The sequence below is a fragment of the Rhipicephalus sanguineus genome, chromosome 11 (assembly GCF_013339695.2).
Source record: "Rhipicephalus sanguineus isolate Rsan-2018 chromosome 11, BIME_Rsan_1.4, whole genome shotgun sequence".
Classification (NCBI taxonomy): domain Eukaryota; kingdom Metazoa; phylum Arthropoda; class Arachnida; order Ixodida; family Ixodidae; genus Rhipicephalus; species Rhipicephalus sanguineus.
Window position 1 is genome coordinate 73,962,968 of NC_051186.1, and position 144,179 is coordinate 74,107,146.

The following is a 144,179-nucleotide window of genomic DNA, read 5'->3' on the forward strand; positions in this document are numbered from 1 at the left end:
AACACCACGATATGATTATGGGAGACGCCGTAGTCTATGGCTCCGGAAATTTGGACCACCTGGTGTTTTTTAATGTGTGCTAACATCACAGAGTACAAGGGCCACTGGCATTCCGCCTCCATCAAAACGTGACCACCGCGGCCTGGATTGATCCCGTCAGCAGCCGTGCACCGTAACCACTGTTCCACCGAGGTGGATAAATTATTATTTATTCGTTCATTGATTCAATAATAATTATTTTTTCTCTTTAGGGAAACATATACATGAATGCCTCAAGAGTTTCCTACACGAAGATAATTTAAAACTGTGCAGAAAAAGTCACAAGAGCTGAACTTCAACGCACATATCAGAAATACCACCTCAGAGGTTTAGTAAACAGGTTCACCGTTTCCTAAGCGCCTTTCCCAAAAATAAAATACAGGAAAAGTGCGATATAGCATTGCTTTCAGAGTGTCGTCATTTTCATAGCGCATGCGCGAGTAAAGAAAAGGTTTTTGCTCCAGGCTTCAATAGAAATTTCATATACGTGTTCACAAAGGCCAATGCACGTGTATGATTTAGGTGCGTCAGCGCATTGCCAAATGTTTGGTTGGTGTATCGGTGCTAGCGTCCAAGAGCGACTCAACCTACGAGGGACGTCATAGTGGAAGGCTCCGGATAAGTTCTACCACGTGTGGTTCTTTAGCGCATACTAACATCGCACAGTACCCGTGCCTCTAACACATTGCCTTTGTAGAAATTAGACCGCCGTGGCTGGGATCGAACCCACGTCGTCCGGATCAGTAACCGAGCACCATCACAATTGAGCCACTGCTGCAGATATTTAGAATTTGTTCTAAAGCACGCCTTAATGTTTTCGTTAACACTCGATATTACAATGTCCTCAGCAGTTGGACAAGGTAGCTAATGCCTTGCTCAAACTCTGCGCAAAATGGCGTACGGAGTGTTTATATGGGTACTCACGTCCTCCTTCAAAGAAGGTGCCATGGTGCATGGCTGGAAAACTTCTGGAAAGGAACCCATTCAAAAATTTAGAGACAACAAATTCCACAAATTTCCATCTCATAACGTTCACTTTACGGAATGGTAAATTCGGGAAAAATCTCGACACCATTACACTCTGTGAAGGTGGGCAACCAACGACGCTGACGGGCAATGAATCTAATTTGGGAGTTGCTAAGGGATGGCTCAGCACAGACTTTCATTGTAGGGAGTGGCGTGTCTAGAACGTCCCTTTGGCGTGGTATCGGCATGGCGTCTCCTTCCTACTATTCGACAGCATATTGAACGGCCCTTTCAACGGCGCATCGAGCAACCACAGAAATGCATGCTTGGGATCGCATTTTGGCAACGCCCTGAACTGGTGCCGCGTTATTGTCTTGCGCGTTGTCTGATATTTTCTTCATTTTTATTCGTCGTTTCTATGAATTGCAACCTTTGCATTGGTACACATGTATCTAACAAATGTGAGCTGAAAGAAAGCGCTGCCTCTCTATTTTCTTCGCGTTCTTGATCTTGGGAAGTCGGCTGAGTACCAATGTGACTCAATCCCCTACGCTAACCAAATTTCAGCAATGTAGTTTTTTGCACGGTGCCGTTTGAAATCATGGCGGAGCTGTTCTGACAAAAGAACAAGTTCAGCTAAAATTGACTTAGTCGATATCAATTTACTACAGATGACATCGTGTATGCTTCAGAAAGAGCCCTGATGTGCGCTACATTACCATATATGCAAACTGATGCCAGCAGGCAACAATGTGCTGCAACTGTCTTGGCCATTACGAGCCCCGAAAATGCTAGACTGAAGCTGAACAATGGAAATTTGCTTTGCAGTGTATGACCAATAACTTGGTTTACGTGAATCCTGATTGGGTGACGAAATGCTTGCCAGTAAAATGCTCCGTGTGATTACAGAATACACAGTACGGCTCACTGCAGAAAAGGAACTGCTGTCGTTTAGCTTCTTTACCTGCGTCAGTGTTCGTGGACATGACTTATTTAGCAAATTACACAGCAGCGAAATGCTGAGTGTCACCAAAAACTCGCTCTTAGTTGCCCCTTTGCCAGTACTCCAATAGTGAGCAGCAGAATCCACATTAGTGACTGGTGTCCAAATAGAGCAAAATGGCTTGGCTGGTTGCCTAACTGCTGCAAGTATCGCTATTTACACGTTTTGGCATGCAGAAGAGTGTAAACAAAATTATTGCTATTAGTCTCTGGGAATCATTGCAATAATATTTGAAACACTGAAAGCCAGAAATCACATTTGTCCGCCGTGTTTTTGCCATAATAGAAACTAAGGGCCCCTTTCGTAGCCACTGAATCTTGCCCTTTCTAGATGAATGTTTTGTCGCAATGTTCTTGCTTTTTTACTTACCACTTAAATGAGATTTTGCAAACTACATTCCTGTTTTCTTGCCTACATATTTGCTCCGTTCGGAGGAGGTTCCGATTTCCTGCATGCAGCCTTTCTAGAATGTATGACGTATGAGGTGCAACGGGTGTTGTTCCACACAGAGCACGGTGACAACAAAAGATATATGCTGGGACTTGTTATCAGGCGGAGAGCCGTTATATTTCTTGCGTTCTTGGACAACCGGAGCTGACATGCGGTCTCTCAGTTAAACAAATATCAGGGTAATCCTTTCTGCTTACCTCAACCTGCTGAACTTTGTCCAGCAGACTTTTTTGCCTTAGTACACGAAAACCCTCCCATCATTTAATAAGGGCACTGGCTTCCATAATATATTCCTACAAGTCGCAATGTGACTTGCAGGAACAATATTTAGAACAGCTATTAAAACGTTTTAAGCGTATTTTTGGCAGCGACAAACTAAGAGATATTATCTCTTTCCAAGGACGGAAGTGAGATCCCGCTCACCATAGTAGCAGCAGTATTAAAACACTCCTCGTTAGCTCTACAAAAGAAAATGCGCATATTTACAGCTTGTCCTGCACAGACAGCGAATCTTCGAGAGATGAGTCACGTCTCCGGTGTAACAGTTTAAAAAATAATACTTGTAGTAGTAATAAATACTCATTAGAAAATTTTCACATGGGTGCATCAATAATTTTGTACACTAACCTACATTGACACTGTGCATGAAGATTCTAGGACCTCATTAGATCTATACATCTGATTGTACCTTAAAGAACAGCCAGGGTCCCTCATGCATTCTCCTAAGACGAATCGAAGGCGAATGCCGAATTCTTTTTTCCTCTTCTCAATTGATGTGTTGATCCGCACCATCCCGTCTTCCAATACTTTCTGTATCTAAGGTGGTTTCGAACTGCTTTCATGATCGGAGGCAATGCAAGCTTTCCTGCACGTCGCCTGGTTTTGCACCGGCTCCATGATCTGCCCGCGTCTGACCAAGCGACTATGCGATGCTATGAAGTTATCGCGTAACGTCACGTTATGTCACGTCATAGCGGTATCATGATGGCGTCAGGGTCATGTGACAAGTTTTGGCGATATCTCATGTCAAGACGTCACGTGGTGCCGTGAGGACGTGATGACGATGTTTTTGCATCAGTCGTGTTGATGCCGACGCCGTGGAGCGCTGACACCGATGGTCAACTTCACGTTTTATGAGGCATCTAAGGGTCTCGTTTTAAAATTGAAAGTTTGAAACAATCCGAGTATGTCGTCGATCGGTCCTGACGTCAAAAGCAATATTGCCGAAGAGTCAGAATGCTTAGATTTTCAATTCGCACAAACTCGCACGTCAGTTCTGTAGCAAGTAGATTGCCGCTTTCGTAAGCAGGTGCACCCATTAAAAACAACACTCGAAAGACGCAAGCGAAGATTCTTTTTCTATTTCATCTATTTGTTACTGATGAGCCATATGTTCAATAGAAATTTTGTAAAGAAACGTCTTCACACGCGTCAATGTACTACACGTGTCTGGAACTCAGTACGTCAGTGGCTCTGATTTATGATCGTTAAAATAAGTACCTATTCGTAGGGTTCAACGTCCTAAAGCGGCTCAGGCTAAGAGAAACGTTGTAACGGAGGGCTCCGCATAATTTCAACCAACTGGGGCACCATCACGTCTACTGACATCCCACAATACTTCGCCTCCATAGATGTGCGACCACCGTGACCTGGATCGAACCCCCGTAATTCGAATCCCCAGTCGCAGACCTTAACCACTTAACCACCGCCGCAGGTATCTCGAATTTGCAATTATACGCACAATATGGCTAGACCTGGATATTGAAAACTTCTTAGCGGCAGGACAACGTCAAAAAAAAAAGAGTCAGAACAAGGTCACGGCGCCATGGCATTGTGTGTACACTGCTGAAGTTTCAAGATGCCGCTTTGAGCTGCGCTTCAGTCTACTTCATAGTGACATTTCCATCGACATTGAGTATGCAGCATGCTTCCGCGCGCGGGAACGTGAAAAAAAATGTCGGTGTACAAAACACTTACACGTGCTACATGTAATATTTTTTTTTATTTGCTTAAAGACGCTAGTTTAAGATGCAGAGATAGTACGATGTTTCGAGCGCGTACGCGGTAGTCACTTAAGATGCACACGCCTTGCTGGCAAGGTGAAAATCTAGTGACTCGACGGTGCTTGTTGTTGCGGCCGTCGCCGTGCACTCCTTTCCCCGTTTCTGTTTGCTGTTTTCGTGGTTTGCGTACATCTGCGATGACGTTTGACGTTATAACAGAATCCAGTGAGTGTACGGGACTGTGGGAGCTATTTGTGGTAATTCCAGCTTATGACATGTCTGATCCCGGCTTACAGGGCATCCACACGCACTGGGTGTCGTTGGGATGCTCGTACTCGCATGTGTTTATCTCAGTATTTAAAGATGGGTCACATTTGCAAAACATTCGGTCGGTAACCGCTCACGGTGCGCCCCTGACTGCGGGAGGATGCGCTTTGGTGTCAGGATATGCCGGCGTAAAGCCGGGCTTAGAGTGAAAGCAAATTTTGAAGCGATTTTTCAGAAAAGAAGTGCTTTCATTCGTGCATAGCCAATGCCTATTCCGAAACGCCTTCTTATAGGTGAAAACTTTTTTTCGCTGCGAAATATATAAAACGAAAGAGACGTGTCGAATGTGTGTAGAGTAACGGTGTGTTGAACACAGGTAGGTTTGAAATAAAAATAATCAGCGTGTTTTTGTGTTTTTTTTTTTTTTTTTTTGTGTGTGTGTGTGTGTGTGTGTGTGTGTGTGTGTGTGTGTGTGTGTGTGTGTGTGTGTGTGTGTGTGTGTGTGTCGGTTATTCCCAGAATCCCGGATCGCGTCTCCCGCCTGCTCACTCCAGTTGACAGCCGCACTCGGGGGAACGAAGGTGCCGCTATAGTCTCATGATGGGAAAATCAACAGCAGCGTTCGCCCTGTCAAAGATGCGGTCGGACCTACATTTCCTTTGGTTGGACAACACGACGTAGGAAAAGAGGTGAGTGGCACCCACGCAAAGGAGCCTAAACGAATTTCGTTTCTTGTTTAAAGCAGACTCACATCATCTTGCGCTGCATGTTTGTCGTCAAGTGACGTGTTACAAAAGCTACTATTGGCAAGTTGTGTTTTACACGATAACGGCAAAACACTTGGTTCCTTAACATGCCTCTTCGCATTGTCCTTTTGTTGTGAGCCTTCATTATGTCTGTATAAATCACTTATTGTGTACATTTTGCAAACTGTTACTGCAATTCCTTTTTCTTGTCGTAATATCACTTTCTGCTTTTCAGATGCTATTTTTCATGGCTGCTTACGCTGAACAGGAGCGACAACATAGCAAGTCACAAGTCTGAGGCCTCCAGTCTTCACCACTATTTGATTCATTCCTAATCAAAAGAAATAAATATAGAAACATGATGCCGATTTCTGCAGTTCATTTTGCACCATACGACACTATGCGCATCGCTGTCACAAATTTAATTGGCTATACTCATACAAGCATGTATATGAGGACTACCTCAACGGGCTAATTGGAAATCTTAGACCATCTTTTCGCGCTTTCTTTATTACTGTGCTAGAAAAATTGTGTTGTTTTAGGAGTTTCAATAAAATAGTGCTGAAATGGAACTATTGTTTTTTCGTAGTCAATGGGGACAACGACCAGTAATAATGGACTTGCTTAAAATTAATTCTTCACTATTTCCAACAGTAGTCGCGCAAAAGTACAGAATGGGTCAATAGAGTAACTTCAAATAGTTGTGGAGTCACTTGACGCTTCGGTGTTTTTCATTTGACCCCCGCAGGAGTGTTACCGGCAAGAGTAGTCTGACTCCCTCATAAGTGGTAATGTGATCCTTCGGTTAAGAGTCCTTCCACATTTCCTAGAGGGTCAGGGTACTGTTCTACAGCGCGCCGACTCTGACCCACCAAGAGAGTAACCGGGCTCTTTAAAGAGAGTCGTATACGTGGCAAGTGAGAACTCTCCAAAAAGAATCACCTCTACTATTTTTCATCCTTAGAGTGCAGAAAGCTTTATTCAAACTCATCGCAAAAATTGTGTTCGGAGAGGGTTTGTGCGGTATTCAAGGTGCTGTTCAGAGGAAGTGCCATGCTACTTCACCGGAAAACTGCTGCAGCAAATTGCGCAAAACTCGTAATGAATCACCAAGGGGAAGAAAGAATAAAAAAGTAGGGCTCTCACTCTTTCCACTCGAGTTTTGCCCTACAATATCAAGTCGTTTAGTAAGTACAAACTCGCCCAAGAAAAATTAACTGTAGAGCAAAAGCACGAGACCAAAGACACTAGGTTACAACAGCAACAGACTGGATGCGGCCATGTAGGTTGTTTTGGACACGATTGGTGACGCAGCTCTGCTTTAATGAATCCGGCTCGGAAAGCAAGTTCATGATTTGGCTCATTCATTATTAGAAACTGCGTTCTTGAGTTAACGTTACAGTCAGAATTTGCCCCATTTTGAATACAAAGGCTTTCGAAAAGAACGACATTTAGGCGTGCTTTACGTTGCCATGAAATTCAGGCCAGTTTCGGTTTCTGGATTTGGCTCTTTTGAAAAACAAAACACGCCACAAATAACGAGCACATCACTGCCGCTTTAACCTGCCTAAAATTACCGATATTCATTTTTGTCTCCGTCCTTACACAGCCACCTTTCTGAGATGCAGGACGTTCTCTTCGATAATAACTTCCCACGGGTCGCGATGATAGGGATACTAGCAATGCGCAGAGCCGATATAGAAATGTACTGAACCCGTTATTTGTAAGTGGTAGCAGCACCGTTGAAAGACCTCGCTGGGTTAACGTATGAGAATACACACATTTAAAGCTTGTCCACTGCGCACACTGAATCTGTGAGATGACGCACGACTTCAGCATAGCAGTTTCAAAACTATTGTGCGTAACAGCAATAAATTGTACGCCCACGACTGAAATATGCTTCATCGATCTTCGTCAAAAATACCTAATAGACAAACTGCAACCTATCCAAAAATCGCGCAGCTCCCTTCATAACTTCTAATTATGTCCTTGATTCTAGCATTAGCTCAATTAAACGCGGTCTTTCCCTTGCTAACTTGGATTCCCGCCGTTCTGTACTCTTCTATGCCTCAATCATAAATACTATTCTGACTCGCGGACCAGACGTCTCGCTGGAAATTCCGTCGCGTCTATCTAGTTCCCTTCGTAACCATCTCAGTTTCAGGCGCATTTTCGGTCGCACGCAGTCAATCAACAATACTGCTTTTCCACGCGCCATCGCACTATCCAATAACCTTCGAGATGATATAGTGTCCCTAAAAGATCCTGCCAAATTTCATCACATGCTCTGGGAGTGTAGAAACGCTCATCCCGGCTCTACCCAAGAAAAGTAGGAGACGTCCCTCAGAAGCTCGCTTCTCGCCGACCAGCAATGGGCTGTCCAGCAGGCCCATGAAGCGGCCGCCAGGCAATCTCTGTAGCGCGTCCTGCAGGACATAAAGTTTTTCCAATCCACTTGCAACTTTGTATGCTCTATTGACTTGATATAACTATGTCTTTCCTTATTGTTAATTTTGTCTTTTACTACATTTGCTTATAATTTTTGTTTTTTTCCTTCCGATATACAAATTTCCTTCATACTGTTAAGCGCGGCAATGAAACGAAGGGGATGGTGAAGGGGTAACACGCACTCAAGCGCTAACTCCCTGCCCCTTCCTCGTCGTTCGTGCCTCCCGATATGAATATATCGCACCTACAAGGCCAGAAATACACCCTTGTTACAAATTTCTCTGTTTCTCCTTCGATGTCGTTCCTTTTGTGTTTTATTATAGTGTTTTTCCGTAATATCTCCTACTCGATGCTCCTCTTCAATTTGTAGGGTAATATGAATGAACAAATAAATAATAATAATAATAATAATGATAATAATAATAATAATAATAATAATAATAATAATGTTATCTGGCCTTTTACATCCCAAAACGACGACGTGATTATAGAGGACGCCGTAGTGGATGGGCCCGGAAATTTCGACCACCTGGTGTTTTTTAATGTGCCCTAACATCACACAGTACAAGGCCCTCAAGCATTCCGCCTCCATCAAAACGCGACCGCCGCAGCCTGGATCGAACCCACGACCTTCGGATCACCAGCCGAGCACCGTAACCACTGTCCGACCTAGGCGGACTAAATTAATATTTGATTGGTTCATTGATTCATTAATAGTTTTTACTTCTCCTTAGGGAAACTTATATATGAATGCCTCAAGAGTTTAGTACACGATACTAATTGAAAACTGTGCTGAAAAATTCTCGAATCTCATAACATGCAATACACACTTTAGTACTCAGGGGTTAAAACTATTGGAGCAGTCCATCTGTTGTGACCTTAAAGGGAAAATTGATGAAGTGTCACAACAGATGTAGCTCAACGCACGCATTAGAAATACCACGATAGAGGCTTAGTAACCAGGTTCACCGTTTCCTAAGCGCCTTTTCCGAAAATAAAATACAGGAAAAGCACAATATAGCATTGTTTTCAGAGTGTCGTCATTTTCATAGCGCATGCGCAAGTAAAGGAAGGGTTCTTGCTCCAAGCTTCAGTGGAAATTTTTCCTACGTATTCACAAAGGAGAATGCGCTTGTATGAATTAGGTGCGTCAGTGCATTGCCAAATGGTTGGTTGGTGTATGGGTGGTAGCGTCCAAGAACGACTCAACCTACGACAGAAGTCATAGTGGAGGGCTCCGGATAAGTTCGGCTACGTGTGGTTCCTTAGCGCATTCCAACATCGCACAATACACGGGCCTCTAACAATTTGCCTGTCTAGAAATGCGACCGCCGTGGCGGGGATAGAACCCACGTCGTTCGGATCAGGAACCGAGGACCATGGCAACTGAGCCACTGCTGCAGCTATTTCGAATTTGTTCTAAAGCACGTCTTGAAGTTCTTGTTAAACCTCGATATTAAAATGTCCTCAGCAGTTGGACAAGGTACCGAATGTCTTGTTCAAGCTCTACGCAAAATGGCGTACGGAGTGGTTTTATGGGGTACGCACGTCGTCCTTCAGAGGAGGTGTCATACTGCATGGCGGGAAAATTGCTGGAAATGAACCCATTCATATATGTAGAGTCATCAAAATTGCTGAAACATTTCCATCTCATAACGTTCACTTCTACAGCATGGTAAATTTGGGGAAAATGTCGACAGCATTCCACTCTGAGAAGTTAGGTGACCAACGGAGCTGATGGGCAATGAATCTCCTTTGGGAGTTGCTAGGGGATGGCTAAGCACAGACTTCCATTCTAAGGAGTGGCGTGTCTCCAACGTCTCTTTGTAGCGGTGTCGGCATGGCGTCACCTTTCCACCATTCGACATCGTATTGAACGGCTCATTCAAGTGGGCACCGCGCGAGCATCGAAATGCATGCTTGGCATGAAATTTTCGCAAAGCCGGAAATTCCCCGGTGCGTACTATTCACTGTGTCGGCTTTAAACTTCCTGCAGAGTGTTTTATCCCGTCGCCACAGAAGTTAGCAAAGCCTTCATAGTAAAGGCTGGTTCACACCGGCGACTAGCACCGGTCGCGCGGCCGTTTGCAACTAGTGGTCAAAAAGCGACTCAAAGCGACCGACGTTCACACCTGCGTGCAACCTATATGCGTCGCCACATACACTCTTAATCATGTCCTGCTTAAAGTGGTAGTCTATAGCCCGGAAACGAGACGAAAAATCTAACGCCTATAGACTGTTTGTTTAGCCGGCACAATCTGCAGGCGGCGGCGCCCGTAGCCGTCCCTCGGCGTAGTAGCTTTCTCAGCGGCTCATCTCATAGGCGGGACTCAATATAGGCCGGAGATTTTTCGTCTCGAATCCCGGCTAGTTTAAGGCCGCCTATAGACATCTCCTGGTTCCACGTGACCAGGTGTCCTGGCTACGGGGAGTCCTACTTACGGTGCGCCCCAGCTGCGGCGCGTCCTAGCTATAGGCGGTGTACGAAGCGGTGAAAAAAAATTCATTTCAGGTCACCTTTTAAGCTCTAGTTGGGGTATTTGGAGACTTACACACATGTTTTATGACATACATAATCCATACACACATATTACAATCAGAAGTAAACCACAGAAAAATTCACAATAAACACACGCGGCTTCGAACTCGCGAACACTCGATCAGCAAGCGCGTACGCTAACCACTACACCACACCACGCCACGGTGAGAGCTGCAAAAGAACGGGGATTTATATGCACCAATGTGTCGCTACACGATCTGGCGTATTAGTGCAGTGGAGGTTATTATGCATGCAGCGTTCACTCAGACGTAAGGAGACATTTTTTAGTGACATTCGTGAAAATATATAGGAGGTCACTCAAGTTATTTCTGGGAGCATGCTTGAAGCGAACTTGCGTGCTTGGTACAAACGATAAACTGTTCCGCATACATTTGGCACTGCCGCCTCAGTGACATTAAAGAATTTTGGCATGCATAATATCCGAGTTCTATTGATGTTGGCCGTCAGCCTGTTGGCTTTCGTGGATTGAACGAGTTTTCAACGTCAAGATTCGCTTGCCGTGGAACGTGTGCTCGGAATCCATCTGCGGCAACCGCACAGCGACGTATCCGATTACCGACGGAGAATCGCCGTGTTCTCAGTAACGTCGCTGGCCGCTTCACCGCCGACGGTTACCAGGCCGGTAGCCGATATCGTCACTAAGCCTATTCAGTTTATTTCGAAGTCGTAGTCGACCGTGCTTCAGAACAAACCACTCACGCTCATATGCCAGGATGTTTTACCTGTTACCGTCGTTGGCTCGACCCTCTCCCCGTAATAATTACACACTGAGGTGACCATGCGCTGATAATCGTGGTATTGTCAGCCATATACAAAATATGCGAACACGCCCGAGCAGGTGCGGTACGCCGTGCACGCACTGCCGATGAACTTCACTTGTAAAGGAACTCATCTTGCTCTAAACGTTGGATAGTGCATGTCGCTTCCCCTCAAGTGAATGACACTATTCCAGTAGACATTATTTTAGCTTCAATGAAAAATGTGGCCGACACTTGCGTCGACCATGGAAGCGAGGAGCTGGCGCTGAATGCATGCAGCTACGCGGTCGCCCGGCGGACTGCGCCCCGGAGGAACTTGTCGTTTATGTTGGACGCCACTCGCGCGACGTACGTGACTCGTCAATTGGGTTGTGCACGCTGGAGACGCGGCTCGCCGTTCGCCGTTCTCAGGCGCGCAGTGCACAGGCAGGAATATGATGCTAACATGGACTGGATCTTATATACGGCAGCACTTATCGCAGAAATAATTGTGGCGTTCTGTTACGACTCCATCAGTGGCCATATTTTTGAGAACTTCTAGGTTCACGCTGATATAGCGGTCCCGCTGCACTATTTAAATCACCTCATACTCGTCTCAAAGCCGAGATTGCGCTAAAATCACACTGGATGATGCTATATTTTTCATATAAGTTTACTGAAACATTTTCTGGGAGCCCGAGTCCATGCAATGTACTAAGTATAGTATTGGTGCATGAGCGTCGGCAGGATTTTGTCTTGGGGGGTGCAAGCCTGTGTTGCATTGCGGCTGGGAGAGGGGGAGAGCGCTGGTGTAGCTTGGGTGGGGGCAAGTGCTGGTGTGGCTTGAGGGGGGCAAGTGCCCCTTTTGCACCCCCCTGCCGACGCCCATGTATTAATGCGAAATGCACTTTCATGGGCATGCAGTGCCTAACTGTGTACAAGTCTCACCTTTTGATAAATTTTTGACAAATCTCGCCGTGATTAATACGGCTGAACACGCAAACATTTACGAGCTACATCCACACAGCTGTATTTGCATGCACACGCGACTGGGTAATGTTAGTTTGTTGTGCTTGAGTGCATGGGATAGCCTTCTGGAGTGTTTTACGTATACACGCACTTATTTTTTATGTGCGGATTACTGAGAGGCGTTGCGTACAGCAGAAATCCAGAACATAGTACAGTGGTGCATTAATGGAAAATGAATTTGACACCATCGAGCAATAGGTTCTAGTGTTGCAGAGCTAAGTGCAGATTTTTTTTTATTGCGCACAAACAAAATGGTTGCGCCTCACTGTGGCAGTCGTTGCGAGGAACTGAAACTGCTCAATTATGACATATTATCGTAAGAAAGTTAACGTAGAGTGGCCATTTGTGGAACATGAGGGTGTTTAACGAATTCTGAACTTTTTTAGCCAATGCGGCGATGTTATTACGAGGTACACCCACAGGCGTGCGCACTTCGCGCTGGCACATATGTACGTTCCAGAGGATGGTAAGTTAATTATGCAAATATTGTTTTCCAGACTTAGACATTGCCTACCGCGGATTTAGGAGAAAAGGGTGAACGGTTTTGCGAAATCTAGAACACCTCGTGAAAGCTCTACTGCCCGTACTTGATATCGACGGCATGCCGTTACTAATAGTAGAACATTAAGTTAGATATATACATTTCACGGCAAACGATTCGCGCATTTGGAAGCATTTTGTTTTTCATCATTACTAGCCTACTTTATGTCCACTTGAGGACGAAGGTCTCTTCACTGATCCCGCATTGATCCTATCCAGCGTCTTCATTACTATTTTTGTGCGTTTGTGGCATGCACAAGAACGAAGAAAGCAGTCGGGTTGCGGTATATCCCTAATGCGGACTCCCTTGACGTCAAGTGGCACGCCGTGTAGGGGTTGATTGTTGGCTAACAGAGTTTTAGCATTGTGTACGTAGACGTTGCGTTGGCTGGGCACGTACGCTATACTGAATTGGGAAAGTAACGTGCGTATACCAGTGTTTAGTCTTTGACAGATGCGCAGTGGCAAGAAACACAAGAAATTGTGTACACGAAGCGCTGGGTACCGTATGCTAATACTGCTTAATTTTAACCACTTGGGATTTTTTTAACGTGAACCGATTACATCACATAGGAGTGTTTCTGCGCTCAGTTGCCCCTTGATGAGTACCTAGATTAACCATTAACAGTGAGCTTGGAAACTCTAAGCATGCAGTGCGTTTAGACATGCGTATAAAAATTCGCATCGTTTTTTTTTTTTCTGTAGCGGCGGTTAAAGCATGGACGCACCGCGTTCCCCATAAATGTACCGTTCAGCGGAATCATTTCGGTTGAGAATGACTTGACGGACCATACCAGCTTCATAGTTCAACAGTACCTGCTGTGTCTAGCGTGTCATGCGAGAAACAGGTACTGCTCATGTGGAAAAATAAGTATTTATTGTAAAAAAATACAAACAGCGCTAAAAGCAATGCTCAGCGCTCAAGGAAACGATAAACGTGCCAGCCAATGTTTTTTAGGACAAATATATTCTGGTGCTTAACGAATACCTTTGATCTTTTCATATGTCTTCAGCAGCTTCTCGCCGGCAAAACACCTGGGAAACAACTGGGTTCATTATACTCTGCACAAGACGAAGTATTGAGCATACCCAGTTGGGTATGTGAGGTACTTAATATAGTACATCGTCAAGCACCAAATAAGGGCTTTCTCTAGAAGTGTGCCAACCGAAAGTTTCACATTCCCTTGCACTTGATCGTAGAACGCCTTGTCGTCGTACTGCCTCCAAATTCTGTGGTCAGGCGATGGGCGGGCTGCTGGCATGTCATCCTGACAGAAAAAAAAGAAAAGCAGAGCACACATGCGACGTTATGTTCTTAGATCACCTGGTGTTTTCGCCCATCACACAAAAACATCTACCTGGTAAACGGACGTTTTCAATCTGTTATACACCTTGTCGAATTTTTGTGTAGACAGCGTCACAGAAGTTACAAATATGAAAGTGTTTTCAGAAGTTGTTAATGAAGCTTTCTAATAGTGTTTTAACCATAAACTTACTACAGTTAGGAGATAAAGCTTAGCATGATTTCCTCAGAAATACTCATCTACCTCCACGAAACACATGCGGGCATTGCACATCTGACCGAGTATGGCTTTGACCTTGTTGAACTTCTCCATGAAACTTCCAGTTTTTCTTAAAAGTGAAGCTCTGTCTCGAATGTTGGCTACAAGGGAAAACCAAAGCACAGTCGCCATTTGATGAGAAGCACGTACAAGGAAAGCAGTTTTACAATAGACTCGCGATTCATGCGTCAAGTAAATAAAGTGGCAGGCAAGCTTGGCTTGAAATTTGGTTGCACAATATTGCACAATATTGCAATAGCACAATATTGCAAACGAATTTTCTTCAATACCAGGTGAATGCCAGTCACGGCGAATATTTGAATGGTAGCAGCCAATGCATGATTAAAAATTAATTCACAGCGGCGGGTCAATGCTCGGCTACGGCGGCGATATTTAGATGGGTGTGAAACGGAAAAAAATAAAATGTATAAAAAACACACAAAGAAAGATCGTATGCTCAGTTACGGCATTGTAAATAACACCACGTCCGGTGTTGCTGCGGCTGCTGCTGGAGACCCTGCAAGGTGTGAGCTCCTGACCAATTGCTCGATAAAACTGCGCCTGGCTCTTGTGTCAGAAGGTCTTGGACCTTCAAGGACTATCACGAGGATGAACAACAATTATATCCCTTATTACGACTGCTGTATGCACTTCACTCCTCTGTAATAACATTAACAATGAGAATTCCAACATAAATAATAAGCTGCCAACGAAAACGACACTACTTTTATACAACCACGGTTATATATCGGTGTTGCATCGCATGAAATGATGGATAAGAGAACAAAAATGCCATCAACTAGCTAACGTCTAAATTACATATGACGCATTAGTTTACCTTCATCGAGATCTGTAGTTTGCACAGGCACCACAGCCGGTGCATGATGCACTGATGTACTTGCCCACACTTGACTTGGCACTGCATAAGACCAATGGGCAAATGTGACCGAAAACCACGGAAATCAGTGAAGGGGCACAGTAGATACGCACATGTATTCACTAACATGAATGAGGCTGGCTTTTAAACATGTTAGAAATTAGGCAGCAAAACGCGTTTTAAAGACTGTCGCTATTCAGAAAGTCAAATTGCTGATTTTGCCTCCTAAAAACAAGACATGCCGCGAGTCGTATCTATGAGCGCCTGATCCCATGAAACGGTACTATCGTCTTCGGCACTCGTAAGTGCAGTTTTATTACTTTTTGATTGTGGAAAAGTTTTTCCGCTTCCCAAAGGTAAAAAAAGAAATATAAATGCGCAGTACAACGACCTACCATGAAAGCAGGTCCTAACATCATTCAACTGCTAGCAAAAATATGCTTGCTTTTATTGCCGCATTGTACATTGACTATAAATGCAGAGAACAGTTGCTAGCCGAGGGATAAGAAGCCACGCGAGAGCTAAAAGTATACAGCTTGTCAAGCAACACGAAGTGATTAACTGATTATCTCACTGACACCTGTCAAGAGCGACGAAATTGTCTGAAATGTATGAGAGTTCATAATAAATGCGACCAGCACGACAACACGTGCGCGACTATATAGACGGATGACGATTACAAACAAAGTACTCGTATACTCGCAGTTACTCGTAAGCATACTCGTATAGTTATTTCAAAAGCCGTCAAAAGAATATTCTGGCAGTTCTATACGTCATTCATATATATCAGCGCAAGCGTGCAACAATGTGAACGCTAACAGCACGAACATGTATGTGAAGAAAGAACACTCACCCAGGCGGGTATGATGCGCCGGGCTGTGTCCGCAGTGAGCGCACCAGCTAGACAGAAATCGCGCGAGAGCGTCTTGTAATCCTGCGTCAACAGCTTGCTTGTAGTCATTTCACGTGCAAGGGGATGTCGCTATGTGTTCGCAACACCCCCTTAATATTGAGATAAGAGAATTTTTCCATGGCGGCCGAGTACCGGTTCACGCGGCAAGCTCAACGAACCACACCAACCTATCAAGCACCCGCCGCTGTCGTGGAATGCGCTAAAACTATCCCATTTGACAGGGGCGTAGCCAGAAAATTTTTTCGGGGGGGGGGGGGGGTTCAACCATACTTTATGTATGTTCGTGCGTGCGTTTTTATGTGCGCGTGTATATATACGCAAGCAAAACTGAAAAATTTCGGGGGGGTTTGAACCCCCCAACCCCCCCCCCCTGGCTACGCCCCTGCCATTTGGCGCCAAAAACGCAACCCCTTCCCATCGCACAATATCCACAATATCTTCGAACTCTCGTTTTTACCTCCTTCCTTTCTTTTCTCGGCGCAAAAACAGAAGAAGCGGAGTGCCACGGAGAGCGTAGCGGCCCCTATTCTCTTTCACGCACGCAAGAGAGAGTGCGTAGTTAGCTCCATGCGTATACCTCCTCGCAGCATTGCTCGCCTTTGCGGCTGACGCTGTCGGGGCGCACGCGCATACACCGACGCTTGCGCCGACAAGTTATAACACGCGGGAGCATACGTTCAGCTGCAGCCAGGATTCTCGTTTACGCGGCCCCACCGACGCGCCACTGAGACTGCCGGCCGTCTATAAGCAGTGATTCCACTCCTGCGCCAACTGCGCCAAAGTGCGCCAAATTGTATTTACTGCGCCAACCTGATAATATCGACGAAAATTGCGCCAAACTGCGCCAAATCTCGGGTTTGGGGGCGTCTATCACCGGCAATCGCACGGCCGGCGCGTCAGAACATGTGTAGCTTGATCTTGGGGCTGCCAAAGTCGCAACCATGGACCAAGAATTATTCCGCTGAATAAATAACGCTCGCGCGTGCGTCCCGAATAAGCCACGATACCATTCACGGTGCCGACGCAGCTTCTGTTCTGCAAGTCGGCTCGACAGCCAAACGCGCTCTCCGCAGAGGCTCGTGACGTCTAGGCCTCTCGGTAGCGAGAAAGTGCGACGGCGATTCATCGGCGGGCGTCGTCTATTCTAGAAACGCTGCTGATAGCTCGTTTCAAGCGTCGCACGGCATGTAAGCAAAGCAATGTTCAGTATTAACTACATGTGTGCTGCTAAAATGTCTGTCACTTCTGTTTCCGGACATCGCGGAATGAAATCTGGGATCGCTAGCAGTATATATGTGGAACAATATCGAATTTTCCTTGCTTCGCGTTTATGGAAGAGCACGCGAACGGTGGACACGCGTTCACACTTTTCCTCGGATATACTTTATCCATGGACCTTCATTCAGAAGAGCTTTTATTTCGTAATTGCTTATACCAGCACGTCCGAGTTTAATCACTCTGCGGTAAATACCCCCTAAAAGGCCCTGCCCTTTCGAGCTCACGTGCTAGGGTTCCAATTCGAATTTTTTGCTTGCTTTTTAAAAATGTCATCTCATTAATAAAAGCATATATCGTGGTCGGAGCAGCCGCAAATGCGCAGCTGTCAGTAGCGGGCCCGTCGCTGACGGCCCACAGTGAAGCGGCTACCCCATGTTACACGGCCGCCCCTCGCTTTCGGGGGTCAATAGCTGACGGGTAAAAAAACTCAATTTCGCTTAAGAGCGAAGCAATGAATGCGATACCAGCAAATTGTATTGTTAAACGAAGTAAGGCTAGTAGCTAACTCTTTTGGATTCGATCTCGCGTAACTCAACAAAACACTGGTTTAAGGGAATATGGCCGCTCCAGGAACCGATGCGTTTTCTTGCTCTGAGTTCTCTAAACACGAAGTAAGCGTTGAGAGCACAGTAAGTTTACGAGCCGTCTCCTGATGCCTCGAGATGGCGCGCGCGCAAGCGACTGCGCCCTTCGAACGATGCGGTCCCCTTGCCCCCCCCCCCCGCTCCTCTGGCGTCCTTTCATGCTCCTTACGAATGACGGGCGGGGCGTTTCCTCTCTGTTTGATGAGCAAGCGACGGCAGGCCCGCACGCGGGAAGATGTTATCTCATGCGCTGTCCGTGCGACGGAGACAGACGGCCGGCTAGCTTAATCTCCGCTTCAGCCGCGATCGTCGCCAGCGGTCGCGAGCTTTTACCCGCGGCTAGAATGCGTGTGGTGATGTTATTAATTTGGTCTTTATGCAGAAAATTACGGCAATGGCGACGGCAAAAGTCCGCGGAGAGCGTCCATATAATTGTTATCACAATAAACATTTCAAAAAAGTTGAGGAGCCATTTCACTCTGTGAAGTGGATGATAAGCGAAGCTGTTTCGAGCATGGCAAGGAGGTGACATGGTGGAGGACAGTTTGGTATGTAAGGCCAGGTTGTTAACGTTCAATACGCAATATTAATGCGAAAGCATCAGATGCTTTATCAAACACGAAAATTGACCGTCGGCGGCGTCAATCGATTGATGCAAAAAATAATCGTGTGATGGCGTCATCATCACGTCATAGATCGTAAAAACTTGTGACGTCATCATGGCGTCATATATCGTGATATCACGTGATGACGCCATCACGACATTGTCGCTTTACACTGCTTCCGTAATCGGTGCGCCGATCATGGAGCTAGCGCAAAACCAGGTGAGGTGCAGATAGCTTGCAGAGAAGGAGGGGGAGGATCAACCCGTCGATCGAGAAGAAAAAGAAACTGGCTTTCGCCTTGGAGTTTTCTTAGGGGAATGCATTAGGGACAGTGTGGCTCTGACATTGAGGCACTGCTGTACATCACGGCGTTTGTCTACAATGTCTGCTGATAACCACATAGATGTATTTAGAGTGTTATTTAATAAAGTGCAATTTTATTGATCTGGTATTCTGTTTATTTGCTAGTGTCGAAAATAATCGCCGAAGAGGTTAATTCAGAACACTCAACTGCATGAGCCCTTATTTTTTCATTAGCGAGTGAAGTATTTAGGAGGAGTATGGAGTTCTCCTGAGATGATTTTTTCCATGAGATTTGCAATGAACCGAAATATTTCTAGCCTTCACAAGAGCCCCATAGTAATATTCCAGTGCTTGAATGTTATTGCAATATGCTTCTGTAGTGCACTCCAGGATGTGAAATTAGCTGCTCCAGAGTACTCCCAGATGCAAAAATATCTGCTCCAAAGTGCTCCAAGATGAAAATTTTGCTGCTCCAAAGTGCTCCAAAACGGAAATTTTGCTGCTCCAAAAATTGCTCCAAATCAGAAGTCCTCGGTAGCATCACTGTATAAGGCGGCGGTGAAGGGTGCACGTTTTTTATATACACTTGTCACGGCTAACTCCTTCTGGAAGGCCTACTATAGCCGGGAGTTTTTCTGTGTTTTGAAGCGTCCCGCCTAAAGGGCATGCGTTAGCCAGGACTTGATTAAGAGTGTAGAATTGACGTCTGCTCGTATAGGCCTGACTGGCTGCCCAGGCGGCGCTGCGAAAACGGTGCTAAAAAGCGCCCCCTACAAGTTCTTTGGTTTCGAGTAGTCAGACAGGCGGCCGCATGCAGCACTAAGCTCAGATGCGCAATGGAGCCGCCGCTGTCGGTTGTGCTGCGCTTTGGATCTCGGCCAATTTCTGGCGTGGCTGAGTTCTTCAGGCCAAGCAGTCTGCGTAAACGCAAGAAGCTCGTCAACGTCAAGTATGTTTACGACGTGCAGGAGATTGAAGGAACCATTTCGGCGCGCTGCAACTCGCAAGTGCAGCGAATCTCATACGACGTTGAACTCGAGTTAAGTTTTACGAGGCATGCTCGCGCGATTAACGACAGTGCATAAACGAAAAGATTGCTGTTAAGAAAGCCGACGTGATTTGCATTACACGACGAAACGGAATCAAGAAAGGTCCAGTGACGAAGGCTAGCCGTCGGCGGCCCGAATGAGCGCATTCGCGTCGTGTGCCGTTTTCTGCCGCATTCAGTCGCAAACACACTCCCCCCCCCCCCCCCCCCCCCCCCCCATGCACGGTCGTAATTTTCAACATTTGCTTCTAGGGAATTCGTCAGATTCTGTCAGCGTGCGGTGGCGGTCGAGAAGCGACGGCGCGCAATGTTTACAGCCGGCCGCTGGAAGCAGCCGGCTGTCTCGTTTCGCACGAAATGCCGGCTGCATATCCTCGTGATCGCCGTCGGCAGCCACGGCGTGCCGCCTGGACTGCACACAGGGAATATATACATATATAAACGCGTGCACGCGCGTACGAAAAGTAATCAGCACGTTACGTTGCAAACCACGTTTTGCTCGCGTACTCACTTCACGCGTCGGACGGCACGTATCCAGCGGTTCCGTCGCTCCACTTCGTACGGCTTTCAGGGGAACCAGTAAAACCGCACATTAGGATCCTTACCCCCATGTTCGAGGCAATTAACCACGCAACAATAACGGCGGCGACCGCGCTTCGGGACCGCGCGCTGCTCAGAGCCGTCGCCCAGACCACCTGCTTTCGGCACGGTTTGTTGAAGCAGGGATCGCTCGTCAAAACATGTCAGACTCTGCAGGCATAGCGGACAAGTTCCTGCGTACGTTTTAAGCACTTTTTGAGCCTGAAAACTAGGCGCAAAATTAAGTAAAACGCTTAAAGCAACTGAGAACTGCGTAACTCGCCGGTCGGCGTCCATTTTTGACTACCCAAGCAACTTCGGCGCATGCCACCAGGCTCCGCCACAGTACTCAAAACTCCAGCGCGTCAGCCCTATACAGCTCGCATTGCCGTTGCCCCGTAAAATAGGCTGACGTCCTGTTCCTGCGCATCTGATTGGTTCAGAGGTTTGCGACTGCAGTCGCGCGACTGAAAAATCGGGCAGCGAGCGACTGAGCCAAAGCAGTCGCTTTGCGACCAAAACGGCCATTTGCGACCGTTTGCGACCAGTCGCTTTGCGACCAACTTAGTCACGCGACCGTTGCTAGTCGCCGGTGTGAACGAGCCCAAAGAGTTCTCTCTTTACATCTGTGATCGGATCCCGGGTGGGGAGGCCGCATTTCAATGGAGGAAAAATGCTAGTGGTCCGTGTACTTATATCTATGTGCACGTTAAAGAACAATAGAGGGTCAAACCTTCCGGAGCACTCCACCACAGCGTCACTCGTAATCATATCGTGGTTTTAGGACGTAAAACCCTAACATTTATCATATCTTTTACATTTTATTTCGTACCTCGCGTACAACGCATTCATACAGTAGAAGTAACATGGCTGGAAAGCAAGAGCCACGGCATAATAAAACACAAACGCTGACTACCAACTCAATTTCGTTTAAAAGGCAGTGCGTGCATAGGCTGGAGAGCAACCGCAAAGGGCACAGACGCTATCAAGTAACAAGGCCGGACCACGGCAACATCAATTTCGATAAAAGTTAAGTTTTTCAGCGTGACATTTAAGAGCAGCTTTCATGAAAAGGCAGTCAAAGCTGAATGAAAAAACGGCAGAACAGAATCAGAATCAATTTTATTGTGATTGGTACAAAGATTACATAGTGAGAATATAAAGAATGAGGTCCCGAAGTCAAAGACTGCAATGGGACCCCCTTTTCAAAATAAATAAGAAGCTCAGGTTACAGCATAACAAAACATATGAATTATAAAAGGTGTAAATAGAAATGATCGGCATTAAAATAGAACAAAACTAAATTGTACTAGAAAAAAAAGGAACATACAAAGTAACAAGAACGAGGTTATCAAATCAGAATACACAATAAGTAAGAATATGAGCATACCTATACATCGGAGATTGAGAGAATATGATCTTTTAGTTGTTTTTTAAACTGATGAATTTGGAGTGCTTTTATTTCGATGGGCATGGTGTTCCAAACAGTGATAGATGAAAACAGGACGCTCTGCTTGCCATAATTGGTATGCACTTTGGGTAAAACGAAGTTATTATTGCATGCAAACCTTGTATTATTATTATTTTTTAGATAAGATCGGGGTAAAACGCCATCGTAACGTCTGAGGCTGACTTCTTGGAACAAGAATTTTGGAAGGTTATATTTTAATGTGTTTCGAAACTGAAAGAAGAATTGTAAGAATTGTAAGGGATAGGCGGCTCTGTGGTTAAATGCGCTAAACGTAATTATTCTAATAGCTTGATTCTGTAGCACTTGTAATGAATGTAGGTGAGTCATGTAAGTATTTCCCCAGCTTGTAATGCAGTAGTTAATGTGTGAACGGACAAATGAAAAATACAACGACAGTAAAATGTCACGCTTAAATATATATCGCGAATTTAGAAGAACTCGGATCCCGTAGGCAATCTTTTGTTTTACTTTGGCTATGTGATTAATAAACTTTAGGATGGCTGTCTAGTTCTACGCCTAGGTAATTACAAGAAGAGCTTGCTGGGATAGGAGTGGCTCTGGGAAAAATAGGAGGAATAGAGGGAAGTGTCCGGTGGCTAGAGGTGAATAAGACAAATTTTGTTTTCGATGCATTTATGTGTAATTGGTTAGTTTTGCACCATTCTAGCAAATCGTGCATGTCTTGGTTAATGTTGGATGTGAGAGTTGTGAGACATTTGTCTGAGTTGATGACAGTGGTGTCGTCTGCATAAAGTATACAACAGGACCGGGACTATGAGATTAATAGGAACACACTTGAAGCAGCAGAGAAACAGACAACGAAGAAGAATAAAAATAATAAAACAACTTATATATCACAAAAAAAAACAGGTGACAACGAGGCCAGATAAAGGCTACCAGGAACAAGAAGTAAACGAAAAAAATGTGGGTAGTTTGCACAAACTAGCGCACAGCTTGGCGCAGAGAAGCTGGTTGAACATATTTGTTCGGTAGTGAAGAGGTTCAATGTTCCTTCTGCCTTTCCAGAATGTATGACGTGTGAAGTGACGAGAAATAATAAGTAAGGAAAAAGGAGTAGCCGCAGCCATGTATAGGCCCCAACCTCTCCTTAAACACATTTAATAAAAAAATGACGTATGAGGTGCACGGGCGTTGTTCCACACAAAGCATGGTAACATGAAAAGATGTATGCCGGGACTTCTATCAAGCGGACACCCGTTATATTGCTTGTGTTCTTTTACAACGTGAGCTGACATGAGATATCAGAGTAAAAGAAATACTAGGTCATTTCTTGTTGGTTATTTCAACCTGCCCGAATTTGACGGGTTACGTCTTTCGCTCTGTCCTCGACAACCCTCAGATCAGTAAACAGGGCATTGGCTTCCATATTAAATTCCTACAAGTCGCAATGAAACAGATCGTAACAATATACAAAGCAGCTATGAAGACGTATTAAAAGTATTCTTTGTGAGCGGCAACATAAGAGATATTATCTCTTACCACGTCAGAAGTGACATCTGGGGCAGCATAGTAGTAGCAGCAATAAAAGACACATCGTTATGTTTACATAAGAAAATGCGCAAATTTAACGTCTCCAGCGCAGACAGTGAATCTGCGAGAGATGAGTGACGTCGTAGCTGCAACATTTCAAAAACTAATACTGTGAGCGCAGTCACTGACACTTCCTTGTCAACTGGACATACCACATCATTTGTACAACTTACTCATCTGTATATATCATCATCAGTGTGTGTCAGCTCGAGCTCGACTCGAATAAAGCGGTTCCTTATAAGTGGAGGAGGTGCTGGGTGGTACAAAGTTCGCACAAAATTCGCATTTAGTGGTACAGAATTCGCACTGGAAATTTTTCACATGAGTGCGCCAAGCGATTTGTACACTAAAATACATTGAAGCTGTGCACTAACATTCTGGAATATCACCAGATCCTATGCATTATCATGTACCTACACGATCTGGAAAGGTCCCTCATGGATTTGCCTAAGACGAATCGAAGGCGAAAGCCGAATTCTTTTTTTTTTCTTCTTCTGAGTCAATGTGTTGACCCTCACCCTCCCCTCTTCGAAAACTTTCTGTACCTAACATGGTTTCAAACTGCCTCGATGATCGGAGGCATTGCAAGGTTTCCTCACGTCATCTGGTTTTGTACTGCCTCCGAGATCGCCGTTTGACCAATCGCCAATATGATGCGATGACGTCATCAGTAACGTCACGTTAGGTAACGTTATAGTGGCGATATGATAGCGTCAGGATGACGTGACATGTTTTGGGGGTCTCTGGTGTCATGAGGACGTCATGTGGTGCCGTCAGGACGTGATGATGATTTTTTGCATGACTCGTATTGATTCCGACGCTGCGAGACGCCGACGCAGATGGTCAGTTTACGCTTTTTATGAGGCATCTAAGGCTCTCGCGTTAAAGTTAAAAATTTTAAAACTAACCTAGTGAGTGGTCGATCGGTCGTGACATCAAAAAAAAATATTGCTGATGTGTCGGAATGGTTGAAATTTCAATTCGTACTAAATCACACTTCGATTGTTTAGTAAGCAGATTTCCGCTTTCGTAAGCACCTTTCCCATTAAAAACAACACTGGAAAGATGCAAGTGAACATTCTTTTTGTACTGATATATTTTGTACACACAGGGTACATGTTGAATAGAAATTTCGTAAACGTGTTCACAAGCGTGAATATACTACAGGTGTCTGGAACTCCGTACGTCAGCGGCTCTGATTCAGGATCGTTAAAATAAGTAATAATTGACAGCGTTCAACGTCCCATAGCGGTTCAGGGTATGAGAGACCTTGTAGCGGAGGGCTCCGGACACTTTCAACCACCTGGGGTTCCTTAAAAGAGCACTGACACAAAAATATTGCACCTTGTTTTTTTGTTGTTGTTGTTGCAATAGATAGCTTATGATCCACTTATCACGGCTGCAAACCTCGTTTGCGCGAGTGCGCGACGGTTATTTATTTACAGACGTTTTTAGAGTGCCCAGTCGCAGTTTCGGTTTCAAAGAGCACCGAGCCAATACCGAGCTACGCAGCACTACTTCCGGAGGACAGGTAACGACAGCTGGCCACGTGAACACGCAAAATTGTCACGTACGCGGCGCGCGAGCGTGAGTGCGGTGGGCGCCGAACCAGGTCAAGTGGCGCCGGCTATGGAGGATTAGAAACAACTAACAAACGCGTAATCAATGTACTCCGAGCATTCAGAAGCGCCCATCTCGACTCGCTAAGCTTACAGCATCGATTATTTGACTATGGCTTTCAAAAACGGCGCCGAATCGGGCCGAATACATTGCTGTCGAAGCTTAAGGAGATGAATCTAAAGCAAATGGAAGCATCAGTGCGGAAGTTACGCGTTACAGAGTGCACGGCGGCCACTTGATAGATTCGAAGTGGACGACAACCGCTTTTGGCAGTGCTGCCGTGTTTTTCGGAGGCGCGAATGCCTCGCCGGCGAAGCTTGCCGTGCAAGTTGGACAGCTCTCGCGCGTGCGGCGACGGCTGACGTTCTGCGGCACCGCGCCGTTGCGGCAGGCTTGCCGCTAGCATGAGCGGGCCATAACATCTGCCAACGGGCACGACGAGCGAGCAGCGGAAGAGAACACAACTAGAACACGCCAAGCCGCAGGGATGGAGGAAGAAATGGCAGGTAGCACGGCACAAGCGCAAGGGCACAACCAGCCACCAGCCAACACAAACTCGTGACGTAGGTTTGTTTACACATCCCCCGCGTTGATGTCAGCGTCGCGAAGCGCTCGCATCTCGCTCAGTCGCGCGGCATGCACTTTAAAATTGATTTTAAATATGTTCTGGGCTATATTGGCCCTTGATATTTCGTAGACATTGTGTACGGCTCCACACACATCTATTTCACTCATTATCTCGACTTCGAAATTTTATGTGAGTGCTCCTTTAACATCCCACAGTAGACGGGCATCTCACACGTTTACTCCATGGATGTGCGACCACCGTGGCCGGGACAGTTCGGATCACCAGTCGCACACCGTAACCACTTAGCCACCACCACCCCTTCTCGACTTTGCTGTAAAACACATGTTCAAATTACTGTTAGGCCTCGACTGAAAATTCATTAACGGCAGGACAATGTACAGAACGATTTTTTCAATCCCTGGGAAAAAATGGTGTTCGGAGTGGTTTTACGTGGTATTCAAGGTGCTGTTTAGAGACAGCGCCATGCTACTTCACCAGAAAACTGCTGAAGAAAATTGCGCAAAACTCGTAAAAAAACACAAAGGGGAAGAAAGGGTAAGAGAGAAGGCCTCTTACTCTTTGCACTCAAGTTTTGCCTACAACATTACGTCCTTTATTAAGTAACAACCCGTCCAAGAAAAACCAATAGTGGAGCGGAAACACGAGACGAAAGAAATTAGGTCAAAAAGGAAACATTGGATGCGTCCATGCAAGTTGTTTTGGATACGATTGCTAACGCAGCGCTGCTTTAATGAGTCACGCTGTTTTGTTAAAACATGTGCAGTGTTTGGCTCATTTTTTTATTCGAAACTGCGTTCTTGAGTTCATGTGACAATTAAAATTAGCCCCATTTTTAATAAAAAGGCTTTAAAAATGAAAGAATATAGGCCGTGCTCTTTGTTCCCATGAGATTTAGCCGAGTTTAGGTGTCTAGATTTGGTTATTTTACAAAAAAAAAAGAATAGCCACTAATAACAAGCTAATCGATGCCTCTTACTCTAACCTGCCTAAGATTACCAATATTTTTTTTTTGGGTCTCAGTCCTTACATAGCCACCTGTCTGAAATACAGGTCTTCGATAATATTATCCTACAGGTCGCGATGAAAACCATCCTACCAATACGCAGAGCAGCTATCGAACAGTACAGAACGCATTATTTGTAAGTGATAGCAGTACCGATGACAGACCTCGTTGAGTTAACGTAAGAAAATCCACGGATTTGAAGCTTGTCCAATGCACACAGCGAATTTGCAGAGGGCACGCCTTCACTATAACAGCTTCTAAACTAACAGGCTTAAGAGCAATCAACGGTGCGCCAACAACTGGTGTATGCTTCACCACTCTGCTCTCCCGATCAAAAAATACCTAATAGATAAACTGGAACCTAACCAAAATCATGCAGCCCGCTGCAACACTTCTAATTATACTCGTGAATCGAGCATTACCCAAATTAAACGTGGTGTTTTTCTTACTAACTTGGATTCCCGCCGCTCTGTAACCCTTCCATGCCTCTTTCATAAATACTAATATAACTCGTGGACCAGTCGTCGCTCGCTTACAATTCCTTCACGTATATCTAGTTCACCGCATAATAATCACAGTTTCAGGTGCATTTTCGGCCGCACGCAGTCAATCAACTATTCTGCGTTGCTGCGCGCATCACCTTATCGAATAACGTTCCATATAATACTGTGTCCTTAAAAGACCCTCTCAAATTTCGTCAGTGGTTGCAAGTTTGTATGTTATCTTGACTTTGTATAACGATGTTTTTCCTTTTGTTTTCATTTTGGCTTTAACTACACTTACTTATAATATTTTTGTTCCTTCCAATGTATAAATTTCTTCGTATTGTTAAAGGGGTCATGAACCACTTTTCCAAGTAATGATCTAAAGGCCTCAGTATCGGAGTGTACTGCCTCCCGAATCGATTGCCGCAAAAATTTCTCGAATCCGTCAAGAATAAGCGGAGTTACGGGGGTTTGGCGCACGCTCCCAGCGCTTTCTCTCTTTTCTCGTGCCGGCGAGCGCACTGGAAGCTAGACAGGGAGGGATGGCATGGGGGAAAGAAGTTATGCCAGCGCGCGTCATGAAACGCGATCACTCTCCCGCTGTGATTCGCTTGCGCGAGTGCGGCTACCGTGTACTGAGGAGTGCGGCGCCGGCAAGTGGCGGCACCCCGCGGCAAGAAGCGCATCTGATCCGAACGCCGCTCTCGATTTACGTCGGCTATCGGCCAATAAGCATGCTATGTCTCTTGCGACGTACAGCGGACAGACGCCCCGCCCACCGACGAGAGTGAGAACCGGCCTCTGTTTGAAAAGAGGGTGCCTGGGGAAACGGCAACTTCGCGCTCCGCTTGTGGCCATTACGCGGCGCGCACGACTGTAATATTTGGCAGAGCAGTTCATAGCCGTGTCAGCTTTCCGCAGGATGTGTTTTTTCAATCAGCCCAAGGGGTGCTTCATGACCCCTTTAAGCTTGCAACTCAAACGACGAGGTTTGGTCAGCGAGTCTAAAAACAGTATTTGCCGCTTGACGGGGCCATACAATTCAATGAACCGGGAAAAAGGCTGTGAGAAGAAGCACAGAACTAGGTATACCGATTGTATTGAAAGTGTGTATCAGATTTCTCTGACATGGGGTAGATATTATACAGGTCAGACGGGTCGTTGTACTAACGATAGAATGAGATAGCATGACAACAATGTAAAACGTGCACAAGATGGCTGGTTTGCCACCAGTGTAGGTAATGCACGTGCTCACCTTTTTTTTTTTTTTTTTGAGAAATGTAGTGTAGTCAGTAAACAAAGTGATCGCCTAACACGTGAAGTTCTTGAAGCGTATAGGATTGCGCAGTTGGGGGAAAACTGTGTCAGCACCCCGTCGAGCGCATTATTGCCCAAGGAAATGGACTATCTAAGGAGGCGTTTGTCGTAATCTGTCTCGGTTGTACTGTTTGCGCTCTATCTGCGCTATGTCCAGTGATGCAGTAATATGTGAGTGGTTACGATTTGTATATATAGGCGATGCATTTCTTTTTTCACAATAAATTTGTTGAGAGTTTAGCGCTGTGTGCGTTCCCTTCCTGTGTGTCCTGTGATTTTCGCGCTGTTTTTTCTAATCATGTACAACCAACAAGCCGGCTCTCCGCACTTTTACCAGCACAATTCTTTACCTGCAAAGCTGCCATGTGAAACTCGATCGTCTCTTAAGCTAATTTTATTCGTCTTGCAGTGGTATATCCAAAATTTTATCCCGCTCTGTCAAATTACAGGATAGCTTGAGCCACACTTCTATCATGCTACCCCGGGGACCATGCGGTCTATGAAAAAATAGATAGACGGGACGCAGGCCGCATGCTGTAACGCTCTTGATATTATTAGGGCGAAATGCTTAGGCGCCTCATCAAACGCGAAAATTGACCATCCACGTCGGCGGTGTCAATACGAGCGACGGAAAAAATTATCATTGTGACGCTACTGTGGCGTCACAGCACGACATCGTTGCTTTGTCAAAGGTGGCACGATCCCGAAGGCAGTGCAAAACGAGGTGAAGTGCATAAATATTTCAATGCCTGCGATGCTGGAGGCAGTGCAGAATCACATTAGTCGTAGGAAGCTTTCCCTGGAGGAGGTGGGGGGGGTGATGAGAACATCGAGTGAGAAGAAAAGAACATCATAGATCGCGCAATCGAGTCGCCCTATATGTATGCATAAGAGACCTTGTGAGTCTTATTTTGCAGGAGTGGCCAACGTGCCGATTATGCCGCGCCAGTCTGGTACTGCAATATACCGTAACACATTAAGCCTATAATCAAGTATATTACTACGCACTGGGTCTGCTGTGAATATGTGTTTTCTAATGTGCTTGATCAAATATGCAAGCAATGCATTTTTAATGAAGTTACCAACACAGCATACCTAAGGTACTCTTACTATATTTACAGTGCATTCATGTAAAATTATATGGCAACCTTTAAGTAAACCTGATAAAGGAAGTTTTCCTGTGAAAACAATTGTAAAGACACTCTGAACAAAATACCGCCATCGCTTGCTATTAACTATAAGGTAGAAGGTCAGCTATGCAGGTTGTTGGTTTGATGCGCGCTCTTTAAAGGCAGGCAGAGCAGAGCCACAGCAATAGTAGGTGAAAGCGGGTAAGTACAGTGGAAAGTACAGTGACAGCTGGCTGAACGAGATGGGCGCGGGGAAAGAACACTGTTTCCAACGTGAAGGCCGGAAGCACTTGGAGCGAGCGCCACGTGACAATATTCAAGACTATTCATAACAAAATATTCATAACAAATGAAAGAAATTGGATGCGGCCAGGTAAGTTTCTTTGAAGGGCGATAGGTGACGCAGTGCAGCTTTAATGAAGGTGGTCCACTTTAAATAAAACAAGTGCAGGATATGGCTCATTTTTTATTCCAAGCTGCGTTATTGAGTTCACGTTAGAATCGCAAAATGCCCTGTTTTTATTAAAGATGCTTACAAATGAACGGCAGGCGTGTAATACGTTCCCATAAACTTTATCCTAGTTTCGATTTCTGGATTTAAATCTTTTAGAAAAAAATACTCCACAAATAGCAACCTGTCTAACATTACCGATATTCTTTTTTGTGTCATTCCTTACCTAGCCACCTACCTGAAATATTTGGCATTGCCTTCTATAGTAATTCCCTACAAGACGCGATGATAAGGATCCTAGCAATGCGCAGAGCCGCTATCGAAGCGCACTGAATACATAATTTGTAAGTGGTAGCAGTACCGTTGACAGACCTCGTTGGTTTAACGTAAGAAAATGCACATATACAGTAAAACCTCGGTGATACGATCACGGCTCGTACGAATTTCGGGTTGATACGAATTTTTCTGTGGTCCCGGCCAAGGCCCATTAGCCTGCAGTGTATTGGAGTACGGTTGTTGCGAACCGATTTGCACCCCGCGACGTTTGATACGAATACGCTAGCGCACAGGTACGAACAGGTGCTGCCTGCGCTGTCGCGGAAGACGCGGCAGTCATGTGCGGGCGCGGGGATGCACGCTGCGCGACCATCAACGGTGCGTCGTTGCCTCCGAGATAGTGCACACGAATCTTGGAGGCCTTTATGCGCCTTCGCGTTTAGATTACAGATGACGTTGACGTCACGCTTTCTTTTTTTTTTTTTCGACGCGCTTACGCGTGCTCCTGTGCTCGAGGCAGCAGCGTCTTTGTATTATGTTAACACGTGCCTGCCACGTCGATGCCAGCCTTGTCCCCGCAATCAGACGTTCTATGAAACAAGACTGAAACTTGGGTGGCGGGTGCGTCATGAAGACCCATGAAACGTGGACGAAGACAGGAGACAAAGCGGACGGTCTTGGCGATAGAGCTTGGCCTCTATCGCGTGCGAACCGCCTATTAGGTTACTTTCGCCGCAGTACTCTGGTGTCAGGCAGAAAATTGTAGTAAGATTAGGAAGGGACTACTAGCGGTCACGGGGCACAACACATCTGGTTCATTAATTACACACGCGCGCACGCACCGTATATTTACGAGTACAAGTGAGATCGTTGACGTCTAAAAGATTTACTGGTAAACATTCAAAACTGTTGATGACGTCGCTGCGGCCCTGAGAAGCACTAAATCAAAACGTATGCCAACTGTCTTTTGTCGCATACTAATTTTCCATGTTTTTTGGTGATACGAATTTCGGATGATACGAATATTTTTGGTAACCACGCGAGACTCGTATCACCGAGGTTTTACTGTATAAAGCTTGTCCAGTGCAGAGATCAAATTTGTGAGATGAGGCAGGTCTTCAATATAACAGTTTCAAAACCAATAGGCGTATGAACAACCAATTGTAGGCCCACAACTGGACTATCGTTCATAGATCTCGTCTCCTCAACAAAAATACCTAATAGATAGACGGGAACCTAACCAAAATCCAGCAGCCCGCTTCACAACTTCTAATTATAATCATGATAGTAGCATTACAGAAATTAGACGTGTTGTTTCCCTTGCTAACATAAATTCCCGCCTTTTTGTTACCCTTCTCCTATAACCTAGTGGACCAGTCGTCTCTTGCTTGAAATTCCTTGACGTACATCCAGATGACTTTATGATAATCTCAGTTTCAAGCGCATATTGGTCCGCACACACTCATTCCACAATGCTGCTTTGGCGCGCCATCGCACTATCTACTAACCAGCCAGATGATACTCTGTCCCTAAAGGATTCCGTCAAATATCGTCAGCGATTGCAAGTCTATATGTTCTCTTGACTCTGTATAACGATGCTTTTCCCTTTCTTATCGTTTTGGCTTTTACTGCATTTAGTAATAATTCTTTTTGTCCCTTCCAATGTAGAAATATCTACATACTGTTAAGCGCGCAACTCAAACGGTTGGGATGGGACAAGGAGTAACACACACGAACGCTGACTCCCTCTCCCGTCCACGTCGTTTCCGTTCCACGCCTTAAATTATGAATATGTCACGCCAACAAGGCCAAAAATCCACCCATGTTACGTATTTCTTCCTTTTTCCTTCCATATGTTTCCTTTTATGCTTTATCTGTTGTCATTTTTCCGTAATCCCCCCCAGTGAATACTCTCCTCGGGCCCTAGGGTAATACGAATAAATGACTTAAAAAATAAATATACTAATATTTAAATAAATTATTTTAAATAAATATTTCTTTTTGGGGAAACTTTCGCATGAATCCACCACAAATTTAGTACACGAAAGTATTCAAAAACTGCGCACAACAATTCTCGAATCTCAAAGCACTCTATCGCACCTTATTATAAAAGGTTAAAATGATCGTCACAGTCGAGCTCCTATGACGTTGAAGGAAAAATTGTTCAAGTATCACAACAGCTAAAGTTCGACGCACGCATAGTACCTAAATACCACCTCAGAGGTTTAGCAACAAGGTTAACCATTTCTCAAGCACGTCTTCCGAAAAAAAGATATACAGGAAACGTCCGATATTGAATTGTTTTCAGAGTGACGTATTTTTCAGAGATCGCGCATGAGCCAGTAAAGGAAAGGTTTTTGCTCCAAGCTTAAATGAAAATTTCAAATGCATATTCACAAAGGCCAATGCACGTGTATGAAATAAGTGCGTCAGTGCCTCTAAATAGTGATCGCCTAAAAGTTGATTGGTTTATGGCTTCTAGCGTCCTAGAGTACTCAGCCTACGAGAGACGTCGTAGTGGAGGGCTCCGGATAAATTCGACCAGCTGTAGTTCTTTACCGTGTACTAACATTGCAGACTACACGGGGCTCTAAAACTTTGCCTCCATGAATGTGGGAATGCCATGGCTATGGTCGAACCCTAGTGGTTCGGATCGGTATCCGAGCACCATAACCACGGAGCCACTGATGCAGTTATTTCGAATTCGTTCTAAAGCGCGTCTTAACGTTCCTGTTAAACCTCGATACTAAAATGTCCTTAGCAGTTGAACAACGTACCAAATGCCTTGTTCAAGCGCTACGCAAAATGGCGTAAAGGGTGTTAGTGTAGGGTACTCACATCGTCATTCAGAAAAGGTACGCTGCTGCATAGCTGGAAAACTGCTGGAAAGAAACCCTTTCAGGAACCTTGAGACAACCAATTGCCCCAATATTTTCCGCTCATAAGGTTCACTTCTGCAGCATGGTAAATTATGGAGAAATATCGAGACCATTCCACTCTGTGAAGGTGGGCGACCAACGGAGCTGACGGGACTGAATCTCTTTGGGAGTTTCTAAGGGAATGCTATGCATAGACTTGGATTGTAGGATCCGGAGTTCCCAGAAGGTCGTTTTGAAATGGCATGGCCATGGCGTCTCCTTTTTACCATTTGTCAGCATAATGCACAGCGCTTCAGAAAGCATATCGCACGATCACCGAAACGCATGCTTGTCATCAAATTTTCGCTCATCCGTAATTACCCCGGTGCGTACTATTCTCCCTGTCGGCTTTACACGTTCTATAGATTATTTTATTCGATCACCACGAAAGTAAACAAAGTCTTCATCCAAAGAGGTCACTTTTTACACTTCTGATTGAATCCTGGCCGTTGCGGCCGTATTTCGGTAGAGGCAGAATGCTAGAGGCCCATCTACTGAGAGTTATGTGCACGTTAAATAACACCACATGGTCAACATTTTCTGAGCCCTCCAATACGGCACCCCTCCTAGTCATATCGTGATTTTGAGACGTAAAAACGCGATAATTATCGTATCTTTTTAGAATTTTTTTTGCAGCACGCGTACAGGGCATTCATAAAGTACAAATGATATGCCTGGAAAGCAAAAGCCACGGCATAATGAAACACACAGGGCACAGCATTGACTACCGACTGGTTTGTATTGAAAAGGCAGTGCATGTACAGGCCGCATAACATATAAGAAGGCACAGATACTCTCAAGTTACATTGCCGGCTGGTGCAAATATCCACTTCCATAAAGGTTAAGTTTTGCCCACGAAATTCAAGAGCAGCATTCTTGAAAAGGCAGTCAAAGCTGAGAAAAAACGCCAAAACAGGACCGGGACTACAAGGTAAGCAGGAAAACACTTGAACCAGCAGAAAAACAAAAAAAAAAGCAAAAGTAAAAGAACAACTTATATCTCACAAAAAAGCAGGTGACAACGAGGCCATAATGCCACCAGGAACAACAACAAAACGAAAAAATGCGGCTAGTTTGCACTAAGTGGCGCAAAGCGTGGCGCATAGAAGCTGGTAGATCCTCAACTCTTCGTCTAGACCCGCATAGGAAATAAAATCATAGTATCAATATACAAATTATTACTGACAATATTTTCGTCCCACACGTCTTACGTTGTTAGAAAATAGAGTAAATGTACCCATGGGGTTAAAATTCCTGAACGCGATCGTGCCGTGTGTCAGGTTTGTTGGCCGACTCGTTCTTGGAAGATCATTCATCTCGACAATGTTAAACATGCGAACGAAGTACCATGGGTGCGACAAGTCACTACTCAGGCACTGAAAGCAAAACTCATAGCACGCAGATAAAATCATGTAAGAGGGATGCCGCTGGCTTTACTTGGTGCCGAATGGAAGGTTAAACTGGAAAAATGTAAATTACGAGGGAAAATTAGTTTGCTTCATCGGAGCCCTCTGCTGTTCGAGAAACATATAATAATGATAGATAATCGTTGAGGTTCATGACTTTCATAAAAATATGAGAGACAGCATTGTGGAGGGTTCCGGGAATTTCGGCCACCTGCGGTTTTTTAACGTGATTCTAAATCAGAGTGCAGGGGCCTCTGCCATCTACAATTTGACGCCACCAAAATGTGACCGCCGCAGCCGGGATTTGATGCCGCGATCTTCGCGTGAGTAGTCAAGCACAATATACATTCAACATCCCCGGTGGCTAAACCAGGGGAGTGAAACTTCCTATCCCCTTCAGTCACTGTGTACACAATTGTGTACGCGAACTTCGCAGGCGCGTCACGCGCCGCGTGTTTCTTCAAACTGCCTGAAACTCAGTGTGAACATTCTTGTAGGCTTCCTGAGTGGGCAACTAGCGGCCATTTAATTTTGTTGTAGTGCATAGTGCTGTAGAGGATCACTTTGCTGGAGACACTACCATGTCAGACGATTCTTCAACGCGCCGCGCTCCATGACCGACGTCAAGAGTATTTTTTTTTCTCCGCTCGAAACGAATACAACAAACTGTGCATGCATTTCGGTCCTAATTGTTGATTCTTTTTAAGAAAGTATTAAAGCTGACTGATGGCAAAATAATTAGATAATGAGTTATAAGCTAATTAACATTAATTACTGAAACTCTCAAAAAACAGCACATTAATTCATTTTCTTTCTTGGAATGTAATACTGAGTGCTTTCGAATTAAACCACGCGAGTTTGACGCATTTGCAGACAGGGTATCATAATTCGTGACTGAAGGGGCTATACTATCCATGGAACGCGATATTCCCTCGCAGCGCCGGACGAAAGCCTGGTGTTTGGGGGCGGTACTAAAACATGGCGGCGCATTGCAGACGCGCACTGGAGGACGCCATCTTGTAGAGGAGTGAGGATCCGAGTGGTGGGGGCGGGGGGGGGGATTTAGCACCCAATTGAATTGGGATGCACCAGCAAGGCAAATTGAGCGATTGAAAGGTATTCAGATGACGGGCGCGCGACCTTCTTCCTGTTGCGCAAATCGCCACATGATCAAAACGGCAATCGTTGCGTTCTGATTGATGAATGTTTGCCTATCGACCTATGTTTGCACCACTTGTTCTAATAAGACTTTCTTTTTGTTTACGTGTGCACATAAATTAGACAACAATAATGAGCGGAGTTTGAATGTTTTATTGCCTAAACGTACCATTCATACAGTATAAACACAACTTGAATAGCTACTGCTGCAACAGCATCCTGATACGCCGTGCAAGCGTAGAAAAACAGAACGAGCAGCATGCAGGTCGTACCTTTCGTCCGCCGGGATCCGAAAGAATTTTATGGTGGTGTGGCGTGAATAATTTCGACACCACTCAGCAGAGCACGATTTGTAATGACGGCGCGAATCCATTCATGCGTCTATTTCGCTGAAGCTTGCAAGGGTTTCGCCAGTTTCGCTGAAACAAACCTTAGGGTGGTAAAAGCGGCCTTTGTGTGATGAGTAAAGGAGGGGCACGAGGCGCGTGCCGATCGTGGAAGCGCGGCGACGGTGCGCGAGAAGAAAAGTCACCCGATGGCACGCGCACCGGCCACGTCGACGCTCGTGGCATGCGACCCGAGCCGTGATGGTGAACGACGAAGGATGACCGTGGCACTGTGCTGTGGGGCACCGGACGGAGAAGATCGAGGAAGGAGCAAGCGTCGCACCTGCGGCGAAAGCGGCTGGTACTCGGTTCTGGAGGTGGCGGAACGCAAGGCCCGGGGAGTGGCCGTCGACCTTGGAAGGCTCCAAGCGAGGCTGCCCGGACACGTCGCCCCTCACTACAGCAGTTCCGGGATCGTCAGCAGCCCTTCTCTTCTCGGCAGGATGGCTGCAGACCACAGTGCAGTCAACGAGACGCCCGTCACCAGTGGAGTCCTGAAGCAAGGGACCAAGGCCCAGTTAGGCCTAACCTCGACGGACCGAGGACGGCGAAGACTACTGGGGACGCACGCGACGAGAGCAAGCAGCGGGCTGGACGAAGGCAACCGACGATGAACTCGGAGGCCTACTGAGGACGTCGACGACGGTCTCGACGACAGATTGACGCAACGGGAACTTCGAGTCGTCGCGACGATCTGTAAGAACGTTCGATTGTCACAAGGCCCATAGTGGCCAGACTGAGTTGAGGACGTAGCTAAGCCTAGCTAGAACGCATGGTTTAGGTAGTTGCAGTTCTAGATATGAACTGAGATTTTTGTAGAATGTAAATAGTTCTTGTTTGGAATTATTCAGTGTCTGTAACGCTTTTTTTATGTTATTCTCTTGCTCATTATAAACTTTGGTTGTTTTTGCCCGTCCTACCACGGTCTCCTGTGCCCGTCTCACTCTCTCCCGATCCGTTTTTGCAAGCACCCCCGAGATAACACGTGACAATTAATTGGCGAGCCTGCCAGGATTCAATCCTGCCCAGTCACTGATTCTCGTGTGGTGCGAAGATGGATTGGGAGAAGTTGGCGGCCGTGGCCAAGGACTTGGGCATGAGCAAGGGGGAGACGCTGAAGTTCTTTGAGAACGCGGAGCGAGTTGAGCAGGAGAGAGCGCGCGAGGACCATGAACGAGCGCGCGAGCAACATGAACGTACGTTCGCTGAGCAAAAGATAGAAAAAGAAATTCTGGAACTTAAGGTGCGTTTGGCACTAGCGAGTGAAGCATCGCGAGACGATGCAAGTGTAGGTAGTGGCCCATCGACATCGTCGGCCAGTTCGCCATCTCTCGGACGAAAGCCTGTCTGCCCTCGTAAACTAATGGCACCCTTTGATGAGCGAAGGGACGACTTGGATGCGTATTTGCATCGCTTTGAGAGGATCGCGGTAGGGCAGGGCTGGGAGAGGGGTGAGTGGGCCACTGCTCTGAGCATTTGTCTCGCGGGAGAAGCACTGAGCGTGTATGGCCGCATGCCAGCAACAGAGTCATTAGACTATGATTTGGTAAAGAAAACTTTATTGGAAAGATTCCGACTGACCGCCGAAGGGTTTCGTGAAAAATTCCGGTCGTGCAAGCCGGAGAATTCCGAGACTGGCAAGCAGTTTGTCTGTCGACTGTCGAACTACTTTGATCGATGGATGGAATTGTCAGAGACAGCAAAAGCTTACGAAGGCGTCCGCGACAAGGTAGTTGGAGAACAATTCCTCAACCGGTGCAGTGGCAAGTTGGCCGTATTCTTGAAAGAAAGAAAGGTTGGCACGGTAGAGGAAATGGCAAGGCAGGCCGACCAGTTCATGGATGCACAAGGTATCAGAAATCTTGGAAAGGGGGTCGGTGAAGGTACTATGGTAGCGGAGGGAGAAGCTAGAGAACAGGTCCCAATGAGCAACTTCAGGGCACAACAGCGACGTTTCTTGTGCAATCGGCCAGGACATATTGCCAACAATTGTCGTACTAAGATTGGCCACAATGAAATAATAATAATAATATCTGGGGTTTAACGTCCCAAAACCACGATATGATTATGAGAGACGCCGTAGTGGAGGGCTCCGGAAATTTCGACCACCTGGGGTTCTTTAACGTGCACCTAAATCTAAGTACACGGGCCTCAGACATTTTCGCCTCCATCGAAAATGCAGCCGCCGCGGCCGGGATTCGATCCCGCGACCTTCGGGTCAGCAGCCGAGCGCCATAACCACTAGACCACCGTGGCGGGGCTGGCCACAATGAAAAGACTGTGACGTGCTCAAAATGCCAAAAAAGAGGACACAAGGCAGAGAATTGTAAGATGACGTCAGCTGAAAAGATTGCCTGTGTAATGAGTGCCAGAGAAGGGCAGATAAGAAAAAGACATGCCGGTAGTTGAAGGAGAGGTACAAGGGCGTAAGGTCACGGTGTTGAGAGATACGGGTGCTAATACGATATTGGTAAGAAGTAGTTTAGTGGCACGCGAGAACATGACAGGACAGGTGAAGCCGGTGATGTTTGTAGATAGGACCATCTGTCACATATAGGATGTGACAAAGAAAATGTGATAGAAGAAGAGAAAAATGAAGTCGAACATATAAAAGAGGAAGATGACGTGGGCAGAAGGGCCCTGGGTGTTCGATCGGGAGCGCGTGAGGCGGGCACGAGCGTCGGCGGCCTGTGTTCCGGGCGCTCCGGATCCCTTTGTTCTACGGCATCGCACCGTAGTCTCGTGCTCCATCGCTCTACGGCATCGCACCGTAGTCACCGGCCGTTCAAGGACACGTCCTGGGAAATGGATGGCAGGCGCGAACACCTGCAGCGGCCAGGAAGCGTGATCGGCTTGTGTTCCGAGCGCTTCATCCTACGGCACCGCTCCGTAGGCCTCGCCTGAGCCAGGTCCTGTTCCCGGGCAACGCTTGCCAGCTCAAGAGCCTGCGCCGCACAGGTCATTGAACTGCGGGCCTCCCAGCCTCAACGACAACGCCAACTCGCGTTCCACACGAAAGAAAGACGGCGTCACCAGCTCGGACGCCGACGTTAACGCCGCTGCAGTGTCCCCGAGAACGCCTCCCCTCATCGTGCATCGGCACAGAACGCCGTGAGTGGTTTGAGCGAAGAACGCTCCGTACTGCATATAGATGCTTGGTTCCTTTACTGGTTCTTTTTGTGACAGCTTTGTTTAACGCTGGTGTTTCTAGTGTGTTTCTTTTTTTGTGTTGTTCTAAGGATAATGTGTGTTTTTCTTTAGTGTGTATGATTAAAATAGGTGTGTGTAACGCTCTCGTCTCGTCCATTCCTTCTGGCCGACTGTTGTCCGGAGATCCGTGACACCATCAAATATATGCCTGAAGCAAGAATACGAATATCTACACCCTTTTTTACAGGGCTGGTAACAGCGAAGTGTGTTGAGGATCCGCTATACGACTTGGTAGTGGGAAATGTACCTGGTGTGAGAAGGGCGGATGACCCTGATCCATTGTGGAGAAAGGCTGGGAAAGGCCTAGATGAGAGAAAGGACTCTGTGCTAGCAGAAGGGGCGCAAGAAGGTGCCGAAAGAGCAGCAGTGGTAGAAACCAGGGCAGCCAATAAGAGAGATAAGACTCTGAAACCCCTGCATGGCACAGCCGTTAACCGGTTGGATATATCAGTGGAGAAGTTCAAGGAATTACAGGAGCAGGATCCATCTATTCAAGCGTGTGAGGCGAAATTAGGAGAGATTATGAAAAGGAAGAAGAGTAGAACGGTAGCACAATTTGTGAAGCAGAATGGGCTGGTGTATCGTAAGTGTGTATTTAGCTCGGGTAGAGAAGTCATGCAGCTGATGGTGCCGGAGGAGTTAAAGGATACGGTGTTAAAATTGGGGCACGTTAGTATAAGGGCCGGTCACCAGGGAATGAAAAACACTTTCGACAAGATCACAGAGGAATTCTTTTGGATAGGAGTGTGGAGCGATGTGAGAAGGTATGTCAAGTCATGCGACGTATGCAAAAGAACAGTGGTTAAAGACCAAGGTAGGAAGGAGGCTGAAAAGGCAGAAAACAAGGAGAGGGCTACGGTGTGCATGGCAATTGCTGAGGCGAATGAGGAGGAAGCACCGATTTATAGGGTGATGAAGGGCAGATTAAGCAAGTGGCATTGGATGGGTCACTGCTCTAGGAAAAAATAGATCCTGAGCAGTGGAGTCAGTTTTAAACAGATTGACTGAGGAATATTTTGAGTAGAATTGATTGTAATTGAATTTGTGAATATTTTCGATGAGTGAGTGTCGTGTATTGTGGGTAGATATATCTGTGTGTGTAGATATATAGTTTTTCGCACGATGAACTGCTGGACATTGTAATGGGTTCAGTGCAGTGTTTTGTGACGTGTTCGCGGAAGTGCGTGGTGAGGACAAGCGTGTAGTGAAAGTAGATGTGAACAGAAGAGAAGAGGATACAAGTTGTAAGTTTAAGACAACATCAGAAGAGCAGAGGGCCGTAACCCGAGAGGGACAGAAGCAGTTTTTTGGGAAAAAAACTCTTGAAGGATGGGCCCAATGTGATGAGTAAAGGAGGGGCACGAGGCGCGTGCCGAACGTGGAAGCGCGGCGACGGTGCGCGAGAAGAAAAGTCACTCGATGGCACGCGCACCGGCCACGACGACGCAGAGGATTGGCCAGATAGGTGCTCGTGGCATACGACCCGAGCCGTGATGGTGAACGACGAAGGATGACCGTGGCACTGTGCTGTGGGGCACCGGACGGAGAAGATCGAGGAAGGAGCAAGCGTCGCACCTGCGGCGAAAGCGGCTGGTACTCGGTTCTGGAGGTGGCGGAACGCAAGGCCCGGGGAGTGGCCGTCGACCTTGGAAGGCTCCAAGCGAGGCTGCCCGGACACGTCGCCCCTCACTACAGCAGTTCCGGGATCGTCAGCAGCCCTTCTCTTCTCGGCAGGATGGCTGCAGACCACAGTGCAGTCAACGAGACGCCCGTCACCAGTGGAGTCCTGAAGCAAGGGACCAAGGCCCAGTTAGGCCTAACCTCGACGGACCGAGGACGGCGAAGACTACTGGGGACGCACGCGACGAGAGCAAGCAGCGGGCTGGACGAAGGCAACCGACGATGAACTCGGAGGCCTACTGAGGACGTCGACGACGGTCTCGACGACAGATTGACGCAACGGGAACTTCGAGTCGTCGCGACGATCTGTAAGAACGTTCAATTGTCACAAGGCCCATAGTGGCCAGACTGAGTTGAGGACGTAGCTAAGCCTAGCTAGAACGCATGGTTTAGGTAGTTGCAGTTCTAGATATGAACTGAGATTTTTGTAGAATGTAAATATTTCTTGTTTCGAATTATTCAGTGTCTGTAACGCTTTTTTTATGTTATTCTCTTGCTCATTATAAACTTTGGTTGTTTTTGCCCGTCCTACCACGGTCTCCTGTGCCCGTCTCACTCTCTCCCGATCCGTTTTTGCAAGCACCACCGAGATAACTCGTGACACTTTGGGACACCGTTGGCCGTAGCATACATGGGCGCGCGACAAGAAACGCCCCTTTTTCGCCGTGAGAGATAAGACGGCGCAGTTCCTATTTTCCTCTCCGCGTGGCGCTCGTATTTTCGCAATCTCGAACCGCAACATCTAGGTTCACTTGCGTATTAAAAACTCCGGAGTTAATGAGTAACCTGGTAATAACTATAAAATGGAACAACAACGTTCCTTTACGCTCGTAGGTAGTACAGCCCCCAAACATTAGGATCGCTGCGGTCGCGGGACAGAAAAACCGCGAAGTTTCACCCCCTTGGCTAAACTCGAGAAACAGCAGGTCTGCCTTTTCTCGACTGAAGAAAAGCTTGAACTGCCAACTTGCGCACATATCTTACGTACACGAGCTTATTTCAAGGAGTGAAATTTCCCTAATTTTACGTAGGTAACAAGAATGCTCAAGCTCTTCACAGAGTTGCGACGGCTTGTACATTTCAGCAGACTGCAAGCAAAACCTGTCATGCGCATCATAATAACAAACCGAAAAGAAAAATTGGCCGGTTGATGCGAAGGCGCTCATTTGTTAACACGAAGAATAACTCGTTGTTCCTGAGATATGCCGATGCAGTTTTACTAATAGTGTAGATGTTGCCGGCCCTTGACAAGCTTTCCGGCCTATGAATGTCTGCCTCCCAAATGTACAGAATGAATATCTATAGCATAAATTGCAGTGGACATATTATCAACTTTCTAAAATATGCGGCACACGTCATCCACTAGACGTGTTATGGAAAGTATGTGATCAATGCGGGCTGTTTGAACGACAAGGACTGCCAAAAGGTTTACAGCGCTGATACAACTATTCTGCTGTACCTCACCATTCACCTGCACAATCTAAGCTGTAGTTCTGCCTTTGAAAGGAGTGTGGCCATGCACGGATTTCAAATCTAGGGAAGAAGGAGCTCGTCTAGTCGAAGGATATCGTGATGCCGGGTCACGCATGCTTAATCATGCTTTGTTGCATCTATTCGACAGAGAACACTTGTTCCTGAAACAAGCAAGGCCTGAAGCCGCCAAGGTGTATCTAGGTAATGTGAACTGGTGTGGCCTTATTAGCTTGCACGTTGTTTGCTGTTTTCTTCATTTTTATTCCTCGATCGCCTGGGTTCCAATGTTTGCATGTGCAGATCTAATGAATGTGAGCTGAAAGAATGCGCTCTCTCTGTATTTTCTTCGTGTTTTTTATTTGGTGAGTCGGCTGAGTAGCAATGTAACTCAATCGCCCGAACTGGGGTGCTATGCAGGATGGCCGGAGCTTCTCGGGCGCACGAGTTTTCTCCGCTCTGGCACTACGGCGGCCATGATAGAAAGACAGTGCGGAGCGCACGATAGCAGCGTTGAGAAAAACGGCGGTAAGAACGAGGATGGCGTCACAAGCGCATGTGCGGCGTTTCTTGCGGTTTTCAAAGGAACACCGCGTGCGAACGCGTCAGCGCTTCTACTCAGTCAACACTTCATCAGTCCAGCGACGTCAGCGTGATTGTCGCGGTATCTTTCTGCCACCTGCAGCATGGAAATTTCCACTCTCGAAGACAACAATCGCAGACACGCAGTACTCTCCTGCAGCTCCGTTGGCTTTTCTCGAATATTCCAGATAAATAAATGGACACGTTAGTGCTACTTACATTACACGTATGAAGATTTTTCTACAACAACGGATCGATAGAAACAGTGTCTCCACAAACAAGTTACTAGTCACATTTCGCACCCCAAATGCCGACAGGGGCATTTGGTTTATGGCTGTGAGTGTTACTTCGTGAGCGCGCTGAAATTGAAAGGCAGACATTGTAGCCAACTGATGATACATTTAGTTTTTCGTGCGTGTGTGCATAGTATGTGCGATTAAGCTCAGAGATGAATCGCGCCGCTGCTCCTCGGCAGGAGCAAATGCAGTGGGTGGACCCTATCTTCGCTGTGGGCGTCTGTCAATCAAACTGATCGACGCACGTACTCGTGTACAAGCTCGTTGATTGTCAAAAAGGCCTCAGTTAAACTCGTGAATGTCATAGTGCCAGGGTGCCTGTCATGCGCTTCATGCGGTGGACGCTAAGCAGCAGCTTCTTTGCATATCGAATAGTTTGGCCAGCTTGCACCTATTGTTCAAGACTGAAGCCATCGTAGGAGGTTGTGACCAACTAGGTTATTCAGGCTCTTTAAATGGCTCGTCTGCTCAGTCTGCATCAGAGTGAAGACCACGTCAGTTCGGCCTCAGTTGTTATGGTATTAATCTGCTAGGGCTTCATTAACCTGATATTGAAGATGTATGCCTCAAATGGTAGTGTTTTTATTAACCAGACATTAATTTTTCACCTTTAATTAGCAAAGGTCTAATTAGTATAGAACTAATTAGCACGATACTAATTAGTATGCACTTAGTGGGAAGGCCCTCATTACACTGGTTTTATTTAATGCCCCGAACTAGCGTTGTTCGGTCTTTAGCTTGATCTTTGCTTTACGCGGTTTCATTACTATAGTCTCAGTAAGACGTAGAATATTTAGCTCGGTCTTATCATGACTTCGCCTAATTAGCTTGGTCATAGCACGTCCTGACTTGATTAGCTAGGTATAACGCCTAGCCAATTAGCTAATCAGCGGGGCGCACGTGCTCGGGGAGCGAGCAGATAATGAATAAGAGGACGAAGACGTCGCGCGCCGACCGAGCAACAGGCTAGAATGTACTGGCCGACCATGACGATTACACACCTGGCCTCAGCAACTAAGGCCGCAGTGTCGTAAGGCGCTCGGCATGAGCTAATCAGAGGCCACGGAGCTGATTATTCTAAACTTTAGTAAAGGATACTCAGTGCAGACATTATACGCTTGAAAATGAATTTAAGCAGCCTGTTCCTCTAAAAAATATTGTTAGTAAAAGCTTCTGACACTTCTTATAGGGGTGCAGTTCTGCACTCAGTGGAACGACAAACAAATGAAAGAATATGTTTCTTGTTTGAAGGCAGCACCCAATTTTGACGACCGCCCTTGATGTGACGCCGCGTTCCATCGTAACTAATGGAACGCATCGCATGCTGAAGGATGTACTTGATAAAATGTACATTTGGGCTAGTTGGTTCATAATCGTAGTAGAACAGCGCCGGCGAAAACAACAGACCAGACGAGGAGAAGGACACGTAACACAAGGCGCCTTGTGTTACGTGTCCTTCTCCTCGTCTGGTCTGTTGTTTTCGCCGGCGCTGTTCTACTACGATTATGTACTTGATCTTTTCTTGCTGTTAGCTCCTTCAAAGGGGGGTATCGCCAGAGCTCGGAAAGATTCCGAGTTTCAACAAACTCGGATAATCCTGCGCCCCTAGACGAAATTTCAGCAATCTAGGTTTTTCTACGCGGTCATTTGAAAGCATAATGGAGCTGCTCTGACAAAAGAAGAAATTCAGCAGAAACCTAGGCACTCGATATCAATTTATTACAGATGACACCGTGTTTGCTTGAGAAAGAGCCCTGATGCCCTACAACATCACCATATATGCGAACGTATGCCAGAAGGCAACACGAGCTGCAATAGTCTTCGTCTTTACGAGCCCCGAAAATGCTAGGCAAGAGCTGAACAACTGAAATTTGCTTTCCTTTGTATGACCAATAACTTGTATTACGTGAATCTTGATTGAGGGACGAAATGCTTGACAGTAAAATGCTCCGTGTGATTACAGAATGCATAGTATGACTCAGTGCAGAAAAGGAGGATTGCTATTGTTTATCTTCTTCCTTACCTGCGTCCACGTTCTTCGACATGACCTATTTAAGAAATAACAATGGAACAAAACGCTAAGTGTCTGTCAAAACTCGCACTTTGTCCTTTACCATTACTCCAAGAGTGGGCAGCAGAAGTTGACTTTAGCGGCTGATGTCCAAACAGAACAAAATGGCGGGGCAGATTGCCTAACTGCTGCAAGTTTTGCTATTTATTCTATTTGGCATGCAAACTAGTGTAAACAAAATAATGCTATTGGTCGCTGGGAATCATTTAAGGAATACTTGAAGCACTGAAAGCGAGAATTCGCATTTATCCGCGGTGTTTCTGTCATAATAGCTACTAAGGCTCCCTTTCGTGGACACTCGATTTTTCCTTTTGCAGATGAATGTTTTGTCGCAACGTTCTTCCATTTTTATAACCACTTGATATAAGAATTTGTAGACTACATTACGTTTTCTTGCCTACATCTTTGTTCGGTAGAGAAAAGGTTCAAAGTTCCTTCTGTCTTTCCAGAATGTACGACGTATGAGCTGCACGGGTGTTCTTGCACACAGCGCTTGGCGATATATAAGGTGTATGCTTCGTATTGCAATGAAACTGTCACCCGTCTCATTGCTTGCGTTCTTGGACAACCTCAGCTGACATGCAGACTCTCAGTAAAACCAGTACCAGGGTAATTCTCGCTGGTTACCTCAACCTGCCCAACTTTACCCAGGACACTTTTTGCCTCAGTCATCGTAAACCCCGAAATCGGTATACAAGGGCATTGGCTTCCATATTATATTCCTAATAGCTGCTATGTTACTTGCATGAACAATATGCAGAGCAGCTATGAAAACGTATTATTCGTACCATTTCTGAGCGGCAACTTAAAAGATAATATCTGTTATCAAGTCAGAAGTGATACCTCGTTCAACATAGTAGCAGCAGTATTAAAAGACTGCTCGTTAGGTTTACATAGGAAAATACGCATATTTACATGTCCTACGCAGACAGCGAATCTGCGAGAGATGAGTGACGCATTCGGTGCAACAGTGTAAAAAATAATACTTGTACCAGTAATAAATTCCCATTACAAAATTTTCACATGAGCGCATCAAGCCTTTTGTACACTAACTACCACCAAACTGTGCACGAACATTCTCGAATCTCAATAGATGCTATCCATTTGCTTGTATCTTAACAAACTCCCAGGGTACCTTATGAATTCGCCAAAGATGAATCGAAGGCAAAAGCCGAAATCATTATTTTCTCTTCACAGTCGATGTATTGATGCTCCCCCGCCCCTCAACGAAAGTTTCTCTACCTAATGTGGTTTCCAACTGCCTCCATGATCGGGGGCATTGCTAGCTAAACTTAAAAATTTTAAAACAAACCTAGTCAGTGCATTGCCTCCTTGGTGTGCCCGCGTTTGACCAAGCTACAATGCGATGCGATGTCGTCATCAAGCAACGTCACGTTATGTCACATCATAGTGGCGCCAAGGTGGCGTGAGGATCACGTGACAAGTTTTGGTGATCTCTGATGTCAAGAGGACGTCACGTGGTGCCGTCAGGATCTGCATGACGACTTTTTTGCATCACTCGTATTGACGACGACCCCGTGGGACATGGACATCAACGGTCAGCTTACGCGTTTTAAGAGGCATCTAAGGGCCTCGCTTTAAAATTAGAAATTTTCAAAACAATCCGAGGTCGAGCTGTCGTGACGTCAAAAGCAATATTGCTGAAGTGTCAGAATGGTTAGAATTTCAATTCGCAGAAAATCATACCTCAGTTCTTTAGTAAGTGAATTGCCGGTTTCGTAAGCCCCTTTCCCTTTAAAAACAATACTGGAAAGCTGGAAGTGAACATCCTTTTTCCAGTGATGTATTATTTACAGATATGCGCATGTTCAATAGAAATTTCGTTAACATCCTCACAAGCGTCAATGTTCTACACGTGCCTGGAACTCGGTACGTCAGTGGCTCTGATTCATGATCCTGAAAACGAATATCAGTTCATAGGGTTCAACGTCCCAAAGCGGTTCAGGGTATGAGAGACGTTGTAGCGGAGGGCTCCGGACATATTCAACCAGCTGGGGTTGCTTAATGTGAATGGACATCCCACTGTACACGGGCATCAAACAATTAGCCTCCATAGACGGGCGACCACCGTGGCCTGGATTGAACCCGTGTAGTCGGGATCACCAGTCGCACACCGTAACGACTTAGCCACCGCGGCAGCTATCTCACATTTCCTTGAAACCATATCTTCAAATTATTGCTAGACCTCGAGATTGAAAAGTTATTAGCGGCAGGACAAGGTGCAGAACTACTTCTACACATTCTTCGCAAAAACGTTGTTCGGTGTGGTTTTGTGTGGTATTCATTGTGCTGTTCAGAGAAGGTGCCATACTACTCGACTGAAAAACTGCTGCAGCAACTTGTGCAGAACCCGTAAAGAAACACCGAGGGGAAGAAAGAGCAAGAAAGTAGGCCTCTTACTCTTTCCCCTCGAGATTTGTCGTACAGTGTAACGTCCTTTAGTGAGGACCAACTCGCGCATGAAAAACCACTAGTGGAGGAAAATAAACGAGACCACAGCAACTAGGTCACAAAAGAAACAGCTCAGATGCGCCCATGTTGGTTTTTTGGACACGATTGTTGACGCAGCGCTGCTTTAATGAATGTGGCTCAGTTTGATTAAAACAGAGATTTCGCTGATTTTTTACCGAAACTGCGTTCTTGAGTTCAAGTTACAATCAGGAATTTGCCCTACTTTGAATACAGAAGATTTAAAAGTGAACGAAATGTAGGCGTGCTTTACTTTTCCATGAAATGCAGGCCAGTTTCGGTTTCTGGATTTCGCTGTTTTGGAAAAGAAACATGCCATAAATAACAAGCTAACCGTTGCTGCTTACTTTAATATGCCAAACATCACCGATATTCTTTTTTGTCTCAGTCGTTGCATAGCCACCTATATGAGATACAGGATATTGCCTTCGATATTATTGCCTACAGATCGCGATGGTAAGTGTCGTAGCAATGCGCAGAGACGCTATCGAAGCGTACTAAACCCTTTATTTGTAAGTGTTAGCAGCACCGTTGAAAGACCCTCGTTGGGTTAACGTAAGCAAATACACAGTGCAGACAGCGAATTTGTGACCTGAGGCGCGACTGCAATATAACAGGTTCAAAACTACAGGCGCGAGAACAGTCAGTTGTACTCCAACCACTCGAATACGCTTCGTCGATCAGCTCTCTCCATCAAAGGTGCCTGGAATGTATCGAAAAAACTGGAATCTATCGAAAAATCGTACAGCGCGCTTCATAACTTCTAATTATAATCGTGGTTCTAGCATTACCCATATTAACGCGGTGTTTCCCCTACTAACTTGGATTCCCGCCATTCTGTTCTCTTCTATGCCTCTTTCCTAAATACGACAATAACTCGTTAACCAGTCGTCTCTTGTTTGAAATTCCTTCACGTACATCTAGTTCAATAAGTAATAATCCCAGTTTCAGGAGCATTTTCGGTCGCACGTAGTCATTCAACCGTTCTGCGTTGCCGAGCGTCATCGCACCTTCCAGATTATATTGTGTCCCTAAACGATCCTGCCAAATTTCGTCAGCAATTGCAAGTTTGTATTTTATCTTGACTTTGTATAAAGATTTTTATTTTTATTTTTTTCGTTTTGTCTTTTAGTACATTTGCTTATATTTTTTTGTTTTTTCCTTCCAATACACAATATTTATTTCATATTGTTAAGCGCGGAAATGAAACCACAGTGAAGGGAAAGTGGTAACACATACTGAAGCGCTAACTCCCTGTCCCATCCCCGTCCTTTCGGTTCCGCGCTTAACGATATGAATATATTGCACCAAGAAGGGCAAAAATCAACCCTTTTTACAAATTTCTAAGTTTCTCCTTCGATGTAGTCTCTTTTATGCTTTAGGCATTGTATTTTCTTCCACTATCTCCTCTACGCAATGGGCCTTTCGGGTCTGTAGGCTAATATGAATGAACAAATTAATTAATAATATTAATAGTAATATCTAGAATCTTACGTCCCAAAACAACGATATGATTATGAGAGACGCCGTACTGGAGGCCTCTGGAAATTTCGACCACCTGGTCTTCATGAACGTACTCTAACATCACACAGCACAAGGGCCTCTAGCATTTCACCTCCATGCAAACGCGACCGCCGCGGCTTAGATCGAATTCGTGACCTTCGACTCAGCACCCGAGCACCGTAACCACTGTTCGACCGAGGCGGACTGCATTAAATAATTGATTCGTTCATTCATTCGTTATTAAGTATTCCTTCTCTTTAGTGAAACACAAATGAATACATTAAGACTTCAGTACCCGAAACTCATTAAAAACTCTGCGAAAAATGTTCTCGCATCTCATTAGATGGAATACGCCCCTTAGATTTCAAAGGTTAAAATGATCGGGGCAGTCGATCTGTTATGACGTTAAAGCGGAAACTTACGAAGTGTCACGAACAGCTAAATATCAACGCACACACAGAAATAACACTTCAGAGGATTAGTAACAAGGTTCACCGTTTCGTAAGCGTGTTTGACGAAAATAAAATACTTCCACAGATCAATACAGTATTGTTTTCTTGGTGATGTTTTTTTTTCAGAGATATCGCATGCGCGAGTAAAGGAAAGGCTCTTTTGCTCCCAGCTTCATTGGAAATTTTCCATACATATTCAAAAAGTTCAATGGACGTGTATGAATTAAGTCTGTCAGCGCATCGCCAGAACGTTGGTTGGTTCATGGATTCTATCGTCCTAGAGCGACTCAGCCTATGAGAGACGTCGTAGTGGAGGGCTTCCGGATAAGTTCGACCACCTGGTGGTTCTTTAACATGTATTATCATCGTACAGTACGCGGGCCTCTTACATTTTTGCCTCCGTAAAACTGCGACCACCGTGGCTTGGATCGAACCCACGTCGTTCGAATCGGGAACTGAGCGTCATAACCACTGAGTCCAGTGCTGCAGCTATTTCGAATTTGTTCTAAAGCGCGTCCTAATGTTCGTGTTAAACCTCGATGTCCTTAGCAGTTGGACAAGGTACCGCTTGTTTAAGCTCTACGGAAAATGGCGTTCAGAGTGGTTTCGTGGGGTACTCACGACGTCTCTCAGATAAGGTGCGATGTCCAGGGCTGGAAAAATGCTGAAAATGAACCCATTCAAAAATCTGGAGACAACTTCCACAAACAATTCCATCTCATAACGTTCACTGCTACAGCATTGTAAATTCGGTAAAAATCTCCACACCATTCTACTCTCTGAAGCTTGGTGACCAACAGACCTAACGTGCAATGAATCTCCTTTGGGCCTTGCTAAGAGATAGCTAAGCACAGACTTCCATTGTAGGGTGTGGCGTGTCTAGAAGGTCCGTTTTTGCGGTATCAGCATGGCGTCTTTTTCCACCATTCCACAGCATATTGAACGGCTCTTTCAAGTGGGCACCACGCGAGCATCGAAATGCATGCTTGGCATCAAATTTTCGCAAATCCGGAATTTCCCGGGTGCGTACAATTCTGCCTGTCGGCTTTACACTTCCAGCAGAGTGTTCTGTCCCATCACCACGAAAGTCAACAAAGCCTTACTGGAAAGAATTCTCTTTTTACATTTGTGATCGGATACCGGCTGGGTGGCCGCATTTCAGTGGAGGCAAAATGCTAGAGGTCCGACTACTTAACTTATGTCCACGTTAAAGAAGAATAGATGATCGAAATTTCCCGAGCCCTCCACTACGGCGTCCGTTATAATCATATCATGGTTTTGGGACCTACCGTTACAATTATCATGTCTTTTTACATTTCGTTTGCACCACGCGTGCCAGACATTTATACAGTATAAATATGACTGGGAAACAAAATCCACGGCATAATGAAACACAAAGGACACAACGCTCACTACCACCAGCTTTTTATTGAAAACGCAGTGCGTGTGTATGCCGGAGAGGAATAAAAAAAGGCACAGACGCTATCAAGTCACACCACCGTCAAGCACAAATATCCATTGCGATAAACGTTAAGTTTTCACCGTGAAATTCAAGAGCAGCTTTCTTGAAAGGGCACTGAAAGATAAAAAAACGGGAAAACAGGACTGGTACTACCAAGTGAGTTGGAACACATTTGAAACACCAGAAAAACAGATTAATAAAAAACTTAAATCTGACAAAAAAGCAGATGACAACCAGTCCAAAAACTGCCGCCAGGAACAATAACAAAATAACTTAATTTGCACTAAGTAGGGCAAAGGTTGGCGTGGAGAAGCTAGTTCATGCTCAGCTCTCCGTGATGCAGCACGGGAATCACACCGCCAGCGGCGATTGGATCCAGCTTGCTTAGCCGAAGAAGCGGCAGCCAAGAAAGGGCGACGGGCGAGTACAAAATACGCGCAAAGTTTGCCCACTCTAAATGTGTTGAACTCGCCGTCGCCCAGCTACGGCGTAAGAAACTGTGGCACTTGCGAAGGTGAAGGCTCGACAGCGCCTGCTCCTCGGCGCGGCAGCGGCTTGGCTATTTTTAGCAACGGCGCGGCAGGGATATTCACGTTCTCTAGCGACGATTGAGTCAAGCGGTTAACATACTGGCTTTTGCAGTACGGGAGGCGGGAACAAACTCAAACCCAAGGAAAATTAAAGAAATAACAATGATATGCAGGAGGCTTGCGCTTCGCCTTCAAGGGTAGAACGCAATAGCGTAATCTGGACCCGTGCCCTTATCCTTCTCAACTGTTAGCCTCGCTTCGGTTCTCATTAGACGCCTCAACAGTGCCGCAAGCAAAGAATCGTCTGTGCGCGTTAACATTGGCCGTTTCGAACTATCCTAGGATGCCTGCTACAGGTACAGTTTCGCAGTGCTCCCTACGCCATGATTCTTCGTTTTGCTGATCAGCGAGGTGCCCACTAGGCTTCCGCAAGGCAACACGAGCACCTATGCTGCTGCCTACCTTGTTGATGCTTTTGCTGTTGGTGATGATTATATGTCAGAGCGCTTTGTAATGGGTGGGCCTTTAAATAACCCGCACGTTGCAAAATTCACATGTTTATACGCTTCGCACGATTCTACGTTTTGGCGAAGCAATATTACATGCGTTATGGAGACTTCTCTCCATACATGACATTCGTACAGCGTTTTTTTTTTCGACGCAGTGTCTAGCAATGACGTGGCTCTCTGCTAGAACACTTGCTTGCCACCCAGAATGTCAGGCTTGGGCTCTCACTTGTAAATGAAGTTTCATTATTTATTTTATGTGCATCTTCTCGGTTTTTCGCTAAAGGACAACGCTGATTTTATCGCCACAACCAACTACGCCGACGCCGACACCGGAATTTCTGCGAAACGACCCCTTTAAAGTTATCGCGTTAAATTTTTTTTTAAAGAGCCCTTTATCAACCTCTAGTTCAAATACGAGGGTATGTTATTTCTCGCATTCAGTGCCCTCCCTACAGGCGATACCATCTCCTCGCAACTAATTTTTCGTAAAGAGCGTGTACAATGCCAGCACTAAGAGTCGAGCCTATCAGGATTTTGCGTTTGTCGGTTACGCGCTGCGATCTCCCTTTGCGCAGTCGGAAACGGACAAGACGAAGGGAAATCGGTTGCGCACGATAGTCATGCGTGCCAAGGAAGAACTGCTGAGCCACTGAAAGACAAATAGGGGTTGGAGAGAATTCAGAACCGATATTCCTCGTATATGGGCCAATCGACACTTTGTACCTAAATTACGTCACGTGAATCACCTTCTGCGCATCACGAAATGCGTACAAAAGCGGGAAATGGTAGGAGAGAACAACGCGCTCGTTTTTTTTTTTTTTTTTCTAGCAGAAGCTCTTTAGGAGCCCCTTAAGGCACACGCCTGATGCCTCATCAAGCACGAAAAGTGACCGTCAGCGACAGTGGCATTGGCATGAACACGAGTGGTACGAAAATGATTATGAGGTGACGTCACTGTCACATATACGAGATGCGACAGGCTGCGTTCTATGCGAACGAAAATAAGATTCTTGTTTTTCTTTTTGTTGCTTAATGTTACGCAAGCTCTTCTTTCCCCGCTGTCTTCTTTCTCGTCTTGCCTTCTGTTAGTTTCAATAGCTACTTCTCGAAGTTTACTTCTCGTCAGTGGAAACAACCTTCAAGTTTGTAAAGATCTTGTACAGCTCTCCGAAAGAGTTTTCCTTTGGTTTTCAAGAGGCAGGAGCGCGTCTTCCCGCCGACTCCCAAATAAACTTCCGTGACTTTAGCCAGGCTTCAGAGTGATGTAGGAGTGCGTGAACCAAGGAGCACGATATCTTCTGGATTCAATCTCGTGTCTTGTTTGCTTGCGTTAGATTGCTCTCTCAGTTACTTCAGATATTCTCTGTTTAATTTTTTCCACCAATCTTTCATGACATTTGGACTATTTCTCCAGATTTGTTCTATGTTGACTTCGTTTTGATCTTCTTTATTTCCTGACAGCCTGTATTTTCCACCTGTTATGTTAGCCGGCACAATAGGCAGCGGCTCATCCGTTTCGCTCTATACATAAGTCAACGGGCTGTTATTAAGTACCGCTTCAACTTCAGTGGGGATTGTTTGCATCTCTTCTCTTTTTAGCAGTCTCTTTCCGATGACTTTCCCCATTGATGATTCCATGCTTCGTATTATCCTTTCAAAGATGCCTCCCCACCAAGGTGCTTGTTTGGCGACATACTTCCACTTTATATGATCCTCTGGTCTAGCTCCTTTATAGAGCTAGACCAGGAGCTCGTTTTGTACCTTCTTTCTCTGTCCTCCGTCTTTTGTGCGCGCTAAAAAGTTTCAACATGAATTCATACCAACTCGCCCAGCTTTCAGTTTTACTGCTCTTTTATAGACTTCTGCCTGTAATTCTTTGAGCATAGATAATTTTCTCGGTTGGCCATTTTGAATGTCCTTGCGTTGTCACTGTATATTGTCCGACATAGGCACCATCTGGCTATAAATCTTCTGAATACATGTAAGAATACCTCTGTTTTACTGTTGTCCACAACATCAAGATTTAGAGCTCTTGTTGTTGCACACACGAACACTGCGATGTACGGTTTTGTCGTGCCTTTCCCTGTGTCTTTTATAAGCAATGGGCCCGCGAAATCCACACCAGTCACTTCAAATGGTTGTCGCTTGTTAACTCTGTCAGCAGGAAGGGGGCCTCTTTCTTGCTGGATCGGTTTGGAGTGATATCGATGGTACTTTAAACATCCAATAACTACATTCTTCACCAGCTACCTTCCTTGGATAACGAATACTTAGTTCTCAGCTGTGAGAGTGTTCCGCTTACTCCTCGATGCAACGTGAGTTGATTAACATGTCGCACTAGCAGATTTCAACCGGCCGTCTACTTAGGTAGCACAATCGGATGCTTTTTTGTGGTAGGATAGCGCACTTTCAAACAGGCGACCCTTGTGTCTCATCAGCCCTTGCCCATCTTCGAAAACTTCCCTACCACAAATGAACATCTTTGTTGTCTTATATATATTACTCTTGCTCAGTATATTACAATCTCGTATTTGCTGTTGCTCTATATTTATTATCCTCGTCTCTCCGTCCTTCATTTCCTTGAAGGTCAGATCTCCAATTATCCGTTTCTTCTTTACTACATTCTCTATGTACCTCAGAACCCAAGCTGTTACTCGGAGTAATCGTGCGTAGCTTCCATACTTCTCGACGTCGATCACTGCCGCAACTGACGTGCATGTGTAGTCGCATAACATTCACTGCTGTCTACGCCTTCTTCCATCTCACTCTGCTCTGTAGTCTTGTTTTCTGTAACAGGCCATTTTGGACCATGCCACGATAGCTCAGACTGCAATAAACTCTTTTTGCTCTTTTCAAAAAACTCTTTTCAAAACTCGCACTTTTTCATTTTACCCTAACTCCAAAAGTGGGCAGCAGAAGTTGACTTTAGCGGCTGGTGTCCAAACAGAACATAATGATGTGGCAGATTGCCTAATTGCTGCAACCTTTGCTATTTATACTTTTTGACATACAAAAAAGCCTGAACAAAAATATACTATTGGTGGTTCGGAATTATTTAAAGAATATTTGAAACACTGGAAGCCAGAATTCGCATTTATCTGCAGTGTTTTTTTTTCATATTAGCAACAAAGGATCCCTTTCGTGGACACTCAGTTTTTCCCTTTGCAGATCAAAGTATTTTCGCAATGTTCTTGCATTTTTACTTACCACTTGATATAAGATTTTGCAAACTACATCACTTTTTGTTGCGTACATTTTTCTTCGGTAGGGAAGGTGTTCAAAGTTTCTTCTGCCTTTCCAGAATGCATTACCTATGAGGTGCACGGGTGTCGTTCCACACAACACAAAATACCAAGAAAAGATGTATGCTTGGACTTGCTATTATACGGACACCCGTCATATTGATTGCGTTCTTGGACAACCTGAGCCGACATGCGGTCTCTCAGTAAAACAAATACCAGGGTAATTCTTGGTAGTTACCTGAACCTGCCCAACTTTGCCCGTGACCCTTTTTTGCCTCAGTCCCCGAAAACCCTCCGATGAGTAAACAAGGGCATTGGTTTCCATATTATATTCCTACAATTCGCAATGTGACTTGTAGGAACAATATACGCACAAGCTATGAAAATGTATTGTGCGTATTCTCTGTGAGCGGCAACATAAGAGATATTTATTACCTTTTACCAAGTCAGAAGTGAGATGTCGGGCAACATAATAGTAGCAGTATTAAGAGACTCCTCGTTATGCTTACATGCGAAATTGCGCGCACTTAGAGCTTGTCCTGCCCAGATAGCGAATATGCGAGAGAAGAGTCACGTCTTCGGTATAACAATTTTAAAAATATTACTTCTAGCAGTAATAAATTTCCATGAGAACACTTTCACATGCAGGTATGAAGCGTTTCGCACCCTAAACTACATCGACACTGTGCACGAACATTCTCGACTCTCATGGTATACTGTACATTTTCATGTACCTTAGCAAACTCCCAGGGAAACCTCATGCATTCGCTTAAGACGAATTGAAGGCGAAAGCCGACATTTTTTTCCTCTTCACAGTCGATGCATTGATTCTCCCCCACCCCTCTACGAAATTTACTCTAACTAATGAGGTTTCGAACTGCCTCCATGATCGAAGAGATTGCAAGCTTTCGTCTCGTCTCCTGGTTTTTCACATACTCCGTGATCTGCCCCCGATTGACAAAGCGACAATGCGATTCGATAACGTCATAATGTAACGTCACGTTCTGTCACGCCATAGTGGTGTCATTATGGCGTCGCGATCAGGTGACAAGTTTTGGTGATCGCTTATGTCATGAGGACGTCACATTGTGCCGTCAGAACGTGATGACAATTTCTTTTTACATCACTCGTGTAGACGCTGACGCCGTGGGACGCCGACACCGACGGTCAGCTTGCGCCTTTTATGAGGCATCTGAGGGCCTCGCTTTAAAATCGAATATTTTAAAACAATCCGAATGAGTGGTCAATCTATCGTGTCGTCAAAAGCAATATTACTGATGTGTCCGAATAGCTAGAATTTCAATTCGCACAAAATCACATCTGATTTGTTTAGTAAGTAGAGTTCCACTTTTTCAAGCACGTTTCCCAATAAAAACAACACTGGAAAGAGGCAAGCGAATATTCTTTTTCCTTTGATGTATTTTTTACAGAAAGGGCATATGCTCAATAGATATTCCGTAAACGTGTTCACAAGCGTCATTATACTACACACGTCAGGAACTCAGTACGTCAGTGGTTCTGATTCATGATCCTTAAAATAAGTGTTATTTCATAGGGTTCAACGTCCGAAAGTTGCTGAGGCTATGAGAAACGTTGTAGCGGACGCCTCCGCACAATTTCAACCAACTGGGGTTCCTTAACGTGTACTGACATCGCACAGTACACGGGTATCTAACAATTAGCCTCCATAGATGTGCGACCACCACGGGCAGGATGGAACCCCTCTAGGCAGGATAACCAGTCGCACACCATAACACCTTACCTACCCCGCCGCAGCTATCTCGGATGGGATGTAACGCACATGTTTCAAATGTTGTTAGACCTGGATATTGAAAAGCTACTAGCGGAAGGGCAAGGTACAGAACAATTTCTTCAAACTCTACGCAAAAATATTGTTCGGAGTGATTTTCACTGGTATTCAAGGTGCTGTTCAGAGAAGCTGTCATACTACTTGACTGGAAAACTGCTGCAGCAAATTGCGCAGAACTAGTAAACAAACACAACGGGGAAGAAAGAGTAAGAAAGAAGGCCTCTTTCTCTTTCCACTCGAGTTTTGCTCTGCAATACCACTTCCCTTAATAAGTACCACCTCGCCCATGAAAAAACCGATTGTGGAAAAAAAAAAAAACAAGGCCAAATCAACTAGGTCACGAAAGAAACAGATTGGATGTGGCCATGTTGGTTGTTTTGTACACAAATATGTACGCAGCGCTACTTTAATGAATCTGGCTCAGTTTGATTAAAACATGTCGGAAATCTGGCTCATTTTTTGTTCAAAATTGCGTTTTTGGGTTCAAGTTACAGTCAGAATTTGCCCTATTTTAAATACAGAGGCTTTAAAAGTGAACGGAATTTAGGCTTGCTTTACGTTCCCATGAAATTCAGGGCAGTTTCGGTTTCTGGATTTGGCTCTATTGGAAAAGAAATACGCCACAAATAACAACCTAATCGTTGCTGCTTACATGCCAAACATTAACGATATTCTTTTTTGTCTCAGTCCTCACCTATCTGTCTCACATTTATTTACTACATTTACTTATATTATATTTTGTTCCTTCCAATGTTGTAATTTCTACATATCGTTAAACGCGCAACTCAAAGGATGGTATGGGACAGGGAGTAACATGCTCGAGCACTGACTCCTGCTCCCGTCCCCATCGTTTCTGTTCCGGGCCTCAAAATATGAATATGTCGCACCAACAATGGCGAAAATTCACCCTTGTTGCAAATATCTTTGTTTTTACTACCATGAAGCTCCATTTATGTTTTATCAATTGTCATTTTTCTGTAATCCCCCTACTCAATGCTCCATTCGGGCCTTAGGGTAGTACGAATAAATAACTTAACAAATAAATGTAATAGTATTGAAATATAATAATTAATTGCTTCTTTTTAGAGAAACTTTCGCATGAATCACTGAAAAATTTAGTACCCGAAACTAACTAAAAGCTGTGCACAAAAATATTAGAATCTCATAACATGCTATACGCAGCTTAATACAGGAATGTTTAAACCATCGGGGTAGTCGATCTTCTATGACGTTGAAGGAAAAACTGACGAAGTGTCACAACAGTTCAAGTGCGACGCACGCATAATAAATAGCACCTCAGAGGTTTAGCAACGAGGTTCACCATTCCGTAAACACGTTTTCCGAAAAAAATATACAACGGAAATGTGCGATATAGCAATGTTTTCAGAGTGACGTATTTTTCAGATACAGCTCATGAGCGAGTAAAGCAAATGTTTTTGCTCCAAGCTTCATTGGAAATATCAGATACGTATTCGCAAAGACCAATGCACGTGTATGAATTAAGTACGTCAGTGCCTCTGGTTACTGATCGCCAAAACGTTGGTTGGTGTATGGGTGCTAGCATCCAAGAGTGACTCAGCCTGCGTGATACTTCGTAGTGCAGGGCTACGGATAAGTTCGACCACCTCTGGTTCCTTAACGTGTACTAACACTCCACAGTACACGGGGCTCTAACACGTTGCCTTCATAGAAGTTCGGATGCCGTGGGTAGGCTCGAACCCTAGTTCTTGGGATCAGGAACAGGGTACCATAACCGCTGAGCCACTGCTGCAGTTATGTCGATTTTGTTCTAAATCGCGTCTTAAGTTTCTTATTAAACCTCGATATTAAAATGTCCTTACCATGTCTTCAGATAGGCCAAGATATTGAAAACTTCTTAGCGGCAGAGGACAAAGTGGAGAACGCCTTGTTCAAATTGTGCGCAATAATGGTGTTCCGGGTGGTTTTGTGTGGTATTCAAGGTGCTTTTGAGGGAAGATGCCACACTACTTGACTGGAAAACTGCTGCAGAGAATTGTGCAAAACTCGTAAGCAAAAACAAAGAGAAGAAAGAGTAAGAACGAAGGCCTCTTACTCTTTGCACTCGAGTTTGACGTACAATATGACGTCCTTTATAACTACGAACTCGCCCAAGAAAGAGCGATTGTGGAGGAAAAACACGAGACCAAAGCAACTTGGTTACAAATGAACGAGATTGGATGCGGCCATGTTGGTTGTTTTCGACACGATTGTTCACGCAGAGCACATTTAATAGTTCTGGCTGAGGTCCAGTTTCTAGATCATTTTTTATTCCAAACGGCGTTATTGAGTTCAAGTTACAATCACAAATTGCCCAGTTTTAATACAGAAGTTTTACATGTGAACGACTGGTAGGCATGTTTAACATTCCCATGAACTTTAGCCCAGTTTCGCTTTCTGGATTCGGCTCTTTTAGAAAAATAAACTCCACAAACAACAAGCCAATCGTTCCTGCTTAGTGTAATGTGCCTAACATTAACGATATTCTTTTTTTTTTTCTCAGTCCTTAGCTAGCCACCTATCTTCAATACTGTACATTGGCCGCGATATTATTTTCCTGGAGGCCACGATGATAAGGATCCTAGCAATATTCACAGCCGCTATCGAAGCGTATTGAACACATTAATTGTAAGCGGTAGTAGTACCTTTGCCAGACCTCGTTGGGTTAACATAAGAAAGTGCACTTATTTACAGCTTGCCCAGTGCAGACAGCGAATTTGTGAGATGAGGCACGTCGTCAGTATAAGTTTGAAAAGTGATAGGCATAAGAGCAATCACTTGTACGGCCACGGCTGGAATATGCGTCATCGATCAGCTCTCTTCATGAAAACTACCTAATAGATAAACTGGAATTTATTCAAGAATCCTGCAGTCGGCTTCGTAACTTCTAATTTTATTCTTTATTCTAGTATTACCCAAAATTAAACGTGGCGTTTCCCTTACTAACCTGGATTCCCCCCGTTCTCTTCCCTTGTATGCCTGTTTCATAAATACTACAATAACTCATGGGCCAGTCGTCTCTCGTTTTGAAATTCCTTCACGTACGTGTAGTTCCCTACATAATCATCATTTTCAGGCGCATTTTTGGTCGCACGCACTCATTCAACAATTCTGCGTTACCGCTCGTCATCGCACTATGAAACAATCTTCCAGGTGATATTGTGTTCTCTACGAGATCCTGCTAAATTTCGTCAGAAATTGCAAGTTTGTATGTTCTCTTGACTGTGTAAACGATGTTGTTCCGTTTTTTTCGTTTGTCTTCTACTACATTTGCTTATAAATTTTGTTTTTTTCTTTCCACTATACAAATTTCTTTAACATTGTTAAGCGCGGAAATGAACAACGGGGACGGGAAAGGGGTGACACAGACTCAAGCGCCAACTCCCTGTCCCGTCCCCGTCGTCTCAGTTCTGTGCTTACCGATATGGATACATTGCATTAACAAGGCCAAAAATACTTCTTTGCAGACTAGTTGGTTCATATTTCTAAACTCGACTTGCTGCGCAACCAGCAGGAAAGGAGGAGGCAGACGGGAATTCTGCGCTCTTTCCCGTCTCCCTCCTAGTTTCCTTCTCGTTGCGCAGCAAGTCGAGTATACAAATAAGCCCAAAACCCACCCGTGTTACAAATTTCTTTGTTTCTCCTTCGATATAGTTCCTTTTATGCTTTATGTATTGTATTTTTTTCTTATCTGGCCTACTCAATTCTCCTCTCGGGTATGTAGAGTAATATAAATGAACAAATAAACTGATAATACTAATAGTAATATCTCGGGTTTTACATATGAAAACCACGATATGATTATGTGAGACGTCATAGTTGAGGGCTATGGAAATTTCGACCACCTGGTGTTTTTTAACGTGCCCTAACGTCGCCGAGTAGAAGGGCCTCTAGCATTTCGCCACCATCAAAACGCGATCGCCGCGGCCGGGATTGATCCCGCGACCTTCTGGTCACCAGCCGAGCAGCGTAACCACTGTTCCACAGAAGCTTTCTGAATTTATTACCTCATTCATTGATTGATTATTGGTTATTGCTCCTCAGGGCGTACTAAATTTATTATGTGATTCATTCATTCATTCATTATTGATTATTTATTAGTGCTCTTCTGGGTATCTTATATAGGAATGCATGAAGAGGTAAGTACGCGAAATATTGAAAACTGTGGACAGAAACTCTCGAATCTCATATCATGCAAAATGCAATTTGGAATTCAAGTATTAAAACGATAGGGGCAGTCGATCTCTTGTGACGTTAATGGGAAAACTGATGAAGTGTCACAACAGCTAAAGGTCATCGCGTACATAAGGAATACGACATCGGAGGTGTAGTAACCAGGTTCACTGTTCAGTCAGCGCGTTTTCCGAAAAAAGAAATACAGCAAAACGTGCAATATAGCATTGTTTTCTGGGTGTTGTAATTTTTATAGGTAGCGCGTGCGCGAGTTCCTTTCCTTAACTGAAAGAAATTTGTATAGTGGAAATGAAAGAAATTGGTATAGTGGAAGGAAAAAAACAAAATTTCTAAGCAAATGTAGTAGGAGACAAAGCGAAAAAACGGAAAAACATCGTTATAGACAGTCAAGGGAACATACAAATTTGCAATTTCTGACGACATTTAGCAGAATCTTGCAGCGAACACAATATCACCTGGAAGGTTGTTTCATAGTGCGATGGCGCGCGGCAACGCTGAATTGTTGAATGACTGCGTGCGACCAAAAATGCGCCTGAAAATGATGATTATGTAGTGAACTACACGTACGTGAAGGAATTTCAAAACGAGAGACGACTGGCCCATGAGTTATTGTAGTATTTTATGAAACAGGCATACAAGGGAAGAGAACGGGGGGAATCCAGGTTAGTAAGGGAAACGCCACGTTTAGTTTGGGTAATACTAGAATAAAGATTATAATTAGAAGTTACGAAGCGGACTGCACGATTTTTGAATAGATTCCAGTTTATCTATTAGGTAGTTTTCATGAAGAGAGCTGATCGATAACGCATATTCCAGCCGTGGCCGTACACTTGATTCCTCTTACGCCTATTAGTTTTGAAACTTATACTGACGACGTGCCTCATCTCACAAATTCGCTGTCTGCACTGGACAAGCTGTAAATAAGTGCAGTTTCTTATGTTAACCCAACGAGGTCTGGCAATGGTACTGCTACCGCTTACAAATAATGTGTTCAATACGCTTCGATAGCGGCTGTGAATATTGCTAGGATCCTTATCATCGTGGCCTCCAGGAAAATAATATCGCGGCCAATGTACAGTATTTAAGAAAGGTGGCTAGGTAAGGACTGAGAAAAAAAGAATATCGTTAATGTTAGGCACATTACACTAAGCAGGAACGATTGGCTTGTTGTTTGTGGAGTTTATTTTTCTAAAAGAGCCGAATCCAGAAAGCGAAACTGGGCTAAAGTTCATGGGAATGTTAAACACGCCTACCAGTCGTTCACTTGTAAAACTTCTGTATTAAAACTGGGCAATTTGTGATTGTAACTTGAACTCAATAACGCAGTTTGGAATAAAAAATGATCTAGAAACTAGACTTGTTTTATTCAACCTCAGCCAGAACTATTAAATGTGCTCTGCGTGAACAATTTTTTTTTCGAAAGTCTGCCCTTAGGCATAATATTTATTCAGAAATACACATATAAATTTGCTTCGTGTATGAAGTCCAGTAACGAGCGGGTGGTGAGGTCCACTAATCCAGCAGTCAAGGTCGGGTGGTCGGCCAGGCCTGAGGCCTGTTGCACGTAGGTGACGACGACGGCTTAATTGTAGACCCGTGCATGTCCACAATAGGGTGTGACAGTTACGTCGCTGATTGGAGCGTCGCAAAATGGGCACGATGGTACCATACGGGCCCGCGGTACTTTTGCGCCCAAAGGGTGGTCACGGATGGGGTAAGGTGCAACCCCAACACGAAGCCTCCGCAACGTAACCTCCTCTCGGCGGGTTAAACCACCAGGGAGGTCTGACCCACACGGAGGTATAAGAGCTCGTGTGGTACGTCGGAGGCTTCTTTTTCCCGTAGCATCTGTCCTTGAGCATCCTCAGGAAAATGCGGTAGTGGGTGCGGTGTGACTTGTGGGTGGGTTGCCAAATCAGCTTTGACAAGGTCCGGCAAAGCGGCCCGAGGCACCCACTGAACACGTATCCGCACAGATGCGGAGGCAGCAAGATGGTGAATACTATCGAGAGTGACGTAGACCGATACACTCGTCGTATATCGTGGATAGCTTGCGTCGAGTCCGTACGAATGAGGAGCTGAGAGCATCTGTCAGGTATAAGAAAAGGTATCAGTGCTGCCAATCCGTCACGTATGGCAGCCAGCTCAGCAAGGTGAGCCGGTGGTGCGGGATCCGCAAAATACGAGCATGTCTGGCAAGCCTCTGGTATTGATGGACATACAAGAGCGGTGTGAATGGTGGTGCCACTCACACTGGCATCAGTATAGGCGACGAGAGTGGCGGTATCTTGGTGATCGGCACGAAGCAAACGGGAAACTTGGGCGTTCGCCTGGCGTGGAACCGGGTTGTAAAGGCGACCAAGAGGTTTGTTTCAGTGAGTTGCATTTTGTTCCACGGGGCAATAATGCTCGTCTCTGAAGGGGATTGGTGAACTTCTTGGCCCATGTACCGCGCCAATGCAGCAACCGAACAGAACGTTGATGGCTTGAGGTTGCGCGCACAGCGGACGCTGGTGTACTAACTCGTCAATGGTATTTAGTTGGGACTCCTGCTGCAGTACTGTTAACGGAGTGATACGTGGCAGTCCAGTTATGGCCCGCATGGCTTCGTGGTTAATCGCCTCTAGACGTGCCCACTCTGCCAGCGTGAGGTGATGAAACTGGGCGCGGTAGACGAGCCTCGGTTGCAATATCGAACGGACAAGGAGGCGAGCCATGTTGGAGTGAGCGCCACCAGATTTCTTCGCAATCCGTCGTATGAGATGGATAGTTTCTGATGCCTGCTGTTTGGCACTTTTGACCCAAGGTCCTGCAGATCCGGTGGCGTGAATTTCCAGGCCAAGCACACGGAGATTCGAAGTTTCATGTAGCGGCTGCTGATCCAAAATTAACTGCAGAGGCCGAACTCCCAGTACACGACGTCCATACTTGTTCGCAACCGACATAAACTTCGTTTTTTCTTTGGAGATTTCTAGCCCAATCTGGGTGCACCAGTTATGAGTTATGTCGAGGGCCTCTTGCAAAGCTTGTTCTTGACAGCTGATTTCAGGGTGCACTGACCAAAGGGTGATGTCATCTGCATACATGATGTATTTTGCGTGGTGTATTAGCGCCAGCTTCCATCCCAGTGGGAGGAGGGCCACGTTAAAAAGAACTGGTGCTAGCACAGATCCCTGTGGGACCACCTCTATTGGAAACAAACCGTCCAACTTGTTGACCTGCTAGGCGAATGGAAAAGCTGCGATCGTGGAGAAAGGCTTTCACAAACGCGCAGACTCGACTGGGGAATTGGAGCCAGTGAAGAATTTCCACAATAGCATCATTGCTCACATGATCATATGCTTTGCGAATGTCCATAGACAGAATGGTGCGAATCCGACGAGAGCGACCTCCAACAAGAACCATGGATGAGAGGTAAGCGAGGCCATCCTCAGTGCCCAGATGCGGACGGAACCCAATTTGGCCAGGGTGATACCAGGAGTATCTCTCGAGCCACCACGTGATGCGTGTCGCTAGCATACGCTCTGTCAGTTTGCCCATTGTTGAAGTGAGAGCTATCGGGCGCATGTGTGCGATATTTCCTGGAGGCTTTCTTGGTTTGGGAATGGGAACCATTTCTGCATGCCGCCAAGAGTCAGGAATGGCTGATGTAGACCAAGCTTTGTTATGGCCTCTAACAGGACATGTAGAACCTTGCCTTCAGGTTTTTGTAAAGTTCATAAGGTATGCCATCCGGCCCGGGTGCTTTGCTCGGTTTTGATTGGTCTATTGCTGATAAGAATCGGCCATAGTGAAGTCAGCCTGTATGCCCTCTATATCGGCGAGTCGAGGAAGCGTACCTGCATATGCTGGCAAGCAGTTTCTGAGCAGTGAATGGAGGCGGTGCCATGTCTAACGCAGGAAAGAATGTGTGGCGACGATATCGCGAATGCTGCTGGAGTCTGCCAGAGGCTAACAGGGCGCAGGCTGCGGGTCAGGAGGCCGCCGACCGCGTTCCATGGCTCGGAAGGTGCGCCATATAGAGGCATTGGACGCCGAAGGCCCAATTGAGGAGCACCAGTCCATCCAACGGCCGCGTTCCAGGCGGCGTTCGTGGCGGCGAGCTGCTGCTTGAAGGCGTTGGGCTTCCAACCGAATGGCACTTGCTGTAGGGTCACGTTTTGACGCTACTTCTGCTTGACGGCGCGAGGCCCATAGACGCAGAAGCTGCAAATCTGGAGCAGGTCGCGATTCAGCCACCCATGACACACGTGTTGCTTGAGCTAGTGCCGCACTTAAACATTCTGAAGGATCCGAAAGAGAGCGAGAGATAGTGTTTTCTGAAACTACCCTGTACTGATCCCAATCCACCACTCGACAAGGCCGGCGAAGGCGGCCAGTTCCGCCCGAATGTAAACCGAGGTGAATTGGGTGGTGGTCGCTACCCCAATAGTCAGGTTCAATTGCCCAGGAGACCGCAGTACCGCCTAGCCACCAAGATAAGTCCGGTGAATGAGGCAACGCGCGAGGGTGATCACGGCGACGGTGGCCACTGACACATCATTAAGAAGCGTAAAGTGTGCGTCCGTAAATGTATCCAGCACACTTACGCCACGCGCACTGCAATAAGCATAACCCCATGTTGTGTGAGGCGCGTTAAATCGCATGCTACCATTATGGGGCATCCAGGATGCTGTCGCTTAAGTGCACCAACCATCCAAGAGACATCCGAGCCGCACGACCACTGTATGGACGGGCGTAGAACGAAACAATGATAACGTCGGTGCGTTGGAGACGAACTAAAACAGCCACGACTTCCTGCCACAAAGTACACCATCGTGAAAGGTCCACATGAGTCTGATGAAGAATGGATCGCACATAAACTGCAACCTTTCCAGGGGGAACATCCGGCGTTGAACACCGGCGATCCAACATTGAAGGCGAAGAGGTACGCCACATAACCTGGTATGGGTGCAGGCCATTAGATTCCTGAAGAAGTAGAGCCCATGCACGCAGCTTCCCATATCTGAGGACGCTTTCGTAGCTCTCCCACTTTTCCGGCAATACCGCGGCAGTTCCATTGTAAAAATTCCTTCCGGTGAATTTGATGTAGACGCCATCATGGATTGAGATTAGCCACGAGGACCGATGTGAGATGCTGGAGGTGCTGCGCAACGAAGCGTAGCAGTTCTTGGGGAGATAGAGGTTTCGACTTGGGTGCTGGGACAGGAGTTTGTGCCGTAGGGGCAGTAGTTGACGCCAACGGTGTATGCAGCGAGTGCGTTCCGTCTCGCCGACGCTGGAGCAATGCACGGTGTTGCTTGAGGCGCTGGATTCATTTTCAAGGCTGGCAAGGCGAGAATCTATCTCGGACTCATCATTTGCCAAGGGGAGCTGCACGTCTTCTAACGCTGGAGGAGCACGTCGGGGTCGCGAACTTGACGACCCAACCACTGCACTATAACTAGGAGCGGCATGAATGATGTGTCGTGGTTGCGGGGCCACATGAGTATCGTCGGCGTCTAGCGAGGCTAGAATCTCGTAGCGGTTGGGTATGGGAACCGGGTCCATCGATGGATACTCCGGAGTCCGTACTGGTCGCCCAGGCCGGCGTTGGCGAGCTTTCATAGTGGCTTTTTGCTTGGTAGGACATGAGCGGAAGTGATGTCATGATCATTTGTTCGGCATAGGCCACATCGAAATGGTGCTGATGCTTCACGTTCCATGGTGGCATCCTCAGAGGAGCAAGGGCAGGATGATTTCATGTGGCCTTGTTTGAAGCAGGAGTAGCAGTACACAACAGACGGCTTGAACGGACGAGGGCGCAGAAACGCAACCGTAATATAGAATACGTTCTGGAGCGAATCGAGGACCTTGAAGAGTGATAAGACAAGTGCGACCACTGCCCATGTAACGGGCAGCCACGACCTTATGTGTAGAACATGGACAGTTCCCGCAAGAGCGCTTCAGGTTCTTCATTAGGGTCAACGCCGTTAATAACATAGCGCCTTAGATCAGTGCCACTGGCAAGGTATGCTTGCACAGGAAGGGCATAATCCTCAGTTACCTGTATTTGTTGCAGGTACTTAAGCATCTCCACAAATGACATAGCAGGAACCATACAGAGATCGTATTGGTAGCTTTGTGTGGGGCAAAACCTTGAAATCTGGAGGTCTTGAGGCAGGTGTCGAGAGCAGCTTGAACGACACGGTTGGGTAGAGTTGACATGTCGTATCTAGAACGAGGCTTGATGACGACCTTGTAGGAAGACCTTGAATTAGGCTCAGGAGTGTTTACCTCGGATGAAGGATTGGTGTCCATTTGACGCGGCCGTTTCGGCGCTGTGCAAAGCGACGCACCAGACGCCACTCCTGGCGCCGTCTCAGGAGCAGATCCATGACTGGTACCATCGTTGGGTCTCTTGGTAGAGGTCGGTTGCCGGATTGACGGGCTGACTTCCATGCTGTCAGCACTAAACTTCACTCCTTGAGGGTCATGGTAGGCCACTTGATTCACCTTCCGGGGTGCGTTGTGTGTAGCAAGAAGGGATACCTTGGAACAGGTAGGCCGATTCGTCGCTGCAGAATGTAACGCGGTACCGCGTCGTAGCGGCTGTCGCTCTTGCGTGAGCGCGAGGCCTAGCCTTGCAGCATCGGACGATGGACGAGACGTTGAATAAGGAGCCGGCAAGGGACTACGCGCCTTGTGGATGAGCGCCAGGAGCACCTTTGCACAGGTCACATCAGTTTAAGAAGCGAGGAGTTCTCGTGGAGCAAAACAAGTGGCAAAAATACCGGAGCGATGCACAGCCACGTGAACAATCGTGTCGAAAAGAACCAACATGGCCCCATCCAATCTCGTTCAATTGTAACCAAGTTGCTTTGGTCTCGTGTTTTTCCTCCATAATCGCTTTTTCTTGGGCGATTTCGTAGTTATTAAATGACGCGATATTTTAGGGCAAAGCTTGAATGGAAAGAGTATGAGGCCTTCTTTCTTAGTCTTTCTTCCACTTTGTGTTTGCTTCCGAGTTTCGCGCAATTTTCTGCAGCCGTTTTCCAGTCAATTAGTATGTTATCTTCTCTGAAAAGCACATTGAATACCACACAAAACCATCCCGAACACCATTATTGCGCACAGTTTCAACAAAGCGTTCTCTACTTTGTCCTGCCGCTAAGAACTTTTCAATATCTAGTCCTATCTGTGAACATGGTAAGGACATTTTAATATCGAGGTTTACAATGAACTTTAAGACGCGCATTAGAACAAAATCGAAATAACTGGAGCAGTGGCTCAGCGGCTATGGTGCCCTGTTCCTGATCCGAAGAACTAGGGTTCGAGCCTACCCACGGCCTTCGCACTTCTATGAAGGCAAAATGTTAGAGCACCGTGTACTGTGCAATGTTAGTACACCTTAAGGAACCAGAGGTGGTCGAACTTATCCGGAACCCTCCACTACGACGTATCTCGTAGGCTGAGTCACTCTTGGATGCTAGCACACATACACCAACCAACGTTTTGGTGATCAGTAAACAGAGGCGCTGACGTACGTAATTCATACACGTGCATTGGTCTCTGCGAATACCTATCTGAAATTTCCAATTGAAGCTTGGAGCAAAAACCTTTGCTTTACTCGCTCATGAGCTATCTCTGAAAAATACGTCACTCTGAAAACATTGCTATATCGCACATTTCCGGTGTATATTTTTTTCGGAAAACGTGTTTACGGAATGGTGAACCTCGTTGCTAAGCCTCTGAGGTGTTATTTATTATCCGTGCGTCGAACATGAGTTGTTGTGACACTTCATCAATTTTTCCTTTAACGTCATAGGAGTACGACTACTCCGGTTGTTTAACCTTCTCTATAATAAGCTGCGTGTAGCATATTATGAGATTCGAATATTTCTGTGCACAGTTTTTAGTTAGTTTCGGGTACTAAATTTTTTAGTGATTCATGCGAAAGTTTCCCTAAAGAGAAATAAATAATTATTATATTTTAATAGTATTATATTTATTTGTTAAGTTATTATTCGTATTACCCTAAGGCCCGAGTGGAGCATTGAGTGGGCGGATTATAGAAAAATGACCATAGATAAAGCATAAAAGGAACCATATGGAAGGAAAAACAAAGGTATTTGTAGCAAGGGTGAATTTTCGCCATTGTTGGTGCGACATATTCATATTATTAGGCGCGGAACTGAAAGTACGGGGACGGTAGAGGGAGTCAGCGTTCGTGTGTTTGCTCCCTGTCCCATCCTAGCCGTTTGAGTTGCGCTCCTAACATTATGTAGATATTTCTACTTTGGAAGGAACAAAAAGAATTATAAGTAAATGTAGTAAAAGCCAAAATGAAAACAAAAGGAAAATCATTGTATAAAATGTCAAGAGAACATATACACTTGCAATTTCTGATTATATCTGACAGGATGTTTTAGGGACACAATATCATCTAGCTCGTTAGTCCATTGTGCGATGGCGCGCCAAAGCAGGATTGTTGAATGACTGTGTGCGGCCCAATATGCGCTTGAAACTGAGATTATTGTGAAGTCAGCTAGATGTACGTGAAGTAATTTCAAGCGAGAGACGTCTGGTCCACTTGGTTATAGTAGAAGGGTAACAAATCGGCGGGAATGCAAGTTAGTAAGTGAAGCAACGCGTTAATTTGGGTAATGCTAGAATCACGATTATAATTAGAATTTATGAAGCGGGCTGCGAGCTTTTGGATAGGTTCCCATCTATCTATTAGGTATTTTTGTTGAGGAGACGAGATCAATGAAGCGTAACTCATCTCACAAATTCGCTGTCTGCAATGGACGAGCTTTATATGTGTGTGGATTCTTACCTTAACCGAACAAGGTGTTTCAGCGCTGCTGCTGACATTTGCAAATAACGGGTTCCGTACGCTTTGATAGCGGCTCTGCGCATTGCTAGGATACTTATCATCGCGACCTGTAGGCAATTAATATCGAAGGCAATGTCCTGTATTTTAGATAGGTGATTATCTAAGGACTGAGACAAAAAAGAATATCGTTAATGTTTGGCAAGTAAGCAGCAAAGATTAGCTTGTTTTTCGTGGCGTATTTCTTTTCCAATAGAGCCAAATCCAGAAACCCAAAGAGCCCTGAATTTCATGGGAAAGTAAAGGAAGCCTAAATTTCGTTCACTCTTAAAGCCTCTGTATTCAAAATAGGGCAAATTCTGACTGTAACTTCAACTCAAGAACGCAGTTTCGAACAAAAAATGGCCCAGATTTTCCACATGTTTTAACCAAACTGAGCCAGATTCATGAAAGCAGCTCTGCGTGAACAATTGTGTCCAAAACAACCAACATGGTCACATCCAAACTGTTCTTTTCTTGACCTAGTTGCTTTGGCCTTGTTTTTTTTACACAATTGGTTTTTTCATGGGCGAGGTGGTACTTAATAAGGGAAGTGATATTGCCAAGCAAAACTTCCTACACGGCTCTAGACGACGAGCTGAGGATCTCCCAGCTTCTCTGCGCGAAGCTTTGCGGTACTTAGTGCAAAGTTGCCGCATTTTTTCGTTTTGTTGTTGTTCCTGGTGGCAGTTTTATGGCCTCGTTATCACCTGCTTTTTTGTGAGATGTAAGTTGTTTTTTTTTTTGTTTTTGGTTCTTTGTTTTTCTTCTGGTTCAAGTGTTTTCCTGCTTACCTTGTAGTTCCGGTCCTGTTTTGGCGTTTTTTCTCAGCTTTGACTGCCTTTTCAAGAAAGCTGCTCTTGAATTTCGTGGGCAAAACTTAACCTTTATGGAAGTGGATATTTGTACCAGCCGGCAATGTAACTTGAGAGCATCTGTGCCTTCTTTAATTGTTCTGCCTGTACATGAACTGCGTTTTCAATACACCAACCAACGTTTTGGCGATCACTAATCAGAGACACTGACGCACTTAATCACATACACGTGCATTGGCCTTTGTGAATATGTATTTGAAATTTTCATTGAAGCTTGGAGCAAAAACCTTTCCTTTACTGGCTCATGCGCGATCTCTGAAAAATACGTCACTCTGAAAACAATGCTATATCGGATGTTTCCTGTATATCTTTTTTCGGAAAACGTGCTTGCGAAATGGTTAAACTTGTTGCTAATCCTCTGAGGTGGTATTTATTATGCGTGCGTCAAACTTTAGTTGTTGTGACACTTCATCAAATTTTTCTTTCAACGTCATAGGAGCTCGACTGTGCCGATCGTTTGAACCTTTTAATAATAAGATGGGATAGCATGCTTTGAGATTCGAGAATTGTTGTGCACAGTTTTTAACACTTTCGGGTACTGAATTCGTGGTGGATTCATGCGAATGTTTCCCTAAATAGAAATATTTAATTAAAATGATATATTTAAATATTAGTATATTGATTTTTTAAGTCATTTATTCGTAATACCCTAAGGCCCGAGGGAGTATTGAATGGGGGGGGATTACAGAAAAATGACAACAGATAAAGCATAAAAGGAACCATATGGAAGGAAAAACAAAGATATTTGTAGCAAGGGTGAATTTTCGCCATTGTTGGTGCGACATATTCATATTATTAGGCGCGGAACTGAAAGTACGGGGACGGGAGAGGGAGTCAGCGTTCGTGTGTTTGCTCCCTGTCCCATCCTAGCCGTTTGAGTTGCGCTCTTAACATTATGTAGATATTTCTACTTTGGAAGGAACAAAAAGAATTATAAGTAAATGTAGTAAAAGCCAAAATGAAAACAAAAGGAAAAGCATTGTATAAAATGTCAAGAGAACATATACACTTGCAATCGCTGATGATACCTGACAGGATGTTTTAGGGACACAATATCATCTAGCTCGTTAGTCCATTGGGCGATGGCGCGCCAAAGCAGGATTGTTGAATGACTGTGTGCGGCCCAATATGCGCTTGAAACTGAGAATATTGTGAAGTCAGCTAGATGTACGTGAAGTAATTTCAAGCGAGAGACGTCTGGTCCACTTGGTTATAGTAGAAGGGTAACAAATCGGCGGGAATCCAAGTTAGTAAGTGAAGCAACGCGTTAATTTGGGTAATGCTAGAATCACGATTATAATTTGAATTTATGAAGCGGGCTGCACGCTTTTGGATACGTTCCCGTCTATCTATTAGGTATTTTAGTTGAGGAGACGAGATCAATGAAGCGTGACTCATCTCACAAATTCGCTGTCTGCACTGGACGAGCTTTATATGTGTGTGGATTCTTACCTTAACCGAACAAGGTGTTTCAGCGCTGCTGCTAACATTTGCAAATAACGGGTTCCGTACGCTTTGATAGCGGCTCTGCGCATTGCTAGGATACTTATCATTACGACCTGTAGGCAATTAATATCGAAGGAAAATGTCCTCTATTTTATATAGCTGATTATCTAAAGACTGAGACAAAATAGAATATCGTTAATGATTGGCAAGTAAGCAGCAAAGATTAGCTTGTTATTCGTGGCGTATTTCTTTTCCAATAGAGCCAAATCCAGAAACCGAAACAGCCCTGAATTTCATGGGAACGTAAAGGAAGCCTAAATCCCGTTGACTTTTCAAGCCTCTGTATTTAAAATAGGGCAAGTTCTGACTGTAACTTGAACCCAAAAACGCAATTTTGAACAAAAAATGAGCCAGATTTCCGACATGTTTTAATCAAACTGAGCCAGAATCATTAAAGCAGCGCTGCGTACACAGTTGTGTCCAAAACAACCAACATGGCCACATGCAAACTGTTCCTTTCGTGACCTAGTTGCTTTGGCCTTGTTTTTTTTTCCACAATTGGTTTTTTCATGGGCGAGGTGGTACTTATTAAGGGAAGTGATATTGCAGAGCAAAACTCGAGTGGAAAGAGCGAGAGGCCTTCTTTCTTACTCTTTCTTCAACGTTGTGTTTGTTTACTAGTTCTGCACAACTTTCTGCAGCAGTTTTCCAGTCAAGTAGTATGACAGCTTCTCTGAACAGCACCTTGAATACCAGAGAAAACCACTTCGAACAACATTTTTGCGTAGAGTTTGAAGACATCGTTCTGTACCTTGTCCTGCCGCTAATAGCTTTTCAAAATCAAGGTCTAACAACAGTTTAAACATGCGTGTTGCATCACATCCGAGATAGCTGTGGCGGGGTAGGTAAGCTGTTATGGTGTGCGACTGGTTATCTGACCTACATAGGGTTCCATCCTGCCCGTGGTGGTCGCACATCTATGGAGGCTAATTGTTATATACACGTATACTGGGGGATGTCAATACACGTTAAGGAACCCCAGTTGGTGGATATTGTCCAGAGCCGTCCGCTACAACGTTTCTCATAGCCTGAGCAGCTTTGGGACGTGGAACCCTATGAAATAATACTTATTTTAGGGATCATGAATCACAACCACTGACGTACTGAGTTCCTGACATGCGTAGTATAATGACGCTTGTGAACATGTTTACGAGGAGGAAACAGAAAAAGGAGAAGGCAGGTAGGTCAACCAGAAACACTTCCGGTTGGCTACCCTACACTGGGGGATAGGGGAAGAGGAATAGAAAGACGAGAAATAGAGAGGAGGGAAGAGATAGAAGAGATGCAGTGCATTCACTAGATCGTGCGGGATTGCACCACAAGTCAGAGGCGTTCGCACAAGCCCGTCGTTCTCAAAAAACACAAGAGTGCTTTCACTGCCTTGTGGGCCGTCGAGAGATGTGGACGGTGCTGTAGTAGCACCTGCACAGAAATTGGCCGATCATCCAGTCGCCGCAGTGCGTTGGACAGTACTTGTCTCTCCGAGGCAAAACGAGGGCAGTGGCACAGCAAGTGTTCGATGTTTTCTTCGGCGCAGCAGACATCACATGCCGCGCTGTCAGTCATTCCGATTAGCATTGTATATGCCTTCGTAAAAGCAACTCCCAACCAAAGGTGATAGAGAAGCGAAGTTTCGCGTCGATGAAGGCCTGATGGAGGTTGGAGTTGCAGTGAAGGGTTCAGTTGATGTAGTCTGGTATGTCTTATGCTTGGTGCGTTCCACTCCGTCAGTGTGAGACTGCGGGCATGTTTACGAAATTTCTATTGAACATATGCCCTGTCTGTAAAAAAATACATCAATGGAAAAATAATGTTCGCTTGCCTCTTTCCAGTGTTGATTTTAATGGGAAACGTGCTTGCAAAAGCGGAACTCTACTTACTAATGAACTGAGCTGTGATTTTGTGCGAATTGAAATTCTAAATATTCTGACACTTCAGCAATATCGCTTTTGACGACACCACAGATTGATCACTCACTCAGATTGTTTTAAAATATTTGATTTTAAAGCGAGTGACCTTAGATGCCTCATAAAAGGCGCAAGGTGACTGTCGGTGTCGGCGTCCCCCGGCGTCAGCGTCAACACGAGTGATGCAAAAAAAGTTGTCATCACGTTCTGACGGCACAATGTGACATCCTCATGATATAAGAGATCACGAAAACTTGTCACGCGGTCCCGACGCCATAAAGACGCCACTATGGCGTGACAGAACGTGACGTTACATTATGACGTTATCGAATCGCATTGTCGCTTTGTCAAACGGGGGCAGACCACGGAGGAAGTGCAAAATCAGGGGATGTGAGGAAAGCTTACGATTTATTCGATCATGGAGGCAGTTCGAAACCTCATTAGGTAGAGAAAATTTTCGTAGAGGGGCGGGGGAGGATCAATGCATCGACTGTGAAGATGAAAAAAAATGTCGGCTTTCGCCTTCAATTCGTCTTAAGCGAATACATGAGGTTTCCCTGGGAGTTTGCTAAGGCACAAGAAAATGTATAGTATACCATGAGATTCGAGAATGTTCGTGCACAGTTTCGATGTAGTTTAGGGTGCGAAACGCTTGATACCTGCATGTGAAAATGTTTTCATGGGAATTTATTACTGGTAAAAGTAAAATTTTTAAATTGTTATACCGAAGACGTGACGGTTCTGTCGCATGTTCGCTATCTGGGCAGGACAAGCTCTAAATGTGCGCATTTTCGTATGTAAACATAACGAGGAGTCTCTTAATACTGCTGCTACTATGTTGCCCGACATCTCACTTCTGACTTGGTAAAAGGTAATAAATATCTCTTATGTTGCCGCTCACAGAGAATACGCACAATACATTTTCATAGCTTGTGCGTATATTGTTCCTACAAGTCGCATTGCGAATTGTAGGAATATAATATGGAAACCAATGCCCTTGTTTACTCATCGGAGGGTTTTCGGGGACTGAGGCAAAAAAGGGTCACGGGCAAAGTTGGGCAGGTTCAGGTAACCAGCAAGAATTACCCTGGTAATTGTTTTACTGAGAGAACGCATGTCAGCTCAGGTTGTCCAAGAACGCAAGCAATATGACGGGTGTCCACTTGATAGCAAGTCCAAGCATGCATCTTTTATTGTTATCTTGCGTTGTGTGGAGCGACACCCGTGCACCTCATACGTGATACATTCTGGAAAGGCAGAATGAACTTTGAACCTCTTCCCTACGGAAGAAAAATGCAGGCAAGAAAAGGTAATGTAGTTTGCAAAAATCTTATATCAAGTGGTATGTAAAAATGCAAGAAAATTGCGAAAACACTTTGATCTGCAAAGGGAAAAGTTGAGTGTCCACGATAGGAGACCTTAGTTGCTAATATGAAAAAAAAACACGGCAGATAAATGCGAATTTTGGCTTTCAGTGTTTCAAATATTCTGTAAATAATTCCGAACGACCAATAGCATTATTTTGTTCAGGCTATTTTGTATGTCAAAAAGTATAAATAGCAAAAGTTGCAGCAATTAGGCAATCTGTCACATCATTTTGTTCTGTCTGGACACCAGCCGCTAAAGTCAACTTCTGCTGCCCACTTATGGATTAAGGGTAAAGTGACGAAGTGCGAGTTTTGACCAACACTTAGCGTTTTGTTCCATTGTTATTTCTTAAATAGGTCATTTCGACGAGCATGGACGCAGGTAAGGAAGAAGATAAACAATAGCAACCCTCCTTTTCTGCACTAAGCCATACTATGCATTCTGTAATCACACGGAGCATTTTGCTGCCAAGCATTTCGTCTCTCAATCAGGATTCACGTATTACAAGTTATTGGTCATACAAAGGAAAGCAAATTTCAGTTGTTCAGCTCTTGCCTAGCATTTTCGGGGCTCGTAAAGACGAAGACTATTGCAGCTCGTGTTGCCTTCTGGCATCACTTCGCATATATGGTGATGTTGTAGGGCTATGGTGATGTTGTAGGGCATCAGGGCTCTTTCTCAAGCAAACACGGTGCCATCTGTAATAAATTTATAACGAATGCCTAAGTTTTTGCTGAATTTCTTCTTTTGTCAGAATAGCTCCACCATGCTTTGAAATGGCAACGTAGAAAAACCTAGATTGCTGAAATTTCGTCTAGGGGCGCTGTGCAAGATTCTCCGAGTTTGTTGAAACTCGGAATCTTTCCGAGCTCTGGCGACACCCCCTTTTGAACGAGCTAACAGCACGAAAAGATCAAGTACATCCCTCAGCACGCGTTGCGTTCCATTAGTTACGATGGAACGCGACGTCACGTGAAGGGCGGTCTTCAAAGTTGGGTGCTGCCTTCAAACAAGAAACATAATATTCTTTAATTTATTTGTCGTTCCACTGAGTGCAGAACTGCACCCCCGCAAGAACTTTCAGAAGCTTTTACTAATAATATTTTTAGAGGAACAGGCTGCTTAAATTTATTTTCAAGCGTTTAATGTCTGTACTAAGTATCCTTTAGAATAATCAGCGCCGTGGCCTCAGATTAGCTCAGGCCGAGCGCCTTACCACAACGCGGCCAGAGTTAATTGCCGAGGCCAGGTGTGTAATCGTCATGGTCGGCCTGTACATTCTAGCGCATTGCTCGGTCGGCGCGCGCCGTGTTCGTCCTCTTATTCATCATCTGCTCGCTCCCCGAACACGTGCGCTCCGCGGATTAGCTAATTGGCTGGGCGTTATACCTAGCTAATTAAGTCAGGACGTGCTATGACCAAACTAATGAATCCAAGTCATGCTAAGTCCGAGCTAATTATTCTACGTCTTACTGAGACCATGGTAACAAAACCGTGAAAAGCAAAGGTCAAGCTAATTAAGACCGTGATAATTAACACTACGCTAGTTAGGGGCAATAAATAAAACCAAGCTAATGAGGGCCTTCCCACTAAGGTCATACTAATTAGTATCGTGCTAATTAGTTCAATACTATTTAGACCTTTCTAATTAAACGTGAAAAATTAATGTCTGGTTAATTAAAACACTACCATTTGAGAAATACCTCTTCAATATGATGTTAATGAAGACCTAGCTAATTATTACCGTCAGAATTGAGACAGAACTGACGCGGTCTTTCCTCCGAAGCAGAGTGAGCAGACTGAGTAGACGAGCAATGTAAAAATCTTGAAGAACCTAACAACATTGAGGAGAGTATTGAGTTGCGCTCGTTGCCTTATGTCCTCTACTATTTCGTTTGTGTCTCTGTTCACTAAGCACACTTTTGAAGAAGGAAGAACCTAGGTGGTCACAACCTCCTCCAATGGCTCCAGCCTTGCAGAAGTAGCGCATGGTGACCAAAATATTTTATATGCAAAGAAGCTGCTGCTTGGCGTCCACCGCATGAAACGCTTGAAAGGCACGCAGGTACTATGGGAGTCACGAGTTGAACTGGTGCCTTTTCTGATTCAACGAGCCTGAACCCGAATTCGCGCGTCAATCAGATTGGTTGACAGACGCCCGCCGCGAAGATACGGTCCGGCCACCGTGTTTGCTCTTGCCGAGGAGGAGTGGTCACGCCGCAGTGCTAGGGAGCGCCACGATTCATCTATGAGCTTAATCGCACAGGCTATACACACACACACGAAGAACTAAAGGCTATATAATCACGTGGCTAAAATGTCTCGCATTGAATTGCACCACCCTCCCGACGAACCACTCACAGCCCTGAAGCAATCGTCCCTGCTGGCACTTGCGATGAAAAATGTCACTATTTACTTCTCTGTGGAGTTATTGTTTCTATCGATAGATTACTGCAGAAAAATCTTCAGGCGTGTAATGTAGGTAGCAGTAACCTGTCCACTTATTTATCTGTAACATTCGAGAGAAGCGAGACGAGTTGCACGAGAGTACTGCTTGTGCGCCCTTGTCTTTCAGAGTGAAAATATCCGGGCTGCAGGTGGAATGAAAGAACTTGCCTGAAAGAGGACCAACGCTCACGAACACGGCTGTGAGAGGCGCGATGTTCAGTGGCAAAAGGGGGGGTACCGCGACAATCACGATGACGTCGCTGCGCTGTTGAAATGCTGACTGAGTGGTGGCGCTGACGCGTTTGCACGCGGTGTTCCATTGAAAACCACCCGAAACGCCACACATGCGCTTGTGACGCTATGGTCGTTCTTGTCGTTTTTATCAACGCTGCTATCGCGCGCTCCGCACAGCCTTGCTATCATGAGCGCCGTAGCGCGAGCTCGGAGCAAACTTGTGTGAAAATACAAGATGCAGCGCTTTCTTTCAGCTCACATTTATTAGACAGACGTGTGGTGATGCAAACATTCGATCACAGGAAAACGAGGAATAAATATGAAGAAAATATGAAAGTACGCGCAAACAAATCAAGCCACACCAGGTCCCATCGCCTAGATGGACCTTGGTGGCTCCAGGCTTTGCTCGTTTCGGGGATACCAATTCTCTGACAAATAGATGCAACAAGGCATGCTTGCGCATGCGTAACCTGGCATCACAATCTCCTTCGACTCGAAGAACACCTTCATCCCCAGATTTGAAATCTGTGGATGGCCACACTCTTTTCAAAGACGGGACTACAGTTTAGATTGCGCAGATAAATTCTCAGGTGCCGCGGAATAGTTGTATCAGTGTTGTAAACCTTTTGGCGATCTTTGTCATTCAAACAGCTCGCATTGCCCATATTCCTTGGAGAACACGTCTTGTGGATGACGCGCGACGCATTTTTTACAAAGTTGATAATATGGGCACTGTAATTGGTGCTATAGGCATATTTTGTAAAGTTGGGAGACAGATATTCAAAGACCAGAAAGCTTGTCAAGGGCCGGCAACATCTATCTACACCATTAGTAAAAGTGCATCGGCAAATCTCGGCAACAACGAGTTATTCTGCGTGTTAATAAATCACCGTTCACACCAAACGGCCAATTTAAGTTTTTGGTTTGTTATCTTGATGCGCATGAGAGCGTTTGCTTGCAGTCTGCTGAACTGTACAAACCGTCGCATCTCTGAAGAGCTTGAACATTCTTTCAGTGTTGAGCTTTTAGTAAGAAAAGAATGCGTGCCCCGCCACAGTTATGGCGCTCGGCTGCTGACCCGAAGGTAGCGGGATCAAATCCCGGCCGCGGCGGCTGCATTTTTGATAGAGGCGAAAATATTTGAGGCCGGTGTACTTAGATTTAGGTGCACCTTAAAGAACCCCAGGTGGTCGAACTTTCCGGAGCCCTCCACTAGGCGTCTCTCATAATCAAAGCGTGGTTTTGAGACGTTAAACCTCGGAAATCTGAAATCATCACTGTCTTCCGTAAAAAAAATAACGTACCTATTTCTTTGGTGCGCCGAATTTTGGAGTATGCGTGTTGTGTTTGGGATGCCCTCTAGAAAATCCTGGTTGACCAAGTCGAAAGAATACAGAATCGTGGGGCAACGTTCTTTCTAATGCGTTATAAGCGGTGAGGAGCTGCACTGAGATGATAAACGAGCGCGAATGGCAAGCACTCTCCTCTCGTCTCACCGAAGAAAACTGCATTTAATATTATTATTCGAAATATCTCACAGTAGGGCCGGCATCAGTGGAGATGTCTACCTTCAGCTACCGCTGTAAATATCCAAATGATTTGATCATGGACTTAGAACTCATGAAAAACCCTTCATGGCAATTTCTTTCTCAGGTCAAACTGTAACAGAGTGGAATCGACTGTACTGCGACCACGCGAGCGGTACTGATGATAAGCTGATTTTTTTTAATTGTTAACCCGCTGCTTATACGCCCTAGGACAAAGCATGGTATTTCTGAATAAATAATGAATGACATCAGTACATATTTCTATCATAGCGAATTACATCTTAGAATCTATGTCACTTTCTTTTCCAGTGTCTCATGGCAAATGAGTTCGCAATGAATGAGTTGGCATAAAACGACGGAATGCACTTCACGCGTTTAACCTTAAAAGAACGATCGCGTCGTGGAAAGATGACATGACGTGACTGAAATAAATTGTTGTGGACATCAATACTAATGCACGGATAGTGATAACGCGCACGGAAAATGTTGCAAAAAGAATCACCGCCCAAGCACTCCTTATATATGTTTAACCAGCGAAGCTGAAGTTAGGCCCGGTGTTAGGCCTTGCCGTCGTCGCTTCTCTATTAGCACGCGGGCGAAGGCCGAAGCGAAGCGCTTGCGGCTGCTGCGTCCAGCAAGACAAAGAGCCAGAGCATTCTGTCGAGCATGGTGTAATGTTTTTTATACAGGCCGGCGGTGTGTGAAGGTGGCTCAAACTCCTTGGCCTCAAAGGCCTTCATTGAACCTTATGGGGCCACCTTTCGACATCAGTACCCATGCACAACGGCGCGCCAGATCGGTGTGCCCCTTTGCCCATTAGCAAAAGCCGGTGAATGTCTAGTCGGCACTGCAGATGAAACCCGGTACATGCCACGTTGAAACCGGACGCTCAACTTATAACGCAATGGCGTTAAAGAGCTCGTTCCGCAGAAATTCCGGTGTCGGCGTCGGCGTCGCCGATTGTGAGCAAAAAATCATTTTGTATAAAATAAATAATAAAAAAATCTTATGTTCGAGTGAGAATCGAACACAGCTCGTCTGCGTGGCAAGCAGGTGTTCTACGACAGAGCTACTTCATTGCTTGGAACTGCGCTGAAATTAACTTTAATTGCTTCACAAACATAGGCGTCCTGTGTACAGATGTCACAGTGCGAGATGTAATATCGCAATAAAACGGGTACAAGCGTATATTGCCATCGGGCGCCACACCATGTGTACTGCATAATGAGTTGGTGGTTTAAAGCCGGCCACCCATTACAAAAGGCACACACATTACTGTGCCTGTTCCCTTACGATCACGTAGTGGGTGCATCGCAACTTCGAAAAAGTATCACGCGCGTAATTGCTGCTGGTTTAAAGCCTGCCACCCATTACAAAAGCATACACATTAGTGCGAGCATTCTCTTACACACACGTAGTGGCTACACTGTTGTCATAAAAGGGCTGTTGAATAGGGCGCAAACCTTTACTAGAGGCATGTCTAGTGTATGTGTGTGTGTGTGCGTGTGTGTGTGTGAGACCGGGCGACTGAACATAAATACAAGCGAAGCAGAGCACGATGATGATGGGGCAGGATATCGCTATCGCGTTCAACTCTTAAAGGGGAAGCCTAATTAGCGTCCGCCAATTTTTATTTGCATCTTTCTCAATTTTTCGGTCACGGACACCGCTGGTTTTTCGCTCACAACCAACTACACCGACGCCGACGCCGTAATTTCTGCGTGATGAGTTTTTTTTAACGCTATCCTTTAATAGTTCACTTTATGTCACAAGGTCACGCGCATTAGGACCACGACTGGTGACAATTACCAAGCTAATGTTTCACTACATATGTGGTTGACGTTTTTGTTTTAAGTTTCCTGAAGATATGTTTTTGCCTATTGCGCTGTCTTTGTATCACGCTCTGTCTGAAGGTTAGCCAGCCTTCCCAGCTTTGCTTGATGGCCTCGAATGTGCATTTTTGAGCCCCATGTGCGAAATTGTGTCACTTTGTGTGTAGACGTGTCGCTCGCTGGTATTTTAGAGTCACGCATGTGTTATCATAATCGTCTGCTTCGACAGTTGTGCGAGAATCTCTGCGATATTCACCAGTTCAACGAAAACGCATTCGTTCCAAGTACTTCATTTCGCAACTTCAGATTGTGCTGCATTTCCTGCAATGCATATACTATACTGCACATCTACAAACCGGCATTGTTGAATAATAAAACTCCTGTCACACGAAAGCTTTAAATCGCGATTGCACCATTGCAGTCATGTGCTAGGTAAATCCAGATAAGAACGAGCAGGTGCCCCAAGTCGCCAGTTCCTGTTTTGATGGAATAATCTTCAGACGCGAATTTTAGACCAAAATCAAATATCTGATGTTAGTTTTGTGAAAAAAAAAAGGTTTTGTATGGAATATATGTGCGATCTTTTTCCCAGCGTACGTAGCAAAACAATGGCACACCTCTTGATCACAATATTTTTTTGCCAACACAGAACAACGGAAATGTAGTCTTATAAGTATTTTATTTCACTTTGATGTGGCAGAAATGATTTAAGCAAAACAATCGCAAACGTGCTAAAAATGCCTGTAAATGAAAAATTAATTAGTGCAAGCAACTTAAATGGAGGACACTAAAACTTGGTAGGTATTCACTTTGGTATTTGTACTTTCTTCTGAGATACTTTTCGTGACTCTTCCATGCATAATTAGACTTTATAGTTGTGCTGTAACAGATACGGTCTACGAGAAGCGTCGATGTTTGAAATGTGTTCTCTTTTTTAATCTCTATGATAAAAGTCAAGAATGTTGCTACCATTCTGCGCAGAAAACGTTTATTAGTTGACATCGCAAAAAATTATAATGTGATATACTGTAGCTTTGGGATGGTCGGTAAAACATAGTCAGAAATAACCCGCGCACAATTACAACGCAGACAAGAAGGAATCACGTCAATACAGCGCTGTGCTTACAATAAAGTTACTGAAAAGTGATCACGTATTTATATGGTCACAACCGCCTCATTGCGCATGTCACAGCCAAGGCGCTCATTATCAGCTTCTAAAACTCGATCAAAGGAACAGATCGGAGGATCGGAGTGACACGCTTGCTTTCTTTCTGCTGCTCTCATAAGCGGCATTTCTCAGCTCAGTCTGGCGCTGATGGGACTTTGCACATTTTAGTACAGCCTTGGCAACAGACACAACCACGTGCCATGGGTACCCAGCTTTTTCCAGTCGGACGATTCACTGCTCGAGCAAGTCATCGAAGGAATGTACGCATGTCTTCCAGAAAACAATTCTTGTGCAAAGATTACACCTGCTCATATTCACTAGGTGTGAGTGTGCCGAGTTATACGACTAAAGCGGCTTCCAAGCACGCGGTACGCCAGCCTTTTAGCATAAACCACTAACTTGCCCAAAGAATTATTCTAATCATTATCAATTGAAATGTCATATTATGATGCTGTCTCATGCAGCATGAATAGTGGACAGTCGGTTATTCGCACATTGCAATCTATGTTCACATAAGCAGAAAAGAATTCCTTGGTTATGCGTCAGTGGCATTATCCGGAAGCTTCTATTTTCTGGTAACGACTCTCCTTTCTCGGCAGAAAGTGTTGCCTCAAGTATTAACGCGCCCCATATTTTAATATTTGAGGTGTGTAAGATTTGAATGGTTCAGATTGGTATGTTCTGATCGCGCTCCTTTCCAGATTATGTACCCAAAATTTAGCTTTTGTTAAATGTGAAATTTCTGCAGGTGATTTTTAGAAATTGACCGCAGTTTTTTAGACTGCTTGCTCAGTATATCGCAGCATGTCAGTTGAGAAGACCTGCAAAAAGTCTTTCTTTGAGCTACGGATCTGAAAATTAAGAACCTATGACCTTTCAGGCGCTGCACAACGAACAGCAGGCAATTCGTTGACGTTCGATGAGCTTGACAATGGCATTCGATGTAGCAGCTTCAGTTTGATTTCTGAGAAAACAGAAGGAGATTCTAAGGGTAAACAATAAATGATTAAATTGCTAGGTTCAACCCAAAGCCTAAAGGGCATAGAGATACATCTATTTACGTCAAAAGAATCAGCGCCGGTGTATATAAGGACGCACATGTCTAATGCCGATTCGCATCTGACGATCCAGTCTCAAGAAAGATGGACAAACTGATTATTGCAGCGATTGTCCTTCTGCTTTCGAAGACATACGAAGTGCGGTCCGCGGGGATAGAAACCACCACCAAGCTTCCTCTATCTTCCACCTACGATGTTAAGACGGTAGTATATTTTCTACCTTTATGCGTTGTGAAATATCTCCTGAGCAACAAACACACGCGGAGAGAACCTCAAGTGAAAATAATTTGCAATGCCGATCTTAGTTGAAATTAAGACATTTCTTTATTGCCCATTCGTAACAGCACAAGAGGCACATTGGTAATTTAGTGCCAGGGGTGAGGCGTACAACTTCCATGTGACTATATAGCGCCATTTCTGTAAACTGAACTAATTGTACCTGCTGAAAAACAACAATACTATTTTTCATAGCTGGTTGAACTGCCGAAGAAAAACATAACATTAACTCTTTTCAAATTTACTTCAGCCAATTCATCTTTGTTTGCAAGTACAGTGTAATATTTCTTGAACAGAAGCATAACAAAAAATACGGCAAAGTCTCATTTTATGAACGCGCGTTATCCGCCTACGTATGCGTGCTATTCCCCTTTCGGGCATTTCGCATGGAATTTTGCGGTTATTCAGCCTACAGAACGTCAGTGAAGAGTACCCTAGGCGCGCCAGGTCCGCGCCTTCTGGCAATTCTTCTTTAGTTCGTGTGCAGCTACCACGGTCGACTGCGGCTTTCAATTAACGTTTTCAGCTATGTTTCATCTGGTCATGAGCATTTGGCGATCAAGCATATCAAGTAATTATCGCATCTGGTGAGGAATTTAAGATCGGGATTCAGAAGCCATCGCTTACATTACGTGCTTCTTCTTCTTCTGTTCCGTTTTATCGCTGTTTTTTAATACTTTTTTTCACTGATTCATGTAAACCGTGGGCGTCCTTCCTTGAAGGAACATAATATTCGCGCACTTTTGGATATTCCTGCCAACGACAAGGACTCGAAAAATTCTGAATAAGCATAACAATTACCATTCAGTACGACGAAGGACAGCGCGCTCAGGCTAAACGAAGCCCTGTGTCATATAAACTGCTTGAGAAGTTCTATTCAGTCCGCATTTTACATGGCGAGACACTACAGGTTCTACCACTCCTCTGTCAAAACAAAAAAAAACAAGAAACAGCGTTTTACAGCGTACTCGGAGGCACTCAGTACACTGTATGGTGTCTGCTCGCGTACTGTGAACACTGGCAGCAAATTGTAGAAAAGTGGGCGCTGTGGTCGGACTTTGTATGAGATTTTTTATTTCGCCGCGAACACTTGGACACATAATTTATGGTATAGTTTTTTAGGTAATGTTGTATTCTGTGCCTACACTAATCAAGTTTATAGATTATAATTAGGTGACGGACATATGTATACGCTAAAACAACAATCCATGGAGCGCGCACACTTTCTCAGAAGTGTGTGATCGAGTACCGTGAATTCAGTTCGCATAACTGCATCGTGTAAACTCTCCGCGCTACAAGGATAAGAGTGGACGAGGAAAGAATGATACGGGACAACACAGCGCAAACTAACAATTGTTAATTTCCGCAGAATCACGACCAAATAAGTACACACAAGAAATGGGTGCAAACAACCCGAACAAAAATTCACACACGCGCAAGAACTACTCATGAGAAGGCTATCCTTAATCTGGCGCCCACGTATCTCGATGTCTGTTATCTACCTTGGCTTGAAGGAATGACACTTCGGCTTCTGTAAGAGATAGTGAAGGAGCGCTAACACAGGTGTCTACGCCGTTGCGGTGCAGAGTGAAGCCTTCTATGATTTCTCTTTCTCTTCACTTGTGACATCGTGTTGTCCCGTATCGTTCTTTCCTCTTCCACTCTTATCCTTGTAGCGCGCAAAGTTCACACCATGTACAACCAACTAACCCCTACCCTGGCTCTTCTAGCTACATCGAGAGAACATATAATTCGCAACACACAATTACATTAGCATTTGTCTCATAATCAGCATCAGTCTACTCTAGCACTCAGTGTGGGCTCGTACCTTCTACGTGGGCTCGTGCCGCTAATATCCGTATGTCCCCGGCAGCACTTAGTCGCTTTGAAGGAAGGTTTGTTGACAACACTCAATGTCCGAGTTTTTACCTTCTGATATGTGTAGCCTAATAAGCAAATATGATCACGTTCAGTTCTATTACATTCGAAGGTTATTAAATTCTCCGATGTTCAATATCCGCGCTCTTTACACTTAGTTCAGGGCCCCATTGGCTCGCGCCACACAACGTGCCCGCTGGATCAGCCGACGCTGCTCCTGCGGCTCTGAGCTGGTCAGCGCAGTCTCCCAAGAGGATTGTGAGGGTGAAGGAATAGGGCGGCAGCCCGGTGGTTGTGGACATTCCCAGGTGCAGTAATACACCGTGGGCTTCGCTCCACAATAGGGACAGTATGAGGGATATTGTGTGGGGCGGAAGAGATGAAGGATGTAAAGGCAGGGGAATGAATTAGTCTGAAGCTGCCGCCAGGCAACAGCGTCTTCTCGGTTGAGTGATTTGTGTGGTGGTGGGAAGTACATGCGGCTTTGTCGGTAGTGTTGTAGCGTTTCAGTGTTGTTGAGTGGTGCTGTTGGTGCATCGTCTGGGTTGGACAGCTCTTCCGATGGCGCCCGGTTTGTGAGCTCTCGAGCTACCGCATTATCGCGTTCATTGCCATGGAGAGAGGCGTGTCCAGGTGTCCAGACGATACGCACCCTGTGTAACAGCCGGAGTGTCGCAGCTATAACCCTCATGGTCTGTTCGACTAGAGTGAAGTTCTGCGGCAATACTACGTGTCACGTAAACAAGAAGGACAGACTAATGTCCAAGCGGGTGACGAAAGCTGTAGTGTCCATTAGGCAGTTTAGAAGTATAGCGTTTTCCACGTAGAAATCAGTAACCGCTTAGGGAGTCAGTGCGAATGCTGCACACATCTTCGGCTCGGATATTATATGTTACTGCAGAACGTGCCAGGTCAACGTTATCATCCTGGGCAGCACATAACAAACAAATGAGCTATCGGCTGCTTGATTGTCGTTGAAGAAAGTGAAACCTGTGTTTCGACATAGGCAGCAGGCGCTCTACCTGAGAGCCACGCCTTCGCTCAGAAATGCTTCAGAAAAAGACAAAAACATACACGAATACCATTTAATGCAAGGAGTCTCCTTAACGTATGTAATATTTCGTGGCAGAAGCGTAGAAACGCACCATTGTCAAAACATGTGAAATGGTTGAAAGGCCCACCAATCACAAGGCCCTCAGCGATAATGATCACGTCAGGAGCAGAAGCATCATCAAGAATGTGTGCAACTGCGCTGGACCGCATATTACCTGACAGGCGCATAGTGTGCATTTCGCCAATTCAGAAAAGGAAGAATTATGGTGTAGTGAGCACTTCGCAACTGCACTTGCAGTTGGCATCCTATGATAGTTTTAAACGGCCAACGTTACTCGCGCAGACGTTTCTTTCTTTGCAGCATGGTTGAGGCTCCGAGAACCGAATCGACAAGGCGATGCGCACGGGGCCCGAATAAGCTATCGCGTTCTACACTTGAAGGCGAAGCTCTAGCGCCCTCCAAGTTTTTAAACTGTGCAGGTGGGCCACGCGCATCGTCACCGCCAAGCACGTAGCGCTATCTCGAAATAGCCGGTGTGCGTGGCTCCCACATGCTTTAATGGATATATTTTCAAGTTGGTGTAGTGGCAGCGAGAAAGTATGCCTGGCGAATTTGCGAGGCTTACCCGCGCGGAGGTGTATCTCAGGGTGGTGAGAATTAAGAGATTTATGCATTATAAAATATAAGGTAAAGGCATTGCTGATTCAGTTATCTTGTTTTTAATAAACGAGACGTTTACTTTGTTTTTGTATCGAAGAGCAGGAGTAACCGAATGTCCATGTAGTCCGTTGCGCAATTTCAAGAAATATTTAAGGAGACACGTGCCTGATATGAGAGACCTGGGTTCGAATCCCACTCGGACCTGGATTTTTTTTTTTTTTTCATTGTGTGTGGTCGCGGTTACGGACACCCGTGGTGGCGGCGCCGGCGGACAACTACACTACCAAAATCGGCTGTTGTGACCTCATAACAGCGTTCGCTGTATAACGACTGAAAGCCATGTACTGAGCTTACGAAGGTCAATTCATATTGGTCCCGAAACATGGAACGAAACGCTGTCACCAACATATGCCGTATGATCGAAGCGTGACTAGGTGAGGTGGGGACAAATCACGAAAAAAATAGAAAAGCTGAATAGAATTTTTTGCGGATATTAGTAATTTTAATACGCCATAGTAAACTGGCAATTTACTTTATGGTTTATCTGGCACTTGGCTAAATATTTGGCTACCTAATTTGTTTGCTCAAAGCACCAGAAATAGGGCGGGGGGGGGGGGGGAGGTATGCAGGAAGTTTGCTATATGGGCTTGTGTTTAGTTAAGTGCGCTGTCGGGTCAGCGAGAAATCGCTCACTATTGCGCAGTAGTTTCGTGCGTATCCTTCGTAGGTTATTTATATGCTTGTGTGTTGTTTACTGGCGTTACAGTTGAGAGAACCTAAACAAACTCACAGAATATGTAGATAACCGCTCTTGTGACTGCACAATGCTATCGCTCCAGTGGTTTTCTTCGATTGGGTTACGTGAGTTTTCGAACTGCTGTGCTATTGTGCTCGTGAGCCTGCTGAATCATATTTTTTTTTCATATGGAAATTGTTTTGGTGTATAGTGCAAGTGCACTATTCGGATAATAAAACAAGCTAGCTTCGCGAATACTTTCTGGTTGATCTATCTTATCTCTCGCAAACGCCATTGGCGAGCCGTAGAGACGCGATAATATTACGCAGTTATCGAAAGCATGTAAAAGAACAGCAATTTGAAAAAAAAGTCCAATTTCGCACCATGTAGCGCAAAGGTCGCGACCGCTTCCTGTTGTACGTCATATTTTATTTTTATTTTTTCCTTGCTGTTAGTTGTCCCCACGATACGTGGATCGCTACGGCGGCAACGAGCCCCGATCGGCATGACACAAGGTTTTCTATGGACGTTTCGCTACCAGTTTACACATACGTCGCAGGTTCCATTCCAAACAAAGTGATCGGCGCTCTTCAGAGATTAATCAATTCTTCTTTTCAACAGCGTTTTGAATGTCCTTATTTTTTATTTTATAGGTCGAAAACTCTTATACTGTGCATAATATCCATTATTACATGGCGCGCTTGCAGTACGGAAACATTAATTTTCATCTAGAATACATGGAACCGCTGGTGATGCGACCTGCCTACTTAACACAACTGCAGAAAGTTTTTATACAGTCCTTCACGTATTTGCCCCCATTCAATACAATGATCGTATGAAACTTAAGTGGAATAATGAATAGTACAGTAGCAAGGTCTCTATATATTACGCACAAGGTATGACTCTAGTAAGACTTTGTTTTGGGCGAGTTGGTACATGCTTAGGTGAGGAAACACAACGCAAAAAATAATATTACGAGGGCGAACGAATACACTTACAGTTGTAAGTACAACGCTCGTACAGTGTACTGTGTTCCTTCGTCTGGGTCTCTTTTTTGCGTTGCGTTTCCCCAACTAAGCATGACTGTAGTATTGGTGCTAGAAAGATTCTGAGGTACGTTCTCATCAGCCTCCTCTAACAGCAACCCAAGTAACCTATGCAACCAAAGGATTAATAAGCTGAATTGAACGGTACTATATCTGCATTCGTGTATTGTAAGATTCCTACAAAAACTTATTTGTCACACCCCCTTAAGGTATTTTAGAGATGCATGACTAGACCAAACCGGTAAAAGTGACCGAAATATTGCCATTCTTTTTTTCAGTTTATGAACTATAGTGATGGAATATGGACTGTAAATTCTAGTACAAGCCACTCAGTTTGGTGCAGGGTGGACAGGACGGACAACATTACAGACAACATGATTTACTTTAACCGTTCTTTTATCAACGGCAATGGAACGTAAGTATTTGTTGTGATGGTTAGTTTTCTTTTTCTGAGAGATATTCCTTTACCAATTCAGATGGGTGGACGAGAAGTATCAAGGAAACGTCTCAAGTACTGACAATACCACCATGCTTGTAGGACTTCAAGGTACGTTGCAAAATGCAAGTAACAAATGTGTGTACATGACGTCGACAGGTGTTACCGCGTGCAAGTAGCTCATGCAAGATATCGTTGTTGGGGAGAAATGTCTCGAAAGTGCACTAACGGTCTCTACCGCCACTTCCGTGAGAGAACTGATCCATAGGCTCTCATTTTTCATGCATTCTTTTCTTTTTAGCTGCTTCATTGCGTGCAGTACCTTCCAAGGTACTTTTTTAATCAGAATTTCAAACACTATAACTATAATTTTAAATATAATAATTTATAATTATAATCATAGCATGAAAGATTTTAATTCTGAGAAGGGCGGAAAATTCGGAAGGCCAGTAACAGTCTGTTTTCATTAAAACGAAGATTTAGGCTGTAAATGAAAAATTAACCACTGGTGCAACTTCTCGCCACCAAGTCGACAAGGTCTGCATATTTATGAACATGTTTTCCACAAAGAGCTCCTTCTTGTTTTCCACAGCTTCTTCATAGATGCTATAAGCTCTTTTTGAATGGGCATAAGCCATCAAAACTTTCCGTATTATTATAAATGGTTATTGGTTCAAGATGTGTTTAAAGCTAAAGTGAAAGTTGAAATGAGCATGTCTTGCTGCAATATATTTCGTTACTGAATTCATTTTCCTCGAAGATATGTTGGTAGTTCATCAGATGAAGCTGACAAATGTTATGTCTGGTGTTATAAAAACAGCCATGTTCAACGAAGTGAAGTGGTATTGTGGCTCTCGCGGATTCCGTTTTGCAAGTGTACCTGAAGACACACTGGCTTCATTCTGTGTGATCTAAACGTTTGTTGTTGTTGTCGTTGTTATTGTTGTTGTTGTTGTTGCACTAGAGCCGAATATGGTAAACAGTGTCATCGCATTAGCATTGAAATGCGAGTATTTATATTTTCCAGTGGGGTATATAACTACAAAATGTAGATTCCACATGTCAGTCTATTGAACAAAATATTTTAGCTGTACATGATAAAATATAACTTTAATGAACATTGCTGACGAGAAGACAGTGTGTTATGACCCGAAAATTTACTGATGAAGGAATAATCGAAGTTCAGTAAAACAGACTGCTGGGCTAGTTGGTACAGCATATCGAAGACTTAGCGCACGAGAACACGAGGACGCAAGAACTGGACGAGGACGCAGCGCTGTGTCCTCGTGCCCTACTTGTGTCCTCGTGTTTTCGCGCAGTAAGTCTTCGATATGGAATTACAGCTAAGCCGTGTCTACAGAGCACACGAGTGCCTGACAAAATCCTCTGAAAGCAATGGCTGAGTGGTGCATGTTCCGGAAATAAGGGGTGTGCGAATATTCGAGTTTCGAATTCGAATCGAATAGTTCCTAATGGAATATTATGATTCGACTTTCGAATAGCTAGTATTCGAAGTTTCGAATAATTCGACAGGACGAATATCTAAAACGCGACGAAGGCCAATGGTGCAACTTGGTTATGAGGAGGTCGCTGCAACTAACGCTAACGTCGCCGGTCGTTAAACTTTCACCGACGTCTTGGTACAAAAACGAGCGGATGTTGATCCTAAAGGATATTATGTCATTTTCGCACGTAGAAAAACACATGAAAAAGCTGTCAAGTCCTTCACAATATCGCTCCAGAAACGAAGGCACGGACTTCTTGCGTAGTTCGGTCGTATATGCCCGCAAGTGGCGTAAAACGACCTTACTTTGGCCTGCGAAACCCTAGGTGATTGGCTTTGCATGTAAAACTTGTTCACGCTGGGCAGTCGCCAGTGCCGCACCGCAGCACTAGTTTAGAAAATCCCATCGTTCCGGCGCGCAGTTCAAAAGCTGCTGTGAACGGGCGCCCGAAGAATTTTGGGCCCGGAGCACGCATGGCGATGAAGCACAACATTACCGTTGTCAGATGAGCCGTATTGCAAGACCATAGGGAAAGAAGAATAGCTACCGTACCCACCTTTGTTAGGAGGTTAGGAGTGGCGCCGCTGGCTGGAATGGCGGCTCCTCTATCAACATGCTTGCACGCTCATAATAGCTGAAACAAAAGCCACTCCCAAACAGGTGCGTAATGAAGCTGTCAGCACGCCGTAGCGTACCTGATTTTTCCTCTGTCTTGCCGTAACTGGCGGTACACATTTCGTGTAAATACACTATTCGATATTCAATTCGATATTCGATATTTTGGGCCACTATTCGGCACTATTCGATTCGAATTCGATTCGAGATGAAATTTCACTATTCGCACACCCCAACTTGAAATATCAATAATGCTACTACTAATATTAATAATAAACTGTTCAATTATTCATTTATTGAATGTGCCCAAAAAAGCGTTAGTTCTTTGTGCTGGTTTACGCAGAAGATAATACTAATAATAAACTAAACAGTTTACAGCAGAATATATAAAAAACAGCAAGCATGTAAAACATAATTTAGGACAACAGGAAAAAGTATACTAACAGGACACGAGAAATATAGAAAGCCAATGACAAATAAGATTACATACAACAATGCGCAAGGCAGCGTGAAAGACAAAGGGGAAAAGAATTTGCACAATATGCAACACTAGGGTGAATGGTCAGGAACAACCCATCGGGCTTGGCGAAATACACATACTGCAGAACGCAGGAACCATTCTGAAGAGCCCGGCCAAATCTTGCAGTCATGCGAGGGAAGGAAATTCTAGAAGCGGATCGCGAAGTTGCCTTCTTCTGAAGCACGCTGTTTCCATACAGATGTCTGTGCTCTCTCTCTTCGGAACGGCAGGCGCCTGCTTTTTGGCATCACACAACAGATAGCTTGCTATTATAGGCCAATATCCGACATAATTCAAGAGCTTTTAAATCAGATGGGCTTCTTGCGAAGGGGTGTCGCCACGTGCCGGCACCCCGCTCCATAGTCTGCTTCAATTACAGAGTGAGCCACAAAAGCGCACACGAATCACAACGCAAGAGCGTGATCGTTTTTAATCAAGCACTCTCAAGGTCATGACGCACGCTGGCATAGTTTCTTACCACCGTGCCATCCCTCCCTGTATAGCTCCCAACGCGCTCGTCGGGATGAGAGAACAGAGAGAGCACTTTAAGAGTGCGACAAACCTCTGTAACTACACTTGTTCTTGGCGGATGTAGAAATTTTTGTGGCACTCACTTCATAAGGCGATAAACTCCGATACTGATGTTAATCAATGATTACTTTAACTAGTGGTTCAGAACCCTTTTAAAATGCTTAAAGCTCGGGGGAGCACAATCACTTTGAGCTATTAAAAAAATTGAGATAAACAAAATAAGCAATATAAGGACTTTTTATCCTGCGTATGGTTGAGTGTCGGCAGAGGCAGCAGGTGCGCGAAACTGACTATGCTCTCTAGTTATCTTACGCGGAATTCAAATGTTATTACTACCGAGCAGTTCAGGGCGTCTTATGATGTTTCAAAAGCAATTGTAGATGAGTATGATTTCATCGGCTGTGAGGTGATGGCAATGACGATAACACAACAGTGCCAGAACAAGATCTCGAGTCCTTTCTAGAAGCGAAGACAATGGATGTTTAAATTTTTTTTGGACCTGGTCAGTGGTGTTACTGCTGAATTTACAGATGTGAATCCAAATGAGAGATTCATATTCAAGTTGCGCAAGACATGCTGTGGTGTACAATTTGCGGATAGGTATAGAGGAATTCAATTCTGCTGATCTCTTTATCGAACACATCCGCAAAAACGAACACCCCACACAAGGCGTTTGGTGTGTGCAGAAATATATCTCAGGCTAACAATAAGAACTCTAAGATCTATCTATCTATCTATCTATCTATCTATCTATCTATCTATCTATCTATCTATCTATCTATCTATCTATCTATCTATCTATCTATCTATCTATCTATCTATCTATCTATCTATCTATCTATCTATCTATCTATCGCATACTTATGGGTGTTCTTGCGGTCGTCACCTTAACTTCGCATGTACCAAAATTGGCATACATCGTTGCTCCAACGTGAGTGCTCACATTACGGCGGAGCATCAGCTACTCTTCGCATGAACAGTGTAGTGGAATTGCCTGGTAAGCCCACGATATGCACATTACCGCTACGTTTACACAGAGACGTCAATTCACCTAGTAACGCTCTGCTCAAAAGGAAAACTCATGCATAGGCTGCTACTCGCTGACTGCTTCGCATGCAGCAGATTGCCACAATGCGTGAGCTGGTGGTGGTGAAACTTTATTGCCCAAAAGGGGATCCTGAAGGACACTCGGCTAGATGCCAGGTGCAGAGGGCATCTTCCACGTCGGGACAGAGAGCCCAAAGCTCTCCGCCACCTCACGGGCCTCCTGGGCAGCCCGAAGTTGATCTTCTAGTGAAGCACTTTTCAGCACTTTGTACGACTTTCCCTTGTTCTTCGCGTAAGTGTTATTCTATGCACAACCACATAGCATATGGTTCAAGTCTACACGTTCACGACACTCTTCACATACATGTTGTCCGTCGTGTCATTCGCCAGGGGTTGGGGCATGAGTTAGTCTGGAGCAAGCGTAACATTCCCGACTGGCTGCTCGTTAATTTCTTATCCGGGAGAGGAAACTCTCGCCGGCCTAGATAAAAGTGCTCAGTAATCTCATTATAAGTGTACAGTTGATCCCTGTACTCAATATGCAGTGTATCGGGGGAAACTGGAGTGACGCGGTCGATTAGTCCTCGCGCCGCCTCGTGTGCGGTCTCGTTGAGATTCCGCAGGCCACCCCCTAAGCTGCCCATGTGTGCAGGGAACGATACGATGGAGTGATCGGTGATGTTGTGTCTGCCTACTCGGTAGTAGTAGTTGAAGGACACGGACGAACGCGCCACTCACTAACTCTTTACACCAAGAGGCCGGAGGTAGCCGAACAAGCAGCGATAGCACAAGTTCTCACAGACTCGATCTTCACAACAGTGTACAGCGACTCTAGAGCAGCCACTCGAGCTTTCACAAAGGGCGGGATAAACAAGACGACGCTGCGAATTCGTGAGCTCTGCCGGAATTTTTTAGCATATGCCCAAATCTTTAAAACTGTTTTCAAATTAGAAAAGGAAACATTGCTAAGTGGAGAGATTGACGCTTTATTGAGAGGAAAGTGCTGCTTTCACTTCATCTAGCGTGGTATTCACCAATTACCTGTTGTAAAGTATTGGGGAAGGTCAGGGGCGGCTTCTCATATAATTACTGCAATTTTGCATGCCACAACCCCGATATATTTGCGAGGCACTCCGTAGTGGTGAACGCCGTAATAATGTCGACCAACTGGGATTCTTAACGTGCACATAAATCTAAGCACATGTAGGCAAACACCCTGCATTTCGTCCCCGTAGGGATGCTGCCGCCGTGCGCGAGAATTGAAGCCGTGCTCTCGAGATCACCGGTGATGAAATGAACTTTATTTGGTCCTGGAGAACCCCGATCAGACAACCCCCGATGGGGGGTCCGCCGCAGTTGCTGGCCGCGCCCACGCCGGTACTGGAAGACCGTGGCCCTCCGCCCGTTCGCAGGCCTCCTGGACTGCCGACAGCTGGACTGAGAGCTCGTTGCTTTTAAGAGCCCTCTCCTAGTCCTCTTCTGTGCTGAACTTTGCGCTAAGTAACGCCGGGCACTGCCAGAGCATATGATCGAGTGTGCAATTATCCGCCCCACAGCTAGGACATCCTGGATTTATGCCTTCAGCAAAGTGGCTAAACGTGCTGCGAGACGGGAAGGAACCTGCCTGCAGCATCCGGAGAACCGACGACTGCGGCCTAGTAAGCTTGGAATGCGGGAGGGGGTATCGCCGCCTTGACAGTTGATAGTGCGAAGTAACTTCGTTGAAGGTGCCAAGTGGATCCCTGAAGCTCTCCGTGAAGCCGCCTCCGGACCCGCCCGCACCGCCGCGGCACGTGATTTCTCGCGCACGGTTATGGGCAAGTTCGTTGACGTTGGGAACTGTCGGATGAACCCCTGAGCCCATGTGGGCCGGGAACCAGGTAATTGTGTAAAAGCCTCCTACAGCCCTCGAACTGAGAATAGCGGCAGCCTCTCTTGAGACCACACCCGAAGCGAAGGCCCGGAGGGCAGCCCTAGAGTCGGTGAATATCTCAGGACGCGAAGGGTCCTTCATAGCTAGAGCTATCGCTACCTGCTCTGCTACGGAGGCAGAGACCTTCCTAACGGAAGCTGAGTTTAGTACGCGACCGCGATGATCAACAACCACCGCCGCAAAGCTGTCCGAGCGGCCATACTGCGCCGCATCGACGAAAGCCACCTTTCCCGGAGATTTACCTACGAAGTCAAGCAGAGACTTGGCCCGTGCCGTTCGCCGGCCAACATTGTACCGCGGATGTACATTACGCGGGAAGGGTTCCACCTCATAAGTACCCTTCACTGTTTGTGATAAAAATATCTTCTGTTCCGCACTGCCCGTATGATGACATCCAAGCGACTGTAGGAGACGCTGTCCAGCCTTGGTGGAGGAGAGCCGCGCGACCTGAGCTAGTTGCTGTGCCTCAATCACCTCCGAGAGGGTGTTGTGCATGCCCAGGTTCATGAGCCTGTCCGTGCCGGTACTCATGGGGAGTCCTAGCACCCTTTTAATACTTTTCCGCATTAAAGTGTTGAGTTTATCCTCCTCGCGTTTAGACCAATTTAGAGATGATGCGACGTAAATAATATGGCTCATGAGGAACGCGTGGTAGAGCCGAAGGAGATTACTTTCCCTCAGCCCTCCCCTGCGGTTTGAAACCCGCAAAATAAGCCGAATCATGTTCTCCGTCTTGGAGGTGATGCGGGCCAAAACCTGTGTGTTTCGGCCGTTGCATTCAAGAAGGAAACCTAATATTCGCATGCAGTTCACTCTGGGAATCGCTTGCCCGTCCCTTGTGGTTAGCGCAATCTGTACCTGATCAAGCGGTGAGTGGGGCCTCCTCCCACGCCTAACAGGTCTGTAGAGAAGCAACTCCGATTTGGAGGGTGAAAGCCGAAGCCCCGTGCCCTCCAAAAACTTTCTGTGATAGACAGCGCCATCTGGAGCGCTTCCTCCACCTCAGCATCCGAACCTCCCATGCACCAGACAGTAATGTCGTCGGCATATAGGGCGTGGTTTGTATTGGCTACAGTGGAAAGACGCTCCGAGAGGCCTTTCATGGCTATGTTGAACAAGAGAGGCGAAATTACCGCACCCTGCGGCGTGCCCCTCGCACCCAGGGTGAAGATTCCTGATTTTGACTGCCCAATCTTTATGGTTGCTTTGCGGTCCCTGAGGAAGGCGCGAACATAGGCGTGGAACCTTGGTCCTAACCCCATGCTCTCGACCGCCTCCAGGATGAACTTATGTGAAATAGTATCAAACGCTTTGGCGAGATCTAGGGCCAATATTCCCCGAATATCTAGGGTTCGTCGGTCGATAATTTGCCTCTTAATCAGGAGCATCACATCCTGGGTGGACAGACCCGGCCTGAAGCCTACCATGTTGTGTGGAAAGAGCTCTTTATCCTCGACATACCGAGAGACCCTGTTGTGTACCGCATGCTCCATCACTTTCCCTACGCAAGATGTTAGGGAGATGGGACGTAGGTTCTCCTTGGCGAGTGCCTTGCCCGGCTTGGGAATGAGTACCACCGAGGCGGTCTTCCAGGCCTCCTGCACTCGGCCTTCTGCCCAGAGGAGATTGACCTCCTCGGTTAACTTATCGATGGACCTATTATCGAGATTACGCAGCAGCCTGTTCGTAATTCCGTCAGGACCCGGGGCTGAGCGACTATTAAGCGCATGAAGCACCTCTTCGATCTCAAGTTTCGTAAAGGGCGAGTCGATTTCTTCCAGCGGACATCCCCGGTAGTCCGGGTAGTCCCAATCCCCGGAGGGGCCAATCGGAAGGTATCGTTCTGCCAATTCCTTAAGTACAGTCGTGTCATCGACTCCACTGCTCCTCTGTGCTTGGACTAATAGGTCAATTGCCAGCCTCTGATTACTTTTCGAGTTAGTTTCATTGAGGAGTACCTTCAAGAGGTTCCATTTGCCTCCTGTGCGCATCTGCCCGTCTACTTTTGAGCAAATTTCATTCCACTGCTGCCTAGATAACTCCTGACTGTAGTCCTCGATTTCTTTATTGAGAAGCGCTATGCGCTTACGCAGCCTCCTGTTGAGCTTCTGTGTGCGCCATCTCTCAACCAGCGATTTTTAGCCTCCAACAAATGCGCAAGACGCGAGTCCATTGTATCCACCTGTAGGTCAGTGTGGACCGTCTTGGTTGCGAGGAGCGCATCCTCCGCTAATCGCGAGAAGAGTTCCTCCAACGTGTCATATTGGGCCTCGAGATCAGCGGTGCGACAGACACCTTACGTCCCAAGCTACCATGACCTATTGAGGGGCCGGGTCGTCTACCGCGTCATATATTTTACAGCGTCCCTGGAGTTGTCTATTAAAAAACCCACAAATATACTTGATCTTTTCGTCGGCAGCGCCAAATTAAGAACAAGCCCGGTTTTGGAAAACAAAAACACTGGACTTCAAATCATTGTTGTAGAATATCAGTTTGTCGCAGTGCTACGAATGTCGAAATTATTGGTGAGTTTCCATTAACGTAATGGTCAATAAAAATTTAGAAGCAACGCAAGGATTTTTTTGTTCCTTTAGAGAACAACTGCCTAATCAATTCCTTTTTTACAATTTTTGTGTAACATGTAGGAGCCGATCCGACCACTGAAGAGAAACTTTATTTCGCAACGAGTAACTACAGCTGTGGCGTATTTCAAGTGACATTATTTAGTGGTAAGTACAACCACTTAATTAAGTAAAATTGGCTTGTACAGTAATGCGCAAAACTAAAAAGAGTTATTCACTGCAGGTATTTAAAATGCAATTAAAAAACTACATACAATTGCTCTCTATGAAGATGGGTGAGCAGCAGATCTTCTGCAGCGTAAAATATCCTATGGTTTTTGTCTAGGGATGTGTAAGCGTAGAGTTTTAAAGCGAAAGCTTTACTGGCTTAGTTCAGCAAGTTTCGGTGTGTATCTCTGCGTTGCTTTTAAGCGAAGAACGGACACCTCGTCTCAAGCCGCGCTCCCCTGCCGCCAGTGCTCCGACTGCTGCTAGAATGACTACCGCTGCCTCGCTCGCCGTATGCACGTGTGAACCACATGAAGTCTACAGGTGGTCGCGCAGACCTGTTGACTTTAGATACGTCAGTTACGCTTTCATTGCCTTCTGTGCCATCGAGGCAGATGTTTACGTTCGTAGAAGTTTCGTTGCAGAAAATGGTTTCGAGTCCAGTTGATCCAGAAACACCCGGAGCGGGCATCGCAAGGTGTCATAGCGAGCGCACTTGCACAGGACGTGTTCAATTGGCTTTTCGGTTCCGCAGGAGCGGCATGTAGAAGTGTCCGCCTTTGTGATGCGGAACGAGTAGGCCTTTGTGAAGGCAACACCTATCCAAAGGCGGCATAATAGCGTCGTGTTAGAGCGGGAAATTCGCTATGGTAGTTGCAACATCAACGAAAGGTCAGGTTCTCGTAGACGGCAATTTAGAAGCTAGGACGCCCAAAAAAGTGTGTGCAAGATTCAGAGCCAGCAAATAAAGTTGCCTTGCTACAACAGTCCTTGATAGGAGAATCTCAACCACTTCGGGCTCAGCGGGCAGCGGAGTAGGCTGATTGATTACCGGTCCTGTTAGCCACTCATATATAATATCGTGCGCTTTTGCTAGAGCTTGATGGTTACAATTTCTTGGCAGGGTTGTCTGGGAAGTTGCAGTGGCACTTATCGTGTATGGCCTGCGTGCGGCGGAGGCGGCCGGCTCTCTTCGTATTAGTGGCGCTCGTTCCCAGCGCTCGAGCGCGCTTTTACTAGCACGTAGAACATACGATGCACGGAGTGATGTTATCGAGTCGGCCATTATTTGGAGCATGATGGCGACAGCGACGACCACAGCAAAACCTTGCCGAGAGTTTTCATGTAATTACTGCAATAACACTGTGATTTTGCCTCCATCTTCACATGGGAAATTTTTCAGCAAATTCATGTAAACAGGTATTCAAGGCCATGCTTTACCACTTGCAAGTGCGAAAAGTAGTATGCCCCGTTTTTAAACACTAATTCATGCGAGAGCGCGCAGGCAAAGGCTTTCGTACTAAACTAAACTCAACTAAAGTGTTATATGAAAGAAGGTTTGACATAACATGCAAGGTACCTACAAAGAATGACATTTTTTGTGTTTTTGTTCACTGCACTGAGGCGAAAAATCACCTTCTAAATTACATTCCAGGAACTGGTTCAGTTGTTTTGCAATGCACAGGCCAAGAAAAATTCGCAGCTATATTTCTTTGAAAACTTGGCAATATCATTAGTATGAAAGTGAACTTGTAATATTTGAGCACTCACGGAGCTTCTGTAAGCTCAAAACAGTCTTTCCAGCCACGCTAAGAGAAACAAATGGCTCTCCCTACGAGGCTTTTTCAATAGCAAACAATACAATAAAATGATTGTTAACGATATTTCGCGAGCATTGAGGCATTGCGATCGAATATTCGCACCTTTTAGAAGAAATACTCCACGCATAATGTCGTTTGGGAGTTTCTATGTAATGCTTAAGCGTAAAGCTTTTTTTTTTGCGGAAAACTGATAGCGGCCTTTACAGCGACGTTCTTGTCGGGTGTCATCCGCACAGCGTCATTCATCACCTTTTAAGCGTTCCTCAGCTTCTGACTTCGCAAAAATGAAATTCCTAAGACGCATTTTGGTTGTCGCGGCATTGTCACTGACCATGCCGTGACAACCAAAATGCGTCTTCGGAATTTCATTTCAGCAAAATAAGAATTTTGTTTATGCGTACAATCCTCCACGTTGGGTTTACATCTTGACACAGAGAGCATTCCACCAGCAGGATATAGTTCAACAAGAACTTGATAGAAAGTGTTCTTTCACATATTTGTACCACGGCACAACACATTTATATATGGTTCAGAAACACCCACACTCTGCGAGCGAGGGTGTGTAGCCCAGTAGTTAGGTACTCTTCTTCTGAGCGTAGGGCCTTACGTACAAAGTCCAGGACCGCCAAGAAAATTTATTTTGTTTGATGCATTTACTATCTACGGTGATTTCTCTTACGCGACATGCAGACAGATATTTTCTCGCTTAGTCGGGATAGAAATAAGTACGCATTCGAAAACGCTGTATGCTGACAAAGCCGTTCCAGCTTAACTTGGCAGCGTGCTTTCGGAAGGAAAAGCTAGTGAAAGATAATGAAAGCTGTAACTACCTAGGGCTGCGGCAACTAGCTTTTCCAAAGGATAAGCTACTCGATGCAGCTCCCGGAGGGGGCATGCACTAAGTATTCGTTACATGAGGACACGTGCGAAATTTATAGGAACTTCAGATGCGAGATGCCTTATAATAGCAGCTACAGAAAGAGAAAACTCACAGCGTCTCTAATGCATTCACCTGAGACGACACGAGTAGAGTAGAGTAGTTCCTAGAAGTTCTGGCTCATACCCACACTGGGGGATTGGCCAAGAACGACGACGAAAGCCGTCTTCGTTTTATTCCTCCTCCTCCTCTTCATCCTCGGGATATATGGTCAGTTGTATCGATCCCTCTGAAGCCCCATGGGTCATGGGATACTCGTAGTACCATGCGTTTTCACCAACGGTGTACACCGGACGGTCATATTACGCTTCCCATGAGCCCCTGAAGGTTTCGCTTTAATAATGAATCGTTAAGGCGAGATCATTATCTGGCTCCCGGGTAGAAAAAAAAGCAGCGCGTTTGCTGCGACACCATGAATGTACGAAAACACGCCCAGCGTGGCACACACCTACAGTCCATGAGCTGGAATTGAGGTCAGTTAAATGTGTATGAAACGTAAATTGGAATGAAACAGCCCAGTAAGGCCGTATCAGGTAATTTACAAGTGACAACTAAGTGCACAAGATGAATCAAATGTCAATGAATGTGAAAAAAACTATCGGAAGTCTATGAAAGTGAAGTCAGTTGCGAAGGTACTGAAACTCAATGTGAATGAAAGTAAATGAAATTTTAAAGGGAATTCAGTGAATTAAAGATGAATAAACTGCGAATTATCAACCAGTGAACAAGTTGACATAGACTTTCGCTTGTGCTCTTGTTAGAGTTAGCTAACGGCGCTGCAAATGTTTTGTTTGTAAGAGGTAGGCGACCGCTTTCACAAACAATGAAGAGCAGCACGTCATCTGCTATCCTTCACAATGTTTTGAACCACTGGAAGGGTACCGCCGTTAATTTGGTGTTCATGTGCTCCAACCGCCGGAAACGCCAACGACAGCAGGTAACTGCAAATGTAAAGCGCTTATCCGGAGAGAACTGTTGTATTTCTATCACTTAGACATCCTCGTTGTAGAATAAAAGTAACCACAGACAACAGGATGAGCGCTTTATGCTTAAACTGAGCTGCGCTATACCAATACAATATCATAATGCACCAACTTGCCCAATCTGCAGTGCTTGCAGAATAAAAGTCGTCATTTTTGCAAAATGTGAAATGTTAATTTACAAAGCTTGTTAGCTCGCTCCATAGTTAGAGCGTTTTTAAAAGGGAACTCCATGTGCACTGCTTGATTGAACAAACGATGTGCCTTTTTTAGGTCGTCGAGATTTGGGTCTTGCTTCACAGTGGTTTGACTTGCGGGTCAGAAACGATTCCCTGTCGGCAATCCCTAAAGACTGTGAAGACAAACTTAAGGAGTACAGCAAAAATACCACATTCTTCCAAGGTTACAACGACACCTGCCAAGATACTACACGAAATCATATTTTGGCATGATGGACCTGACTGTGACGCTTCTCTGTTGCGTTACTTGCTGCAGCGTGCTCAGCGCACTCAGCTTTATCACATCGACTGCCTTGTGTTTAGCCGTACATCTTTGCTCTCGTTCGGCACTATGCCTACTTCTTCCTTTTGATGTATTTTTCTCTTTGGCGGCACAGAGCATGCAGTAGCTGCGTTTTATATAGTGACTTCTTGCGGTGAAATGAATTGCATTACTCTTTCCGAATAAATAATCATGCCTTAGTAAAAAGATGCAATCTCACTTTACATGAGGTGTCTATGTTTTTCTGGGGCATCACTTGTATCATTGGTCTCAGTAAACTTTCGGTATTAAAAAAATTACGTGTCGTTCCGGTGTATTGATTGCATGTTTAGAAAGCCGTACAGAATAAGTGGGTTCACAATTGTTTACACATCGGTGTACTAGGATACTGATTTTAAATTGAAGCATGTGTCACATGCTGCGTATCGACGAAGGTGACGCGAGAAAGAAAGTATGTTGCCCATTATACAAATGGTGAGCTTTGACCTAATGTCAGATTCTCTAGGCAGCATGCGAAGTTGGGATATGCATAGTGCACTTAGATATTAAACCCAGTAGATGTGATACACGACAGGGCAAACAACTGTGCGGATGCCTCACGTTATGCCAGTTTACAGCATTATGTTGCCCACTATAATGTGAAAAAACCATCATACGTACATGCAACGCTTGTTTGGTTCTCAAGAGTCAAAATCGCAAAATGCTAGATAGCTGATTCCCGCGTCGTCGAATATTCAAACACGCATGCGTATTTATTATGAAATGCATATCACATACAAGTGGTTACTCCTTGTCAGCTTTAAAGACAAAACATGCTTGATGTAAGATGAAAATATCACCATATGAGGACATTCCAAAAGAGTCACAAGGTTTCTGCCCCTCACCAGGTTTCACAGTGCCTCTGTCGTCGGCCCACGTTTCACCAAGTGACTGAGTCATGCGATGGCTACGTCATTGTGACTTCGTAATGACGTCCTTATTGCTTGCTATCTGTGATGTCTTGATGTCATATGTTGAGGTCATCGTGTGGCAATAATTTCTGTCAACTCGTGTTGACGGCACCGAGGCCGACGGCCTATTTTCGCATTTTAGGAGGCATCTAAGGCTTTCGCCTTAATAAATACATATTGTACCAGAGGGCATCGCCACCAACTCTATATCAGTGTGGAAGAACAGGCTGACAGTCGGGGTGTTGGCGCTCGCTTAGCACCTGAGCTAGCCTGTTTAAACGGCGTTTCATCGGGTTTCATTCCAAGCCTTCCTATAGGAGAACACGATTACTGAATCTGGCTGAGTAACTGGGTCGGCCCTTTCAATACAACGCTCTGAACCTCCGAAGCCGCACGCACGCAACCGCCTCCTTTCGCAGCGACCGAATACGCCGGTCTCTCGCGAGCTCACCCCCCCCCCCCCTCACACACATCTGTCGTGTGCTATGATCTTCACGCTGAACACAGCCTACGCGGACGATCTCAATAAGTCAGTAAAAGATTCACATTAACTTCGAGAGTGTTATCGGCTCCTAAAGGCGCGTGAACGTCTGCATGGCGCAAGCTAATAAATAAAGGTATTGGAAGGCACAGACGGTGACGCGTTTCATATGCTGGCCGCAAAAAATGCACAAACTCTAATGAAGTAATTCAAGTGCGCCAAACTTTTGATGTAAACGCGAATTTACACACGTTGCAATAGCTTGCAAACATCGTGCTAACTATACCGTCTTGCTGCCACATATTCAGGAATACATCTGTGAAGAAGTTCAACGTCAGCTTTCTCTTGTATCCACTATCACTCAGCGTCTCCCACCGCCTGCTTCACCAGTGGCATTACTGCATCGCTCTCTTATGCAGGAGTCCTTGCCTGATATTGTGCCCAACTGACGCCAGCTTTCTCCACGTGCCAGGCTGGTATGGCTTGTTCACATACCATTTTCCCCTCTCAAACTCTGTTAACCCTGGGCGTACTCGAAATATCGGGCCCATCTGCTATGCCTGCAGTATTCCAGGGCTTGTTCATCACCTTTGCCGCCGTCGTGGACGCTATATTCACGATGTCGCTCCCAACGTCGGCTACATCTCTCAGCAACCAGAACAACAGGCGCATCATGTTACTCCTGATGTGATGGCTTGTATTCAAGTCAACCCGCACTCAGCTCACGGCGATCTTCCTCGCCACACCGGTGCTCCCCTTCTCTCATGCAACGCCGTTTCCACCACACACAGAAAGAAAATTATTAGACACAGTTTCTGGGGCGAAAGCTCCACCGTTGTGAAAATTTTCGAGGTCTCTTCTTTCATCCGCTATTGAGGTTACAGTGTTTATAGAAAGTGTCGCGACAAACACTGTTGTCGATTGATGCTTGTGTGAGCTGTGTTTGTGTGGACACAAAAGCAATATGTCGCAAACTGAACAAACTGACGATTGCGCTTCTACATAGTACCCTACGCACTGGTTCTGTCACTGAAATTACCCGAATAATATCCGCATGTCGCTGCTTGTCAATCATTGTCATTTTCGCTGGGACATGAGCACTGCCTTCGGCGATGACCCTTATTGCGACCACACATGGGCATGAAAGACCTATTCCAGCGTTCGCCAAGTTATTACTGGTGCGACAAGTATCGACAGGTTCTGCACTACGTTCGGTCATGCCTTTCGCGGTAATGCAGCAAGACACCCCCACGCAGCAACGCTGGTCCTGTAAACTTTTACCCTGCCGTGCACGACCATAAGACCGCGTTTAAACTTGTCCTCACTGTCCCCTCCCAAACACTCCTGAAGCTAACCGGATGAATAACTGTCGCCGTAGACAATTCCAAACGCTACGCTGAAACATCTGCGCTACTATATGACACCCCGAAAGACGCCACTTTCTTCGTTCTTCGCCAGTTTTGCGACTTGGTGCACATTGAATTACTAAGTGACCATGGGTGTGAAGCAGTTCACACAGTTCAGCTGGAGGCATGCTACGACGCTCTCGTGGTGTCAGCTCTCGAAGTCGTGAGGCCGGTTCCTTTCTACGCGGAGAGTGATTGCATCAAAGGACATCGGCGCCCGCCTTGTGACAACGTGGACAATGAGAGCCGTACCCAATAAAAAAGGGTTAGTCCATAATTATGCGCCGAAATGGAAAACATTCACCGCTTGAAAACGAGTTACTCCTCCACACGACGCACGAAACGACACTGCTTGAGAAGATACGGAACGCGAAAGAAAAGCATTTGCATATGTACACATCTCGTGTGCGCGTTTTATTCTATTCTCGCAAGCCCAAGGCTAAAAAGCAGCCACATCCCAACCATGTTTCGTCGCTGTAGTGCTTATTTTACGACAATCTACAGTTGGGCTAAGACGAAAAGTACATGATGAAAAACTAAGCCCGAATATTAAGCAATATTTTTGACATTAAACTGTTTAACTGCAACTGTGTCCTTAAGCAATTACGCAAGATTGCCAAGTGACGATGTCTTCGCCAGAAATGTCCCTGACGAGTGCCCCTACGCACTGATGCAGTTCGCACTGATGTAGTGATTGCTTTGTTGGTTAAAATGCACCAAATAATTTGATATCGTTCTTTTGACTAGTTTAAATGTGTTCTGAACTGTCCGTCTACATAATCGATAATAAAAAAGGGAGGCTGGCACGTTTTAGAGGGTCCCTCTTCCATTTTACATTGTGGGCCGCATGCTCATATACTTAGTCTTATACTTAGTCATATACTTTCGAATGATAAATCAGTTCCGAGTAGGCACTCGTTTGTACCTTCTTTCTGTGTCCGCGCACAAAAGACCGTCCCCGTCTTTCCGGCTTGCTACAAAAAGTTTTAAACAAGAACCAACCAGCGACAAGCGCTTGTAATGATCTTTCTCACATCACCATGCGTAGGTACACTCCGATAAGATTATAGGACAATCTTTTCGTATCTCTCCACCTTTCCACGAATAAACATTTCCCTCTCTCAAGTGCAAGAACCACGCTGAGTGTCTCCTTCCCCATCTCACATTTCCATCCTCTTTTTTTTTTGTTTCTTCGCTACTGGGATACAAAAACAGGTGCAAGAGGACTGGCACTTCTAACAGGTATTTTTGTGCATCTGATCGTCAAAAAATGCCCGTGCGCTTTACGCGAAAATGCTTTACGAGAAAAATTTACGTAAAGCTTTACGCAAAAAAGGAGCTGACCCATACGGTGGCCAACGCATATACCGATGCGTCGACCACCCCTTAAGTAGTACACGAGGACTTATTGTTCAGCTTCGAGCTCGTAACAAGATCACGTGCTGCGTGAGCTCAGCTAGCAACAAAAAACGCCAGGCCTGCGCGGAAAGCACAGCACAGTCACAGCGAAAGCAGGGGGATGAAACTTCGCGGTTTTTCTGTCCCGTGACCGCAGCGATCCTAATGTTTGGGGGCTGTACTACATACGAACATAAATGAGCTTTTTTTTTTTTTTTTTTATTGAAATAGAAAATAAATGAAGGAGTTGTTGTCACCATTGCTTGGTGACGGCTACCCCTTTCCACATAGTTGTTAACATAACAGAATAAATAAAAAAATATATATACATATGTACATATCTACAGTCGTATAAGTTCAAGAACTCAGTACCCATCGCAAATATTAGTGTCTTCAAAATAACGCTGGAGCACTTTCATTGCTTTACGGTTTATCCTAGTCGGCCATGGGCCTAGTATTTTCGCTAAGGAAAACGTTCGTTCAGAGTCCAGCGTGTGAAGTTCTTGTTCGAGTCGCTTTGTTGTTCCATTTTATATTAATTACCAAGTTACTTATTAACTCCGGAGTTTTTAATACGCAAGTGAACCTAAAGGTTGCAGTTCGAGGTTGCGAAAATACGAGCGCCACCCGGAGTGTCAAACGGGAACTGCGCCGTCCTATCTCTCACGGCGAAAAGGGGGCGTTTCTTGTCGCGCGCCCATGTGTGCTACGGCCTACGGTGTCCCAAAGGCCGCTTTTACCACCGTAAGGTTTGTTTCAAGGATACTGGCGAAACCCTTGCAAGCTTCAGCGAAACAGACGCATGAATGAATTCGCGCCGTTATCACATATCGTGCTGTGCTGAGCGTGTCGAAATTCTTCACGCCACATCGGCATAAAATTCTTTAGGATCCCGGCGGACGAAAGGTACGATCTGCATGCTGCTCCCTTTGTTTTTCTACACTTGTAGGGCATATCAGGATGCGGTTGCAGCAGTAGCGTAAAATATTCAAGTTGTGTTTTTACTGTATGTATGGTATGTTTAGGCAATAAATCATTCAAACCAACTCCCCTCTTTATTCTTGTCTAATTTTTGTGTAGACGTAAACAAAAACAAAGTCTTACTTAGAATATGTGGTGCAAAAATCTGTGGATGGGTAAACCTTCATCCATCAGAACGCAACGATTGCCGTTTTGATCATGTGGCGGATTGTGCAAAAGGAAGAAGGTCGCGCGCTCGCCATCTGAATTCCTTCCACTCGCTCAATTTGGCTTGCTGGTGCATCCCAATTGAATTTGGTGCTAAATCGCCCCCCCCCCCCACCACTCCGATCCTCAGTCCTCATCAAGATGCCGTCCCCCAGTGCGTGTCAGCAATGCGCCGCCATGTTTTAGTACCGCCCCCAAACACCAGGCGTTCGTCCGGCGCTGCCGGCGAATATCACGTTCCATGAATGGTATAGGAAGTTTCACCCCCCTGGCGAAAGCTGGAAGAGCGGCATTTCTAGAGCCCGTTATAAACTCTCCTGTGGCTACTAATACAGGTACATTAGCAACATACCCACTACGCCACAAAGCGCAATTTTTGGGAAGTTGGGAAGCACCCAGCACGACATTATTCGTTGAGCAGCGCTGGCTAACACTCCCAGGATTACATAGAAAACATGAATTTTCCACAAAGTGGAAATAAAAGCGGCTGTCGCTGTAGCTCAATTGGCAGAACATCAGACGAGTTACCCGAAGGTTGTAGCTTCGGTTTCTGCCTGCAGCAAGTTCATTTTTCGTCTACATTAATACCTTTCCATTTGTGTAATAAATATTATGCTACAGTTAAAACATGTACATAATGTCCCCTATACCTTCCTTACATTCATTCTCCGTTGGTTTCATTACATCAAATGTTCACAGGACATCAAAGTACAAAAGGACTTGATGCACCCTAATGGCACTATAATTTGACCGCGTAGGTCCTGTGTGTCAATCTTGTCAGAATAGAAAACCACGTCGAAAAATTTCACTTGCAGGGCGCTGCTCATTCCCCTTGCTATTATATTTGCGAATTTTCAAAATTTCCGGGGAACATCCCTATCCTGCAGGCCCTTATAAAAATGACTATTGAGAAACTGTTCACAAATTATTGACGAATGGTTGAACCAATGACTTTTCAACAAAATGTCAATTGTCGTTGAATCTTCTCAATGACTACTCAAGGAAATCGTTATTGATTCTTTTCAACAAAAAGTACATGTTGAAAGATGTATTGATCTTTTGTTGATTTTATATTGTACGGTGCTTGAATTTAGGACCGGCCTGCCCACGAATGAAGGTGGACGTGTAACTTATTTTAGGTAATATCACGAGCACTCCTGCCATCTTATCAAGAAACCCGGACACACATGTGCATATAGTAGGTTTATTGTCCTTTTTTGGTAGACGGCATACATGACATTTAATTTCCAGCATGCAGCAAATTCTCTTGCACACAATCAACATATAGCACTACTTGCATCATGGATGCTCTCTATGTGCCAGCTAATGTAAAGCAAAATTTTCTTTTAAGCACGTGCAGAACTTGCTGCTGCAGATAATGTAATAAATTACCAAAAAATACAACTTTTTTAAATACGACTCTACATTGTACGCAACCTTGTACAGTAATGCAGAGATAAAGCAATGGTAACCGATATTCGGAAGCGCATGAGTCTTGCGAAGCCCCGAACTCAATGACCAAACCCTGGCCATCCATGGTGCACGCGATCGGGCCGTCAAGTTTGGCATTGCGGTCCCTATATCTACGGGTCAGCAGCCGAGCACCGTAACCAGTGTACCACCGCGGCGGACCCAAAAGAAGATTCGTTTCAGGATAAAACTGTCATAAGCAGTGTTTAAGGATAGCCATCATTCATATACCGCCGTGGAGGCATGCCAGCAAAAAAATTGATAAGCCGTTAAGCTTGAACGCGATAACGATATCCGCATCCGCACGCACGCACGCACGCACGCACGCACACACACACACACGCACACACGCGCGCGCGCACACACACACACACGCACACACACACACACACACACACACACAAACACGAAATACATACAGTAAAAGTAAAGGTTTGCGCTCTCTTCAACAGCACATTTATGACAACAATGTTTTGGGTGTCCGACGTATACGGGTGAATATCGCCTTGCCGATCGCTGCCTGCCTTCTCTACTCGGTAGACACCAAAACCGTGCTGCAAGGAAAGCCAAACTGCGGTTGCCGTGTGGCTCATATCGTTATTTGGATCTACCTCGAGTCATTGCTCACGGCCAACGCTGCTTTTTCGCTCGCAACCAAAGAAGCCGCCACCGACACCGGAATTTCTGCGAAACGAGCTCTTGAACGCTATCGCGGGCGTTACCCTAAAAGTATCTACGTATGGGTAGTGGGGGCCTCGGAGGGTAATACCACGCCTGCCTGCACGCGGTGTCGACTAGACCATCATCTCCAACCTCACCGCAATGAGCTATCAGAGGAACATGATGTACCAGCGACTATCTTTCCTTTACATTTTATTTTATTACTACTCCTGCTGTTGCAAACGTACGCCACCGCGCCGTTTGCTTCATGCAAAAGCCGTTAAAACTTGAACGCTTGAACTCGAGCTTCCGCGCATTTCTTTTTGCGACAAAGAAAATAAGGCCAAAAGAAAATCCGGCAGATCCCACGCACTGTGGGAATCGATGTAACGCGACGCCGCCAGAGAATAGCTGCACACATCGGCTTCTTTGTCTGTGAGCCAAACGAAATCATTGATGCCATGGCATCTAGTTCACCATATATCGCGTGTTTACCATGCACGTGTGCATGCACAATTTGGTATATGTCATGCTTATGAAACGTATATTCTGGTATATACAATGCATGACCTGTCATTTATGTTCATCACGCACTCTTGTCATGCCATACACTTTTTTGGTATATATACAGTTAAGAAAACGGCCGGAAGCGCACTATGACAGTGTCATGTAAATCATACCGTACATGACATGCATATAACATGATTCGAATGTTTGGACCTCTCATTTTTGTTCGTCATACAGTCACATCGCGTAATACCAATCTTGGTGTATATCAAACCAGCGAAATGGCCGTGAGTGCACTAGAGTGCGGCATTTAAATCATACCATACATGACATGCATGTCGTGGTTTTTATGTTTCCACCTGACACTTATATTCGTCATAAAATCACGTCGCGCAATACGAATTTTGGTCTATATTAAGCTAGTGAAACGGCCGCGAATGCACCATGAGCGTGGTATGTAAATCATGACGTACATGTCATGGCCTTCATGTTACCAACTGTTATTCACGTTCTTCACACAGTCACATCGCGCAATACCAGTTTTGGTGCATATCAAACCAGCGAAACGGCCACGAGTGCGCCATGAGCGTGGCATGTAAATTACGACTTACATGTCATACATATCATGATTTTCATGTTACCACCTCTCATTTGCGTTCGCCGTACAGTCGCGTAGCGCAATACCAATTTTGGTGTATATCAAGCTAGCGAAATGGCCGCGAATGTACCATGAGCGTGGCATGTCCATCATGACATGCATGTCATGGTTTTTATGTTACCAACTGTTATTCACGCTCTTCATACAGTCGCATCGCGCAATACCAATTTTGGTGTATATCAATTAGCTAAACGGTCGCGAGTGCGCCATGTGCTGGGCTTGTAAATCATGTCGTGCATGACATGCATGCCATAATTTTTATGCTACCACCTGTTATTCACGTTCTTCACACAGTCACATCGCGGAATACCAATTTTGGTGTATATCAATCTAGCGAAATGGCCACGAGTGCGCCATGAGCTTGGCGTGTAAATCATGTCGTATATAACATGCGTGTCATGATTTTCATGTTACCACGTGTCAGTTATATTCGTCATACAGAAATGTCTCGTCATACCAGTTTTCGTAAATATTCATTTATTTAAACGGCCGCTAGTGCCCCGAGAACACGTCATGTAAATCATACTGCACATAACATTCGTGTCGTGATTTGCATGTTAGGACCTATCATTATGTTCGTTCTGAACACTTGTCACGGCATACCAAATTAGATGTCATCATTATCATCACCATCATCATCAGCCTCTCTACGCCCACTGCAGGGCAAAGGCCTCTACCAAGTTCCGCCAATCAACCCTGTCCTGTGCTTTCTGCTGCCACGTTATACCTGCAAACGTCTTAATCGCATCTACCTACCTAATTTTCTGTCTCCCCCTCACGCGTTTGATATATATGAAATTAACGGAATGGCCGCAAGAGCCCCAAGGTTGTGGAATGTAAATCATGCGGTTCATGACAGGCGTGTCATAATTTTCATGTTATGACCTGTCACTTATGTTTGTAATACGGTCATGTTCTACCATACCAATTTTGGCATACACCCAGTTAACGAAACGGTCAGGAGAGCACAAAGTCGTAGGCGGCTAGATAGATAGATAGATAGATAGATAGATAGATAGATAGATAGATAGATAGATAGATAGATAGATAGATAGATAGATAGATAGATAGATAGATAGATAGATAGATAGATAGATAGATAGATAGATAGATAGATAGATAGATAGATAGATAGATAGATAGATAGATGGGGCTTCAGCCCCCCCCCCACCCCCCCCCGAAATTTTTCGTGCTCTCATACACCACCAACCAGCGGCGTCACCCGGGTGGTGGGATTTATTGGACTTCAGCCTGATTATCATCTATTTAATTATTAATCTTCTTCTGACCCTCAGAATGTCACCATAAGCAAGTTTGATATCGGGCTATACACAGATGGCTCAAAAGTGGATGATGACACAAAACATCAACTGCTAGCTTCTCCTTGGATTCCTCCGCTATGCTATATGTTTAAGTCTATGAACGATTTTAAGCAGGAACTGAGGTTTACATGGCTTGGCTGGATATGTACCGATGGCTTGGCTACTCAGCGCTTCAAGAGGGTGCGTTTTGTCGAGTGTGTGTCCTTTTTAGCAGAAGTGAGATTGGCAAGGACCAACATGCACGCACTAAGGCACTCGTATCCGAGCCATTTCAAAAGTGGAAGCACGCCCTCGAAGTCTTCGGTGCACATGAAGTTACTAAATATCACACTGACGCTCATCTGGTAGCCGATAGTTTTCTTCAAACCTTCTCAGGATGTGTGCTCAGTGTTGTTGATCAACTGGACCATGGCAGGCAAATTCAAATAAGAGAGACCCGAAGGAAGTTCCAGCCTATTGTTGAGACAGATCTTTTCTGCGGGCGGCAAGGTGTGGCTCTCCGTGGACATAGAGACAGTGGTCCCACGGATTCAAGAACAGCCTCCTCTACAAATACAGGCAACTTCAGAGCGCTGCTTCGCATGCGCGCGGATTGTGGCGACACAGATCTAAAAAAAGCATTTGGAAAGTTGCCCAAATAAGGCCTCATATTTTAGTACAGATGTACAAAACCAAATTATAGAAATCTCTGCTGCAATCATAAAGGAAAGCCTAGTCGCAAAAGTAAACGCTGCAGGCTGCTTCTCCGTACTTGCTGATAAAACGACGGATGTTGCTGGTATCGAGCAGCTTACTGTTTGTGCAAGGTACCAGTAATAAGGATGCGAACGAAATCGAAGTGTTCTTATAGGCTTTGTGCCAATTCACGACCAAATGGCCGGGCCCTCGCCGACACCATCATAAGGCTCCTTATAGAGATAATAATAATACTTTATTAACATTTGGCACAGTAACAATGTGATACAAAATTGGCCTGCCAAAGCCTCATTGGGCTTGAAGGGCAGAGCCGGCAGACAGCAGACAACAGGAATTCATTTGTCTATAGGACCACTTAAATGCAGACACCTTTTTTTTTTATCTTTTCGCGCATACAAACAAACAGTAGACGGGAATGGGAATTAACATGCAGCCAACCCCCCTCCCCCCGAATTTTTTTCAGTTTTGCTTGCCTATATATACATGCGCGCATACAAACGCACGCACGAACGTACAGTACGGTCCTCTCTTACAGGGAACACGCGAGCGCGCGGCCGGCGGTCCGCGGAGCGCTAACTGCTGGCGAGATTTGGAAACGCGGAGCATGCGCGTAGAATCACAAGGGCGGTTCGTGCCCCGCGTCGTCTGCTACTTCGTCGCCCCAGCGCTCGGCGCGCGCTAGCGAAATTCTATATTTCTACGGTTGGAAGGACAAGCTTGCTATTATTTCTGCATCAGGCATAAATTTCCTTGTCTGTTATAAAAAGCGGCCGGCTGGTGCGAGCAGCATGTTGAAAGCTTACGACTAACTTATCGGTGAGCCCTTGGGCTAGTTGCTAATCCATTATCAGGAAAACTGTGCAAAAAAAAAAAACAAAACAACGTCGACAAAGGGAGAACGGAACAGCACAAGCGCTTGTGCTGTTCTCCCTTTGTCGACGTTGTTTTTTTTTTTTTTGCGCAGTTTCCCTCATAATGAGCACTTACACTAGGTTACGCAAGTGACAGGCTTCGTTATCACTTTCACGGAATTCCACAGCTGGGGGCCCCAGTCGAAATTTGACCGCTGGGGCCGCGAATCGCATCGCATCAAAGCCATCGAGAAAGCAGTGCAACAAAGAAACACCTTTTTTTCCTGCCTGATGATTACGCGACGAGGCGCAGAAAGAGTGGTGGCTACATGAATCGCACTGCTGAAAAACGGAAGCGCTATCCAGCGCTCGCCAAGCGCAGGGCCGGCAGTTGTAGCAGACGAACAGCGGCAAACGCGGCCCTTACGCCTTTATGCGCGTGCGCCGCGTTTACAAATCTCGCCTCCAGTTTGCGCCACGCCGGCCGCCGGCCACGCGATCGCGTGTTCCCTCTTACAGTGGGCCGCACTGTACATAAAGTATGGTTGAACCCCCCCCCCCCCCCCCCCGAAAAAATTTTCTGGCTCCGTCGTCAAGCATCTCCGTCGTCAAGGCTACGATGGTGCAAGTTCGATGGCCGGCAAACGAATAGTGTTCAAGCTGCTGTTCGTGAGAAATATCCAGCCGCACTCTATGTACTCACTGCGCGTGTCACTCCCATAATCTAGTTGTGTGTGCGGCATGCTCCATCACAGACATCCAAAACTGTTCTGGGACTCTGAAGGCGACGTCAGTCTTTTTCCGTAAATCTTCTAGCCGCTCACACGTTTTGCGAAAAATGATAAGTTTGAGCTGTCCTGAGGCTACAAGGCAGCGCCTTTTGGGACTATGCGAAACGCGCTGGGCCGAGAAGCACTATGCAGTGCTTTCATTTGTGAGCCTCTTTGAGCCGTTGATCGCAGCACTAGAGGATATTAAGTTCAACGGAAATGGCGAAAGTCCAGTGCAGGCAAACAATCTAATGTTGGCACTCTTTTCACCAGCGTTCGTTGTAAGCCTGCATGTGACGGAGCACGTGCTAGCACTGACTTTGCCACTGTCAAAGAAGCTGCAGACGAGGAGTATCGACATGAGCGCTGCCATTGACGACATAGAAGTGGTACAGCAGACAATTGAAAGTGACCGCACGAACACGAATGCTTCCTTCTCAAAAATATTTGCACAAGTGCAGGCATTGGCAGAAAAACTGAATGTGGAGATCACCAGCCGTCGAGCCGGTGTCCGGAAGCAAAACCTTGGGAGCAATGCATTCGAAAGCGCGGAAGAATATTTTCGCAGAGCCCTGTTCATTCTGTTCATGGACCACGTACTAGACCAGTTAAACCAACGGTTCGAAAGGCACAGGGCACTTCTAAACCATCCGCAATACCATCAATGCAAGATGATCGGGAGAAAGGAGCAGAAAACCTGACCGTTTTTGCGCATGACGTCGAAACGAGGACTGGTTTTGGAGAACCGCGACTATGGTGGACAAAGTGGGCGAACAAAGCAGCAAACCAGCGCCCCTGTACTGGAACCGATGCCCTCTCTCATTGCGACAGCAGGTTCTATGCGAATGTGTACAAGCTACTCCATATTCCAGTCACCCTTCCAGTGACCACTGCCAGCGCAGAGAGAACGTTTTCAAGCATGAGGTTACTTAAGAATTACTTACGTTTCACGATGTCTGAGGAACGCATGGTTGGCCAGGCACTTCTGTATGCCCACAGAAATGTCGACATCAGCATGTCGGAAGTCATTGACCGTTTCGCTAAGCTTCCTCGCCGGGTCGACGTTGTCCTTTGATACCGAGCAGGACAAAAATCATCGCAAACGAAAGAAAAAGACACTGCTGTTCCATAGTTCAGGTCAATGAGCCCGTAATTGTGACGCAATATTATTGTTCACCACCGTTTAAAGCCGTGAGGATTTTGTACCTTTTAGCAGTTAACACTGTGACCTAATATAAACACAAGAATACGGGCATCAGGTGGACATTACCAGCCAATCGACAGCTTCACCTTGTTCACTGAGAGGTCGGCATACGGGGCGTTAACAAACAAATTCAACTATTCGGAAGCCGTACTAGCAGCATTGCTTGTTGCTTTCATTTGTCGTTTTTGTTCTTCATTGCTTTTACAGCGAAAGCTGTTATGAGATCATTTCTCCGGCCGTTTTTGGCGCCGTAGTTGTCCGCCGCCGCCGCCGCCGCCGCCGGTGTCCGTAACCAGTATCCCTCGAAATAAGAAAAAAAAACTAAATAAGAAAAAAATTCCAGGATGGAACGAGGTTCGAACCTGGGCCCTCTGCGTGGGAGCCCAGTATTCAACCTCTGAACCATGCCACTGCTTGAAACTGCTTTGCAAGAAGGTCCTATACAGGCTTCATGTCGGTAAGGAACCACATTAGCATATGCAATATAGAGTGGTAGAAGATTAAAATAAGCACCAAGCGTCGCACAACGCGAATTCTGTAACCAGGCGTCAAACAATTGCGAATTGCGCAACGAGTAGGTTGTTGAATGCTTCCAACCCATTACAAAAGGGCTCTGCCATAATTCTTCATCGTCATCAGGCGCAGAATCAACAAAGTGCGCACAATCCCTTACATGCGTTTAGCAGGTACCAACGCTCTCTGTAGAATGACGAAAAATGGCACAGTGCCTGCTGCCCTACTTCTAAAAAATTACAATTATTTATAGCGTAGTGGGTTCCTCGCAAGTGCACTTGTATTGGTTGCCAAGGAAGCCCATAAGCGCATGATCCACTTCCTCGGGGTCTCAGTAAGATTACAATGATTTATAGCGTAGTGGGTTCCTCGCAAGTGCACTTGTATTGGTTGCCAAGGAAGCCCATAAGCGCATGATCCATTACCTCGGGGTCCCAATAAAGTTCTTCGACCCCCCCCCCGTCTCTCTTCCACGTCAACGTATACAGCATGACGGGAGAGGGAAATAGCGACCGGGCGTCACCCAGTGCAAATTACATAACTGGTGGGCCGTTTAAAGATTCCAACCCATTACAAAGGGCTGAGCCATAATTCTTCATCGTCATCAGTCGTCACGTCAACAAAGTGCACATAATGCCTTACAGACGTGTAGCTGGTGCCTCGCTTCTCCAAAGAATGACGAATAATGGCTTAGTGGGTGCTTCCCAACTTCACAAAAAGTTTGATTTGTGGCGTAGTGGGTACCTTTCTAGTGTACTTGTATTGTAGCCCCAAGAGAGCTTAACGGGCTCTAGAAACGCCGCTCTTCCAGCTTTCGCTGTGACTGTGCTGCGGTTTCAGCGCAGGCCTGGCGTTTTTTGAACTAGAAGCGGCAACCTCCTTTTATATTGAGTGCACAATAGTGGTTCGCACTTTTAAAACAGTTTTGAAATAGTTTCTTTCGTTATTTCTGCGCTCTTCCTTTATAGTTCTGTCCACATGGTGCGTCCAAGACAGCAGCTTGGCCCAAGGATATATTAGTATGGGCATTATGTATAGTGATCATGGCTTAGTTCCGTTTATTGATTGCATATTTAAATGTACATTTGTGAAGTTCTGCGTAAGCATACTGCGCACTGTTTCCGGTGACTTATGTTTTGCCCGTATTCGAGGTGTACTTTCCCATTCTTGCTTTTCCCTAGCCGCATCACTTGTGCAAAAAGATGAACATTTTGCGTAAACAATCTACATTAAAATATTTGATCTCGTCCTGGTTATTTTGTGGACTTCATTTTTTTTTGTTATCAGGCGCTTCTTCAGTTCAAAACTGATGCAGTTCCGAAGTTTACGTGATATTTGCCGTACCTGTTACACACACAAAAAAAAATATTGAAAAGATTGACGACAGTTATTCCTAGAAAGATTTTGCGGACATGCCAACATAATATTTTTACGAAAAAAACACATTTCTTACTCGTTCTTAACAGATGGCAGCATTCAAGAAGTGATTTGCAGAATCTAATACAAATTGCCACTGGTAATACATCTTAATGGTAATACCAGTGGCAATGTATGTACATGGTAATACATGTATATACCCACGCCTTTTTTGGAAAACTATGAAACCGGACGACAAAACCACAGTCTCCCTTTGTGACACTTCTGGATCCCTCGTTGCCGATTGCGACGTTCCATCCGTCAACTCTGCATTTTGTTCCGTCTTTACTAACGAACCTAACAATGAACTTCCTGATTTTCCGCATTTTGCTTTTCCACCAAGAGGGAATTGTAAAAGTTATTAACCAATTAAAGAACTCTTCGTCATGCGGTATAGATGGCATAAACGCCAAAATTCTGAAAAATACAAAACATGTATGCAGTTCCATATTGTCAATCATTTTTCAGCAGTCACTCGACACAGGTGAAGTCGCATTAGACTTATCACCTATCAATCCGGCACGCGTGGCGGTCTACGTGGAAGATAACTGTTAAGGCATTTGATTTCATCTTTATGCAAGTTAATCGACGGTTGGCTCACGCATGCACTACCACTATTCTCGATTTGCCATGCTTCAATCATCAGGCGCGTTTCTTCATTTCTATGCCGGTACAATACTGCGCATTCATCAAATTTTGGCGTGCACTTACAATCTCGACAATGTATAGATAGATACCATTGTTAGTATCACTAGCGATATTACTGCCACGCGTCTTTATTGCTCTTTTTATGTGTATATTCGGGTTTCACCCACAAAGACTATTACCAACGTTTGACGCAGACCGCGCCGTAATGTTTGAGAAGCTTCACGATTGTTTGAGATCATTTTGTTAAGATTACGCGCCGGAAGGGTATAGTCAAGTTTATACGAGAGCTTACGCGAGCACCAGCGATAACACTGGAAGGTTCGACGAGTGATGTATAAAAGACGACGCGTTCCACCGACGTTCAGTGGTGCGATCTTGTACGCGTTACAAAATAAACACGGAGGCGTGGCATGACAACCAGCCGCACGTGACCGCACGTGACCGCACGCGATTGGTCAATGCAGAGCCGTGACGTCTGTCGCGGTTCAAATCGGCCATTCGCGTGCGGCTGGTTGTCATGCCACGCCTCCGTGTTTATTTTGTAACGCGTACAAGATCGCACCACAGATTACTCGACGGCCAACGACTGTTCTCGGAGCTATCAGGGTGCAACGTGTATCGCCTCTATATTGAGTTTTGATTTTCTGGGCAAAAGTTCGCCCAAGTATATAGCTCCGTATATCCGACTCTTGCTGCAGCATTCTTCACCGTCACAACCACGTGACAATACTATCGATAGTGCTGTTAATGAAGATGCTGTTGCTGGCCAGCCATATTTCCAAAATATTTTAGAGACTACCAGCTTCGCTTAATATGTGAGCAATATTTGGAAAGAGTAATAAATTATTTCCGCAGTGAAGCTGGCGCAATATGCCCATCAACAAATTCATATCCAAAATCAACCATTTACATCCTACAATTGACAAACTTACTTCACGATTTTTTCTTTATTTCAAATCATAAAATGCAATATAAATCTGAAGTCGCGCAGTTCCACCACATGTTACGCCTTCCTTTGCGCTACCGCTGAACAGTTTGACTTTATGATCATGTGTCAGCAAAGCTCTCTGCTGAAGAACACAAGCATGTCATTTTTCTTGCCCTTCAGCCTGCTCCACTGGCTCCACTATGGACCACGCGCGCGGTCCCTAGTCCAACCAAGCATATTATGCAATAAGTTCCTGCTGTTTATTTTATACTATCGATAGTACCATCAATCTTTAACGCGATAGCGTTAAAGAGCTCGCATCGCAGAAATTCCGCCGTCGGCGTCGGCACCGTTGGTTGTGAGCGAAAAATCATCATCTTGTCCGTGACTGAAAAATCGAAAAAGCTGCAAATAAAACAAATAATAAAAATGTTGGGTCCGAGTGAGAATCGAACCCAGGCCGTCTGCGTGGCAAGCAGGTGTTCTACCACACAGCCACGCCTCTGCTTGGAGCTGCACTGAAAGTAACTTTCATGCTTCCCAAAAATACGCGTCCTGTATAAAGGTGTCACAGTACGAGATGTAATATCGCAGTAATATTGCGTGGTACAAGCGTACATTGCCATCGAGCGTCACACCATGTCAATATCATAACGACTTGGTGGTTTAAAGACAGCCACCCATTACAAAAGGCACACACATTACTGCGCGTATTCACTTAAGACCACGTAGTGGATGCATCGCAACTTTGAAAACGTTTCTCGCGCATAATTGCTCCTGGTTTAAAGCATGCTAGCCATTACATAAGGCACATACCTTAGTGCGCGCATTCTCTTAAACATTCGTAATGTTTGAAGCGCGCACTAAGGGCAGGATATCGCTCTCGCGTTCAACTCTTAAAGGCGAAGCTTAAGTGTCCCCCAATTTTTTTACTATCGATATGGCTATCGACGGTATTCTTTACCATCGATAGTTCGATAGCGACTCAGCTATCGATAGTATCGATAGTACCATCGATAGTTCTACATCACTGTCTGTCCTTGTTGAAAGCAAGTTCATTTTCATTACCTGTGCAGAATTTTATACGAAAACCATGAAAAGTGAGAATGCGTGTTTTGTTGCATGATGGGCTACATGCGCGACGTGTTTCAGAAGTATGTGACTGCGTAATTTTTCCGGCATGCATGATTACACTGCCCTAATATAAATGTAGGTTGCGATTTCCGTGCACTTTCGAACGTACTCACTTTTATTGGCCGCGCTTAATAGAGAGCTTTTTTCAAGGTATACTTTAACGTTCAAGTTCCAGCGTCTGTATTACTATTATGCCTCTGCAAAGCTACTGTTTGTCTCTCACCCAATTCAGCCACCCGGCCAATGTTTAACCATTTGCTGAACACCCAGCCATCTTGAACTGGTATCGCCGTTCATTCTTGTGAAAACTGTCGCTCAAAAAAACACAGCATATCCACGGAGTGAATGATGATGAGTGGGCGAAGCTGCGGAGGTTCATCGGTAAACCGTGAATCTTCCGTGAATTCTGCCCAGTACATCATCACCGACGTGAGATCTGGCACGTTTATACTAAAGGTTCGATGAGTTATGACGACTTGCAGCTCACTTTAATTTTACATGTACGCTGTGAATTTTTATTGTTTAGAAAACCATTGCTTTAGAAAACATCTGGCGTCTTTCGTTAAGCAGCTGGCGTCTTTTCGTTTTGCTTTAGAAACATCTGGCGTTCTTTCGTTTTGCTTTTACAAAACATCTGGCGTCTTTCGTTGGTTTATTTCATCAATCAACGGCGTTTTGAACAAAATTTTTATTGTTTAATCACGCACAGGAGAAATCTCACCAGACACTACCTTGGAGGTAAAGAATGGCTGCTAATGGGAATGAGAGACAGAAGAAGTCGGCTTTTAGCTAACGCTGCGAATTTTTTATTGTTCAACAACGCACAGGAAAAATCTCCCACCGGCACCACCTTGGAGGTCAAAGCGTAAAACTGGTTACGCACTACGACTACGACTACGAGGGACGAACGGGTGCCGCCTTAAGGAGCTTCGCCCCTAAAAGCAAATGTTACGCATATCTGAGGCGCAATATCAATATGTAAGTATTAGGTGGTGTGTTCCTTCACTAGAAAATACGCAGACGCATAATTCTGAGGACCATAGTGTTTTTTAGGCTGAGCTGAAAATGCTAGTGTTTTCTAGGCTATGCTGCAAATGCGATGCTATGAGCCAGATACGGCGATTCAACATAGAGGAGGAGGACTCATCTGGTACGGCCGGCAGAAGACTATCGTCTTTCGACAAAATTTGCAGTGAAGCACGCAGATACGCGGCCATTTATTTTTTTGGAATAGTTTCAAATGTGTGGGTGTGTGAGTGTTTAAAGGTCGTGCTTTAGGGATAGAAGTTGGGCGTCTTTCTAGAGCCATGATGTTACTTTGCCTTGACTGTTTCGACGCGCGCCTTCAAAGTTGTTCTCCCGCGTGTCGCTTCAGCCTGGTTAACTGTACCATGTTCGGATCGGCTGCGTGGGCGTCGCTGCCGCTGGGAGGCGGCACTCACCAGCGACAAGCTGACCGACCAACTTTGGGCCGTCCGGCAAGCCGAGGATGCCGCCCGGGTCAAGGGCTTCAAGCCGTCACCTGACGCCATCATCATCGATGGAGAGTGGAACGGGGCAGGGGTTAATCCCCTCTTCCCCCTGCCTCGCCCGGACTTTTAATAAAGTTTATTCACTCACTTATATTTTTTTCACAGATGGGACTCACCCTTTATAATTTGAAACATGTGCTACACCAAACAATTTATGGCTTTCATCTCTGATGGTAGGGTTATTTGCAGCTTTTGCATAAATAAAGATAGATGGCCGTACATTTGCGTTTTCTTCTTTTCCTTGGGCTCTAGAAATAAAAGTGAAGGTCACGGAACTCATAAAATTACGAGTTGACTCTCCCAGTGTCTGCGTGTGTGTCATTCAGTTGACTTATGTGCCCGTGTCCTGGTATTTTATTTCTCGGCCAGATTACCTTGTTTTCAGGTTTACGCGTGTTTTGAAGAATTGAAGCGGTATAGCAGGCGATAAAAAGTTTTTGCTACTTCAGGTATTGAAAGCGCGATCGGCCTCGAGCTGTGCAGGCCTACTTTATGCAAGCATATATACACCAGCAGTGCACACGTACACACAGGTGTGTGCTCGTACAAACCCACGAAAGTGCACCGAGCAGCTTTTATTCAAGTTACGAAAAGTGTATATGAATCCCAAGCATAGAATAGGGAATTACAATATACATAGTAACCAACTGTCTTAGTAGGCATTCTTCAATGGGTTCAATGTGAGACCTTTTGAACAATGACTACATAGGCACGTGCCTCAGTTGGCATTGCTTGTACTGAGCTAGCATATTTCATATGTATGTCTACAAAAATTCAACAACTATTAAAAGGTACTGTAGATGTGCGTTAAATAGAAATTCAAATTTCAGTGCTGCTTCAATTGTAGCTCAATAATTATTCAACAGGACGTTCAATAGCACGTCCACCACTATTCAACAACTTCTTTGTCAATAAAATTGTTGCAAAATTTCAGTGGCCAATTTTCGATAGGTGTCACCATTGAAAGCAATGAATATGCAATGCAAAGAAAACTACTTCACATTATTATATGCCAACATTGACCAAATGTTTTTCAATAATTTTTATATAAGATTTTTCGTAAGGGGGTAGCGATGGATCCAGACCCTAGAGTACGCATGCCGGACTTGGCGCCGCCTTCTACGTCAACCTCAAGGAAGCGCAACAGGCGATATGACGACACCGCCAGTGACAGCACTTAACTGTATACGGCGAGTAGTTAAGACAGCGACGACAATTCCGTACCTGCAGTGAAGCGCAAGGCGAAAAGTAGAGCAGTCGGTGCATCTTCGCCAGCAAGGACCTCTACCATAAAGGCTGCCTGCAGTTCAAAAACGTCACACCCTGCTCTTTGTTCCCGTTGACTCTTCCTTCGGCGAACCTCAAGAACATAAGCAGGCAAGGGATATCGGCACGATGGGAACCTATCGTGAGAATGAGATAAAAGATATTTGACTCTGTCTGATATCTTACGTTGCTTACGGCGCGACATACGTTGCGAAATGTAGCGGACCTTGCAGAGATCAGACTCGGCGGTTACATCCAGCAAGAGAGAGACAACACGACGGGCGTCATCTATGACGTGGACGTTTCTATCCCAAATGCAGACCTTCCTCTGCTTATCAAGCCAGCTACTGAGGCTACGGACATATTGCAAGCATGCCGGCTCGGCAACTCTCGTTGCATCAAGGTGACCTCCTTTTCTCCTTTTTTTTTTCTCCTGCGAGCCTGGTGGCAGACATGTCACCGCCCCGTTGTGAAGGGGACGCTCATAGCATTCATCCAACCTTCAGAGTTGAGTGCATCCCATCACATGTGAAGGTTGGTCACTTTCGTCACGTTGTCCGACCCTACATTGCAAGGCCCCTGCAGTGCCACAAGTGTTTGAGACTAGGTCATGTTAGTCACGTGATAGCCAGTCACACGGCTATATTACGCTGATACATTGGTTTGGAAAATTTTCCAGGTGTCAGCCTCATTCAGTCATTTAAGTTTGTGCTCTCCATGTGATGTTTCGTGTCATGAATTTATTTGGTTATTCGGAATATCTGTAGAAGTTGCTTTGACGCAGTAATTGGGTGTTGAATGATCTTTTATTTATATATTGTGTTTTTATGTTTTCGGTGTGACGTGCATATAAAGCAAAAATTTTCATGCCAATGACTCTCGTTGGTTGCAACATTTTCTTCCTGCTCTCTCGCCAATCCATCGACGGACCGCAGAGCTTATGAACCTTTGATATTATCGAAAGAGCAATATATTTCTACCAATATAATCAAGAAGTAAGCAAGTTCTTACATCTGTCCGTGGCCGTGGGCATGAAAGTCGTTTTTTATTTGAATGCTGGCCAGAGTTACAAGTTGAAATACCGCATGCCTTCAAATGATATGATTTTGGATTAAAGCTGATTCACTGAATAAAAAAAATTGTGGCGGATATTTATTTTTTGTATATTTCAGTGGAAACTAAAATGTAGTTGCTTTAGTGGGTCCGAGAAAAAATAGTTTCTTTGCTTTCACAACAGCACATGTAATCTTTTTTAATGATAACTTGTCCGCACTGACGTTTTCCGGCTTTCTCTCTCTCGTTTAAGCCCTCGTTCTCCTCCACATGTGTTCGTAAGCAAAATGGCGCATAGTTTACTTAACGTCCCTGGCTTTCCTTTATTCTTTCTCATTCTGGTTATCTCGCTCTTTCTATTCAACTGGTTATAACGACCCAATCACACTGAATTTTATAAAGACAAGTATTAACATGTGCTCTACCTTGTCAATGTACGAATGCTTTTGTGAGGTGGCGTTTCTTCGGCATATTACGAAACATTCCGAAATCTCAATATTCTCACCTCATTGTGACGGTGAAGTGCGCAGGACACGAGCTGGTACAGGTGAAATCTCTCGTGTGGGCTAATTGGTGCCCTGCAAAAGATGTAGCAATCGAAGTGCAACAATAGCAGTGGTCCCAACCGTCGTTTCTGAGAGAAACATGTTACCCGCCACAGTGTTCTATTGGTTATAGTGCTCGACATCTGACCCACAGGTCGCGCGATCGAATCACGGCCGCGGTGGGTTGCATTTTCGATGGAGGGAAAAACCTTGGAGGCCCGTGCATTTAGATTTAGGTACACGTTAAACCCCAGGTATTCAAAATTTCCGGAGCCCTCCACTACGGTGTGCCTCATAAAGATATCATTGAAAACTCGCGCGTTTGTCACCCCGACAGCCCTTTACCCATACTCAAAGAGTGAGCGGCAGAACTCGGCATTACCGGCGGTTGTGCGAACAAAACAAAATGGCGGGCCATATCGTCTATCTTCTGAAATCTTTTTTAATTTTTAATACAATACTTTTTTAATACAAAGTAGGTTGAGCGAAATTAATGCTATAGATCGTTGGGAATCATTTGAAGAATATTTGAAGCACTAAAAGCCAGTATTCGCCTTTATCCGTGGTGTTTTTGCCATAATAGCAACAAATGCTCCCATTTGGACACCCAATTTTGCCCTTTGCATATGAAAGTTTTGCTTAAATGTTCTTGCTTTCTGACTTACCATTTGATATAAGATTTTGCAAAGTGCATTTCTCATTCTTGCCTACATCTTTGTTTCGTAGTGTTTCGTCATACGAAATGGCGTATGACGTATGAAGTGCATGGGTGTTCCACACAGCGCACGGTAACAAGAAAAGATGTATGCTTGCACTTTTATCAAGCGGACACCCGTTGCACTGCTTCTTTCTGGATAACCTGGGCTGCCATGCGATATCCAAGTAAAACTAATAATGGCCAATTCTTGCTGGTTACCTCCACCTGCCCAACTCTGCCCGTGATACATTTTTGTCTCTGTCCTCTATAGCGCTCAAATCAGAAAACAGGGCATTGACATCGATATTATATTCATACAAGTCGCAATGTGAAAGATGTTATCAATATCTAAGCCAAATCTAAGCCAAAAGAGAGCAGCGGGGGTATAGGGGTTCCTCCTTTGAGGGAGCAAGTGCTTTGCCGCTCCCATTACTCTCCTAAAAAGGAGCAACGGCAAGGGGACGAACCGTTGCTCTCCTTGAGGACCAACTGTTGCTCCTTTCTGATGCTCCTCAAGGGAGCAACAGATGCTACTTCCCGTTACTCCTTAGTTTCTTCTTGGGCCGAAAAAAAAATTCGTTTTTGATTGACTTCTAGAGCACATTGAGGTTTATACACATATTTGTTTGGATGTACAAATGATACACAGACATCTCGTTCAGAAAGAAATTTCAGAAAATTTGCAACAAACACACAGGCTTCGAACTCGCGACCACTTAATCACCATGCGCGCACGCTAACCACTGCGCCACCAAACGCTACGGCGCCGTCTGAAAGGAAACGGGGTTATGTAGGTACCGACGGGTCGTTGCGCGTTCTGACATGTTTAGTGAAATGAGTGTGCAGAACCAGTGGTGATGTTCGAAGGAGAATAGAAGGTAACAATGTATACATCTGAAAACGTCAAGGCAATGAGTCTCTCGCGAAAACACAGGCTTTGCCGTGCTCCCTTTGCGCTAGCTAAAAGGCCAGTTTTTTTTTTCTTTTTTTGCCCGGAGGTGTGTTTTCTTCTTTATTATCATAGTTATTATTAATATCAATACAAATAATATTATTTTTTGCGGAAGAGTCGCCTCCCCTTTGAAAAGACAACACCGCCCGAGCTGATAACGTCCGTTTGCTCTGAGATTAAACACAAATTCAAACTACCGGACCCGATTGCGATAACTGTCCTCCCGCCAAAATCAGCCAGTGACAAGGTAGAGATGAGGGGGCAGGGGAGGCAGCGGCGTTAGCTCGCTGTCAGTCTCGTTGTCAGCATAAAACCGCAAATGTAAAGTCTATCAACTGTGTACTTCTCTCAACCGCTTGTTTGTCGCGAAGTATACACGGAGTCTCGCGAAGCTTCGCATTTTATTGCCACACTCTCAGGCTATATATTTATGCCAAATGTTATATGCAAACACAGCATTTGACTTGCGACGACAACAGCTTCAGGTGCTGGCGTTCTAGTGCAACCATGCTTTTTATTAGGCGCTTTTAGCTTGTATTAGGGGCTTTTAGCTTTACGTTACCGTGTTACGAGTTGCCGGAACGAATCTGCGCATACGCGGGCCTTTACGGAACGTGAACTACTCTCCGGATTGGCTTTACGTTTACGGCCCTATCTCGAAAATCCACCTTCGTTCGCGGCTACTCGCGATACCCGCTTTGCCGAGGCTCCAGCCGCCGAGTAAAAATAAGCCGAAGTGCGAGCGGTAATCGCGATCACTTTGCTTCAGCGGCTAGAGTCACTAGAGTGACCTAGAATTAGAATACCGAAGCGGTAAAAACGTGAGAAGCCTTGACATAAATACCCCGACAGGCTGGATATGTGACGCCATCTAGCGGGAACAAGATGAAGCAGGCAAGCAAAAAATTGTTATTTCAGAAACATCGTGCGTTCCACTTCTGGTGTAAATGCCTTGCCGCGGCATAATTACGAATGAGTTACCTTTTCAATCATTTTTTCCCTCTAAAACACTAGGCGAAAACAAACGTGTCCACGACTATGGTTGCACGAAGCGTCACAAGATGGCGACACCATCGTCGGATAACCCGGTATTCTACGCTAAAAACCCTTCGAGATATTTCTGCAGCGGTTATACAATCTTATATAAATTAAATATAATTTAAATGCCGTTATCATCAACATTTCATGGTTTATTCAAACGTAAAGGTATCCGTTTACGTACGGGGAGGTAAAACCTTTCTAAAACATGTGTTCCGGTAACACGGTAACATTAAAAAGTTTACGTACAAGCCAAACGTCCCTATTAGCGTGCGTATCTCTCTGTTCAGTTTACAAAAACTAGTTTCCTTATGCCAGCCCGCAAGAAAACGTGGCCCATGCATCGACCGATACAGGGTGCGTCCTGCAAGAGAGCAACGGTTGCGCACCGAGAGAAACTGTTGCCGTTCGTCCTTCTGTTGCTCTCTTCCAACCTAACCCTAAACGCTTACTCCCCCAACTTGAGCCATGTCAGCCATCTTGTTCCAGTTGGTCTTTTTGGTGAGTAACAGTTGGTCTTTAGGACTAAAACCGGCAGTTACTCTCGTTTTTTCCATTTTTTGGCTTAGAGTGTACCTAATGTATGGTTTCGAACTGCCTCCATGATCAGAGGCATTACAAGCTTTCCTCACATCCCCTGGTTTTGCACTGCCTTCGTGATCAGCCCATGTATGACCAAGTAACAATGCGTTGTCATGACGTCATCATGTAACCTCACGTTGTGCCACGTCATAGAGGCGTCACGATGGCGTCAGGATGACGTGGCACGTTTTGAGGATTTCTGGTGTCATGATCACGTCAGGACGTGATGATGATTTTTTTTTGCATCACTCGTGTTGCCGCCGACGCCACGGGACGCCGACGCCGATGGTCAGCTTACACTTTTTATAGAAATCAGAAACTTGAAAACTCTCCGAGTGAGTGGTCGATCTGTCGTGACGTCAAAAGCAATACACATCTCACTTCCTTAGAAAGTAGATTTCCGCTTTCGTAGGCACGTTTCCCAATATAAACAACACTTGAAAGATGCAAGCGAACATTCTTTTTCCATCGATGTAGTTTTTACAGATAGGGCACATGTTCTATATAAATTTCGCAAACGTGTTCACAAGCGTCAATATACTACACGTGTCTCGAACTCAATACGTCAGTGGCTCTGATTCCTGATCGTAAACATAAGTTTTAGTTCGCAGGGTTCAACGTCCCAAAGAGGCTCAGGCTATGTGAAACGCCGTAGTGGAGGACTCCGGACAATTTCAACCATCTGGTGTTCCTTAACGTGTAATGACACCCCGCAGTACACGGGCATCTAACAATAAGACTGCATTGATGTGCGACCACCATGGGCGGGATCGAACTTGCGTAGGTCGGACAACCAGTCGGACACCGTAACCATTTACCAACCGCCGCAGCTATCTCGAATTTGCTGTAAAACGTATGTTCAAATTAATGTTAGACCTGCATATTGCAAAGTTATTAGCGACAGGACAAGGTACAGACCGACTTGCTCAATCTCTGCGCAAAAATGGTGTCCGGGGTGCTTTTATGTGGCATTCAAGGTGCTGTCCAGAGAAGGTGCCATGCTACTTGACCTGGAAACTGCTGCAGAAAATTGCGCCATACTCGTAAACAAACACAAAGGGGAAGAAAGAGTAAGAAAGTAGGCCTCTTACTCTTAACACTCGAATATTGCCCTAAAATATCGCGCCCTTTAGTAAGCACCAGCTCGCCCGAGAAAACCAATTGTTAAGAAAAGAGAGACAGACAGAGGAACAACAGGAAGATTTACCAGATGAAGTCTCTGGTTTGCTACCCTGTACGTGGGAAGGGGAAAGGGAATGTAAAAGAATGAGAGAACAAGAAGAGTTTGTGACAACAGCACGCGACAAAAGAATACAACAAAAAACGAAATCATTACCGTAGTCCAAGTACTACACAGCACCATTTTCCGTCAACAGTCATAGTTTGTCTTTGAGTCCGGTTGCTTGAAGAAACCGCAAGAACGTACTCAGAGCGGCTCGCACTCAAGACCGTGCTGATGAACCCCACGGCGTTTCACGCAGAAACTTGAGAAGCTGCGCTATGATAGTCAGCCGTCTCTTTAGGTACAAAACGTGTGGCGTCCACGACAAATGGCGGTAGATGATTACGCCTAGACAGCGGTGCGTCTGATCGTGGGCAACTTCTTGCCCATTGATCGTTATTGTGTATTGCCGCATTGTCTGGCGTGTGAATGCGACAAGGCAGCACTTCTTGGTCCTGCTTCTTAAACCTGGCAAATCGCCGCTAAATCTGTCATCATACCGACCAATTGCTCTAGCCAGCTGCATTCGGAAGGTTATTGAAAGGATGGTGCCGACACGCTGGGAGTGGTATCTGGAATGGTAACACGTTTGCCCAGGCGCTATTGCAGGCTCCCGACGTGGGCGCTTCTCCATTGACAATGTCATCGACTTAGTTACGTTTGTCCGACATCAGAAACGTCAGCAACGCATCAGAGCTGCATTGTTCCTCGACATGAAGGCGCCTATGACTATGTTACGCATGGCGCTATTATAGACGCGTTTATTGAAGTCGGAATTGGCGGCCGCACATTTGAGTGGATATGTAGCTGACTGGTCACTGCGGACGGTCCCACGTCTTACCATCAAACAGGACTTGGAGTGCCACAAGGTGGTGTGTTAAGCCCGACACTATTCAACCTTGTGCTCGTTGGCCTCACCAAATGTTTGCCCAATGCACTCCATGTGTCTATATATGCAGACAACATCTTGATCTGGGCATCTGCTGTGACACGCCTGCAAGTATGAGCCCGGATACAAAAGGCAGCTGCGCTGACCGCGTTGCACTTGTATAGTAAAAGCACGAGACCAAAGCAATTAGGCCAAAAATGAAACATTGCATGCGGCCACGTAGGGTGTTTTGGATACGATTGTTGATGGAGCACTGCTTTAATGAATCTGGCTAAGTTTGATTAAAATAAGTGAAGGATTTGGCAAATTTTTTATTCCAAAGTGCGTTGTTGAGTTCAACTTACAATTAGAATGAGCCCCATTTTGAATACAGATGCTATTAAAGTGAACGACACCTAGGCGTGCTTTACGTTCCCGTGATATTGAGCTGAGTTTCGTTTTCTGGATTTGGCTGTTTTAGCAAAACAATAAGCCACAAATGACAAGCCAATCGTTGCCCCTTACTGTAACCTGCCTAACATTCCCGTTATTTTTTTTTTGGTCTCAATCCTAACGCAGCCACCAGTCTGAAATGCAGGTCATTGCCTTCGATATATTATCCTAAAGGCCGCGATGAAAAGGATCCCACCAACGCTTAGAGGCGCTATCGAAGCGTACAGAACGCATTATTTATAAATGGTAGCAGTACCGTTGACAGACCTCGTTGTGTTAACGCAAGAAAATGCACGCATTTAAAGCTTGTCCGCTGCACACAGCGAATTTGTGAGATGAGGCACGCGTTCACTATAACGGTTTCAAAACTAATAGGCATAGGAGCAATCAATTGTACGCCCACAACTGGAATATGCTTCATCGATCTGCTCCTCTCATCAAAAATACCTAATAGATAAACTGGAACCTAACCAAAATCATGCAGCCCGCTTCACAACTTCTAATTATAATCGTGAATCTAGTATAACCCAACTCCAACGTGGTGGTTTCTTTACTGACTTGTATTTTTGCCGCTCCATTACTTTTCTATGCTTCTTTCATAATTACTGCGATAGCTCGTGGGCCAGTCGTCTCTTGCTTGAGCTTCCTTCACGTATATCTCGTTCACCTCGTAATCATCTCAGTTTCAGGAGCATATTAGGCCGCACGCAGTCAATCAACAATGTGTGTTACTGCGCGCCATCGCACAGTGGAGTAACTTTCCAGATAATATTGTGTCCCTAAAAGTAAACTTTGCTAAAACGGCTGCTTGGGCGAGTTGGTTCATGATCAAGATAGATTTACCAGCGCAAAATAGACAGGACAGTTAGGAAGGACACACACACATAGCGCTGCACTCACCACTTATTTATTACTTCGAACGCAGGGCCTTTTTGTAGGCACGCGTCGAAGCAACAGAAAGATAACATCGAGAAAAGAAACGGTGGGAACCACGTGACACACAAACGTTTGTTGTTTGTTGTTTCACAAACGCCTTGCGTAAGTCGTGCGAGCACTCTATTGGCACAAGCTTTCTTAAGCAAACAGAGCGCCTGGCTTTGGCAGGGTACCCTTCCCACGTGCTATCAGCCGTAGCGGAAAGCATGCTCAGAGGCGTGAAAAGTGCTGACCGGGTGCAGGAGCAGGTGCCAACTCAAAGGAAGAGGACCGTGGTGGTGCCGTACATGCACAGGTTGTCACACAACCTGAAAAAGATAGCCCAGCGGTGCGACATCAGGGTGGCATTTTCAGCCCCTGATAAGCTCTCCAGGTTGTGCCGAGCGGTGAACGCTCCCTCTGGGAACAAGGACGTGTGCGAAACAAAGCACCGCCATCCTTTTGTGTCGTGTGAGCAAGGAGTTGTGTACTCCACGCCACTCTCATGCGGCAAGTACTATGTTGGACAAACGGGCAGGTGCCTCAATGTCCGTCTCAGAGAGCACCAGCAGAACCTGTCAGCGGTCGCCTGCAGTCATTTAGCCATGCACTGCCGAGACTGCGGCTGCTCCCCGCTTTTTGAGGGTTGCACTGTCTTAGCCAGGCATAGCGAGCAAATTGTTAGAGATATTTTAGAGGCAGCCGAAATCGAGAGGCTGGGTGACAAATGTGTCAGCAGGCCTTCCATTGCCCTCTCAAATAAGGAAGTCAGGTACCTACGGCGCTTACCTTTTTAATACTTTTTAATAGTTTTTACCCTGTCCTTTACACAATAGTTTTTAACATGTGCTCTACACATTTCTTATATTTCATTTTAGTTTTTAACGTTTTATACCTTTTTTTATCTTTCTTGTGTGGCTGCCTTGGCTTTTCTGGCTTGCCGGTTGGTTTTAAGATCAATTATAGTGTCACTTCTTTCATATCGGGGGCGTACTTTGTAGCGTAACAATTTTTCGACTGCGCGGTTACCGTCGGTAGATTGTCTTTTCGGCAAGCAGTGTCACGTGGTTCCCACCGTTTCTTTTCTCGATGTTATCTTTCTGTTGCTTCGACGCGTGCCTACAAAAAGGCCCTGCGTTCGAAGTAATAAATCAGTTGTGAGTGCAGCGCTATGTGTGTGTGTCCTTCCTAACTGTCCTGTCTATTTTGCGCTGGTAAATCTATCTTGTCCCTAAAAGATCCCCCAAATATGGTCAGCGATTGCAAGTTTGTATGTTGCCTTGACTTTGTATAACGATGTTTTCCCTTTTGTTTTCGTTGTGGCTTTTACTACATATACTTAATTTTTTTTTGCTCCGCTCCTTCCAATGCAGAAATTTCTTGATATTTTAAGCTCGCAGCTGAAATGACGGGGATTGGAGAGGGGTAACACACACGAGCGCGAACTCCCTGTCCCGTCCTCGTCCTTTCAGTTCCGCGCTTAAACATATGAATATGTCGCATCTACAGTGCCAATAATCCACCCTTGTTACAAATTTCTTTGTTTCTCTTTCGAACGTAGTCCCTTTTATGCTTTTGGGTGTGTCCAGATAAGATCGAACACGAGGTCCCGGTCACCATTCCCGAGTGTGATGAAATTTACTGCACGTCTAGGCATTACACCCAGAACACTGGTTTCGCAGTTAGTTTTGCGAAAAAAAAAATTTTGTTCGCCTGAAAAAAAAATATACAAATTTTGGCCGCAAAAAACGCTTTTCCGCCAATTTCGCGATTTCTGAATTTTGAGCGCACCTAGGGAAAAAACGGTGCACTTCTTCGTCACAATATTTATTCCCCTTAAAGAACAAGTGAAACACAATCTTATGAGGCTATTATTTTCCTTGCTTGTCGAAGCACTTTTGAAGAAAAAAATCACAAACTTGGCAAATCGCACAAAATACCTGTATTTCAGGAATTTATTGTTGCAAGCACTTTAAAGTGAGGATAATAAAAATCGGTACATGTTAACGTTGATACTTTCGCTCTCTTTTAAAATAATTTGCGTGGTTTTACTGCGCTCCGTTTTACTCGATAATTGGGCTGAAACGTAAGTGAGTTACCAAAAACGCCGAACTTTGAAAATGACTTTCTCAAAAAGGCCATTTTTAATTTTTTTTAAAATCCCTGTGAGTAAAGTCAAGGGCGTCATCTACCATTGTGCAGAAAAAAACGTTGCATTATTTTGGTTGCTAACAAGTTATAGTGCGTCGCATGTGACCATGCCAGCCTAGCGGCCGCGTCGTTCGTTATGGGCTGAAACTCGGATATAAGTTGCTAAATATACTTGTACGTGACAAAATTACAAATCAGCAGCCCCACACCAACAAATGCGCAGTCCGGTGTCATGGTTCAGCAAGCTTCGTCTTGCGATCAGCCGCTTGACAAACCCGCAGCAGCGGCCGCTCGATGCTGCGGGCACTCACATTACATGAGTGCCGCTTCGACGGCGGATGAGCTCCGCTTGCGCGCGAAAACTACGCTAAGAGGACGAATGAGATAAGGAATGCATCACTGTGAAAGTTAAAGGCCGTTAAGTGCCAACAAATGTCATAGTATGCAACGAAAACCCTGCCGGCGATTTCCCAGTGAGCGCCTTCAATGCAGCACGGATGTATTTTTTTCCCCTGCTGTTATGCCCGAAGCCGCATAATATCCTGATAAACGCTCGACTTGCGTTGAATATTCTATCTGCGGACGCACTACAGTATTGTAAAAGCGGTTCTTTAATGAAGCAAAGGACTTCTTTTCACACTTCTTTTCACAGCCGGCTGACACAAGTGTTCTGGCACGAGATGAACAACTGCAGTTTGAGTTGCTTGACCATCGGAAGCACGTATGACAGCTTTCTTTAGATGTCAATGGCTTTATTTTGTGTCATATGTTGCTCATAGAATGAACCTAATTATCTTTAGCCCATCAGAAGAGAGAAAGCAACACATGAGCGCACTACTGGAGGCGCTCACTGGGAAATCGCCGGCAGTGTTTTCGTTGCATACTATGACATTTGTTGGCACTTAACGGCCTTTAACTTTCACAGTGATGCATTCCTTATCTCATTCGTCCTCTTAGCGTAGTTTTCGCGCGCAAGCGGAGCTCATCCGCCGTCGAAGCGGCACTCATGTAATGTGAGTGCCCGCAGCATCGAGCGGCCGCTGCTGCGGGTTTGTCAAGCGGCTGATCGCAAGACGAACCTTGCTGAACCATGACACCGGACTGCGCATTTGTTGGTGTGGGGCTGCTGATTTGTGATTTTGTCACGTACAAGTATATTTAGCAACTTATATCCGAGTTTCAGCCCATAACGAACGATGCGGCCGCTAGGCTGGCATGGTCACATGCGACGCACTATAACTTGTTAGCAACCAAAATAATGCAACGTTTTTTTCTGCACAATGGTAGATGACGCCCTTGACTTCAATCAGAGGGATTTTAAAAAAAATTAAAAATGGCCTTTTTGAGAAAATCATTTTCAAACTTCGGCGTTTTTGGTAACTCACTTACGTTTCAGCCCAATTATCGAGTAAAACGGAGCGCAGTAAAACCACGCAAATTATTTTAAAAGAGAGCGAAAGTATCAACGTTAATATGTACCGATTTTTATTATCCTCACTTTAACCCTTTCAGCCCTGGATTTTTTATTTTGGTCGGGGACGTTTTTTATGCGTGTTTTCCTAATAGTTATGACCTCAGAAGACCACAAACGAACAATTGAGCCAATGGTGCAAGTATTAATGGATTTACAGACATGACATCAAATTAGGTCATCAGGGCTCAGCGGTTGTGAAATGAGAAAAATAGCATTTTTTTTCCTGCTATTCACTAGAGCACACAAAATGTGAACCACGTCTCATTTTTGAGTGTGATACTCATTGAAACAGCTTCGGTACGTCGATCCAAAAACGGCGCTCACCCGCCTCAGGTGACGCGCCTCGGCGTCACCCATGACTTCGGCCAACCTTCTTCTTCTTTGCAGCTCCCAGCTCCGCAAGCATGTCACCATTTTGGTGCCAATGGCAGTGGGGATCATCGAAGAAGTATTCCCCCAAGCATGAGCAGTTTTGGTTTCATTTCCGAGTTGCTAGGGGAAATCTTTTGTGATGGTGTCAATTGACACCGCCAGGGCCGAAAGGGTTAACGTGCTTGCAACAATAAATTCCTGACATACAGGTATTTTGTGCGATTTGCCAAGTTTGTGATTTTTTTCTTCAAAAGTGCTTCGACAAGCAAGGAAAATAATAGCCTCATAAGATTGTGTTTCACTTGTTCTTTAAGGGGAATAAATATTGTGACGAAGAAGTGCACCGTTTTTTCCCTAGGTGCGCTCAAAATTCAGAAATCGCGAAATTGGCGGAAAAGCGTTTTTTGCGGCCAAAATTTGTATATTTTTTTTCAGGCGAACAAAATATTTTTTCGCAAAACTAACTGCGAAACCATTGTTCTGGGTGTAGTGCCTATACCTGCAGTAAATTTCATCACAATCGGGAATGGTGACCGGGACCTCGTGTTCGATCTTATCTGGACACACCCTTTTATCTATTATCTTTGTTCTGCAATCTCCCCTACTCGATGCTCCTATCGGTTGTCTAGGGTAATGTGAATAAGCAAATAACTAGCACTACTACTGCTGCTAATAATATTAATATTATTAATATCTCAGGTTTCACGTCCCAAAAGCACGAGAGAGGCCGTAATGGAGGGCTGCGAAAATTTCTACCATATGGTGTTCTTTAACGTGCACTAATTCGCACAATACACGGGCTTCTATCATTTCGCGTCCATCACAACACGAGCGCTGTGGCCGGGATCGAACCCGCGACCTTCGGGTCGGCAGCCCAGCAACATAACCACTCTTCCACCGAAGCGTACTAAATTTGTTATCTCATTCATTCATTCATTCATTCATTCATTCATTCATTCATTCATTCATTCATTCATTCATTCATTCATTCATTAATAATTATTTATTAGTGCACGTAAGGGAATCTTATATATGAATGCATGAAGAGTTAAGTATGCAAAATATTGAAAACTGTGCACGAACACTCTCAAATCTCATAACATCCAATACGCATTTTGGTATATAAGGGTGAAAACGTTCGCGGCAGTCGATCTCTTGTGACGTTAAAGGGAAAATTGATGAAGTGCCACAACAGCTAAAGGTCAACAAATGCATAAGGAATGCAACCTCAGAGGTTTAGTCACCAAGTTCACCGTTCCGTAAGCGCGTTTCCCGAAAGAAAAAATACAGCAAAAGTGCAATATAGCATTGTTTTCAGGTTTTTGTCATTTTCATAGATAGCGCATGCGTGAGTTAAGCAAGGGTTTTTGCTCGAAGCTTCAAACGAAATTTCAGATACGTATTCGCAAAGAACAATGCACCTGTAAGAATTAGGTGCGTCAGCGATTTGCCAAATGGTGGTTGGTTTATAGGTGCTAGCGACCTAGAACGACTAAGCCTACGAAAGACGTCGTAGTGGAGGGCTCAGGATAAGTTCAAGCACGTGTGATTCTTAAACGTGTACTAAGATCGCACTGTACACGGGTCTCGAACAGTTCAGTTCCGTAGAAGTGCGACCGCCATCAGGGGAATCGAACCCGCATCGTTCGGGTCACGAACCCAGCACCATAACCACTGCTGCAGCTATTTCGAATTTGTTCTAAAGCGCGTCCTAATGTTCTTCTTAAACCTCGATGGTAAAATGTCCTTATGAGTTGGATAAAGTACGCAATGCCTTGTTTAAGCTCTACGTAAAATGGTGTTCGGCGTGGTTTTATGGAGTACTCATGTCGTCCTTCAGAGGAGGCGCCATGTTGCATGGCAGGAAAACTGCTGAAAATGAACTCATTCAAAAATCTGCAAACAACAAATTCCACAAAAACTTCCACCTCATAACGCTAACTTCTACAACATGGTAAATTAGGGAAAATATTGACACCATTCCACTCAGTGAATGTGGCGACCAACGGAGCTATCGGCCAATGCATGTCCTTTGGGCATTGCTAAGAGATGGCTGAGCACAGACTTCCATTGTTGGGAATGGAGTGGCTAGAACAACTCTTTGGAGCGGTATCGGCATGGCGTCTTCTTTCTACCGTTCGGCAGCATATTGAACGGCCCATTCATGGGCGCATCGCGCGGCCACCGAAACACATGCTTGGCACCGAAATTTCGCTAAGCCGCAATTTCCCCGGTTTTTACAATTATCTCTGTCGGTTTTGCACAACCTACAGAGTGCGTTATTCCATCAACACAAAATTCAACAAAGCCTTTATAAAAATAGTTCTCTGTTTAGTTTACATTTGTGAACGAATTCCGGCTGTTGCGGCCGCATTTCGATGGAGGCAAAATGCTAGCGGCACGTGTACGGAAATTGAACCGGCGTCCCCACGCTTCAGCGCGATTATTTACCTGCATAGCTACCATGTGAAACTCGATCGATCTCCTAAGCTAATTTGATTAGTTTTGCAGTGATATATCCAAAATTTGAGCCCGCTGTTTCAAAATGCAGGATAGCTTTAGCCACTCTGCTATCAGGTTACCTTGGGGACCATACGGTCTATGAAAAAATAAATGTACGGGATGCAGGCCGCATGTCCTAACGTTCTTGAGATTGTTAAGGCGAAATGCTTAAATGCCTCATAAAACGAGGAAAATTGACCTTCCACGTCGGCGGTGTCAATACGAGCAATGGAAAGAATCAACCATGTGGCGCTACTGTGACGTCACAACACGACGTCGTCGCTTTGACAAACGTGGGCGATCGCGGAGGCAGTGCAAAAGCAGGTCAGGTGAAGAAATCTTCCAATGCCTGCGATGCTGGAGCCAGTGCAGAATCACATTGGGCGCAGAAAGTTTGCCCAGGGGGATATGAGAACATCGAATGAGAAGAAAAGAACATTATGGATTTCGCCATCCGGTCGTCCTGGGCGTATGCATAAGAGACCCTGTGAATCTTCTTGTGCATGTGTGGCCAACGTGCCGATTATGCCACGACAGTCCAGTACTGCAGTATACTGTAACACATTGAGCCTGTAGTCAGGCATTTTACTGCAGACTGGGTCTGCTGTGACTATGTGTTTTGTAATGTGATTGATAAGTTATGCAAGCAATGAATTTTCAATGAATTTACCAACACACCATACCTAAGGTATATTTACTATATTTGCTGTGCATTCATGTAAAACTACACGGCAATCTTTTAGTAAACGTGATAAAGCAAGTTTTCCTCTGACAACATAGTGACAGCTGCCGGAACGACAGGGGTGCGGTGGAAGAACGCCGCTCTTAGCGTAAAGGAAGGAAACACTGGGAAGGAGCTTCACTAGACAATATTCAAGACTATTGATAACAAAATATGCCCAGCTTGAACTGAGTCTCGCGAGGCATGGGCAGAGCGGAGCTGGTCGGAACTCGGCTGGTCCTGGCGTGACACGTGCATGGAGGAAGGAAAGAACTGAGGAGAGGCACTGCCCAGCCCGCGCGCTGGGACAAAAGTGCGTAGGAAATGACGTCTTAGAAATGAACTCCGCTGGGCTTAATGGGGGCGTTGCTATAGCTACGAAGCACGCCTTGCTGTGTAGCGGAGGCGGCATGTTCGCTTCCGTACGCGCTTCCGTAGGTCTCGTACGAAATCATGGTGGACCGTATGTAATCATTGTGCTGCGTTGTGAGTTCCACAGTGTTGTCCCGGCGGGTATTGTACCCAGCTACGTTGGTAAAGCCTGTTGGTAGCCACGGGCTCTGAAGAGTGCGTGGAGCGACATCGCATCCTCGATGCCGTGCAGCGGATAAAACAGATGAAGAATTTGAAGTAGAGCCACATTGCTACAGAATTTGCACAATGAACGCCTTACAGGTCAGTGAAGGTTGTGCACTGCTTGTGCTTGTGACAGGGGACGAAACATTTGTACCCTGCAAGACGAAATGAGGACGTCATAGTTTGGTGTTCGATATGTTTACATTAACAACTTCATTCTGCCTCTGAGGACATCATTTCTGCTTGGCTTACGACGCTCGCTCTTAGTAGTGTGCTCTCTGCATACAGAAAGCGCGTTCAAGTGTCGTTGGCACGGCTGCACTGTGAAAAAAGTCGCCTCTTGCACAATACCGAGCCCGGTGGTCTTTTACCTGCGGAACGGGCACAGGGACCGGGAGAGAGAAGCGCAATTCAGCCATGGAATCCGGCGCACGGCCTATTGTTTCTGAGCAGTGCGTGAATAAAACGTGGTGTTAACTTTCACATAACATGCGTCAGCCCTCTAGTCTGCGGCGTTCTCGTGTTGCTGCCTCCGTATTGGCGCGCTGTCGCTCAACGCATTTCCCCGGCGCTTGGCCGCCCGAAACGGCTGCTTTCGTTCTTCTGCTCTCCGAAGCGGCGTTTCTCAGCTCAGCCTGGCACTGACGGGACTTTGCATATTTTTGTACAGCCTTGGCAACAGACACAACCACGTGCTCTGGGTACCCAGCTTTTTCAAGTCGGACGACTCGCTGTTTGAGCAAGTCATCGAAGGAAAGTGCGCATTTCTTCTAGAGAGCAATTTTTATACAAAGCTTACACATGCCCCGTTTCACTAGTCTGGAGTGTGCCGAGTTAAACGGCTAAAGCGGCTTCCGAGCACGCGGTGCGCCGCCCCTTCAACATAAACCACTGACTTGCCCAAAGAATTGCCCTAATAAACATAAATTGAAATGTCATATTATGATGCTGTCTCATGCAGCATGAATAGTGGACAATCGGTTATTCGCGCATTGCAATCTATGTTCACGTAAGCGGAAAACTACTCCTTGGTTATGCATCAGTGGCATTATCCGGAAGCTTCTATTTTCCAGCAACAACTCTCCTTTCTCGGCAGAAAGTGTTGTCTCAATATTACCACGCCCCATGTTTTAATATTTTAGGTGTGTAAGTCTTGAATGCTTCAGAGTGGTATGTTCTGATCGCCCTCCTTTCCAGATTATGTGCCCAAAATGTAGTTTTGTTTATTGTAAAACTTCTGCAGGTGAATTTTAGAAATCGGCCGCCGTTTTCTAGACTGCTTGGTCAGTATATCGCAGCATGAGAGCTGAGAATACCTGCAAATAATATTTGTTTGAGGTACGGATCTGAAAATCAAGGACCTATGACCTTTTAGGCTCTGCACAACGAGCAGCAGGCAGCTCGTTGACGTTCGACGAGTTTGACAATCGCGTTCGATGTGGCAGCTTTCGTTTGATTTCTGAGAAAACAGAAGGAGATTCTGAGTGTTAACAATACATGATTAAATTGCTAGGATCAACCCAACGCCTAAAGAGCATAGAGATACATCACTTTTACGTCAAAAGAATCAGCGCCGGTATATATAAGGACGCACATATCTAATGCCGATTCGCATCTGACGATCCAGTCTCAAGAAAGATGGACAAAATGATTATTTCAGCGATTGTCCTTCTACTCTCCAAGACATACGAAGTGCAGTCCACGGAAATGGAAACCACCACCAAGAATCCTTCACCGCCCAAATACGATGTTAAGATGGTAGTATATTTTCTACCTTTATGCGTTGCGAAATATCTCCTGCGCAACAAACACACGCGGAGAGAACCTCAAGTGAAAATAATTTGCAATGCCGATCTTAGTTGAAATTAAGACATTTCTTTATTGCCCATTCGTAACAGCACAAGAGGCACAAGAAGCAACAATACTATTTTTCATAGCTGGTTGAACTGCCGAAGAAAAACATAACATTAACTCTTTTCAAATTTACTTCAGCCAATTCATCTTTGTTTGCAAGTACAGTGTAGTAATTCTTGAACAGAAGCATAACAAAAAATATGGCAAAGTCGCACTTTATGAGCGCGCGTTATCCGCCTACGTATGCGTTCTATTCCCCTTTCCGGCATTTCGCATGGAATTTTGCGGTTATTAGGCCTACAGAACGTCATTGAAGAGTACCCTAGGCGCGCCAGGCCCGCGCGACAAGGACTCGAAAAAAATCGCACCATCTCCCGCTAAAGGGGACCATGAGGCGATGCGAAGCAGTGTTTCGGCATGTAGAACCCGAGTTTCAGAGTGGTTAGGGGGAAAGGGAGAGGGGCAGGAGAAAGGGAAAGAAGAAGGGGAAGGGGAGAGGTGATGTGGAGAGGGGGAGGGGAGAGGGGAAAAGGGGGAGGAGGGGAGGGGAGGGGAGATGGGAAGGGGTGATGTGCAGAGGGGTGGAGAAGGGAAATGAGAGGGGGAAAGGGAAGGGGACAGGTGATGTGGAGAGGGGGAGGAGAGAGGGGAGGGGAGAGGGGGAATGGGAGGGGAGAAGAGATGGGAGAGGAGGAGTGGAGAGGGCAAGTGGGGAGGGGCTGGTAAAGAGAAATGATAGGGGGAAAGGGATGTGGAGTGGTGATGTGGAGAGGGAAAGGGGAGAGAGGGAGTGGAGAGGGGAAGTGGAGGTTTGCGCATGCGCAGTAGGAGTGGTCACGCCGCACACCACCACCACCACCACCACCGGATTGAAGTCCGCCATAAGATGCTTCACATCTAAAATTCTGAATAAGCATAACAATTACCATTCAGTGACGACAAAGGACAGCGCCCTCAGGCTAAACGAAGCCCTGTGTCATATAAACTGCTTGAGAAGTTGTATTCAGTCAGCATTTTACATGGCGAGACACTACAGGTTCTACCTCTCCTCTGTAAAAAAACGGCGTTTTTATTGCCTCCAGATGCATTTCAGCGCACTGCATGGCACTGGAAATACTGTAAGGTTTGGGTCACTGTTTTACAGCGTACTCGGAGGCACTGAATACATTGTACGGTGTCTGCCCACGTACTGTGAACAATGGCAGCAGATTGTAAAAAGTAGGCTTTGTATGAGATTTCGTATTTCACCGCGAACTGTTGAGCACATAACTTATGGCACAGTTTTGTAAGTAATGTTGTATTCTGTGCCTAGACTAATCACGTTTATAGATTATAATTAGGTGAGGGACATATGTATGAGCTAAAACTATGGAACGCGCGCACTTTCTCAGAAGTGTGTGGTCGAGCACCGTGAATTCAGTTCGCATAACTGCATCGAGATGACATATCATTCGCAACACACAATTGCATTAGTATTTGTCTCATATTTAGCATCAGTCTACTCTAGCCCTCAGTGTGGGCTAGTACCTTCTAAGTGGGCGCGTGCC

The 144,179-nt window shown here is 45.3% G+C and overlaps 1 protein-coding gene across 1 annotated transcript; it reads left to right on the forward strand.

The window, feature by feature from the left end:
* Positions 1–29,963: 29,963 nt before the first annotated feature.
* LOC119374705 (uncharacterized) lies at positions 29,964–105,781 on the forward strand. The gene is made up of 5 exons (XM_049411182.1): positions 29,964–30,076; positions 90,543–90,679; positions 90,741–90,811; positions 99,497–99,580; positions 105,657–105,781. Exons 1-5 carry the CDS (start codon positions 30,053–30,055, stop codon positions 105,779–105,781), a joined length of 441 nt encoding a protein of 146 aa, XP_049267139.1. The 5' UTR covers positions 29,964–30,052.
* The last annotated feature ends 38,398 nt before the right edge of the window (positions 105,782–144,179 follow it).

Bases quoted from the DNA above. Each gene is read 5' to 3' on its own strand.
- LOC119374705 (XM_049411182.1), top strand. From the start codon at position 30,053: ATGAAAGAAATTGGATGCGGCCAG. The intron at 90,812-99,496 runs GTACGTTGCAAA...TGTAACATGTAG, and splicing joins CATGCTTGTAGGACTTCAAG to GAGCCGATCCGACCACTGAA. The intron at 99,581-105,656 runs GTAAGTACAACC...CTATGCCTGCAG, and splicing joins TCAAGTGACATTATTTAGTG to TATTCCAGGGCTTGTTCATC.